Source organism: Caretta caretta, chromosome 11, assembly GCF_965140235.1.
Source record: "Caretta caretta isolate rCarCar2 chromosome 11, rCarCar1.hap1, whole genome shotgun sequence".
In the NCBI taxonomy this organism is placed as follows: domain Eukaryota; kingdom Metazoa; phylum Chordata; order Testudines; family Cheloniidae; genus Caretta; species Caretta caretta.
This window is the reverse complement of record NC_134216.1, coordinates 74,936,970-75,058,865: the sequence shown is the minus strand read 5'-3', so window position 1 is coordinate 75,058,865 and position 121,896 is coordinate 74,936,970. Positions and strand designations below refer to the sequence as shown.

General features: G+C 42.7%; 1 protein-coding gene across 3 annotated transcripts; it reads left to right on the top strand.

The window, feature by feature from the left end:
* Positions 1-1,328: 1,328 nt before the first annotated feature.
* Positions 1,329-93,965, top strand: TRAF3IP1 (TRAF3 interacting protein 1). Of its 3 annotated transcripts, XM_048869781.2 has the most exons (16): positions 1,329-1,509; positions 4,820-4,888; positions 5,623-5,784; positions 11,283-11,426; positions 11,550-12,032; positions 18,070-18,147; positions 24,567-24,642; positions 31,530-31,631; positions 39,041-39,061; positions 47,592-47,682; positions 57,813-57,896; positions 62,832-62,952; positions 63,128-63,164; positions 68,583-68,656; positions 85,386-85,609; positions 91,504-93,965. In XM_048869781.2, exons 1-16 carry the CDS (start codon positions 1,387-1,389, stop codon positions 91,667-91,669), a joined length of 2,055 nt encoding a protein of 684 aa, XP_048725738.1. In that variant the 5' UTR covers positions 1,329-1,386; the 3' UTR covers positions 91,670-93,965. The 3 variants fall into 3 exon arrangements, with proteins under 3 accessions (XP_048725738.1, XP_048725739.1, XP_048725740.1); XM_048869782.2 differs by lacking the exon at positions 39,041-39,061; XM_048869783.2 differs by lacking the exon at positions 57,813-57,896.
* Positions 93,966-121,896: the final 27,931 nt, after the last annotated feature.

Genomic DNA, 121,896 nt, shown 5'->3' with positions numbered 1-121,896 from the left:
GCTTGGCACCCTCTCTTGCCTGGACTGAAGCAGATTCTGAGAGTCCTATTCAGTCACATTCTCACTCAGACTTTCCATTACCCCGCAGCACTTGAATTTGAGTTTGTCTGAGGGAATACAATAGTTTCGGAAAGAAAAGTTGAGAGGGGTAAGTGAACCTGTAATAATTCCCAATTTATTGCTGCTCAAGGGTGATCTTTAACAGAGCAGCTGAGCTGGGAGGTTGGGCTGATAAAGGTGTATGCAGCCATAATGACCCACAAGAAACCCAATTTTTCATAGGCATATCAACATTTTAATTCCAAACATTAGTGGCAGTCAAGTATCAGGGGGTAGCCGTGTTAGTCTGTATCCACAAAAACAACAAGGAGTCCGGTGGCACCTAAAAGACTAACAGATTTATCTGAACATAAGCCTTCGTGGGTAAAAAACCCCACTTCAGATGCATGCACCTGCCCCGTTCCCTTATTGGTGTCCCCCTGCCCCTATCGTCCCGGTGGTGCCGCCTGCCCCGTTCCCTTATCGGTGCCCCTCTGCCCCTGTCGCCCCGGTGGTGCCCCCTGCCCTGTTCCCTTATCGGTGTCCCCCTGCCCCTATGGTCCCAGTGGTGCCCCCTGCCCCTTTCCCTTATCGGTGCCCCTCTGCCCCTGTCGCCCCGGTGGTACCCCCTGCCCTGTTCCCTTATCGGTGTCCCCCTGCCCCTATGGTCCCAGTGGTGCCCCCTGCCCCTTTCCCTTATCGGTGCCCCTCTGCCCCTGTCGCCCCGGTGGTGCCCCCTGCCCTGTTCCCTTATCGGTGTCCCCCTGCCCCTATGGTCCCAGTGGTGCCCCCCTGCCCCTTTCCCTTAACGCTGCCCCCCTGCCCCTGTCATCCCAGGGGTGCCCCCCTGCCCCTATGGTCCTGGTGGTGCCCCCTGCCCCTTTCCCTTCACGCTGCCCCCCTGCCCCTGTCATCCCAGGGGTGCCCCCTGCCCTGTTCCCTTATCGGTGCCCCCCTGCCCGTCGCCCCGGTGGTGCCCCCTACCCCTTTCCCTTATCGGTGCCCCCCTGCCCCTATGGTCCCCGTGGTGCCCCCTGCCCCATTCCCTTATCGGTGCCCCCCTGCCCCTATGGTCCCGGTGGTGCCCCCTGCCCCCGTTGACCGCATTGGTGCTCGGATCGGGCCCGGGCCCGGCCCCGGCCCCGGCACGGAGGGGCGGGGCTGCTCCAAGAGCGGGGGGAGCCGCTGGGGGCGGGGCCCAGTAGGGCTGTTCCGGCCTGTTGCTAGGGCCGCGATGTGGGTCGTAACAGCGAGCTCGGCCGCTGCGCCTGCGCAGTCGTGGGCGGCGCGGTGCATGCCGGGAGGGGTCGGAGCCCGAGCCGGCCCGGCCGGTGCTGAGGGGCCGCCATGAACGGGGCCGTGGTGCGGCGCACGCAGGAGTTGCTGGGGCGGGTGATCCGCAAACCGCCCCTCACCGACCGGCTGCTCAGCAAGCCCCCCTTCCGCTACCTGCACGACGTGATCGGCGAGGTGAGGCGGGGCGGCCCCGCGCTCCGCGTCACCCGGTTGCTAGGCGCCGCGGGGCGGAGGCCCCCGTGGGCCTGGCTGGGGGCAGCGCCCGAGGGAGCCCCCCACCCCGTCTCCCCTACCCGCCGCCTCAGCCCCTGCGCAGCGCCGCGGGAGCCCCGGCGGGCCGGGGGCCGGCGCTGCCCCCTCCCCGGCACGGTTCTCCAAGCTGCTGCCTCGAGAGTCTGGCTCCCGGCTGCTGAGGCCAAGGAAGGGGGCGTGTGGCTGGAGCCCAGCCCCTGGGGGCAGCGTCGGCCTGGGGAGAGCCCTGCAACTGAGGGGCTAGATCAGGGGCTGCGCCGTGCAGGGGGCCTGGGTTTAGTTCCCATACTTCCACCGGCCTGCAGAGTGGCCATGGGCCAGTCCCCCGGGCCTGGGCTTGACACCTAAACCGTAGGGCAACCTAGCGGCAGGGCTCAGGGCTGTGACCCATTTCACACCCTGGGCAACCTAGTTAGGGCGACCTAACCCCTCCTGTGGACCCAGCATTGTCGCTATCTACCTGCTGCCCTGGGGAGGGATTTGTTACAGCAAGGAGAAACCCCCTCCGTCCCTGCAGTGCCATGCTTTTGCCTCCCTTTTCTAATGTGTGGAGGCAAGAGTTTTTGCCCATCTTCATCAAACTTATTAACAGCCGCAGATGAAAGATAGTGCCAAAGTCTAAAGTAGTTTTGGTCTTTAGCATTCCAGTTGGCCTTTAATACTGCAGGAGATGCTTGTTTGCAGCAAACCTTGTAAGAGCAACCGCTGCTTATGAGTAAGGCTGCGAGTTTGTCATGGAAGTCATGGATTCTGTGGCTTCTGCAGCAGCCGGTCCGGCTGGCCTGGGGGCTGCCTGAGGGGCTTGGGCAGCCCCTGAGCCAGCCACACCGGCTGCTGCTGGGGCAGTGTCAGGCCCCCTCCCTTCCCAGCAGCAGCAAAAGTTTGGGTGCGGGGGGTTGGGGAGGGTGTGAGGGCTCTGGGTGGCGCTTACCTTGGGAGACTTCCCAGAAGCAGAGACATGTTCCTCCCTCAGCTCCTAGCTCCGCGCGCTGCCTCTGCCCGCAGGCACGGCCCCAGCAGCTCCAGTTGTCCACATTTCCTAGCCCATGGGAGCTGCAGCACTTGGGGCATGGGCAGCATGCGGAACTAGGAGCTGAGGGAGGGACATGTCACCTCTTCTGGGGAGCTGCGAGGAGCTGGTTAGGGAGCCTGCCAGCCCCACCAACCTCCCACCCCCAGCATCAGCAGGGGTCCTGGGCCATGTGCTGCCCCCCCCCCCACCCCTGTGCCTCCACAGCGCCCCCAGGCTGCCCTTCTGAGCATCCACAACTCCCACTGGAGTAACGTAGCAAAAGGCACAGATATGTTGCTACTTTAAAAAAGGGAAGAAGGAGGATCCTGGGAACTACAGGCCAGTCAGCCTCACCTCAGTCCCTGGAAAAATCATGGAGCAGGTCCTCAAGGAATCAATTCCGAAGCACTTAGAGGAGAGGAAAGTGATCAGGAAAAGTCAGCATGGATTCACCAAGGGCAAGTCATGCCTGACTAATCTAATTGCCTTCTATGACAAGATAACTGGCTCTTTGGATGAGGAGAAAGCAGTGGACATGTTATTCCTTGACTTTAGTAAAGCTTTTGACACTGTCTCCCACAGTATTCTTGTCAGCAAGTTAAAGAAGTATGGGCTGGATGAATGGACTATAAGGTGGATAGAAAGCTGGCTAGATTGTCGGGCTCAACGGGTAGTGATCAATGGCTCCATGTCTAGTTGGCAGCCGGTATCAAGCGGAGTGCCCCAAGGATCGGTCCTGGGGCCAGTTTTGTTCAATATCTTCATAAATGATCTGGAGGATGGTGTGGATTGCACCCTCAGCAAGTTTGCAGATGACACTAAACTGGGAGAAGAGGTAGATACGCTGGAGGGTAGGGATAGGATACAGAGGGATTTAGACAAATTGGAGGATTGGGCCAAAAGAAATCTGATGAGGTTCAACAAGGACAAGTGCAGAGTCCTGCAGTTAGCATGGAAGAATCCCAGGCACTGCTACAGATTAGGGACCGAATGGCTAGGCAGCAGTTCTTCAGAAAATGACCTAGGGGTTTCAGTGGACGAGAAGCTGGATATGAGTCAACAGTGTGCCCTTGTTGCCAAGAAGGCCAATGGCATTTTGGGATGTATAAGTAGGGGCATAGCGAGCAGATCGAGGGACGTGATCGTTCCCCTCTATTAGACACTGGTGAGGCCTCATCTGGAGTACTGTGTCCAGTTTTGGGCCCCACACTTCAAGAAGGATGTGGATAAATTGGAGAGAGTCCAGCGAAGGGCAACAAAAATGATTAGGGGTCTGGAACACATGAGTTATGAGGAGAGGTTGAGGGAGCTGGGATTGTTTAGCCTGCAGAAGAGAAGAATGAGGGGGGATTTGATAGCTGCTTTCAACTACCTGAAAGGGGGTTCCAAAGAGGATGGCTCTAGACTGTTCTCAATGGTAGCAGATGACAGAACGAGGAGTAATGGTCTCAAGTTGCAGTGGGGGAGGTTTAGATTGGATATTAGGAAAAACTTTTTCACTAAGAGGGTGGTGAAACACTGGAATGCGTTACCTAGGGAGGTGGTAGAATCTCCTTCCTTAGAGGTTTTTAAGGTCAGGCTTGACAAAGCCCTGGCTGGGATGATTTAACTGGGAATTGGTCCTGCTTCGAGCAGGGGGTTGGACTAGATGACCTTCAGGGGTCCCTTCCAACCCTGATATTCTATGATTCTATGATTCTAATGAATGTCTACTATATTCTCTTCTGACAGATTTAATAAAAGGAGGTAAGCACTCTTATATTGAAAGATGTTCACAGAGTTTATGCTTTTTTACCTTTCTTGAAAGAAAAATGGATTACTCACTAGAAAATTTGAAATTCTCTGAACTCATAGTCTGTGCATGTCCACAAAGAAATCAACCACCGACAAGTTAGGCAGTAACAGAAACAGAATAAATCAAGATTGTAGTTAAAGCATAGAGCCTTGTGGGTCCATGAATCTTAATTTCCTATTAAAAAAAAGAGTGAATGCACAAATCTTCCATACTGCAGAGATGTAATAATTGACAAGATTTTGAATGGCTTATTGAAACACATTACATAAGTGATTATTGCAATAGAGAAGATCTTTAAAACTGCCCCCAAAATAATTCAGCATGAAATAGTATCTCTCTAAATGATTGCAGGAAGCTCAAAAAAGTTTTTTTCAGAAGCTTTCCAGTATTTTTTAGTAATTTATTGCATTTCCTTTGCTTTGAAGGTAATCAGAGTGACAGGTTTTATGAATGGGCTTTACACAGATTTTGAGATGAAATCTGATAATGTTAAGGTGGGTATGAAATTTCCTTATTTCATGTTGGAATTCTTTATAACTTGCCATCAGGTACTGTCACTTATTCATGTGTCACTGAATTCTATTTACTATGGCAAACCTACACTCTTCTAAAGCTAATATTGTCAAGGACTAGTCTCAGATGCTGCCTTTTTTAAAGTGTTGTGGTGATGTTTGCATTGTGGTAGTGCATAGGTAGTGCCCAGTCACTGATCAGAACTCCACTGTGCCAGGCACTGTACAGATACAAAACAAAATTGTTGGAAAGATACTTACCTCTACAGTTTTTTTAAAATTAATCTGTTTAATATGTAGCTCAAGAAAATAGAACTCAATGTCTGCACATCTTATAATGTACATGAGATGAACAATGATTTGCAGTGTTGCTGTAGCTGTTGGTCGCAATTTAAGAAAGGCAAAAGGGGTGCAGTAGTATCGTCTATTGAACCAACTTCTGTTGGTGGAAGGCACAAGCTTTTGAACTTCCTCAGGTCAGGAGAAGGTAACTAGAGTGTCCAGGTTAAACTGCCCTCTTCATTTCTCTTACAATTGGAACTTCATATTTTAATTTTGGATTACAATAACTATCCCTTATCAAAATGCTTATTTCTAAAATGCAAATGATTTGTAATAATAATGGATAATTTCATATAGGAAAGTTTGTTTAAATATGCTACAAATCAGAGGTTAAATAGACTTTTAATAAAGTATAACGTTAATTTTTTTCCCAGGATAAAGATGCCAAAATCAGCTTCCTCCAGAAGGCTATTGATGTTGTCATAATGGTAACAGGGGAGCCATTGTCAGTGAAGCCAGCACGTATTGTAGCTGGGCATGAACCTGAAAGAACCAATGAGTTTCTCCAAGCAATTGGAAAATGCTGTCTCAATAAGGTATGATCATACTGTCAGTGATTCACATGAATGGTTCCCAACCTTTTCAGTCCTGTGGGTGTCTCTTGTTAAACATAACCAATATGTGATTCATAGACTTCAAGACCAGAAGAGACCATCATGGTGACTCGTGAGCCACATGTGGCTCTTTTACAGTTAAAGTGAGGCTCCTGGAGCCCTCCACAACCCTCCATTCTTCGTCTACCAGACTGTGAGGGGGGGAGCTCAGGGCTTCTGCCCTGTGGTGGGGCTAGGACTTCTGCCAGAGACGACTGGTGCCTGCTGAGAGTGGGGGCACACCTTGTAAAGGTTTTCCCCCCACAACAGCTTGAGTCATACCCCCTAGGCACACCCTCTCTCTTCCCCTCCTTGGAGTGGCTCTCCCTGCAGCTCTCAGCTGCTGACTGCTGCCTCTACCCAAATCACAGCTCCCAGCTTGCCGGCTCCAGCAGCTACCGTATAGGGAGGGGGCCCGGCGGCACCATGTGACCAAGCGGGGCCAGCAACCCCTGGCAAAAATTGTGGGGGGAGGATGTGACCCCATGTGTCTCCCTCCCACATTGCCTCTGGCTTCTGCCCAGTGGGTCGGTCTCAGGGCTTCAGCCCCGCGGGAAGCACCTGCCAGGGCTTCAGCCCCATGGGGTACACGTGCCATGGCTCAGGGCTTCAGCAGGAGTGGGACAAGTGCCTTCCATGGGGCTGAACCTCCAAGACCCCTCTCTCTGCAGGGCTGAACCCCTGAGCTTGGGCAGGTGCCTCCTGCAGGGCTGAAGCCCTGAGACCCCCTTCCTTGCAGGGCTGAAGCCCCAGCAGGTGCATCCCATGGGGCTGAAGCCCTGAGCCCCAGCAGGCACTCCCCAGCTCTCGAACTTCTGAAGATTGTTGTATGTGGGTTGGAAGTTCAATAAGTTTGGCCCACCCTGATCTAGTCTGACCTCCTGCACAGCACAGGCCATGGAACCTCACCTACCCACTTCTGTAAAAGACCTTTAACTTCTGGCTGAGTTACTGACATCCTCAAATCATGGTTTAAAGACTTAAAAATACAGAGAATCCACCAGTTCAAACCAGCCAGTGACCTATTCTGCAGAGGAAGGCCAAAAAAACCCGGGTCTCTGCCAATCAGCCCTGGGAAAAAATTTATTTCCAACCCCAAATATGGCAATCAGTTAGTGACACTGAGCATGTTGGCGAGACCCACCAACCAGACTCCTGGAAAGAATTATCTGTAGTAACTCAGAGCCCTTCCTATCTAGTGTTCCATCTATGGCTGTAGGATATAAATGCTAATAGCAGTCGTGGACGGGCCAGATGCCATTGTACGCAATCTCATCATACCATCTCCTCCATAAACTTACCAAGCTCGGTCTTGAAACAAATTGTTTTTTTGCCCCCCACTATTTCCCTTGGAACGCTGTTCCAAAACTTCACTCCTGTGATGATTAGAAACCTTCGTATAATTTCAAGCCTAAACTTGGTGGCCAGTTTATATCCATTTGTTCTTATCTCAGCATTGTCCCTTAACTTAAATAACTCCTCTCCCTCCCTGGTACTTAACTCTCTGATGTATTTATAGAGAGCAATCATATCTCCCCTCAGCCTTCATTTGGTTAGGGTAAACCAGTTCAAGGTCCTTAAATCTCCTCTCATAAGGTAGGTTTTCCATTCCTTGGATCATCCTAGTAGCCCTTCTCTGCACCTGGTCCAGTTTGAATTCATCATTCTTAAACATGGGAGACCAGAATTGCACACTGTATTCCAAAAGAGGTCTCACCAATGCCTTGTAATGCCAATGACACTTCTCTATCTCTACTGGAAATACCCCGCCAAGTGCATCCTAGGATTGCATTAGCCTTTTTCACAGCTGCATCACATTGGCGGCTCATAGTTATCCTGTGATTGACTAATATACCTCCGTCTTTCTCCTCTTCTGTTGTTTCCAACTGATAAATCCCAGCTTATAGCAAAAATTCTGGTTATTAGTCCCTAAGTGCATGACCTTTCACTTTGCACAATTAAATTTCATCCCATTTCTATTACTCCAGTTTTCAAGGTCCTCCAGAACTTCTTGTCTGATATTCCAGTCCTCCTTTTTATTGGCAATACCTCCCAACTTTGTGTCATCTGCAAATTTTATTAGCACACTCCTACTTGTTGTGCCAAGGTCATTAATAAACATGTTAAATAAGATTGGTCCCAAGACTGATCCCTGAGGAACTCTACTAGTAACTTCCCTCCAGTCTGATAGTTCATCTTTCAGGATGACTGGTTATGGTCTCCTATTAACCAGTTTGATTCCTGTATTAATCCCCATCTTCTCTAATTTAACTAATTTCTCATGTGGAACTGTATCAATACCTTACTGAAATTCAGGTAGATTAGATCTACTGCATTTCCTTTGTCTAGAGAGTCAGTTATCTTCCCAAAGAAAGAGATCAGGTTGGTCTGGCATGTTCAACCCTTTGTAAAACCATGTTGTATTTTATCCCAATTACTACTTACCTGTATGCCCTTAACTGCTTTCTCTTTCAAAATTTGTTCTAAGATCTTGCCTACAATTTAGGTCAAACTGATAGTTTGTAGTTTCCTGGATTGCCTTTTCTCCTTTCTTAAATATCGGTACTATATGAGCAATTCTTCAGTCATAGCGTACGACCCCTGAGTTTACGGATTCATTAAAAATCCTTGCTATTGGTCTTGCAATTTCATGTGCCAGGTCCTTTAAAAATCTTGGATGGAAATTATCCAGGCCCCCTGGATTTGATCCCGTCAAGCTGTTTGAATTTAACTTCTATCTCTGATACTGTGATTTCTACTTGCACATCTTCATTTCCGTTACTGATCCTGCCACTATCCCCAGGCTCCTCATTGGTCTTATCAAAAACTGAGGCAACATATTCATTTATGTGTTAGGCCATTCCTAGATTGGCTGTAATCTCCACCCCATCCTCAGTGTTAAGCAGTCACAAACTTCTTCTTTCCTTGTTTTCTTTTTCTTTACATAGCTAAAGAACCGTTTACTATTGATTTTAATTTCCCTTGCAAATTCCAGCTCTGCTTGGCTTCTGGCAATTCTTACTTGTTCCCCTACGCTTTCTGACTTCCAAGAGGTATCTTTCCTTGCGGATCCATCCCTTCTATTCCGCATAGGCAGGCTATCTGCTTTCTCTTAATAACCGGTTTGAGGTGTTTTTCCATCTAGTTTGGTCTGCAATCCTTCCTATGATTCCCCCCTCTCCCTCCCCCTTTGCTCAGGAGGTGGGCTCCAGATAATTCCTGCAACTTTGAGTTAAAGTGATTCCAAGCCTCTTTTCTATTCAGATCCTTGGGTTAGTCAGTGTAGTCCTCTTCTGTAACTAAGTTCCTTAATTTTTTTTTTTAATTTGCCCTTTTGAAATCAAGGATCCCAGTTGTTTCATCCTTCCGTTTAGTTTAAACTGATTCATGGATATGACAAACTATATGGAAACTCATCCACTATTTGTATTTACTCAATATATGAATTGTATTGTTGTGTTAACTGCAGCATAACATAACTAAAAGTACAGATGGCCTGATCCTTAACTGATGTAAAGCAGTGTAACTCCATGGAAATCAGTGGAGCTTTTTACATAAATTGAGGATCTGGCCCATGAACTTTGGCTGTATCATCACCATATTAGGTGAACATGGAATACTCTTCGGTTTAATTACAACAGAATCCACAAGCATTGTCTCAGTAGGAATTTCCAGATTTTCAGTGCACTTGAATATTCCTGAATGAGTTGATGAGCATATCTTTAGGCACTTACTTTTCAAAATCTTTCAACCTTTTCAAATCACAAATGGAGGTGCTTACTGTAGAGAAGCCACTCTTTCCTCCGAGTGTACAAAAAAGCAGCAATGGAGACATTAGATCTCTTGTCTTAGTACCCTTGGAAACTCATGGGTTTTAAAACAGCTGTTGCCTTTAATATAGCTTGTTGTATTCTTGTTTTTTGCTTATAGTCACTGTGGAGCTTTTCAAATAAGACTAATCTTCTCAAGCTCTTTATCCACTGATGCCCTCCTTGATTATAGCCTCAGTCTGATCATTGATCTGAACAAGAACAGATGGACAGGCTCTAGTCTCCTGCAGAGTCCTTCCCTTTCATAAAAGAAAATACTATATTAATGGTCCAAAACACTTGGGGTAATGATAGTGAAGTTTTTAAGGACATTATTATAAAATACTGGATTGTACATGAGGATCATTCAAATTGATTTTTTGGTAATCCAGTAGTTTTTGAAGTTCATATTGCATGCGCGCCGTTCCCATAGCTTTTCAGTAAATCAATTGTGTTAGATTCTTTCTTGTTTGAAATTAGGGAGGGAGAATCTAGGAAACAGGCTTTGGATTGCTTAGATAATGTTCTTGACCCCGAATTTCCTTGGGAATTTTTGACAAGATCCAGTATCCTGAAAGTAGTCTCAGTTGCCTGGGTATGGGGTTGAGATAATTATCCTATTTATTTTTATGATTGTGAAAATATCAGACTTGGTCTGTTGTGTGCAAAGGATCCTCTGGTCTCAGGACTGTTTAAGACTTTTCATGCCAATCTGATGCTCTTTACTGTTTCCGTAAATGAGGCAAATGTCACTAATGATGTTCAGATGCTAGTGACTGAATGTGAAAACCCACAAAAAGTCATCCTTCTCCAATTGTATACCAAGAGAGGATCAGAGTAGCTCAGGTGCCTGACTTCTCTCTACTGAGTTATCATGAGGGGCAAAATCAGTTCCAGTGCTTTTAACTATCCAGTTCTCTTTCAGGAAGAGGAAGCTTGAGTAGCAAAATTCCTAAGGGTATGGTAACCTCAGTATATATACTCAGATCTTGGTATAATAGAATTCATGGTCACTGTTGTGCAGAAACTGAGATCTGACTTTAGCTGCCACCCAATTGGACTGGTAAAAATTATTTGCTTAGTAGTTTTTCAAAGCTGGATCAAATTGAACTGGACACTTGAGGGCTTCTTTTAACATGGTCGCTAAATTCTGTTGGAAGTGCTCCTCAGCATCGGGTTCCTAGCATTTTGTAAAAAATGCATCTTTAAAATGAAACAGTTTGTTGGTTAAAATGGAGCCACATCAGAGTATATCTAAATGCGGCATTGTAGGGTTTGGAATATTTAGTGTAGCAGTCGTAATATGGTAGACACTTTCAAAATAATCCATGTTGCTATTACAGAGAAAATGTAAAAGACGAAGTACTGAGAATCATTAGCATTGGAAACATGTAATAGTAATAGAAAAAAATCACAACATATATGGATAGCTTTGGTGGATAGAGTCAAATTAAAAAAGAGGCACAAGAAAGCAGTTGACTTAAATCGGTGAATTGTCTTTGAATGAGAGGAGTAGCATAAAACATACGTGATTTCATAAAAATCATCCTGGGAACTACAGAATTAGAAATGCAGATTGCATTTAATAAAGTAACACAAGCTAATTTTCATTGGATTTAATCTTCTCTGCAGTTGTCCAGTGATGATGCTGTGAAGAGGGTGCTTGCTGGGGAGAAAGCGGATATCAAAGGAAAGCCTCCATCTACTTCTAAATCTCAAGATAAAGAAAATAGAGAATCCAGGGCAGAAGAACAAAAAAGCCATAAGGATAAAGAGGTGGGCTTTGCTGTGTTTCTGGGGGGAAATGGGCTACAACTAGAAATATTTTGGGGTGAAAAATACTGTGTCATGGAACTGGCTTGTGCTGTAGTTTAATATTACCTTCTACTCTATTTTTAGGGCAGAGGAGACAATGAAATAAAAGATAGAAGTACAAGCCGAGACAGAAAACCTAGAGAAGAGGTGAAAGAAGAAGAGAAGAAGCAAAGAGAAAAGGAAAGAGACAAGCATAAAGATAATGAGGACAGGCACAAAGACCTTGAAGGGGGCAATTTTAGAGAAGGTGAAAAACATGAAAGAGAGAAAAGCAAGAACAGAACATCCAAACGAGGAAGAGAAACAGAAAAAAGCAGAGAAAAAGACACAGGAGATCTGGAACGAGAAAAAGATCTGGAACGTGATAAAGGACGGGAGAAGGAAAGAAAAAATGAAGGAGGAAAAGAAAAGGAAAAATTGAAAGAAAGGGACAAAGAGAAGGGCAGGGACATAGACCGTGAGAAAGACAGAGATAGGGGAAAAGACAGAGAGAGGGACAGACGAAGGGATCGAGGCAAAGTCGGGGAACGCTCGAAAGAACAAGGAACGGTTAAAGCAGAAAAAAAGGTAAAACAAACACTTTGTGGGGAAAAAAGGTCCCTTACTAATGTGCTCTGAGCCCTGTGGTATTAATGTTGTTGAGTCTGTGTCTTAATATCATGTTTGCACATATCTTCATCTGGCATTTTTGGTTGTCTGTGGTTAATTTAATGATTCTTAAGTGCCTTTGTTTTCACTAAGCAAAAACCTACTTGCTTCATTAAAAGTAATGGAGACTCTTTCCTACCATCAAAATCCCTTTCCCTTCTTTTTTTGTAGCACTTAACATGGTCTGCGATTGTATGAACACATATACACGCTATACCTTCAGCTGAATACTGCTTTGCAGAGGCAGCTCCAGGGGCTGTAGTGTCCTCCATGATCCTGTTTGTTGATGCTGTGTCCTTTGTACTAGCCTTTTCACAGCTTTTGTAAATGGCATCCAGCAAAGAGAATCTTGGAGCATATCAAAACCTTGAAGGTAGTGGAACCCCTTGCATCTCATTTGAAGCATTGTGTGCTCTAGCTAAGAGGATCTTGAGCATCTGAGTCCTGCAAGTGACCACATAACCAGCATCCTCCCTACAAATGGCAGCTGTTGAAAATATTCTTGTGGTATAGTGGAGTCCTTGTAGACAGTAGCAGCAGAGTCTCAGTAAAGAAACAGTCCTGCAACAGTTCAGATATGCAGAAGGTGAGGACTACTTTCCCTTTTATGTAAAACGATTGCTGAGGGGGAAGGGCTCTCATTATTAAACCGCAAAACACAAACCAATAGCTGCTGCCTCTGATTTATAACCTAATTTTTCTCTGGGAAGCTATTGCCCATTCTGGATTGTCTACTTCTAGTCTTCAGTCAAGAAATCTTTCAGCTCCTACTACTGTATCAGGGACAAGAATGTACTCCAGGTTGCTGCAATGCAGGTGACTGTCTTTACAGGCCTGACTCTCTTGAGCTGAGGAACTCTTCTCACCAATAAATCAGTCTATGTAATTGCAAGTGGTAGATATCCTGATGTCTTCTGTGAAAAAACAAAATTTGTGAAGAGGGTGGAGTAATGGTGTAATAATTTTAAATCTCCAGTTACATACCAACACCCTCTTTGAGTGCCATTATTGGAAATGTTCCCTCTGAAGTTTTTAAGTTTCTCCAGGAGGAATAACACATAGCAGTAATTCTCAAACTTTTTACTGATGTGACCCATCAGCTGAATTTTGTCTTTTGCCACCCACCATTGCATATATGCACCTCCCATCCCAGCACTGCAACCCTGATCCCAGCCAGGTATGGAGGGATGCCCTGGAGGAGGTGGGGGATAGATAATGAGCCTACCCTGCACTCAGCCTGCAGAGGTGGCTCCTATCTCATGGGGCTGGCTCCATCATCCAGTGGTTACACCACGTGTCAGGTTGCAGTGCTTGGAGAGGGGAGAAGTGTACATTTGCCCACACCCTGTGACCCATCTACAGCCTTCCCATGACCCACTTATGGGTAGAGACCCCTTGTTTGAGAAACACTGACATATGGGCCTGTTAGCACTTAAATCACCTAGTGGTAAGATCAACTGAATACTACTAGGTGCTAGAAAGCCTTGTGGAAATCCCACCTCCCTCCGTGATACCTTAATTTGAGCCATTAGGTTCTGTATTGTACTTCCTGATAATCAAATTGGCATTGCTTTTCTGAATGGCAGTAGGGCTGTTAGTGTAGAAGTTTGGCCTCTTTGGCCTGCCTTTCTTGTGACTGGCTGTCTTTAGACTTGTTCGCTTGGTTCCAGCTTTGTTCTTGCTGGGAGGGCTGAAAGGAAGTCCACCAGCATCAAGCCATCCCCTTCCTGCGGGGATATTATGTCCATCAGGACGTAAGGAACCAAAGGACATGAAAAGAATAAATTATTTAATTGCCTATATACCAATGAATATAAATACAGGAATTGTGGAAAATTTATATGGGGTGCCACGGGATACGAGGAGAAATCTATGGTCAGGAGAGTTAAGGACAATAAGGAGTTTTTTAAAGTATATTAGGAACAAAAAGAATCCTAACAATAGTATCAATCCATTACTAGATTCCAATCAACATGGGTTTATGGAAAACAGATCCTGTCAAGCTAACTTGATAGATCTTTTTGATCAGATTACAAGTTTGGTTGATGAAAAGTAATAGTGTTGATGTAATAGACTTCTGTAAGTCATCTGACTTGTAACGTATGACATTTTGGTTTAAAACCTAGAACGACATGAAGTCAATATGGTACACATTATATTGCTTAAAAGCTGACTGATAGGTCTCAAAATGGGGAATCATCATCCAATATATGCGTTTTTAATGGTGTCCCAGGGGAATTGGTTCTCAGTGCTATGATATTTTATATCTGTATTAAATCATCATTGATAAGGTTTGCAGATGACACAAAAATTGAGGAGTGGTAAATAATCGTGAGGACAGGTCACTGATACAGATTGATCTGGATCGCTTGGTAACCTGGGTGCAAACAAACAGTATGGCATTTTAATATGGCTAAATGTGAATGTATACATCTAGGAACAAAGAATGCAGGCCATGCTAACAAGATGAGGGACTCTATTCTGGGAAGCAGTGACTCTGAAAAAGATTTCTGGATGGTGGTTGATGATGAGCTTCCAGTCTGATGCTGTGGACAAAAGAGCTAGTGCAATCCTTGGATGCATAAACAGAGGAATCTCGATTAGAGGTAGAAAGGTTATTTTACTGCTATATTGGCAGTGGTGCAGCTGCTACTGGAATACTGTGTCCAGTTCTGATGTCCACAGTTCAAGAAGGGTGTTGATAAATGTAAGAAGGTTCAGAGAAGGGCCACAAAAACGATTAAAAGTAGGGCTGTCGATTAATCGCAGCTAACTCACGCAATTTAACTCAAATTAATAGTGATTAAAAAAATTAATTGCTATTAATCGCAGTTTTAATCACACTGTTAAGCAATAGAATACCAATTGAAATTTATTAAATATTTTGGATGTTTTTCTATGTTTGGATGTATTTTCATATATATTGTATTCTGTGTTGTAATTGAAATCAGTGTATATTATTTTTGATTCTAAATATTTGCACTGTAAAAATTATAAATAAGAAATAGTATTTTTCAATTCACCTCATACAAGTAATGTAGTGTGCAGTCTTTGTTGTGAAAGTGCAACTTACAAATGTAGAAATTTTTTTGTTACATAACTGCACTCATAAACAAAACAATGTAAAACTTCAGAGCCTACAAGTCTACTCAGTCCAAACTGGGCATTATGATGAAAAGCTTGTTTTCAGGATCAATAAAAATCAATGATTTAAAAAAAAAAACTAAATTTAAATTAAATACAGGTTTATATTCTTAAAACTATGGCTGTCTATTAATCACAGTTAACTCACACGATTAACTCAAAAAAATTGCGATTAATCGCACTGTTAAACAATAGATTACCAATTGAAATCTATTAAATATTTTTGGATGTTTTTCTACATTTTCAAGTATATTGATTTCTATTACAACACTGAATACAAAGTGTACAGTACTCACTTTATGTTAGTTTTTATTACAAATGCACTGTAAAAATGATAAAACAAAATAAATAGCATTTTTTCAGTTCACCTCATACAAGTACTGTAGTGCATTCTCTGTTGTGAAAGTGTATCTTACAAATGTAGATTTTGTTTGTTACATGCCTGTGCTCAAAAACAAAACAATGTAAAACTTTAGACCCTCCATGTCCACTTAGTCCTACTTCTTGTTCAGCCAATCGCTAAGACAAACAAGTTTGTTCACATTTACAGGAGGTAATGCTGCCCTCTTCTTATTTACAATGTCACCAGAAAGTGAAAACAGGCATTTGCATGGCACTTTTGTAGCTGGCGTTGCAAGGTATTTACGTGCCTGATATGCTAAACATTCGTATGCCTCTTCATGCTTCAGCCACCATTCCAGAGGACATGCTTCCATGCTGGTGATATTCGTTAAAAAAATGTGTTAATTAAATTTGTGATACAATTCTCCCCCAAGGAGTTCAATGTCCCCTGCTCTGTTTTACTCGCATTCTGCCATATATTTCATGTTATAGCAGTCTCAGATGATGACTCAGCATGTGTTGTTCTGCAGTGAAAGTGTTCTAAAAATGATTTCACAAAATGCAAAGAAGCTACCAATGTGAGATTTCTAAAGATAGTTAGAGCACTTGACCCAAGGTTTAGGAATCTGAAGTGCCTTCCAAAATCTGAGAGGCATGAGGTGTGGAGCATGCTCTCAGAAGTCTTAAAAGAGCAATACTCTGATGCAGAAACTACAGAACCCAAACCTCCAAAAAAGAAAGCTGCTTTGGATTGTTATTGAGCAGAACCCGTCATCAGCATGGGTGCATGTCCCCTGGAATGGTGGTTGAAGAAGGAAGGGACATATGAATCTTTAGCGCATCTGACACACAAATATTTTGCAACACCAGCTACAACAGTGCCATGAGAATACAATGTCACCTGAAAGTGAGAACTGGCAAACAAGAAGGGTGCAGCATTTTCTCCTGCAAATGTAAACAAACGTGTTTGTCTGAGCGATTGACTGAACAAGAAGTAGGACTGAGTGGACTTGCAGGCTCTAAAATTTTACACTGTTTTATTTTTGAATGCAGTTTTTGGTACATAATTCTACATTTGTAAGTTCAACTTTCATGATAAAGAGATTGCACTACAGTACTTGCATAGGTGAATTAAAGAAATACTATTTCTTTTGTTTTTTACAGTGCAAATACTTGTAATAAAAATAAAGTGAACTGTATAAATTGCTGTACACTTTGTATTCTGTGTTGTAATTGAAATCAATATATTTGAAAACGTAGAAAACATCCACAAATGTTTAAATAAATGGTATTCCGTTATTGTTTAACGGTGTGATTAATCGCAATTAATTTTTTTAATCACTTGACAGCCCTAATTAAAAGATTAGAAAATGTGCCTCATAGTGATAAACTCATGGAGTTCAATCTATTTAGCACTTAACAAAGAGAAGGTTAAGAGGTGACTTGATTAGTCTATAAGTACCTACATGGGAACAAATATTTAATAATGGGCTCTTCAATCTAGCAGAAAAAGGTATAATATGATCCAGTGAATGGAAGTTGAAGCTAGACAAATTCAGATTGGAAATAAGGTGCACATATTCAACAGTGAGGGTAACTAACCACTGGAACAATTTACCAAGGGTCGTGGTGGATTCTTCCTCAATGGCAAATTTTAAATCAAGATTAGTTTTTTTCCTAAAAAAATCTGCTCTAGGAATTAATTTGGGGAACTCCTCTAGCCTGTCTTCTATAAGAGCTCAGGTGATCACAGTGGTCCTATTTGGCCTTGGAATATCTGAATCTGTAATGCATCACACACTTGTTAGTTCTCTCTCAGACAAGGGACATATTCCCAGTCATTAATCCCTGTATGTAGTCTTCTCTTGTCTAGAACTCGTAACTGTCTGAAGATCCATCTCCTCATTGTCTTTCACTTCATCACTCAAGCTGTGGCTTTCTGGATGCAGGGTCCTGCTAACTTTCTCTAAATCTTTCCTAGCTTCTGTTTCTCTTCTGCTGCTTGCCATTTGCCAATAGTGACTCCAGATTAGGGGACATCTGGAGTGTGGGGACAGGTTAATTTTTGTGTGAGAAGATAATTTACAGGTACATGTCCCCCCAATCTGGAGGATTCTTTTCCCTCTGGGATTACTCAGAAAAGGTGACATTTTAAAAGTTTTAGTTGTTTATCAGTGGATGCATACTTGGAGGTGTGGTGCCATCTGGGTTTTTATACAGGCACTGCACTACACCAAAACCTCTATCAGAGAACTCCCTTTGTCCTAAGGGTGACCCTTACACCAGTAATTGCTTGGGGATATCCGTTAAAAGAAGACAGATAAGAAGAAACTTGCCTCATTATTACACTCAGCATTACTGTACATTGATTTTATCATCAAGTTTTTTCCTTTAGGTGGCTTAATGTAGGTCATTCGTTTATATTAAGTATCTCAGTGGTTGTGTATATATAGCAGCTGTCTCTCTTCAGTCCACAGGAGCTGAGGATACTTTAACTAAGAAAACAGAGAGATCTTCTAAAGACACCAAGACTGAGCCAGATAAAGAGGTAAGTATTGCAAAGCGATACAAAAGCTCTATCAAGCTGGCTATTTAAAGTGTCACATTGTAGAATATATTAACTCATATTGAGCTCTGGGAGTCTGCAGTGGAACTGGAACAATTTTCATAGTGTGGGGGCTAAGAGCCATTGAACGAAAGTGTAAACTCTGTATATAATGGAAACCACTTTAAGCCAGGGGGCCCTAGTGCCAGCACCTATGGGAGTCTTGCTGTGATTGCTGTGAGGATTGCTGTGATTTTTTAAAAAAAAATTTGGTTTAGGTTAATATAAAGTTGCAGGGTGCTAAAGCAAGTATATTAAGGCAGTGTTTTTCAAACCATGGGTCGCCACCCGGTACTGGGTCACGGCATGTAAGGCACTGGGTCACCTTGCTCTGGTCAGCAGCGCTGACCGGGTCGTTAGAAGTCCCATCGGCGGTGCTACCCAGCTAAGGCAGGCTAGGGCCTACAAAGGAACTGCAAAGAAGTTTAACTGTCCATGAAGAGACTGTCTGGTTGTGGTCACTGCATGATATCTCTATAACTCTTTCTATGGACAGTTTCATCCTGAATGATCATACATCAGTGACTCACAATGTGTATGACATTAGTGACTGTTTTTGTAACAACAACAGTCCTTCAGGGCAGATTGAATTTTCCTCCAGGGCAGATTGGAAGAGGCCCTGGAGGTTTTTCGCCTTCCTCTATAGCATGGGGCACGGGTCACTTGCTGGAGGATTCTCTGCTCCTTGAAGTCTTTAAACCACAATTTGAGAACTTCAGTAGCTCAGACATAGGTGAGAGGTTTTCGCAGGAGTGGGTGGGTGAGATTCTGTGGCCTGCGTTGTGCAGGAGGTCAGACTAGATGATCATAATGGTCCCTTCTGACCTTTAAACTATTCCGATGCTGCACTGCGCCCCAGTCTATGCCACCACACCCCTGGCTCATCGTCCCAATCTCTTTGCCCAGCCAGTCCCCGTTTTCTCTCCCTACGCTCCAGATCTGTTTCCACTCCTGGCTCCCAGTCATTATCTCTCTCCCCTCCCACCGTTAGTCCGAGTTTTACCAGCTGCCTTGTACCAACCTACTCCTTTCCCTTTATGTGGTCTGGCTCCTGTCCCTTTTGCATTCAAGTCAGGCACCTTCCTGTTCCTTTCTGATTAGGCAGCAGCAGAGGGGATATTGAAAGTGCAGGAGAGACAGGCTCCCTGCTCTCAGTTCTGATGCCTGCAGTTTTCAAACTGAATGGTTTGAATACTACATTTAAGAAAGCTTTGTTCATTTTAGAAGTCTATCTTAACACATTTTATGTATAGTAAAGCTGTCACTTAGGCCTCAATTTGTTAACCATGCTTGTTTCAGATTAGAGTTCTAGACTAGATTTTGTGTGTGCTTCTCTCTTTTCAGAATTTTAATATTCCTCTTGCTATTTATCCCCAGATGTCTGAGTACTGGGCAAATTCCTTCAAATTCTTGCGTATTCTTTATTAGTGAAAATCTGTTCTGTCGCCAGCAAGTGGTGATGTCCTGGAATCCATAATACATTTTCTGAAATGAAAGTAAATATAGTATGAGCAGAAACAAACAGGAAGCATTTGGATAATATCTGGCAGGCAATCTTCAGTGTCTGTTGGAAGATGGATGCCTGCTGGTTATTGCTTATCACCTTGCTTGTGATCAAAGAAAGTAAAATTGTGTTTTGTATGTTCGTGGTCCAGATTAAGTGAGTAGTTTTGTTCTCAAGTGGGCATTTCCATAGCATGACTGACTTTTTAGATCATAAAGACAACTTGGAGACTTGTGACAAAAGTGGGGGACTCAGGCCTTAGGCAGACCTTCTGAAGCATATGGTGCTGTTTATGGGGAAAGTGGCTACAGAAGATGGATAGGTATGTCAGTTAACTGTAAGGCAAAACACATTGAAAAGGTCTGTCCTGTTTTACAGATGACTGTTGAAACTTTTGGCAGTAGCATTTTCAAATATCCTCTCATTTTTGGCCACATCTATAGCGTCTGTTGTTTATTGCTGCACAAGCTATGTTGCTCTGGAACTGATCATTTGGATCATCCTTTAAGTCACATCTAATGATGTTCTTTCAGAGGAGAATTTCTACTTGGAGATGGTCTGGAATACATATTAAAACAGTTTTACTGAATCAAAGAAAGCATAGCTGCTCTGAAAGAGACAAAGGCAGTAGTTCCACAGAGCTTTGTTTGGGAGTTTTCCATAAATATTAAAGTTCCAAATGACTCTCTTTTGATGGTGTCACTTATTCATGCTCCATTCATATAATGGAAGTTGTACGTTAAAATATACAATTTACCAGCCAAAATTCTCTGTCCTAGGACATTCCTTTGTGGCTGCAAGGGTAGCTAGCATTAGCCAAAGTTGGTGGGACATCTCTTTACAGGCTACAGACCTCAGGTAGTAAGTCAAACCATCAAAATCACACAAGTTGTAAGGACCTTGACAAATATCGATCTTTGTCTGTTGCTGTTATGCATCTCAAATGGTCAGTAAATTGTGGCTGTTGTTAAACAAAACTTTGATTCAGAATAATGACAACTGTTTTAGAAGCAAATAATGGGAATATAAAAGGTTGGAGAGAGATTCAGGGAACTCTCCAAGGGAGATGATAGCTCTCAGTGCATTGGAAATGAGCTGTATTTCAAGTGTTTACTGTTCACTTAACACAACAGTACATTCATTCAGAGAATGTGCTAAATGCTTTATATTGATATGCAGACATGAGCAAAGCCTGGGTCTATATTTAAAAAACAAGAATAGCAATGTTGTTCTAATTAGAGTAACAGTACCCTTTGGAAGATTCTGGGGTAATGGGTGAATTAGAATTACGCCTGAGAACAGGAATGCTGAAGGGTTGTTTTTTTTTTTAATGTAGTGCCCAGTCTGTTGGACTTGATGATTGATAGAGGGAGAAGGGTATAACAAACTGCTAATACCTTACAGTACATGTATGAGTTGTATACCCTTTCTGTTGAGTGGGAGATACATTTTACCACAATGGCCAGTGAGAAATATGAGAAGTCCAGTAAGTAGACATTGGTCCAATTTATATCCCCATGAGACCCTGAATACTATGGTGCAAACACTAACTTCTCTTTCTCCCAGGTTATAAAGGTATATTCTCAGTATGTTACTTTTGTCCTTGAGTTCCCAGTTAACTACTTAGCCTTCAGACCACCTAGGAGTATAAAATCACTGAGCCAATGATTGGATCGTGAACACATCTTGTGTCCAGCAGTGTTCTAACCTCTGCCATGCCATTACTTTTGGCATGAGTCTTTTGTACGTCATGGTGACTTGAGGGCAGTGGAGCTCAGCGGAAGGGCTTTGGACATTGACAAAGGATTTTCATAATGTCTCTGCATTAAGTGTCTCGTTAATGTAGTGGTTGAACAGCATTGCCCACATGGATCAGAAGAGGGATTTAAAAGCAAAAGTGGCAATCTCTCTGGAGCATATTCTCCTCTTGATCTGCTAGATTTCCAACGATCAGCATTACTTTTGTGCCTCTTACCACATAAATACAGCTATCGAAGGGGTGTAGCTGCTGATACGGAAGGCCTGAGAACTAGATTTAGATGTTGCACAGACTTTTTTAACCTTCCCAAACAAATACAAGTAAGACCTCACAAAATTTGCAAGTATTTGTACTTACTACTTGGGTTAAGTCTTAAATTAATTTTTCCAGACTAGTTTCAAATTGACTATAAAGTAAAAACTGTTGTAATGACTCCATTATTGACTGCTAAGGTCTCAGAGCCTCTGAATTTGTAAGAGAACAGAATTAACATACCTTTTTTTTTTTAATCTCCCTTTGGAAAAAGTCAGATTGTAAACATGTGGCCTTTCTGTTTTTGTACATTACCACAGAGATAAAAATTAGCTATTATTTTGCATCTGTTGCCATGGTGCATGTGTTGTACAAAAATGTAAAACCATGCTTTCAGTCCCTACCTGACGCAAATAAATCACTAAACCAGCTCTGTTAGAAGCCTCTCCACCTATTCTCAGCTTCTTCCCCACTTGTGCTAATAATTGCATCACCAAAAGTCAGAAGAATGCTTGACCAGACCAGATGTGCCCCAAAGGCTTTCAACCCAGATTTTGCTGGAATGCTAGGTTTTATTTTGCCTCTTGCATAATGTTATGAATGTAAAAAGATGGTAGTAATTAAAATAAACCACTTCATTATTACCTTCACTTTTGTTTGTAGTAGTTTTATTTTGCAGTAAAACTCAATACTTCCTAGAGTGAAACCAAAACATTTCCTATCTTGCTATAGGTAAAATAACTGCAAAAATCTAATTGAATAAATGTTTATCAAAACCAGTTGCTTTATTCAATATCACCGGTTGTTCATTTTGTATAGTGACTTTTCTGACTGTAATATCTGTATGTTCTTGTTTTATTTCAAGCCTTCTGAAATTCTGAAGGCAGAGGTATGCGCCTTACTATTTTTGAGTGGCTCAAACTAGTTGTTAAATCTGACTTGCCCGTAGATTGCTTGCTTGTCCATAGGATGCCTGTAGTGACTAATGGCTCCTGGAAAGAGGTGAAGCAATCACATAATTGCAACCACCATTTAAAAATAATTATTTTTCACTTCTGTGTTAGGACAAAATCAGTAAGTTCTCTCTACTGTCTGCATTCTTAACTCCCACTGTGCTCATGAACATTACTAGCACATAATGGGGAAAATATACGCTCTAAATGCAAATTTACAGACCCTCCTCTAGCATGTAATCTTCGCCTTCTTAATATTAATAGTGTCTCAAATTATTATCAAAGGGGTGCACTGTCTCCATGCTTTCTTAGAAATTGATTCTAGCATTGTTGTGAATAGGAATATAAGCATACTTTTCCTTTCTTTCTCCTATATTTCATTTTACTTCATATATGTCTTTTATGGTTAGTGTTTTCCTTAATGTATGGGTAGGGGTTCTATAGCCATGTATTTAAGTTATCACAGATGTAAGAAATATTATTGTGTGCTGTTTAGCTTAGAGCAATGTTCAGATTTGAAGGCGTATTGAAGCATTTTTTTAATAACCATATAGAAATGATCAAGATATGAGTCTGATTCATATTATGAGAATATGCATTATCAGTAGGGTTGGCAGTTATTCTTGGATGTAAAACACATGGGTTGTTAATTCATAGAAGCATTCAAAAGTCAGATGAGGGGGAAATCCTGAGAGGTGCCAAACATATTTCAGGATTTGGACCAAGATGCTGAGATATATAAAGGGATAGTGAATATAGCAGTGGTTCTCAAACTTTTGTACTGGTGACCCCTTTCACATAGCAAGCCTCTGAGTGCAAACCTCCCCCCCCCATAAATTAAAAAACACTTTTTAATATATTTAACACCATTATAAATGCTGGAGGCAAAGCAGTGTTTGGGGTGGAGGCTGACAGCTCGCGACCCCCCATGTATTAACCTCATGACCCACTGAGGGGTCCCGACCCCCAGTTTGAGAACCCTTGGAATATGGGAAAAATAAAACTGCTTTCTATAAAGAACTAGTATGCTCTCACCTCATACTGTTCAATTTTGGTCACTACATCTTAAAAATGATGTAGACAAAATAGGAAAGTTCTGTAAAAGGGCAGTGAAACTGATTAGAGGTATGGTGGATGACATTAATAATGAATGGTTCAGTGAAAGCTACTGGGTGTTCTGTTCCCTCTGTGCCATGCTATAAGAACAAGGGAGCAATGGTTAAATGATGAGCTAATCTCCATCATTGGGTTCATCATTCAACCTGCAAGTGAGCAGAAGTCTTCTCAGCAAATTCAAAGACACCTTTTTTTGAGCAGGGGGATATGACAAAATAGTACTTGTCTGAAGACCTGTTTTTTTCCACTCTACCCCACATTTGGCTTTGGAGTGAAGTTTTTGTATGGTATGATCTCCCCTCCCCTGCCTGAATCTTCTGCTAGAGTAGAAGGAAACTACCTTATACCCCAGGTACAGAGACCTTCTTTGGGGCAGTTGAGCCCCATCTAATGTATCTGCTGCAGCAGTGGGAGTGGCAGACCCCTAGGGCACCCACTCCTACAGTGGCTCACTTCCCCCAGGTTGCCTTAACGGCGGTGACAATCAGCGCCCCTATCACTTCAAGACCAGCAGTGACACTGGAACAGTCTTTCTGCAGACTGGGGAGACATTTCTGCATTGGGTACGCTTAGCTCAGAGGTTCTCTCTTGAAACTGTGAAGGCTAAAAACTTCATTTGCTTTAAAACAAAAAAGGTAAGAAACTGCATTAATCTACGAAAGTTTCCTGCTTGCTAGACCTTATTTTATTAATATATGTATGTGGATCTGTCTATGTGAATGAAATCTAACTTACATTAATGTGGGGCTTTTTTTGGTTTTGTTTTTTTGTTTTTAAGAGTGAAAGTCCTGCAAGAATACCGAGGCAGTCTTCAACAAAGGGACCCAGGCAACGAGTCAAACCTGGAGCGGAAGGTAACTGTAAAGCATTTTTCTTTGTCTATTAAATATGCTTGAGAGATAAACAGGAATATCATAAATGTATAAAGTATCTTTGTTTACTATTTTACGCACAAAACATGTATTTATAAATCCAAATGGCAATTTTTTGCATAGATTGAGTGAGTAGATATATCTACCCAATTTAGCATGCAAAACAAAAATGATGACAACCAAAAAAACCCAAAACAAAACCCCCTAGAAAAGCTGTGCATGCAAAATTTAAGGCACAAACTTAGGGGCTGATGTTGAAAATTTGGTACGGTTTATTAGATCATGACCTATGATCTCTAGAAAGTCTGGAAACTTTTTATTTTTTTCTATCACAAAGGATGCTTCTTGATGCTCCATAAGCTATCAGGACTAGACAAATATTTCCTTTAAAACTCTGTATAAGTGTATGTGTGTGGGTGTGCACATGCTATGGCATTACTGAAAAATGGACAGCTTGTATGTATAGCTAAGTATCTAGAATTTCCCTTTCAATATGAAATCCTTGAGGGCAAAAGATTTTGAAAGACTTAAACTTGAAATACTTATTATAGGATGCCCTTCACCTTGGTATCTGGGTGCCTTTGCAAAGATCTCAATAATGAGACAAAACACGATGCTGCCCTGCAACTTTTAAACTGATCACTTGACTAGGAACCCAGCATTTCATAATTTTATCAGTTGGTAAGACCTAGGCATAGAAGTGTATCTTCAAACTCTTTCTGAGAGCAGCCAGGGTCATATTTGCATTTATTTTGGGAGAGAGCAAATTCCAGAAGTGTGGGCCTGCAGTTAAGAATGTTCTTTCTCCAATACCTACAAGTCTTCGCTTCCAGAACATGGAGTTCCAGATTTGTGCATGAAAATCGGATAGGTGCTTTTTTGGCAATGACAAGGTGGTTCATAGAATGAATTGAGCATAATCCATAGTAACCAATAACTTAATTTCACCTTGCAGTAATTTGATAGACAGCCCAGAATGTAGAAGACAGGTTTGATATGCTTTTATGAGTTCACCAGATTCAGAAGATGGTTGGATGAATTCTGGACTAGATAGGATTTTTGGGGTAGCGTTTGCTTACAATTTCAGTCCTGAGAGGTGCAGAAGTAACACAACCCATATCTGACAGGATGGGGATCAATGTAATCTGCAAGTCTAGCAATATTGAGGAGTCAAGTAGGATCGCTAGACTGCAGACCATGTTGATTAGGGAAGATGCCCCCAATTATTGGAACAGATACCTTTTGATAGGTTCTCTAAGTGCTTTCCTCAAACTCTCTGCATAAGATCAGGCTTGTCCAGATTGCGTTTCAGCTATCTTTTTTCATCCTGCCTTGTGGCTTGTCTAGGTAGTTGCAGAAGGATAGGGCGCTAGGTGTTGTCAATATGCTGCTGACTTTGTAGCCCCTATTTTTTCCCACAATGGTTTCACCTAGAAGTTGAGGAATAAAAAGTGGGATGGTACTGAACGTTGTGGGATACCACTTCTGTGAACCTCTGATTAGGAGAAGCTAGTCACTTATTTACTCTCTGGAAACAATCAGAAAGGAACGAGCAGGTCAATCTGAGGCAATTCTGTGCCTGGTAGCTGTCCATTTCCCTGAGAAGATGGGAAGGAGTGAGGGGAGTGTAGCAGCAACGGGATGTGGTTTGGAATTGTGACAGGATTATGGAGGATGCTGTTGCACAATTGACTGCACCTTGGGCTTTCCTTGGTTTTAATATCTCTCATGCATTATGCTCAGAAGCAAGGTGCAGTCTGGAGTTTCCCAGTTTTAGTGGAATTCAATGGATACCATCATATTTGTGACATTTGTGTATTATTTTGTCATTTGATTAAATACAAATACTAGCAAATGGCCAGTATTCAGAAACACATCTAATCTGAATCAAAGAATTTTCACATTGCTAGCGTGGATAGGCCGTGCTGTTGTGGCATATGCAGGAAGAAGCTAGATCTCTGTGTCACAGACGCTTGATCTATACTAAACCAGTTTAAATCGAAGTTTAGAAAGTCATGTGTTTCTCGTTTCTGTTCCTTTTCTCATTTTTGCCGGTTCTTGTACCCAAAGTGGCTGTTGTCATGGATGTCAAATGTCTTCTCTGTCAGAACTTTTGTGCTCTGAAACCACAGTATTCAATGATCAGTTTAATGCTGTGATCTTAGAAAAACCTAAGAAATACTTTTACTTTGTAAATAAATCACATTGTTTAAGGCACTTCCCTTACTGCAGAAGTGGGCACCAGCATTAGGAAAGAGTATTAGTACACCATCAGAGTCTTAGCATACATGCTTGAATGGTTGTGTTCACATTGTCATCTTCTGGGTGTTACATGGAAAGTCACAGTGCTGTGAAGGAAAGGAAGCTGTAGCAAACAACTGTATGCTTATTGAGACATTTGATATTCCACCTTTCTCTCATTTCAAACATGATTTTCAAGTGAAATGTAGTACCATAGTGAGTGAAAATTAACTGTGTATACCAAGGTGAATCATATGGAAAAAAGAAAACTAGGTTCCTATCAATATTAGAAAATTACTTCTGTGCCATCTCCAAACACCAAAAAAGCCCCATGGATAAATCAAGCAGAAAATTTTCCAAGAGACTCTCCTGGGTTTCCTGCTTTAGTGTAATGTTGGGATCAAGTGTACTAATCAAACTTTTGCTATGATTTGGGTTCATAATTAACTCGTTAACAAGAAAAAAAATGAGTACATGTGAAAAGTGCCTGCTTTGACAGCATGCAAACTGAAGGCATCTGTAGGACAGATACAGATGGAGCAAGCAGCAACGTAAGCCTTTCACTTGCCACCCTGCCAGCATACCATGACTGTATGTGAAAAGATCAGTAAGTAAAGATGTAGTTGTCTCCAAGTTTCAGTCCTTGGCCTCTGTCCTAAGACTGTCCAAGTTATCAGTTGTGGCAATGGTTCTGTGATGGCCACACTTGCCCATTAGGAAGTGGACTGAGACCACCAATCTATTCGTATGAATAGGCAATTTAAGTTATTGTATGGGGATCTGTTTGAATTCCTACAGACCATAGCAGACTTGAGCCTGATACCAACTCTTCACCTCTGTTGCCACATTCTCCTTCTAAGAATTTCTCTTTATCTCCTTAGACCGTGTTTAAGTGAAGATTTTAGTCTTTAGTTAATTCTAGCTATGCCTAGGAACAGCTGTCCTGTACTTTGCAAAAATGTAACCTATCTTGTTTATCTTTTAAGGTTCTTCATTCCAGCTGATTAGGTCACCACCTGTAGTTAGTAAGTGCATTAGATATGGTATTTGTACACCAATTGAGTCTATAACATTTCTTTTAAAATATCCTAAATGCTTATCTCATAACTTTCACGTCAGGAAGAAAGGAATCTAAAAACAGTGCAGCTAGTGTGTCAACTGAAAAAAAGCTTAGCCCTTCATATATGAAAGCCAGGAAGGACACTATAGTGAAACAGCTAGGTAAGAACCAACCTGTCCATTAACCATGTCTCATGTTTTGGTACTTTAGTTGGCGTTTCCATATTCTATGATTCCCCCCCCCCCCTTACTTCATTCATTTTAACTGTTTAATGTGGATCATACTTTTCTCATTTTTGAACACTTTAAAGATTTAACACTATTCACATTGATTGCAGCAGCAATCATTCTGATTTTTACATTAATTTAGACACTTGCATTGATTTTTAAAAGGTGAATTTTCACTTTCTTCCTCTACCTGGTTTTTAAAAAGGTAAGAAATACTGCTGAGAAAGACTCACAGTTTAGGCAAGTGAGATGTTTAGTTCCCCACATCCCTTAGTCTTGGCCTGGAACATTCCTGCTATTCCAGCTTTTGTGCAGATTGCTAATCATGGTGTACCATTCAAACCACTTTGTCTATGTACAGGACTCAAATCCCCTGTGTTCAGAAACTGATCCCAAGCTAGTTTGGTTCCGAGGTGTGTCAGGTAAAAAGCTAACATGTTACATCAGATCATGGGTACAATATTGAAAAGTACTTAGGCACCTGGTAGGATTTCCAAAAGTGCCAATGTGCCTTAGACCCATTTATTTCCTGTGTTAATGCCTGTTGCAAATTATTTTGTGGCTGTTGGAAGTTTGTCAGGGGACTCAGAGCTTTGAATGTTTTTTAATGTTAAATCTAAAAGAAATAATGCCAGGAAGAAAAGATGCTTGCACTACAAATAGACCTGCAAATGCAGTCGTGTTAATAAAACTGAAATGGAAACTACAGGAACCTTTCCAGCTTAATGAATACTCACTAGTCATAGCCAATGATGCCATATTTTGCCCATCCTTATTATTAAGAATAATTTTTCAATATTGCCATTTTAAATTTTTTTAATTATCCTGTGTAGTTAAACGTTAAATCTACTGTCATTCAAGTTGGTGATGAGCTATTTTCACTGTTGTAGCATGTCTTGTAGTAAAACTAATTGTATAGCAATGCAAATATTAAGTTAATCCATAAATTATATGTTGCAGTTGTCAGTGATGTTTAAATAACTCCTTCCATTAAATCAGTTGTGATTTTTGGTCTATAATTGTCTTTAACAGAGCATGTGAACAGCCTTCCTTTTAAAAGAATGAATATTTTTGTTTCATAACATTGTTTCACTAAAGCATTTCGTCCTCATGTAAAGAAAATACTAATTTTTGTGCAAGTGTTAGGAGTAGATCACTTACAAGATTTAAAGCCTCTTTGCCTGTGTATCCATGTCAAAAGTAAAATGTTTATAAAGTAATATAAAAATGCATCCTTTATATTGGGAGAGGAGGAAAGCTTGTGAATTTTACATTAAAAACATTTGTGAAATGTCAGTGGATCCACAGCCATATCTGCATGATCGTCAAGAGTGTCATCTTGCCTACCCAGAAGGCAGCAAAAGCACTCCACCTTTGTGGTTTGTAAATCTGAAGAATAAACATATGGTAGGATGCTCTTGACAACCGAGATGCATGCTGGGTAGCTTGTGAACACATTACATAATGCAGCAACTGATTTTGAAATGTTTGGGATTATGTCCCTGATGTGTATAATATATATCTCATTGTAAACTATTTTATGTCAGGAAGAAAGGAAGTTAGTAAAACTGCCACTAGTGTCTTGGTTGAGAAAGCAGCTAGTATATTAAAAGAGAAAGCTGAGTCAGTCACTACAATGCAAGAGCCAGGTAAGAGAAAACAGTGCTTGGTATGTCATAGCTGAATAGGGTTTAATAACGTTCTATTAAACACTCCTGCAATAGCAGTGTCTTCCTTGTCCACCTTTCTAGCTAGTTGATGTAATATAGGAATTACTATACCAGATTAGCTCAGTGGTCCATATAGTCCAGTATTCTGTTTCTGACAGTTGTTACTAGCAGATGCTTCAAAGGAATTCTCTAGTGGACAATTATGAACTAACCTGTCAACGAGATATATTTATTCCTAAAACCATTAGTGGTTGGCTTACACTCTGATGTATGAGGGTTCATATCCCTTGTGCATGTCAATATTCTTTTCTAATGTACCTGGATGTTTTCACCATCCATACAAATGTCTATTCCTTTTTTGATTCCTACTAAGCTCTTGGCCTCATGGATAGCTTATGTCAGAGTTATATAGATTGATTGTGTGTGGTGGTCCAAATTTGTAACAGTTTTAAATTGGTTGCCTTTCCTTTTCTGTGAATGTCCCTGTCTTCTTTTCTGATGAGCAAAGCTAAATAAGAGCACCTGATTTACCTTCTCTCTACTATTCATTACATTGTGTACCTCTATCGTGTCCCCTCTTGTTTCTCCTCTAAACAGTCCTAGTCTTTTCAATCTCTCCTTACACTAGTCTTGCCATGTTTTTAATCTTTTTCATTGCCTATCTCTGGACCCATTCTACTTCTGCTGTAGTTTTTGGGGGCAAGGGTGACAACTGACCACATTATTCCAGCGAAGGCAAACCATTGATTTATATAATGGTATTATAATACTTCTAGTATTATTTTCTGTCCTGTTTTTTATATGTCCTAACAGTTGGTTTGCTTTTTTGACCATGGATGCTCAGTGCGCAGAGGTTTCATTGAGCTGGCCACAGTGATGCCCTACCTCCTTTTTCAGAGTGGTTGCAATTAATATAGCACCCAGCAATCTGCATGAGTAGTTCATATTATTCTTTCTGATATGAATTACCTTGCATTTGTTAAGTGTCCTCTCATTATACATACACCTGGGAAAGTAGTTTAAGGTAGTGGGCATATGAAATCTCTTCCATCATTTTAGCATGGACTGTACCAAAATAACTGTACTTCTACGTAGCATTAAAAAGTTGGACAATAACCATGGATTTAGGCATTTTGTTATGTGATTAATTTCAAATTGTATGGTGTGCATATTGCATATTTTGGAAGTAGTTACTTGATAACACTTCACAATTTTATTACTGAATACCATGTAATGGAAAGTTATTGGAACTGAATCAGTCAGTTATTTGCCATATAATCCAGAAAGCATACTTCAGTAACTGCTTAGGTTTTACTAGGTAAATACAGTTTCATTTAAGGACTTACCCTTCTAGTAAATGATACTATATATTTGTAAACTGCTCCTGAATAGAATAAACTTTCTTGCGTTTGTAACTTACATAGTTCAGTCTTTTGCTTCTTGGGATGAAAAACTTGCTGTGGTGATTTTTTTTTTTTTGTTTGTACTTCACTAATTATGTAAAAAGCCATTGTAAATTTGTAACTTTCCTTATTTGCACTCAAGATAATTCATTAAACCAGAGTAATCTTTAAACAGGTAGTTAAGTGGATTAAATATTTAGCACAGCAATTTATTCTAAACTTTTATTATATGACTAATTTCTTCCTCTTGTAAATTCTTTTATGCTAGGAATAGTGGAAACGAATAGTCCTGCAGATAGTGTTTCAGATGAAAAAGCAGCTAGCATATTGCATGCAAAAGCTGACCCCAGACCTGCAATAAAACACCAAGGTAAGAAGAATAAAACCTTGTTCACTCCTCAGAATTCCTTATTTGGGTCCATGCTCTTAAGTACATCTAAGAAGTTAAGTTGTGTTCTTTTCTACCTAATTCAGATGCTCCCCTATAATTTAATCTCACCCTGTAACAATTCGTGAACTTCATAGTTCAGAAATCATACCTTTCCTAGTAAGGTCTTTACTCCCTACTGAAGCAGAATGCCTTTCAAGTCAAAACTTGAAGATAGGTGGTGGTACTCTGAGTGGTAGAGATGAGCCACTCCACATCTATTCTCTAGTTGTATTCATGAATAATGCGATAATAGATTTGAAACCCTAGTTAGACATCCTAAAGCTTTATTTTCTGGTCTATTTTTATTCTCTGTGTCCTTCCTATGGTGACCAAGCAACTATTGTTTTTCTCCCCACAAACTGAACTTTGTTGCTGGCATGCTGTGGGGGGGATACAAACAATGCTGAATGGGAGAGGGAAGTGTGGTAACAGACTACATTGTTGTTGCACTTGCACTCCAATGCAGGCAGAACTGTCAAAAGAAGCAATCAGCATGCTCCCTTACGTCCGAGGAGAGACAGGCCAGCTGCACCCCGTCTTGATGACTTTCCATCCCAGAATTGAGTGATTGCAGGATGTCCCCATTTGTTCAAGTGGATGGGTTTCCCCCTGCATATCTACAGACTGTCGCAGCCTGCTAACCCTGTACAAGATTTTAGAGCAAATTCCATCTCCTCATCCTTATTTCACTATTTTAAAACCTCAGTTCCTGAGGATTACAATATAAGAATACCTAATTGAAAGGGTAAGTAGATACTGTAACCAAATTAAAATTTAGAAACAAATCAAGAATGCAGGCTAAAAGCCTGTAGATATTCAGGGGGAAACCATACCTCATCGTCCCTAGAGATGTCAACAAGCTTTACTGGCCATGTATGATTTCCTTAATTGATCAGCCTTGGCTAAATTGGAGGAGCAGGTGCCCGAGGCCTCATGTGAGGAGTTCTAGGCATTTGTTTCAGAGGACTGTTTAGTTGCCACAACATCTCTGAAATCCGCCATTGATGTTGCAGTTACTGGGGTCAGGGCCATAGCCTTAGCAGTAACCATGAGGAGGGCTTCTTGGCTGCAAAACTCTGAGATCGCTCTAGATGTCCAGCAAGCCATAAAGGACTAGCCCTTTGACAGCTGAGTCTTGTTTTCAGAGAGGTCGGGTGACACTTTGCGCTTCTTCAAGGATTCCAGGGCTACTTTGTGGTCCTTGGGAGTGTCCATGCCGTCGGCACAAAGATGCCCTGTGGGGTGGTGCAGCAGTAGCAATATTTCCCGCAGCATTCCATTCCCAAGTGAAGGAGGCGGGTGGTGGTAGTCGGGGACTCTCTCCTCAGGGGGACTGAGTCATCTATCTGCCGCCCTGACTGGGAAAACAGAGAAGTCTGCTGCTTGCCAGGGGCTAAGATTTGCGATGTGACGGAGAGACTGCCGAGACTCATCAAACCCTCGGATCGCTACCCCTTCCTGCTTCTCCACGTGGGCACCAATGATACTGCCAAGAATGACCTTGAGCGGATCACTGCGGACTGCGTGGCTCTGGGAAGAAGGATAAAGGAGTTTGAGGCGCAAGTGGTGTTCTCGTCCATCCTCCCCGTGGAAGGAAAAGGCCGGGGTAGGGACCATCGAATTGTGGAAGTCAACGAATGGCTGCGCAGATGGTGTCGGAGAGAAGGCTTTGGATTTTTTGACCATGGGATGGTGTTCCAAGAAGGAGGAGTGCTGAGCAGAGACAGGCTCCACCTAACGAAGAGAGGAAAGAGCATCTTTGCGAGCAGGCTGGCTAACCTAGTGAGGAGGACTTTAAACTAGGTTCACCGGGGGAAGGAGACCAAAGTCCTGAGGTAAGTGGGCAAGCAGGATACTGGGAGGAAGCACAGGCAGGAACGTTTGTGAGGGGAAGGCTCCTACCTCATACTTAGAATGAGGGGCGGTCAGCAGGTTATCTCAAGTGCCTATATACAAATGCACAAAGCCTTGGAAACAAGCAGGGAGAACTGGAAGTCCTGGTGAAGGCAAGGAATTATGATGTGATTGGAATAACAGAGACTTGGTGGGATAACTCACATGACTGGAGTACTGTCGTGGATGGTTATAAACTGTTCAGGAAGGACAGGCAGGGCAGAAAAGGTGGGGGAGTTGCACTGTATGTAAGGGAGCAGTATGACTGCTCAGAGCTCAAGTATGAAACTGCAGAAAAACCTGAGTGTCTCTGGATTAAGTTTAGAAGTGTGAGCAACAAGAGTGATGTAGTGGTGGGAGTCTGCTATAGACCACCGGGCCAGAGGGATGAGGTGGATGAGACTTTCTTCCGGCAACTCGCAGAAGCTACTAGATCGCACGCCCTGGTTCTCATTGGCGACTTCAATCATCCTGATATCTGCTGGGAGAGCACTACAGCGGTGCACGGACAATCCAGGACGTTTTTGGAAAATGTAGGGGACAATTTCCTGGTGCAAGTGCTGGAGGAGCCAACTAGGGGGAGAGCTTTTCTTGACCTGCTGCTCACAAACCAGGAAGAATTAGTAGGGGAAACAAAAGTGGATGGGAATCTGGGAGGCAGTGACCATGAGTTGGTCAAGTTCAGGATCCTGACACAGGGAAGAAAGGTAAGCAGCAGAATACGGACTCTGGACTTCAGGAAAGCAGACTTCGACTCCCTCAGGGAACTGATGGGTAGGATCCCCTGGGGGAATAACATGAGGGGGAAAGGAGTCCAGGAGAGCTGTCTGTATTTCAAAGAATCCCTATTGAGGTTACAGGGACAAATCATTCCGATGTGTCGAAAGAATAGTAAATATGGCAGGCGACCAGCTTGGCTTAACGGTGAAATCCTTGTGGATCTTAAACATAAAAAAGAAGCTTACAAGAAGTGGAAGATTGGACAAGTGACCAGGGAAGAGTATAAAAGTGCTGCTCAGGCATGTAGGAATGAAATCAGGAGGGCCAAATCGCACCTGGAGCTGCAGCTAGCAAGAGATGTTAAGAGTAACAAGAAGGGTTTCTTCAGGTATGTTGGCAACAAGAAGAAAGCCAAGGAAAGTGTGGGCCCCTTACTGAATGAGGGAGGCAACCCAGTGACAGAGGATGTGGAAAAAGCTAATGTACTCAATGCTTTTTTTGCATCTGTCTTCACGAACAAGGTCAGCTCCCAGACTGCTTCACTGGGCAACAAAGCATGGGGAGTAGGTGGCCAGCCCTCTATGGAGAAAGAAGTGGTTAGGGACTATTTAGAAAAGCTGGACGTGCACAAGTCCATGGGGCCGGATGCGTTGCATCCGAGAGTGCTAAAGGAATTGGCGGCTGTGATTGCAGAGCCATTGGCCATTATATTTGAAAACTCATGGCCGTCGGGGGAAGTCCCGGACGACTGGAAAAAGGCTAATGTAGTGCCAATCTTTAAAAAAGGGAAGAAGGAGGATCCTGGGAACTACAGGCCAGTCAGCCTCACCTCAGTTCCTGGAAAAATCATGGAGCAGGTCCTCAAGGAATCAATCCTGAAGCACTTACATGAGAGGAAAGTGATCAGGAACAGTCAACATGGATTCAGCAAGGGAAGGTCATGCCTGACTAATCTAATCGCCTTCTATGATGAGATTACTGGTTCTGTGGATGAAGGGAAAGCAGTGGATGTATTGTTTCTTGACTTTAGCAAAGCTTTTGACACGGTCTCCCACAGTATTCTTGTCAGCAAGTTAAAGAAGTATGGGCTGAATGAATGCACTATAAGGTGGGTAGAAAGTTGGCTAGATTGTCGGTCTCAACGGGTAGTGATCAATGGCTCCATATCTAGATGGCAGCCGGTATCAAGTGGAGTGCCTCAAGGGTCGGTCCTGGGGCCAGTTTTGTTCAATATCTTCATAAATGATCTGGAGGATGGTGTGGATTGCACCCTCAGCAAATTTGCGGATGATACTAAACTAGGAGGAGTGGTAGATAAGGTGGCAGGGATAGGATACAGAGGGACCTAGACAAATTGGAGGAGTGCGCGAAAAGAAATCTGATGAGGTTCAATAAGGATAAGTGCAGGGTCCTGCACTTAGGACGCAAGAATCCAATGCACCGCTACAGACTAGGGACCGAATGGCTAGGCAGCAGTTCTGCGGAAAAGAACCTGGGGGTGACAGTGGATGAGAAGCTGGATATGAGTCAACAGTGTGCCCTTGTTGCCAAGAAGGCCAATGGCATTTTGGGATGTGTAAGTAGGGGCATAGCAAGCAGATCGAGGGACATGATCGTTCCCCTCTATTTGACATTGGTGAGGCCTCATCTGGAGTACTGTGTCCAGTTTTGGGCTCCACACTACAAGAAGGATGTGGAAAAATTGGAGAGAGTCCGGCGAAGGGCAACAAAACTGATTAGGGGTCTGGAACACATGACTTATGAGGAGAGGCTGAGGGAACTGGGATTGTTTAGTCTACAGAAGAGAAGAATGAGGAGGGATTTGATAGCTGCTTTCAACTACCTGAGAGGTGGTTCCAAAGAGGATGGTTCTAGACTATTCTCAGTGGTGGAAGAGGACAGGAAAAGGAGTAATGGTCTCAAGTTGCAGTGGGGGAGGTTTAGGTTGGATATTAGGAAAAACTTTTTCACTAGGTGGGTGGTGAAACACTGGAATGCGTTACCTAGGGAGGTGGTAGAATCTCCTTCCTTAGAAGTTTTTAAGGTCAGGCTTGACAAAGCCCTGGCTGGGATGATTTAATTGGGGATTGGTCCTGCTTTGAGCAGGGGGGTGGACTAGATGACCTCCTGAGGTCCCTTCCAACCCTGATATTCTATGATTCTATGATTTGCTCAGCCTTTCCCCCGAAACAATGGGGCTGGCCTAGAAAGAGTGGGATAGACCCCACAAGAGAGAGAAGTCTATGGGTGGGATAAAACCTAGTCTTGACCTTCACGGCCTCAACTAATTCATCAAGTACATGAGACTCCACATGGTCACTCTGTCGGCTGTCCTCCCTGCGCTAGTCTCAGAATGACTAGTTCGTTGGTCTGGACTTTCAGAATGGGTACTTTCATGTGGGCATTCTGTAGAGCCACAGGAAGTTTCTGTGTTTCGTAGTCGGAAAATGCTACTTTCAATATACGGTTCTCCTGTTCAGCCTTTCTTTTACCCCCGTAAGTCTTCACGAAATGTCTGGTGGTGGTCATGGAATATATCAGGAGGAAGGGAATCCACATGTTCTTGTATCTCAACAACTGGTGGTTGAAGGGTGGCTCCAGAGATGATGATCTCACCCACGTCAATATCATGTTGCATTTTGTTGACCATCTGGGACTCATTTTAAAAACCGCAGAGTCAATCTTGGCTTCTACTCAAAAAGTCGAGTTTATTATGACCATGTTAGACTCCACGAGGTTGAGAGCATTCCTGCCGACCGACCTCTTCCAGGCAATTCAGCATCTGCCTCAGTCTGCAATCCCAGCCATCCACAACAGTTTGTGTGTGTCTGAGCTTGTTGCGCCACATGTCTGCCTGCACACAGGTGGCCCAGTTCGCCAGGTTGCACCTTCTGCCCCTTTCAGATATGGCTCAGGAGAGTTTACTGCCCTGTGTTGCATCCTCTGGACAGGTTGGTTCACCTTCCGCTGCCAGTCCTAGATTCCCTTCATTGGTGGGAGTCCCCATACAATCTGTGCCAGGGGTCCCCCTTGCTCGGCCCTCTGACCAAGTCAGTGGTTACTGACACGTCCCTTCTGGGTTGGGATGTGCATCAGGACTCATTGAGGGTGTAGGGCCTGCGGTCAGAATAGGAAGCCTTCATCCATATCAATGTGCTGGAACTTCGGGCTTACCACAAGGCATGTTGTGCCTTGCAGAACTGTATCAGACATTCAGTGGTTCACATACTCAGACCATACCACCACGATGTACTGTGTGAATAAGCAAGGGGGGAGCATTCCAGTTTACTCTATCTGGAGGCGATCAATCTGTGGCAGTTTTGCATCAAGGGAAGACATCACTAGAGCAGCAGTCCAGTTGTCGGGGGTGAAAAATCGTCTTGAGGACCATCTCAGTAGAGTTTTTCCCCTGAGCCATGAGTGGTCCCTGGAGGAGAGTGTTCTCCAGATCATCTTTGCAACACGTGGCACCCCTGTGATCGACCTGTTTGCAATGAGGGGAAATAGAAAGTGTCGCCTATTCTGCTCCAAGGGTGGCCTCAGTCTGCGTTCCCTCTCTGATGCCTTCCACTGCAGCTGGCAGTTGGCTCTTTATGCTCCCCCCATTCTGGTCATCCAACACATCATCCTCAAACTCGAGGTGGATCAGGCCAAGCTCATACTCATTGCTCCAGCATGGCTGAGACAGTGCTGATTCTCATACCTCCTTGCTCTGCCAGTTGATATCAATTCCCATATCAATTCCTCTCTTTCCCAATCTGCTTGCTCAGGACCATGGGATCCATCATGTGATCAGCTCCCTGCATCTTAGTCGTGTTGCTACATGGCTGAATGAAGAGAAGGAGCAGCATTCTGCGGCTGTTCAAGAAGTCCTACTCAATCATAGGAAGTTCTCCACTAGGATTGCCTACTTAGCCAATATCTAATAGGAAATCTTACTTGAGCTCTATTGAGAGAAATTTCTATTGTTCTAAAGGGAGTTTAGGTTAAATGATCCCTTTGCTGGCAATGGTTAGTTTCTTAAATTTTGCTAATTGGCGATAGGTTGGCTTAGATGTATGGTCACATGGGATATTCAATACCTTTTCAGTTTACTTTAGGAATTCTTTAGGAGTTATCATTCAGAGATCATTAATCTATTGCACCCAGATAATCACAGTGGAATTCAAGGCAGATGTCTGTCTCACTGCATTGGGCCCCCTTCACATTTCCATACCAGTGTCTTTGCAGGCATTCACATTTGCAGCAACAGATTATAAGAATTGAACATAGCTTTCCTTATAATATATGTAGTGCTTTAAAGGGTTTATAGGGTGCTTGTGATGACTGCTTCTAAATATTCTCATCTCTGAGTTTTTCTTTACACCTTTCATTTGTTAGCGTAATTGTGGATTATGCTACATTTATGTCGAAGTGAGGCAGCTCCCTATGGTCTGGTCAGGTGAAAGCTTCAGGAGTTTCTTGTCTTTCATTAAAATTGTTTCAGCCCATGATTAAGACACTAATCTGTGTTCTGCATAATAACTACAGCATCATAGAACAGACTGTGATTCTATACCTGGAGTACTCCACTAAATTATTTGCTCTCCGTGGTAATGATTCAATCCCTTTGTGGGTTGTACTTTTCTGTAGTTCTGTTTTAGTGCTAGAAGTCTAACTTGATCATTATTTTCTCTAGCAAGATATAGAATTTCTTATCTGAAGATTGATAAATGTGTTTTGGTTTTTTTTTTCAGGGGAATCTGCCAGTGATGCAGGTATAGTAAGGATTACACTGAAATATAAATAGCACTCACAAAATACCTATCCACAGTTAAAATTAAATTCGTCATTGTAGTATTAAATAATTTTTATAGTTTTAATGGTGTATTTTTTACACTTACAGCAGTATACATTAAAGAACGTTTAATTCATAAACAAAAATGAAATATAAAATGATCTGTTTTCACACTTAATTTTTTATTCAAGTAGTTCTAAGTCAAAAATAATAAGTTACTCTAGGAGTTGGTCTGTATTTAGGGCTAAGTGGTGTTTCTGTATGTTTATTTTTTTAAATTATAACTGCTTTATATATTTTGAGAATAAGCAGACACTGCATGGAACTTGCCTTGCAAATACTGTAGGTAGTTATTTCACCATCTACTTCAGTGGCATTTCCATCTTCCACTTTCCTAATGTAAGTACTAGTTTAGAAAGACATTGGTCTCTCTCCTTTCCTCCAGTGCCCCCCCCACCCCCATTTATGTGTTTACGGCTTCAATTTATGTTAAAGCTGATCTGCAAAATTTACTTCCCAAATAGCATGGGATGGATAATTCTGTTAGTAACTGCCTTTTAGAAAAATAAAATATACCAACTCTTTAAAGTCATTAGTATTTTGCTGTGATGTTCCACAGTCTGTTATGCTGTGATGTTGCAGTTACCATTTCCCCCTCTTGCACTTAGGAGCCCAGAAGAGTTCACTAAAGTGAAGTTTTATATGTAGTATGGTTTTCATCTCCAGGTTAAATAATATTTTAAAGACTCTGTAACTGCTCCATATAATAGCCATGCCATTTTCCTGGCTACTTTTAGGCCAACTCTGTACTTCAGCAGAGTTTATTGGTAGCTGTTATATCAAAGAGGGATGCATTTTGAGATATCTGGTTTCCCTCTGTTGCTAACTTGAGTACAGCTGATTTTCGTTTTAAAGGCTAAATTCAGTTAGCAGCCTGCACTCCTCGCTTAATTTTAAAGTCTTGCAGGGAACCTTTTAATGGGAGTTGGGTGTGCATGGAGGCCAGGAAAAACCATGCACACACTTCCCCCCAAAGTTAGAAGAAAATCATGATGCCAAGTGATGGCTTTACAGTGTGAATAGTAAAACTGTGCCATTAATAAACCAAATAGAACACATTAAAAAGAAAAGGAGTACTTGTGGCACATTGGCATCCTGACAGTAGGATTGTCTGGCTCGGTAGACTCCTTCCTCAGGCCCTACGCTACCACACTCCCAGCTATCTTCGAGACACCACTGACTTCCTGAGGAAACTACAATCCATCGGTGATCTTCCTGAAAACACCATCCTGGTCACTATGGATGTAGAAGCCCTCTACACCAACATTCCACACAAAGATGGACTACACGCCGTCGGGAACAGTATCTCCGATAATGTCACTGCTAACCTGGTGGCTGAACATTGTGACTTTGTCCTCACCCATAGCTATTTCACATTTGGGGACAATGTATACCTTCAAATCAGCGGCACTGCTATGGGTACCCGCATGGCCCCACAGTATGCCAACATTTTTATGGCTGACTCAGAACAACGCTTCCTCAGTTCTCGTCCCCTAATGCCCCTACTCTACTTGCGCTACACTGATGACATCTTCATCATCTGGACCCATGGAAAAGAAGCCCTTGAGGAATTCCACCATGATTTCAACAGTTTCCATCCCACCATCAACCTCAGCCTGGTCCAGTCCACACAAGAGATCCACTTCCTGGACACTATGGTGCTAATAAGCGATGGTCACATAAACACCACCCTATACCAGAAACCTACTGACCGCTATACTTACCTACATGCTTCCAGCTTTCATCCAGACCACACCACACCATCCATTGTCTACAGCCAAGCTCTACGATACAACCGCATTTGCTCCAACCCCTCAGACAGAGAAACACCTACAAGATCTCTATCAAGCATTCTTACAACTACAATACCCACCTGCTGAAGTGAAGAAACAGATGGACAGAGCCAGAAGAGTACCCAGAAGTCACCTATTACAGGACAGGCCCAACAAAGAAAATAACAGAACGCCACTAGCCATCACCTTCAGCCCCCAACTAAAACATCTCCAACACATCATCAAGGATCTACAACCTATCCTGAAAGACGACCCATCACTCTCACAGAACTTGGGAGACAGGCCAGTTCTTGCTCACAGATGGCCCCCCAACCTGAAGCAAATACTCACCAGCAACCACACACACCACACAACAGAACCACTAACCCAGGAACCTATCCTTGCAACAAAGCCCGTTGCCAACTGTGTTCACATATCTATTCAGGGGACACCATCATAGGGCCTAATCACATCAGCCACACTATCAGAGGCTCGTTCACCTGCACATCTACCAATGTGATATGTGCCAGCAATGCCCCTCTGCTATGCACATTGGTCAAACTGGACAGTCTCTACGTAAAAGAATAAATGGACACAAATCAGATGTCAAGAATTATAACATTCAAAAACCAGTCGGAGAACATTTCAATCTCTTTGGTCACTCGATTACAGACCTAAAAGTCGCAATATTACAACAAAAAAACTTCAAAAACAGACTCCAACGAGAGACTGCTGAATTGGAATTAATTTGCAAACTGGATACAATTAACTTAGGCTTGAATAGAGACTGGGAGTGGATGGGTCATTACACAAAGTAAAACTATTTCCCCATGTTTATTCCCCCCCTCCACCCCCCACTGTTCCTCACACATTCTTGTCAACTGCTGGAAATGGCCCACCTTGATTATCACTACAAAAGGTTTCCTGCCCCCTCCTCTCCCCCCCGCCCCGCTCTCCTGCTGGTAAGCACTTAAGTATAGTAACCCATTGTTTCTTGTTCTCTATGTATATAAATCTCCCCACTGTATTTTCTACTGAATGCATCCGATGAAGTGAGCTGTAGCTCACGAAAGCTCATGCTCAAATAAATTGGTTAGTCTCTAAGGTACCACAAGTAGTCCTTTTCTTTTTGCAAATACAGACTAACACGGCTGCTACTCTGAAACCTATCATTAAAAAGAAAAAGGCCTGACCTTCACACTAATCATAACAAAGCACTCTGAGTTAAGGCTGCCTAAGTCTTCTCTAAAGCTCCATCACTGTAGTCTCTAAGTAACTTAGTATTGTGCATATGTGCAGTCTCTCAGTCAGTGGATCTTAATGCATACTGTCATGTGCTTTACTAAGAAATTACTTCCTACTTTTATAAGCAATCTGTGGTATTCTTCATTTGTGTGGGACAGAGAAATATTATGCCTATTTTATATATGAGGAAACTGAGAAACAGGAAGGCTTACATGATTTGCGAGGGCCACACAAAGCCCGTCAGAGTCAACAATGAGAATCAGAAAACCTGTTCTTAGCCTAGATATTAAGTCACTGAACTATTTGTCCTCTCTTGCTTAAGGGTGATATGGCTTGTTAACTCCTAATTTCCTTATTCATTAGTTTGTACTATCAACTTTAATGTTAAAGTAGCATTTTTGTACATTAAATGTGTTCATGCCTGTTCTTTTACTCTAACGAAGTAAATCAGTAGACTACGTATTCAAAATGCCTGGGTGCTGCATTAAGTTAATTTTAACTTTAAAAAATCCTTACTATCTATTTGCCAATGAAAAAAGAAAGGGGATGTCTTACTGGTAATAAATGAATTGTTCAGGGCACAGGGTAAAAATAAAAAAGTTAAGTGAACAAATGATATCCCAGTCAGCAAAGTACTTAAACATGTGGGTAGCCCCATTGAGGGCAGTGGTGGCACACATGCTCAAAGTTAGGCATATGCATAAATACCTTGATGACTCAGAGCCTGGTTTACTGGGACGGAGCCATTCTTCGGAGGTATCAGAACTAAAGTTTATGGGGGCAGAAGACAAACTTCTTATAGAGAGTTAGTCTTCTCTTAGAGCACTATCTGAACAAATCAATACTAAATAGGAAAAGTCATTAAATATCTGTTTATACAAATTTTAAGATTGGTTGTAAGGGTATCGAATGCTTTCTGCCTCTAATATTGTTTTTTCTAATTTTTATGTTTACTTATAAAAAGTATCCACAGAAATACGGTTGCAAAGCCTGAGGAACTGTTTATATCCTACTAACCTGCACAGTTATTTGTCAGAGAGAACAGAAAAAGAACTAGATAAATTCATGGAGGAAAGGTCCATCAATGGCTATTAGCCAGGATGGGCAGGGATGGAGTCCCTAGCCTCTGTTTGACAGTAGCTGGGAGTGGATTACTTGATGATTACCTGTTCTGCTCATTCCCTCTGGGGGATCTGGCATTGGTCACAGTCAGAAGACAGGATACTGGTCTAGATGGACCTTTGGTCTGATCCAGTAGGGCCATTCTTATGTCTATTTAAACTCAGCTTGAAAAAGACAGATTCAGAAGACAATCTTCATAGATTTAGCATGAGGAAATGTTGAGATTCCCTTTGACCAGACTAGTTTTGTATTCCATTCAAGGGTCGGGGTGGGGGATTAGTTGTATTTTATTAGAGTAATCTTTATAATACGTGGCATCAACTGTACTGAGATCATAATCAGGTAACTATAACTAAACAAGAATTGGAAACACTAACTAATTGGAAATGCTAACAGCATTTTGAGATGTATAAGTAGGGGCATTGCCAGCAGATTGAGGGACGTGATCTTTCCCCTCTATTTGACATTGGTGAGGCCTCATCTGGAGTACTGTGTCCAGTTTTGGGCCCCACACTACAAGAAGGATGTGGAAAAATTGGAAAGCATCCAGTGGAGGGCAACAAAAATGATTAGGGGACTGGAACACATGACTTATGAGAAGAGGCTGAGGGAACTGGGATTGTTTAGTCTGCGGAAGAAAAGAATGAGGGGGGATTTGATAGCTGCTTTCAACTACCTGAAAGGGGGTTCCAAAGAGTGGCTCTAGACTGTTCTCAGTGGTAGCAGAGGACAGAACAAGGAGTAATGGTCTCAAGGTGCAGTGGGGGCGGTTTAGGTTGGATATTAGGAAAAACTTTTTCACTAGGAGGGTGGTGAAACACTGGAATGTGTTACCTAGGGAGGTGGTGGAATCTTCTTCCTTAGAGGTTTATAAGGTCAGGCTTGACAAAGGCCTGGCTGGGATGATTTAGTTGGGGATTGGTCCTGCTTTGAGCAGGGGGTTGGACTAAGTGACCTCCTGAGGTCCCTTCCAACCCTGATATTCTATGATTCTATGAACACTGTTAGAGGGGAAACAGCAAATGTAAATATTTAATGGAATGAAATAGAAGCTTGTAATTGCAATAGATTTTAAATGTCCTAATGTATGGAACATGATCTTTTTTATGAACTTCATCTCCTCTCTCATATGTACCTTGCATAATGAACAAATATGAAGTTAAGAGGAAAAATTTGCTATGTTACTTTCGAAGAACTGGAGGAGAGAGTGAAATCCTTGTTCTTCATGTGGTTGCAACTGTGTGAGCATGCCCAGCACATCAAAGCTGGAGAATTTTGCCTGGCAGTACCTGTAGGGACAGAGCTTGCACCCTTTTCCCTCATAGCCCCTCCCGTGGCTATATAAGGGCAGCACTGCCCTCACCCGCCTCAGTTCCTTCTCGGACGCTTGCTGTAGGCAGTGAGTCTTCGGTGAAATTTTTTTTTTAAACCCCGCACTTACCTTCACAGTTTTTTCTGTTTCTTTGGAAAATAGTTATAGTTGGTTAGTAGTACCTGTTAGTCATAATAGTTAGTAGTGGTAGTAGTAATTAATTAGGTAGTTTCTCCTGGTGGAATGCCCTTACCAGGGTTTAAAGTTTGCCCTTTGTGTAGGGTAGCTACCCCAATAACGTCCCCCACACTTGACGTTTATGATGTCTGGGGGAAGAGCATATTAGAGAAAGGTGCTCCATCTGTAAGCTTTTTAAAAAAGAGGACGCAGGTGGCTTGAGACTTAAGATTAAAGCAGCATCTTCTCAAGCTGGCCCTGAGCTCTGCCTCTGCACTGGGGACCACTCTGGAGCATCAGGCCCGTCAGAGGTACTGAGAGGCCTGAACTAGTACAGGCTGGATCTTCTCAGCTGAGCGCAGTTTCCTCATCAGAAGGAAGAGGGATCTCTCTTCATCAGGTCCCCCATGCAGATGTGTATTGCCAACCAGCATGTGCTATTGTATAAAAATGACTTTGTGAACTGGGACCCCATGTCCAAATTTGTGGATAAGTTACCAGAATCCTTCAGGGAGGAGTTCAAGGCTTTTGTTGCAGAAGGCCGTTTAGTGACCAAGACATCATTACAGTCAGCTCTGGATATATAGTGGATGCTTCATCCAGGCTAATGGCTTTAGTCTTTACAATGAGAAGGATCTTATATGGTTGCAAAACCCTGTCATAGCTTGTGAAATCTAGCAGAGCATAGAGGACTTGCTGTTTTTGGTCACCTCATCATTACTGAGAGAAATGACGAGACATTGCATTCCTTTAAAGACCTCCAACCCCCCCGTGCTCCTTGAGGATTTATGTGCAGGCCCCAAGGAGACATAGCTTTGGTAGCCATCGACAACAGCAGCAATATCCCCCTCAGCGATATTTCCATCAGTCCTCTACTCTATGAGGTAGCAGGATTTCTCCAGAAAGGGGCACAAATTGCAGAGAAGACTTTCTGGGTCTAATTCTAGCCAAACGGCCCATCTTCTTGTCTCGTGGACTTGACAGCCTATTTGACTTGAGTCTCAAGAGCAGGACTCCAGCTTGGAACATCACTTTCCTGTCCTTTCTATTCCAGGACAGGTTGTCCCGCTTCTGTAGTACTTGGGTGGCTATAATTACAGACAGGTAGGTCCTTAGCACTATGTGATCGGATTATGCTATTCAGTTCATATCCAGTCTCTTTCCTATCATTGTTTACTCAGCAGGTGCAAACCCTGTGTGCTATGGGGGTCATAGAGGAGCTTCCTCCTTATGTTCATGGAAAAGGATTCTACTCCCAGTACTTCCTGATCCCTAAGTCCAAGGAAGGAGAGAGACCTATCCTTGATCTCTGTGATTACCCTGACTACTGTTCTTTCTGTACTGAATCATAATGTCTGGTTTGCTGATGTCTTTCTCCAGTATGCTTATTTTCAAATGAGGAATCTTCCCAGGCCACACAAAGATTCTGAGATTTCTTGTTACTGGCCAACACTGCCGGTACACAGTTCTCCCCTTTGGTCTATCTTCAGTCCTGTGGGTCTTTACCAGATTGGGTGACTGTGATGGTGGCGGCAGCCTTTCTCAGAAGGAGAGGGGTTCATGTCTCTCTGTACTTGGACAATTGGCTGGTGAAAGGCACATCCAAGAAGCAGGTCATCATTCATGTCCAGTTCACTTGGACCTTTTCGGTTAGCTGGGTCTGATCCTGAACAAAGGAAAATAAATTCTAATCCCAACTCAAAAAATTGAATTAATTGGGGCCCTATTAGACTTTACAAAGTCTAGGGTCTTTCTCTGGTAAGAACAATTCCAGACAATTTGGCACCTTTGTCTGGCTCTCCAATTGCATCCTTCAACCATGGTCTGTGTATGCCTGAGATTACTGGGCCATATGGCCTCGTGTATTTCCAAGGCACAGCAGGAGAGGCTCTTTGCCCTCATCAGTTGTGTCTGAGGTTGGTCCGTCACCCAAGTTGCTAGTCATTGGACACCCTTTTCTGAGTATCCTTAGAGCTACTGGACTCACTACAATCATGGATAGAGCACAGCAGTGTGTTTCAAAGGGGTCCCTTTTGCCTTTCTTCCACGAACCAGAACTTTAATCACGAATGCTTCCACAATAGCCCAACAGACTGCTAATGAAAATACCTGCTCAGAGGTGCATCTGCACCTGAAGTGGAGCACCCCATTGGGGGACACAACTTGAAGAATTACAGTTACAGGGTGAGTAACCTTTCCTTCTTTTCATCCCCTCTGCATCAGAGTTTCCAGCCTCAGTTTTGGTGTAAAGGAACAGAGGGAGGGTTGGGGTGGTGCTGCCCTTATATAGCCATGGTAGAACCTACGAGGGAAAGGGCACTAGCTCCGCCCTTGCATGTATTACTAGGCAAAGTTCTTCGCCTTGGTGTCTGGGCGTGCGCACACCTGAGTAGAATACATGTCTGCACCCACATCTCAAAGAACAACAATTATGCTACAGGTAAGTAGCCATCTTTTTCCAAATGGAAAAGGTCACAGTACTGTGAACGAATGTGAAGAGTTAGAGTATAGACAGTGTTGGAACTGATGAAGATGCTTCTTCACGCCCCAGACTCGAACCATACTGGAGTATAGTATTATTTCTCAATATCCATTTGAACTGTAAGTTCAATATTTAAATAGTTTTAAATATTTCAGGCTTAAAAGGTTTTGGTTACAAATAAATTTTAAAAAATAAACTCAGTGTTTCTTTTGTAGTGGATTTAGTTAACTGGCACACTGATGAGCTTTGATAAAATGTAAAATAATGCAGTACAAAATCTTAGATTTACATTTCAAACTTGTAATTATGACTAAGCTGTGGTGGTGTTTCCTTTTAATAGAAGGAGAAGCTGGAAACCGTGCCTCTGAGAAGCCAATGGTGTCCGAGAATGGCGAAGTATCTAATGATCTTCCACCTCACGTCAACCAAAGGTCCGTTCCTATCTCTCTGTTCCTTTCTAACCTAACTGTAACAGGTCTGAAGAAGGCAATTGACTTGAGAGCAGATAAGGACACTTCTGGCAAGAAATTGCTGCTAATGATAGTCTGCATTAAGAAGATGTATCAGATGATTCAACCCAGTACTCCTAGATATGGTTGACTTCATTGTCTTAATGAACAGTTATTTCCAGTTTGTAATTTTTGTTGAATTCAATGTTACTGTGTTAGTTTATAGCATGCTTTGATGTAAATGGTACTATTTTCAATTACAGTGCACAGATTGAGAATGAAATAATGAGATGTACATTACATTAATGCATTTCCCAAGTTCGATACTACTGAGGTACAGAACTCTCCTTTTCAATTGCCTTATTTTTTTCAGTCTTTTCAAATCCAAATTTACATTTCCTCTATATGTCCAGGCAAGACAGCAAAGGTGGTTCTTTGAATGATTGCACATGTGTGTTCCGCTCTTGGTGGGTGCACCCTCTAGGCATAGTTGTCGGAAATTTTTTCCTCAGTGCTACCCATTGGGGCAGCTTGAGTGCCCTCTGCTACCACATGCCACTGCATGCAGATAGGGCCAAGCTGCCCTTGAAACCTCTCTCGCCTCAGTTTCTTCTTACTTTGCATGATGATGGTTCGAATCTGTTGGTCTTGCGTTAGCAAGTGCTCTCAGCATGTTTTTTCTTGTATATAGTTACATGTTTGTACAGTTATTAAGGATAGTTGGTGTTTGTTGAGTTAGTTTAGTGTCTGTTAGTTCTTTCTCGGTTCCCCAAGGTTGGGGATCTGTTATAAGTACTGAGGAATGCTTCAGTCACTGGGCTTCAAGCCTTGCCTGGCATGACTGAAGCCTTTGCCTGTGGGTGACCCTCACTTTAGTTGTTTGAAATGCTTGAGTAAGTTTCATATAAGGATTGGTACCAGATTTGCAAGGACTTCAAGTCTAGAACCAAGAAAGATCTAGAGACCAGACTGAAGTTTCTTTTGGTAGAGACTGTTCTGAGACTATCTTCAGAGCCGTCTCGATTGGAGATGGTACTGAGCATTTCAGCATCTGAAGAAGTGAGGCTCTGATACTGACTGAGTCCTGGCACTGCTCTCCCTTGCCTGTGCCCAGGAAGAAGCAGAAGGCTTCCAAGGACGCTGCTGGGAGATGCAGATCCCCAGTCGCTAAGTCAGCCAAGAAAGGGGACAGTGTAGAGTAGAGTGCAATCAAAACTGAAGCACTCCTCCACTCATCATCAGGTATATCAGCACCGTTGACTCTGGTGCTGGGGCAGGGACTGTCAAGTCTGGGGCCTGAAGAAGCATCTTCATCAGTTCCAACACTGTCTACGCCTATTGCACATCAGTCAAAGACTATCCCAGTACATCTACTCCAGAGATGTTTTAAGCTGCAATGGACTTGTTGAGCTTATCAGGGCAGCGGTGCAGATCGCTTATATGGTATCGATTGACCACTTGGTGCCAGCTCCTCAGTGCAGTTCCCAGCACTGAGTCAATCTCCTGTGTCTTAGAACAGAAGAACGGCCATACTAGGTCAGACCAAAGGTCCATCAAGCCCAGTATCCTGTCCTCTGACAGTGGCCAATGGCAAGTGCTCCAAAGGGAATGAAGAGACAGGTTATCATCAAGTGATCCATGTCCTGTCACCGAATCCCAGCATCTGGCAAACAGAGGCTAGGGATACCATTCCTGCCCATACTGACTAATAGCTATTGGTGGACCTATCTAGCTCCCTTTTGAACCCCGTTATAGTATTGGCCTTCACAACACCCTAGGGCAAGGAATTCCAGAGGTTTGACAGTGCATTGCATGAAAAAATACTTTCTTGTGTTTGTTTTAAACCTGCTGCTTATTAATTTCATTTGGTGACCCATAGTTCTTGAGTTATGAGAAGGAGTAAATAACACTTCCTTATTTACTTTCTCTATACCACTCATGATTTTATAGATCTCTATCATATCCCCCCTTAATCGCCTCTTTCCCAAGCTGAAAAGTCCCAGTTTTATTAATCTCTCCTCATACAGAAGCCATTCTATACCCCTAATCATTTTTGTTGCTCTTTTCTGAACCTTTCCCAATTCCAATATCTTTTTTTTGAGATGTGGTGACCACATCTGCACGCTGTATTCAAGGTGTGGGCATACCATGGATTAATATAGAGGCAATATGATATTTTCTGTCTTATTATCTATCCCTTTCTTGATAAAAAGAAAAGGAGTACTTGTGGCACCTTAGAGACTAACCAATTTATTTGAGCATAAGCTTTCGTGAGCTACAGCTCACTTCATCGGATGCATTCTTGATGATTCCCAACGTTCTGTTCGCTTTTTTGACTGCCGCTGCATGTTGAGTGGATGATTTCAGAGAACTATCCACAATGACTCCAAGATCTTTCTTGAGTGGTAACAGCTAATTTAGACCCCATCGTTGTATATGTATAGTTAGGATTATGTTTTCCAGTGTGCATTACTTTGCATTTATCAACATTAAATTTCATCTGCCATTTTGTCGCCCAGTCACCCAGTTTTGTGAGATCCTTTTGTTGCTCTTCACAGTCTGCCTGGGACTTAACTATCTTGAGTAGTTTTGTATCATCTGCAAATTTTGTCACCTCACTGTTTACCCCTTTTTCCAGATCATTTATGAATATGTTAAATAGGACTGAGTCCAGTACAGATCCCTGGGGGACACCACTATTTACCTCTCTCCATTCTGAAAACTGACCATTTATTCCTACCCTTCGTTTCCTATCTTTTAACCAGTTACCAATTCATGAGAGAACCTTCCCTCTTATCCCATGACTGCTAATTTTGCTTAAGAGCCTTTGGTGAGGGACCTTGTTAAAGGCTTTCCGAAAATCTAAATACACTATATCCACTGGATCTCCTTTGTCCGCATGCTTGTTGACCCCCTCAAAGAATTCTGGTAGATTGGTGAGGGATGATTTCTCTTTACAAAAGCCATGTTAACTATTTCCCTACAAATTTTGTTCATCTATGTGTCTTGACAATTTTGTTCTTTATGATGGTTTCAACCAATTTGCCCGGTACTGAAGTGAAGTCTTGGAGCTCTTATCCTTCACTCTTCCCTGGACTCTTGGCACCAGTCCCTGGCAGTGACTGGATTCGCCCCTCCATGGTCAGGAGAAGGTGACTCTTCTGCTGACTCGGACCTTTGCTCATATGTTTCCCAGCTGCAGTGTGTGTCTTGCTGTTCCCCCCTCCTAAACCTTACCACCCAGGGTACACTTGCTAGATCCTGTGAGTGGTGCTGACATGGACATGTGACCTGCAAGACTTTGGGGTCCAATGCCCTTTCAGTTGCCCTTCTGGAACCCATGGGGGCTCCCCCTGTTTCCAGATCACCCTCCCAAAGTTCAGTTTCCTCAGCTAAACATGATGAGTCAGCTCGTCAAGCCCATTATTGGGTCCAATACAGAGCAGGAAGAAGGTGTTCATGAACGTTTGGCAGGACAATGAACAGGGACGCACAGCCCCAGCTTGTGCTGGGTTCATCTTTCTCCTCACCAGGTGAGGCAGTTTCCTTAGGGTTGCCTTTGCCCCCTTCTGATGACTAGAGGGTCCACCAGCAGCTCTTAAAAAGGGTGGCCTTGGACATTCAGGTAGAGGAGGTCAGGGAATCTTTTCCCTGTCTCATTGATATTCTGGCCTCTGCCGCTCCATCTCGGTGGCACTGCCAATTTAATGAGGAAATTTTAGAACCTATCAAGTCTCTCTCTGGCAAACTTCCTCCTCACTCCTTCCCACATCTAAATGAGTGGAGCATAAATATTATGAACCCTCCGAGGTTTTGCGCACTTTTATTCCCATCCCCCTCTGGGGTCACTAGTCTCAGCTGATGATGAGAGGGAGCTCCGGGGCAACTGACATCTACCCCTAAATCAAGGAGTGCTAAAAAGCTTGAGTTGTTCGGTAGAAGAAATTATTCTATGGCAGGGTTACAGCTTAGACTCACTAACCAGGAGGCTTTATTAGGGCGATATGACTCTAATATCTGGGACGCCATTCTAAAATTTAAGGACAAGTTGTAAGGCCTCATGGATCTAGAACCTGGGCCTGTAGAGCTACCAGGCAGCTGACATCTCCAGGCTGGCACCCAGCGGCAGCTGCAATCAACTTGCACTCTGCTTCCCGTGACCCACCGTGGACACAGACCATGGGAAGTTCCGCCTCAAAGGTTTAACAGATGGCAGCCCCATATCTCCCGATTGGCTCTCTGCCCGATATAAATCCCAGAGGAGTTCCAGGAAGTGTCCAGGCAACAGCGTGGATCTTCTGAAGCTGCCATGACCATTCCTGCTCCTTGGTCTTGAATTCCTCATTTAACCTTGGCTTGATATGGACTTTGCCTCCTGATTCAGACTCTGACCCTTGTTATCAACCCTGGCCTGGCCCTTACTCCAAACTCCTCTGCAACTCCTAGCCTCAGGTTTGCCCCTGCTCTGACCCTAGGCCCTGACTTCCCTTGTTGGGATCCTGAAACAAGTTGGCTGAGGATTCTAAGCAGGAGTTTCTTTCACTGATAGATGAAGGGAAGTGAATGTCAAGAACATCACTTCAGGCTGGTTTGGACATGGCTGATTCAGCTGCTAGGACCATTGCCTCTGCCATCACCATACGCAGGTGCTCATGTCTACAGTCTTTGGAGTTGCCCCAGAAGGTTGAGCAGACTCTGTAGGACCTGCTATTTGAAGGTCATCCCTCTTTTCATCTCAGACTGATGATAAACTTCACAGCTTAAAGGACTCTAAGATGACTCTGAAGTCTAGGAAGCACTTTTGTCCTCAGCTGTCCCACAGCTACCCCACTTCTGCACCTTGTCAAGCTATATGGAGGAAAATGAATAGGAGTTATAGACGCAAACTGGCTCTTGCTGCTGCTTCAGAATTTCCTGGTCCATCTAAGCATCCTGGGGTTGCTAAGCAACCATTTTGGTGGTGGAATCGAGGATGCCAAACCAGTCTCTGAAACAGCAAGGTTTGTTTTGTTAGTTGCTAAGTAGACCTTGATGGGACTATCTTGGCCTTCCACCTTCAGGTGGATAACTGCTGTCTTTTCTAATAGAATGTCAAGAAGATGTTTGAAAGACTTGGAAAGATGTATCCTCAGGAACAAGATCCTGTTCCCTAATGGGATCTAAACTTGAAATTGTCCTTTTGAGCCTTTAGCTACCTGCTCTTTACTGCATATTTCATAGAATCGTAGAATATCAGGGTTGGAAGGGACCTCAGGAGGTCATCTAGTCCAACCCCCTTCTCAAAGCAGGACCAATCCCCGATTAAATCATCCCAGCCAGGGCTTTGTGAAGCCTGACCTTAAAAACTTCTAAGGAAGGAGATTCTACCACCTCCCTAGGTAACGCATTCCAGTGTTTCACCACCCTCCTAGTGAAAAAGTTTTTCCTAATATCCAACCTAAACCTCCCCCACTGCAACTTGAGACCATTAGTCCTTGTTCGGTCATCTGCTAGCACTCAGAACAGTCTAGATCCATCCTCTTTGGTACCCCCTTTCAGGTAGTTGAAAGCAGCTATCAAATCCCCCCTCATTCTTCTCTTCTGCAGACTAAACAATCCCAGTTCCCTCAGCCTCTCCTCATAAGTCATGTGTTCCAGACCCCTAATCATTTTTGTTGCCCTTCGCCGGACTCTCTCCAATTTATCCACATCCTTCTTGTAGTGCAGGGTCCAAAACTGGACACAGTACTCCAGATGAGGCCTCACCAATGTCAAATAGAGGGGAACGATCACGTCCCTCGATCTGCTGGCTATGCCGCTATTTATACATCCCAAAACGCCATTGGTCTTCTTGGCAACAAGGGCACACTGCTGACTCATATCCAGCTTCTCGTCCACTGTCACCCCTAGGTTCTTTTCCGCAGAACTGCTGCCTAGCCATTCGGTCCCTAGTCTGTAGCTGTGCATTGGGTTCTTCAGTCCTAAGTGCAGAACCCTGCACTTATCCTTATTGAACCTCATCAGATTTCTTTTGGCCCAATCCTCCAATTTGTCTAGGTCCCTCTGTATCCTCTCCCTGCCCCTCAGCGTATCTACCACTCCTCCTAGTTTAGTATCATCCGCAAATTTGCTGAGGGTGCAATCCACACCATCCTCCAGATCATTTATGAAGATATTGAACAAAACTGGCCCGAGGACCGACCCCTGGGGCACTCCACTTGACACTGGCTGCCAACTAGACATGGAGCCATTGATCACTACCCGTTGAGCCCGACAATCTAGCCAACTTTCTACCCACCTTATAGTGCATTCATCCAGCCCATACTTCTTTAACTTGCTGACAAGAATACTGTGGGAGTCCGTGTCAAAAGCTTTGCTAAAGTCAAGAAACAATACATCCACTGCTTTCCCTTCATCCACAGAACCAGTAATCTCATCATAGAAGGCGATTAGATTAGTCAGGCATGACCTTCCCTTGGTGAATCCATGCTGACTGTTCCTGATCACTTTCCTCTCATGTAAGTGCTTCAGGATTGATTCTTTGAGGACCTGCTCCATGTTTTTTCCGGGGACTGAGGTGAGGCTGACTGGCCTGTAGTTCCCAGGATCCTCCTTCTTCCCTTTTTTAAAGATTGGCACTACATTAGCCTTTTTCCAGTCATCTGGGACTTCCCCCATTCGCCACGAGTTTTCAAAGATAATGGCTAATGGCTCTGCAATCACAGCCGCCAATTCCTTTAGCACTCTCGGATGCAACTCGTCCAGCCCCATGAACTTGTGTACGTCCAGCTTTTCTAAATAGTCCCTAACCACCTCTTTCTCCACAGAGGGCTGGCCATCTACTCCCCATGTTGTGATGCCCAGCGCAGCAGTCTGGGAGCTGACCTTGTTAGTGAAGACAGGCAAAAAAAGCATTGAGTACATTAGCTTTTTCCACATCTTCTGTCACTGGGTTCCCTCCCTCATTCAGTAAGGGGCCCACACTTTCCTTGGCTTTCTTCTTGTTGCCAATATACCTGAAGAAACCCTTCTTGTTACTCTTGACATCTCTTGCTAGCTGCAGCTCCAGGTGCGATTTGACCCTCATTGATTTCAATGAAGGTAACATTTTTTGGTGGCCGTGACTTCTGCTAGGTAGGAGATCAGGTGAGCTGCAGGCCCTGCCTGTCTGGCCCGCCTTATACTGTTTTCTTTAAAGACAAAATGTACCTTCATTTTCACCCAAAGTTTCTCTCAACCGCATTATCTAGCTTCCGTATCAACCAAGCGATTTACCTACCTTCATCTTTTTCCCCGAGACCACACCTGAATAAAGATGAAGAGCATTAGCATTCTCCCTTGACAGTTCTAAACAATTCTGTCTGTATTCCCAGCTCTTTGTGGTGATCTCAGAGAGAATGAAGGGGCTCCCAGTTTCTTCTTATAGAATAATGTCTTGGATAGCCTTGTTATCCCCCAAGCAGAGCGGCAGCAATTTGACAAGATTGCAAGAGGCTTCTGCGACTTTCCTGGCTGTCCTAGACATTTGTAGGCAGCATCTTGGTCTTCGTTGCACATGTGTATTTCCCATTATGCCATCACTCAGCAATCAAGAGACGAAGCTTGTCCTTCAGTTGTTCAGATGGGCTTTGATGCCACCAAAACTGGAATGCACTTGTGCAGTCACTGGAAGAAGGAAAAACGGTTACTTACCTGTTCCATAACTATTGTTCTTCAAGATGTGTTGCATATGTCCATTCCATGACCCATCCTTCTACTCCTCTCCATCGGAATTTTTCTGGCAAGAAGGAACTGAGAAGGATCAGGGCAGGTCTGCCCTTTATACCTACATGCAGTGGCACGCAGCAGCAGAGGGCCCTTGAGCTGTCCTTATGTACCACTGAGGGGAAAATTTCTGACAGCTGTGCTTGGGGCACATACACACCAGGAATGGAATGGACATGCGGAACACATCCTGAAGAAAAACTTATTGTGAAATAAGTTAGTGACTCTTTCCTTATAGTTGGAGCCAAAACCAAACTTTCTCTTTTACATTAAGATTTCTATTGTTGATGCTGAATTTGATGCAGCTGCTGCAGTTCAAAGTCAAGCTAAACATATGCCCAAATAAATCTTAGTCTTTAAGGTGCCACCGGACTCCTTGTTGTTTAAGCTAAACATAGTGCAGCAGATCATAGCTATGTTATTAACAGGGTGCGCAAGGTGTTCAGCTGGTGCAAAAGGTTTGGATTCCTTGAGATGCAAAAGGTTACTGTGCAAAGGATCACTGTATATTGATTTATGGAATGCATTCTCTACGTTGCTTCATAGTATGATCACAATACTTATTACTGTTGTGATATCGGGAGATGAGTTGTTTTATAGGCACAACCCTTAATGTTTGTAAAGTTCAGTTTGTGTTTTCCTTTAATCGCTGTGAAGCGATTAAAAAAAACTAATTGCAGTTAATCACACTGTTAAAACAATAATAATACCATTTATTTAAATATTTTTGATGTTTTCTACATTTTCAAATATATTGATTTCAATTACAACACAGAATACAAAGTGTACAGTGCTCAGTTTATATTTATTTTTGATTACAAGTATTTGCACTGAAAAAAACAAAAGAAATAGTATTTTACAATTCACCTAATACAAGTACTATAGTGCAATCTCTTTATCATGAAAGTTGAACTTAAAATGTAGAATTATGTACAAAAAAACCTGGATTCAAAAACAAAACAATGTAAAATTTTACAGCCTGCATGTCCACTCAGTCCTAATTCTTGTTCAGCCAGTTGCTCAGACAAACAAGTCTGGTTACATTTGCAGGAGATAATGCTGCCCGCTTATTGTTTACAATGTAACCTGAAAGTGAGAACAGACATTCTCATGGCATGTTGTAGCTGGCATCTCAAGATATTTACCTGCTAGAGGTGCTAAAGATTCATATGTCACTTCATACTTCAACCACCATTGTGTCCATGCTGATGACGGGTTCTGCTCAATAACAATCCAAAGCAGTGCGGACCAATGCATGTTCATTTTCATCGTCTGAGTCAGGTGCCACCAGCAGAAGGTTGATTTTCTTTTTTGGTAGTTCAGGTTCTGTAGTTTCTGCATCGGAGTTTTGCTCTTTTAAGACTTCTCAAAGCATGTTCCACACCTCGTCCCTCTCAGATTTTGAAAGGCACTTCAGATTCTTAAACCTTGGGTCGAGTGCTGTAGCTATCTTTAGAAATCTCACATTGGTACCTTCTTTGTGTTTTGTCAAATCTGCAGTGAAAGTGTTCTTAAAACAAATAACATGGTGGGTCATCAGCCGAGACTGCTGTAACATGAAATATATGGCAGAATGCCAGTAAAACAGAGCAGGAGGCATACAATTCTCTCCCAAGGAGTTCAGTCACAAATTTAATTCACACATTTTTTTTAACGAGCGTCATCAGCATCGAAGCATGTCTTCTGGAATTGTGGCCGAAGCATGAAGGGGCATACAAATGTTTAGTGTATCTGGCATGTAAATCCCTTGCAATGCCAGCTACAAAAGTGCCATGCAAATGCCTGTTTTCACATTTTGGTGACATTGTAAATAAGAAGAATGCAGCATTATCTCCTGTAAATGTAAACAAACTTGTTTGTCTTAGCGATTGGCTGAAGAAGAAGTAGGACTGAGTGGACTTGTAGACTCTGAAGTTTTACATTGTTTTGTTTTTGAGTGCAGTTATGTAACAAAAAAAAAATCTACATTTGTAAGTTGTACTTTCACGAAACAGACTGTACTACAGTACTTGTATGAGGTGAACTGAAAAAATACTGTTTCTTTTGTTTATTATTTTTAAAATGCAAATATTTGTAATGAAAAATAATATACACTTCGATTTCAATTGCAACACAATACAATATATATGAAAATGTAGAAAAACATCCATAATATTTAATACATTTCAATCGGTATTCTATTGTTTAACAGTGCGATTGAAACTGCGATTAATCATGATTAATTTTTTTAATCACGATTACGTTTTTTTGCGTTAATCGTGTGAGTTAACCGTGATTAATCGACAGCCCTACTATAAACTAGTAACTTTCATGGACATGTATTAGTACGTTTTGTAGCTATAAATGGAAAAATCTTTTGTTTATTGTAGAAGACCACCACGTCCCAATAGTGCCAGGCCAGCTCCCCCCCGGATAAAACGACAAGAAAGTACAGAGGTTTTACTTCCAGAGAGGTAAGGGAAGGGCTATGTGTGGGTACGTGATGCAGAATAAACATTCCTAGTTATCCCAATGCATCATTCTGTAGTGTGCCATGTGACACTCACCCATAACAATGATACTAAAATATACATGCTGCACATGGCCTCAGCTTAGAAAATTTAAAGATTTCGTATGCTGGTCTTACTGTTTCTGCAGAACCAGTATGTTGTCAGAACAAAGTGAAACTGACCTGTGGTGTCAGAAGCTTTGAAAAGCAGATAAAATCGTCGGCTGTTGCAAACTCTGGAACAGTAAATCTGATAATGCTAATCTAAAATAGGCCTAGAAAAGACCTGTCAAAAATGCAGTGAATAGACCATGGCCCCAGAATGCTGAAGGTGCGTTTTGAAACTAGTTCTAATTACCAAAATGATAAGCATCTGATAACTGCTAACTTCCTCTAATCCAGAAAAGCAAGTTGATAGTTAAAAGAAAAAAAAATTATTTCTGTGGCCAAATAAGACAGTTACTTACCAGTATTGTAACTGTTCTTTGAGACGTGAGTGCAGACATGTATTCCACTCAGGTCTATGTGCGCCTAGCACTACCTGTAGAAGTGGCACTCATGCCTTTTCCTTCATAGTCCCTCCCATGGCTATATGGCAGTGCCGCCCCGTCCTCCCTTCCCTTTCTTTGCACTGAAACCCCAGGTTGGAGACTCTAGTGCTGAGGGATCAGATGGTGGACTGTGGAATATATGTCTGCACTCACATCTTGAAGAACAACAGTTACGATACCGGTAAGTAACAGTCTTTTCTTCAAGTGGTTGCAGACATGTATTCCATTCAGGTGACTCTCAAGCAGTTTGAGCAGGAGGTGTGGATCAGAGTCTATTTAAACAGTGACTGCAGAACTGTCTTTCCAAAGTTTTCATCCGATCTCGATGCCGTAGTGATAGCATGATGATTAGCAAAAGTATGTACAGAAGACCATGTCACTGGCCTGAAGATATCCAGTATTGAGATATTGCTAAGGAATCCAATTGATGTCACTTGATCTCTCATTGAATGAGCCCATAATGACTGAGGGGATGTCATCTGAGCAACATCATGAGTTTAGGTAATACAAGCAGTTATCCCCTTGGAAATGGTCTGAGTGGAGACCAGTTGTTTTTTCATCTGCTCACATAGGGTACGAATAGTCGAGATGATGTATAAAACTGCTTAGTCCTTTCTAAATAGAATGTTAGGCACCTCCTGACATTTAAGGGATATAGATGTTGCTCATCTGCACTTGAATGTGGTTTGGAAAAAAAATATAGGTAAGTAACCTGAGTAAAGTGAAATGGAGATACCACTTCAGACAAAAATTTTAGATGTGGTCTTAAAGCCACTTTGTTCTTGAAGAATTGAGTGTACAAGGATCTGCCACTAAGGCTTGTATCTTGCTCAGTCATCTTGCTCACTCATCTTGTGAGAAGAGAGCCAATAAACATGTTGCTATCTGCTCGAGCTGCAGGCGATTTAGCACCGTCAGCCCCCTATTAAGGTCCAACAATTGCACCATTTCCTTCACTGGTAGAAAAAGGAGAACAATACCCTTAAAAAAAAACAACACAAAAACTCACTATCATGGGGTTTGAGAATACTGACCGTTCCTTGTATGGGAGGATGGAAAACTGAGATCACAGCCAAATGAGCAGGAGCACTTGTCTCTGTGGTGGTAATGGTACCAATCCCAGAACTGACCATGATTCCCATTGTCTCGATGACCTTCAAGATTGAAAGCGATAGGAGGAAGCAGAGGGAGATGCCTCCAAATTCCACTTTGAGGACCCTTCCAGGTAATCTGATGGTGGCAGGGGAGCTGCTCCTGATGGAGCCACTAAATGCCCTGCATCATCTGTGTTCCAACCTGATGATGTCATTGGTGCAGGAGGAACAGTCAACGGCTTCTTGACCGCTGGTACCAGCCTCACACTCATATTTGGCCCTGGAGCAGCCATTGAAGCTGGTCTCAGGCCTGCCAGATGCAGACTACGTTGTAATCAGTGTCTGCACCAAAGATTCCGTCTCCATTAACGATATCCTCAGCGCCAATGAGGAAAACAGCTGCACCCCTGGACCGCAGGGTGGAGGACATTGCTGTAAATAACTATAAGTCTGCCCCTGGTCCAGATGGAAGTGGGGACACCACAGATAACACTGCTGCAGTCAATTGTTCCTGAATAAGCAGCAAGTTAGGACAGGCAGGCACAGCAAATCTGCTGTCTGGTATGCAATTGGTGTGGAAACAGACAATGCTCCTTAGTACTGGATTCCTCAGACGTCCCCAAGGCAATACCAGAGTTCACAGTATGGAGTACCCCTGGTCCTGCAATGGAACTGTTGAGAGGTTGACAGCCGAGCTCTATCCCACATACCCGCAGACTCATGGTGCTAATTGGTACTTTCCCTGTACAGAGAAGATGAATCTCCTTTATACTCTGGAATTCCCCCGGTCCATTTTCTGGGTTCTTTTTCTTGGGGGACCTGCTGAAGGAGAGCATTCCCTTTTCTTTCTGGGCAAGGAATCTGAGCTCAGTCAAGAAGTCAGGTCCTTTTTTTAGGAGCCGGACACACCTGGATTGTTCCTGTTACTGAGGCAAGTCTCATGGCCTGCTCAAGAAGTTGCTGCTTTAATCTGAAGTCTCTAGCCACCTGAGTCCTTCTTAAAGGAGTTACAGGTGAAGCACCTTTCCTTCATGTGCCCTTCTCTGAGACACAAAAGCATCGGTGTTACAAAAGGACAATATTTAAACTCTGGGAGAGCATCCCACCGGGAAAAACTACCTACCTAATTACTGTAGTTAGTAGTAGTACCTTTTAGTTTGTAGTAAAACCTGCCAAGAGTGACCACTCATGGGAGTTCGGAAAAGTGGTCGCTTGTAAGAGGTGGCCTCTCTTCAGAGGTTTGCACACCGGAGAGCGGCAGCTGCTGGAGGTAAGGAAGATTGGTTTCTTCTACAGGTTTGTTTTTATAGATAGGAGTAAGAAAATGTGGTCACTGGTTGCAGATGCCAGGTTATCGCTCTTCACAGTTAAATTATAGGGGGAAAAACATTCGGTGGTCTCTCTTCAGAGGTGGTTGCTAAAGCAGGTTTTACTATATATGCAAAAAAGATCACAGAAGACAGTGAAGGCAAGTGTGAGGTAAGGTCACATTAAGTGCTAGCTGCTGGCGGTAGGAAGGAACTAAGGGGGGTGTCACTGCCCTTACATAGTCATGGGAGGGGCAGTGACAAAAAGGGCCTAAGTGCTGCCCCTGCAGTGACTGCGAGGCAAAATTCTCTAACTTCTGTGATCTGTGAATGCATACACCTGAAAGGAATGTCTTTAACAACTCGAAGAAGAACCTGAATTCCTGGCCAGTACTTTTGTCTTCATAGATTCATGTATTCCAAGGCTCTGAGTAAGTTTCCCAAACCTGAGGAAGAGCTCTCTGTAAATTGGAAAGCTCGTCTCTCTCACCAAGAGAAGTTGGTTCAATAAAAGATACTACTTCACCCACCTTGTCTCTCTGATATCCTGGGACCAACGTGGCTACTACAACACTGTATAAAACAGGCCATAGAACTTCCCAAACCAGTCTTAGAACATATCTTTTAGAAAAACATCCAATCCTGATTTAAAAATGGTCAGCGATGGAGAATTCACCACAACTCTTGGTCAGTTGTTCCAGTGGTTAATTACTCTCACCATTAAGAATTTTCACCTTAATACTGCCAGTCTATATTTATCTAGCTTCAGCTTCCAGCTATTGGATCTTTCTCTGCTAGATTGAAGAGCCTGGTATTAAATATTTGTTCCCTGTGGAGATACTTATAGACTGCAAAGTAAAGTTGGGCTACAATTGGGAAAATGGCATAAATTTAGATTAGGAAGTGATTCTCCTATACAGTGGAACCTCAGAATTACAAACACCAGAGTTACAAACAGACCAGTCAACCACACACCTCATCTGGAACCAGAAGTATGCAATCAGGCAGCAGCAGAGACAAAAAAAAAAAAAAGAGCAAATACAGTACAGTACTGTGCTAAACATAAACTACTAAAAAAATAAAGGGAAAGTTTAAAAAAAAATTGACTAGCCAAGGAAACTGTTTCTGTGCTTGCTTCATTTAAATTAAGGTGGTTAAAATCAGTGTTTTTTCTTCTGCATAGCAAAGTTTCAAAACTATTAAGTCAATGCTCAGTTGTAAACTTTTGAAAGAACAACCCTAACGTTTTGTTCAGAGTCACAAACATTTCAGAGGTTCTACTGTATTAGAGAGAACAAGGAGTCCGGTGGCATCTTAAAGACCAACGTATTTATTTGGGCATAAGCTTTCGTGGGTAAAAAACCCACTTCTTCAGATGCATGGAGTGCAAATTACAGATGCAGGCATTATACACTGACACATGAAGAGAAGGGAGTTACCTCACAAGTGGAGAACCAGTGTTGACAGGGCGAATTCGATCAGGGTGGATGTAGTCCACTCCCAATAATTGATGAGGACGTGTCAATTCCAGGATGGGCAAAGCTGCTTTTGTAATGAGCCAGCCACTCCCAGTCCCTATTCAAGCCCAAATTAATGATGATAAATTTGCAAATGAATTTTAGTTCTGGTCCTCTACTTGTGAGGTAACTCCCTTCTCTTCATGTGTCAGTATATAATGCCTGCATCTGTAATTTTCACTCCATGCATCTGAAGAAGGTTTTTTACCCATGAAAGCTTATGCCCAAATAAATCTGTTAGTCTTTAAGGTGCCACCGGACTCCTTGTTGTTTTTGTGGATACAGACTAACACAGTTACGCCCTGATACTTGTATTAGAGAAAGAGAGGCTCTACTGTATTAGAGAGAGAGAGGTGTGTGCTCTCTTCAGGTATGGACAACTTTTGGTCAAAATTTCTGTATGGTTTAAATTTCCATGGTCTGTCTTTCAGGAATGGCAGCGGTAAAGCCGTCTCAAACGTGATCATAGACAAACAGAATTCTGATGATGAGGATGATCAGTTTGTGGTGGAGGCAGCACCACAGCTACCTGAAATGCCAGAAATGGAAACGGTCAGTTAATATAACAAAACCCAGCCTTTTTGTTCAAATGTGTGTTCAGTTCCCTTTAATGCTGTCCAATTTTTTTTTTTATTTGAGCAGTTTCTTATCTGAGATGCGTGCATGCTTTAGATCACAGCAGTGTAAGCTTCCTAATAACTAAAAGCTTTTTCTTTTTCTTATGTAGGAGCCAATAGTGGAGCTGGATGGTGATGAGAAGCATGGTAAGTTTCTCTGGCTCTTCTCCGTTCATCTGTGGTTCATACTCTGCACAGGATGTAAAAGAATCTTAAATAGATAATGGGAATAACCTTTCTTAATCATGTTTTGATCTTGCATCTTGAGGGTACATACTTCTAATTTATGCAATAACTTTAAAAAAGAAAAATATAGAAACAAGCTATTTAGCAAAAGCAATCTGTTCTTATTGTAACAGGGTAGCAGGATCTACAATCCAGGTAGGGATACAGATTTGTTAATTCATCCTGTTAACGAGAGTTTAGAACCCTGCTGAGTAAATTCTGCTAACTTATTATGGTAGGTACCGCTGGTAAAGTCCACAGAGAACCAGCATATTATCAGATCAAAGTGAAACTAAACTGTGGTATCAGTATGTTTGCGCTGCGAAGTTTTAAAGAAGATCAAACCACTGAACTGGCAGAAGTCACTGACTAAGCACCGTGAACCAAAGTTTGTTGACGTGCTCAACCAGCTTTTTAGAGCAATAGCTTCAGGTGCAGAAAGAATATTTTCTTCGTTTCAGTTTATTCAGCTGGTTCAATTCAATGACTAGTTCATTCATCGTTGAGAAACTGCTTATGAGTTGAAAAAGCAGGGAAGTTTATTTTCCTTCCCTAATCTATGAATAAAAACTACGGATTAGAGGATAAGATCTACTAGTTCTAAAATCTTGAAGGACATGGTGACCAGAAACAATTAGTTCTCTTCATTAATTACGGATAATACTTCCCTTTGTTTATTAAATTAGTTTTAAATGCAAAACGTTTTTGATAGACATTTTTCTTACATATCAGCACATTTAAAGTAGTGTTATTTAGTAAATAAAATGCGATTTTTGTACATTTTTAATTGAATTTCTATTTCCATCCAAATAGAGATAGACACACATTGTATTCTTTGTAAGTAATCATTGTAATCGCATTGTAAGTAAAAAAAAAAAAAAAAAATCATCTAGCAAATAAGAAACGCATCATTCACATTCACCATTTTCTAACTTAATAAAATATAAAACTTAAGAATCTAAATACATATAAGTTAAACTATATAATTGCTTAAATAAATCTGTATAATATAGTATATCCTCCTGGTTAGCAAAATAAGCACCAAAGTTAGGATAATGGCTATATTTAGTTGCAGATCAACATGTTTTAATGGTTACCAACCAATGAGAATCAACCTTTCTCTTTAGGAAGATAACTAAAAAGTACAAATGCAAAACAGTATTAAAATTGAAGATTTAAATCATGGTTTCCGATTTAAAATTGGTGATTTAAATCAATCCACCAGGCACCTAGGCTTAATTAGTTTTGTTTTGTGGTGGTGACTGAATTACCAGTAAAGCAAATCCCAAGAAGGAGCTAAGTTTGGTATTATTATACAGCCGATGTAGACTTTCTTTTGAGTGTGGTCGGAACTGTCAGGTCACACTTATATAATAAGCAGCACATATTATCAGGAACTAAACTTGTTGTCCTTTTAAATCAGGGGTTGGCAACCTTTCAGAAGTGGTGTGCCGAGTCTTCATTTATTCACTCTAATTTAAGGTTTTGCGTGCCAGTAATAAGAATCCATGCTGAGCTGCTCCCCCTCTTGGCCCTGTCTTCACCACTCACTGCCCCAGGCTGGGGCCAGAGGGGCACAGCGTGGGGCAGCTGCAGAGCCCCCCGGGCCAGTGGCTGGGACCCGGGGCTGGCAGCGGGCTGAGCAGGGATGGCGGCTGGAACCCCAGTCCGGCAGCGGAGCCCTCTGGACCAGTGGCTGGAAACTGGGCCTGGCAGCGGGCTGAGAGGGCTGGCAGACGGAACCCCAGGCCAGCAGCAGAGCCCCCGGGACCAGTGGCCCTGACCCGGGGCCAGCAGCGGGCTGAGCAGGGCCGGCAGACAGAACCCTGGATGGCAGAGGGCCGGCGGATGGTACCCCAGGCTGGCAGCAGAGCCCCCGGGACCATTGGCCAGGACCTGGGCAGTGTGAGTGCCACTGAAAATCAGGTCGCGTGCCGCCTTTGGAATGTGTGCCATAGGTTGCCTACCCCTGTTTTAAATTATAATAACACTGAATAGATACTTAACTTCTGAGAAGTGTCTCCTGAAAAACAATCATCTAGATATGAGTTCTAATCTGAGCTCTACCACTACCCATTTTGTGGCCTTGAGGGAGTCACTTAACTTCTCTCTGTCTCTGCCTATCAGGGACTGTGGTTTTGTGATTGTGGTAAGCCGCCAAGGGGTCAATTCCCATTTTATACTGAGACAGTGTATCTACACTGGAGTTTTGCATCAGTGTAGCTGCCCCAGTACAAATATCTCTATATAGACAGACCTTGGGATTGGATTGAGGATTGTCTAGTTTACAAGAGCTCCAGGTCAGCAAAGCGCTTAAGCTTTTGAAAATTTTACCTCACATGCTGAAGTGCCTAAGGGCTTGTCCATACGTAAAACACTACAGCAGCATAGCTGCACTGCTGTAATTCTTCAGTGTAGAGACTACTTACTCTGACAGGAGGAACTGCACGGCAGAGGTAATCCACCTCCGTGAGAGATGGTAGCTAGGTCGACATACCAATGTCTACATGGGGACTTAGGCCTGGTCTACACTACAGAGTTAGGTCAATGTAAAGCAGCTTATGTTGACCTGTTTATGTCAGTGTAGACACTACAGCCTTGTTCCCGCTAATGTAAGTGCCCTACTACACCTACATAATAATTCCACCTCCACAAGAGGCGTAGGGCTTATGTCGATGTAGTTAGGATGATGCAGCATCAATGCGAACACTATGAGTTACTTACATTGGCTCCATGCTGGAGCCGTGAAACTGACAAGAAAGCTGCTCGCAGCTTGAGCGATCACCCAGGGGTGGGTCGGGGGCTCCAACTAGAGCCTGGCTGCCCCCCAGGCTCTTGTCCTCCAGTTCAGCTGCTGCTCTGGCTCTCTGTTGGGAGCCCCGCAACACCGAGGCTCCCAGCTCACCACTCCCTCCACACTGGGCTCTTGGCTCCCCACTGGGAACCTGGCAGCCACCCAGGTTCTAGGTGTGGAGCTCCAAGTGGGGAGCAGGGAGCCAAGAACCTGGAGGGGGTGGGAGTGAGAGCAGACAGGCTCCCAGCAGGGAGCTATGTAGAGCTGAGATTCTGAGCTCTCAGCCCCCCCTTAAGTCTCTGGAAGTGTTCCTGGTGAGGAGGCACATCACCAACAGAAGGAGGGCAGTGTGGACTTGAACCACCGCAGTAACTGCTGCAGTAGCTATAAGACAACCAAAAATAGTTTGTAGTGTAGATATGCCCTTAGGTCAGCTTAACTAAACTGCTCGGGGGTGTGGATTTTTCACACCCCTGAGTGACATAATTATACCAACCTAATTTTCTGCAGTAGACCAGGCCTGACTCCTGCTGGTACTTAAGCTTCTAAGTCACTTAAATGCTTTTGAAAATGTTATCCATACTTAAATTTATGCAGATGCTTCAGTCTCATTGATTTCACATTCTTAAGTGCTTAGCTGAATCAGGGCTAAGGTGTTGTGAAGACTAGCTCATGTTTGCATAACGCTTTGAAAACATAAAATACTATCTAGGTATCAAGTACTATTGTTGTTTCTCACAGCCATAAGAATGTTATGTTAAAGTATGAAAAAAGATGAGAAAAATCATGTGGAAACTGATTCTGAGCTAGCCCAGAAATCTGCAGGGAGTTAGTTTCAGACTTCATACTCAGTAGCCCAGCATGGTCTGTGTGACCACTTCAGTTAACAGGAAAGATGAGTTGTCGCTACATAGTGTCATTTAAATGAGAATTTCTGAAGGACACTGTACCTGAATGAAAGTATAGAAAACCTGTACCTCCAATATTTAGCATTGTTGTGCTAAAATGAAATAAAATGCTTTGAAGGAAAAAAAACAAAAACCTTTCAACTGTTTGATTGCTGAACCTTAACAGACTACATCTCTAGATATATTATAACTATATTTTAAAACAGAATAAATTAAATGTCTCTTACCTAACAATACCTGAGTGCTGTTTCCTCTTCTACAATACACACCTAAGACTGCATAGGAAATGCAGGTAATACCTTGTGTTGCTTTAGGTACTAATGACGACATTAAAAGTTGCAGAAAAAATAGAATCCTGCAAATTCTGATCTTCATAGCTATGAAAAGCCTGTTGGGCAGTGCACCATGGCAGTGTAATCTGTAACTCTGTCAGTGTGAATAGTAGACTTGGTATCTCTGAAATGTAATCAAGTATCCAATTCAGATGGTTGTCTCTTTAGGCTGAGTTCAGGAGACATGCTTTGTCTCGAAATAATTTAAATGTTCTTGTGGCATGTTACTTTAGCCAGCAGTGTGTGTACCTCTGTATGACCCACTGATTTAGAGTAAACTTTGAAAAAGTGTACAAATAAATCTACACAAGCAACTTGGTTCTAAACATCATTAGGCTTATTCTTTATCCCAAATCTCATTTATTTAGTTTCTCAAAACCTAGAATCCATTGTAATTGTATTGGACCTGGTTTATTTGAGAGAGGTGTTTTCCTAAAAGTCCACATGTAAATTTTGCACTTTGTAAAGGAAGGGCATAGAGATTAGATGATCTCTGTATGTAGTTTGTACAGCATTTGGCTAATTTTTCTGAATGAAAAATGCTGTATAAATGTAAGAGATTGTTATGATAACATATAAGTCAAGAGTGTGGTTCTATACCTTTAGTGAACTATACTTTCACATAATTTTGTGTTAATTTTTTCAAATGTATTTAAATCAAAATTAAAACCACATTTACTCTTTGATATTTTTGCAAAACAAAGGTTTACTTTAACCTACTTTGGGTGGTTCAGGTTGCCTTTAAGTCAGCAGTTCAAAGGCTAGAATAGTAGTCTTGTAAATATACTGTTATAACATGAGGTAGTCTGATTGACAAAAGTAGTTGTTTGGGGATGTTGTCCTTTGGGCTGTTCCCATTTATCCTTCTCCTATCCATTACCCTCCAGCCAAGCAGATTTAGATGTGGCTCCCGTAAAGCCTTTATCCTTGCTTTGACCACCAGTTTAGATGCTGCCTCTTTGGCAGTTCAACCGAGAAGAGCAAAAGACAGACCTTGGTATGTGCCTCAGGAAGATGAACGAAGCCTAGTAGGCCTCTATTATGATTCTGTGACCTGACTTGATTTCTTTCCTCTCCCCATCTCCTCTCTGGTTGTGCTGTGTAATGTACTTGCCACTACACCATCTTGACATCATATAGAGATGGGATAGATAGACTAATTTACTGGAATACAGTTACAGCTGGTCTAAAATCACTTTTCATTTAACAGAATTAAGTGATCAGGTTTTAGATTAGTTTTCAGATTATTTACAACAGTGTTTTAGTATCAGTAACCAGCACTAAGAGAAACATTGATCTTCAACAGGTGGTCTTGTAAAAAGAATCTTGGAAACAAAGAGAGATTATGAGACATCGCAACAGTCAAAGTCTACAGAGAAGGTAATTTGATAACGGGCTCCAAAGACTTGTCATTCATAAATGTTTCAGTAGTGACCTCTCTTTCGTCCGTGCATTGTTTTTTTCTTCCCAGTTTTATTTTCCTTACTTATCTAGTTATTATCCTTGATTTCTTAAATTTATCTTTGTGCTTCTCAAATTATGTCAAGCTTTCCATATCAGTCTGCCTTTCTCCTTTTTTTCATTCTGTTTTTGTATTTGGTACCGTACTCCTTTTTCATGTCCTTTATTTTCATTAGCTAGAAAATGAAAAAAAGACAGGACAGAGAATGAGGAAAATAAGTGAGTCTCAGAAGATAGTGACATCTCTCATTTTGCTACTTATCAAATGTCACTGAACACTCGTATTCTGGTCAGAGCTCTATAATTGAAGTCGCTTGACTTTATCAAGAAAGCATCTTTGCAGCAACAGAAGCCAATGAGTTTTATTAATTTCAAGCTGCTGTAGTTGTAACACTGCTTCAGTTGGGAACTATATGAGGCATGATTTGTGTGTTTGAATAGCTGTAATGTTTTGATTCCAGTCTTAGTTGTCCTTTGGGCATTTGTAGAGCAGCATCCTGTTGTCCAACAACAGTTTTCATGGGCTGCTAACCAAAATAGGATCTTAAGATACTGTTAACCTTATAAAGTATAATCAGATGTTGGTTCTCTGATACTGCTTCATGTCTCCAAAGCTATCTTGATTCCAGTCAGTACTGAAGTGTAATTAATGTAGTATGTGTCTTTAGTCTTTATACTGAAAATCCTTTACTGTTTGTGCCTTGTCAAGATCTTGTTGCAAATGCCTATTAGAGTGCACAATAACTTTTGATTGATTTTCCTGATCAACCAGCCATTGAGAAGGCTAGTAAATTATTGGGCCAACTTGATGAGCTGGAGAAAGACCTTGGGAGTCACTAAAATATATGTTGGCGAGTGCCAATATAAGAACCTAGACAGGTAGACTTTCATGTGCTTACAAGAAGGCACTTGTAACTCCCAATTATCATCAAATCTCACCTGGAAAGTCCACAAACCTATTTTTACTTCAGTTTATCCTTAATCTTTATTCATAACTGTTGTCATTGGGCAAGAACTTCAGTAGTGACCTGGGATTTTATGTGCCTCAGATATTGGGTGCCCAACTTGAAAAAAGGTGCTGAGCACCCATCTTCTGAAAATCTTGCCCCTATTAAGGTGTCTCAGGTTGGGCATCCAAAATCACTAGTCAGTTTTGAGGACCTTGGCCATTGGGTTTCTTTTGTCATATCAGAGTTAATAATTTCACACTTAGTGGCAGACTATATGGCTATAGTTTTAATATTAGTCCCAAAGATACCTTGAGTCATGAAGGTTATTTGATGACTTTGTGGTTGATTCATTGTTGTGGACAAGTATCTTGGGAAGCTTTTGAATACTATAGTCCCATTCTAGTCATATATCTCTTTTTTTAATTTGATGCAACAAGGCTGGCTGCTGGCATCTTGGTGGATCAGGAACAGAATTCATTAGAGAGTATAAATATCTATAGATGACTGAAAAACAGACACACCTGAAGAACTTACCTTATGAAGAGCTATTATGGCTCAATAGTGGCCTCTAGTTTCTGTGCCAAAAGTGGTAGTGTTAACCTGAACCCTTCGAAGTATAATCTTCAGTTTGTCCATAGTTAAGACCCGAGATTGGTATATCTAGTCTTAAAAAATAAACACAGTTTGCCTTGCTGTCTGGAGGCAGTAGATTATGTTGTCAGAAAGGCCTGGATCCACAAATAGACATAGGGGTTGCGATGCCTAACTTGTAGGCGCCTAAAAATCACTGAAATCCACAAAGCCTGAATTAGGCCACGTTCTCCCTATACAATGAATGGGGAGAGGCAAGCAATTTAGGCACCTAAATCCCTTTATGGATCTAGGGCAGAGGAATCAGGATTTACTTTCCTTCCTCCCCGTGTTGGGACTGTCAAGGAGGAATGCAGTTCCTCAGAGGGAAGGAGCATCTTTCTGAGTGATGGGGGAGGCTGTGTCCAGCCAGCCTTCCTTGGCCGGGGGAGAGTCCCACAATGCGGCAGAGGAAAAGTGATGTCAAACAATACAATGAATACCTCCTCAAACAAGAAAACCCATTAGATTTTTCCAAATGGCAACCCATTATCAGAAGACTTTGCTGCGTCAAACTCCTCTTTATTCTACTTTAAAATACATTGCATTACAAATCATAGACCATAGAAGTGTAGGACTGGAAGGAACCTCAAGAGGTCTTCTAGTCCAGTCCCCTGCACTCAAGGCAGGACTAAGTATTATCTAGACTGAAACAGTCAAAAGGCAGACCGCAGACCAAATCTAGACCAAAAGACGTGTTTGAACAGACTGCAAAATCTTTTTATTTACTGATGATCATTATTGTTGTTTTTAAAATTATTTTTACCCTCTCCTTTTCTCACAGTGCAATCTCCAATACGTTGTACTGTGAATTAATGATTGACTGGTCCACCTTAATTCTTTATTTGCTTAATTTGAGCTATCATCATTTCCTCCAATAAAAAACTGTGTGTTCCTTTTTAAAAAATGATTTCATGCTCATAGGCGCATTTACTCTGTTGAAAGCGGTAGTCCTGCCTCCGGTGGTTTCGACATTTAATGGCTTTACTTTTTTTTGGTGCCATGTTTAAACATAAAGTTGATACCAAAAACTGTTCATTTCAGGAAGAGTGGACTAATACTTACTGTTTTATTTTGCACAGCATCAGAACAGAGGCTTGACCACTATGCTTAATTTATACAGCGGTTTGATTTTATTTTTCATGTAATGCATTACAAATATTAGCAATGGGGTATATTACTAATGCACAGCTTGTATGAGTTTGTTGAATAGGGGCACTTGCGGTGTGAAAAATGTTTCTCTAGAGTCTGGACCTTGACTACACCTTGACCGAGAAATTTGGACCTTGACAAAAAATAATTGACTACCCCGATCTAGCCCAATACTAAATGTACAGATTTCAGAGTAACAGCCGTGTTAGTCTGTATTCGCAAAAAGAAAAGGAGTACTTGTGGCACCTTAGAAACTAACCAATTTATTTGAGCATAAGCTTTCGTGAGCTACAGCTCACTTCATCGGATGCATACTGTGGAAAATACAGAAGATGTTTTTATACACACAGACCATGAAAAAATGGGTGTTTATCACTACAAAGGGTTTTCTCTCTCCCCACCCCACTCTCCTGCTGGTAATACCTTATCTAAAGTGATCACTCTCCTTACAATGTGTATGATAATCAAGGTGGGCCATTTCCAGCACAAATCCAGGTTTTCTCTCTCCCCCACCCTCCAACCCACTCTCCTGTTGGTAATAGCTTTAGATAAGCTATAACCAGCAGGAGAGTGGGGTGGGGAGAGATAAAACCCTTTGTAGTGATAAACACCCATTTTTTCATGATCTGTGTGTATAAAAACATCTTCTGTATTTTCCACAGTATGCATCCGATGAAGTGAGCTGTAGCTCACGAAAGCTTATGCTCAAATAAATTGGTTAGTCTCTAAGGTGCCACAAGTGCTCCTTTTCTTTAAATGTACAGAAATACTAGCCCCCTCTGGTTCTTACAGCAAAGTCTATTGTTTACAACAAATTTTAGTGAAAGTTCATAGAATCATAGAATATCAGGGTTGGATGGGACCTCAGGAGGTCATCTAGTCCAACCCCCTGCTCAAAGCAGGACCAATCCCCAATTAAATCATCCCAGCCAGGGCTTTGTCAAGCCTGACCTTAAAAGCTTCTAAGGAAGGAGATTCTACCATTTCCCTAGGTAACGCATTCCAGTGTTTCACCACCCTCCTAGTGAAAAAGTTTTTCCTAATATCCAACCTAAACCTCCGCCACTGCAACTTGAGACCATTACTCCTTGTTCGGTCATCTGCTAGCACTCAGAACAGTCTAGATCCATCCTCTTTGGTACCCCCTTTCAGGTAGTTGAAAGCAGCTATCAAATCCCCCCTCATTTTTTTCTTCTGCAGACTAAACAATCCCAGTTCCCTCAGCCTCTCCTCATAAGTCATGTGTTCCAGACCCCTAATCATTTTTGTTTCCCTTCGCCGGACTCTTTCCAATTTATCCACATCCTTCTTGTAGTGTGGGGCCCAAAACTGGACACGTTACTCCAGATGAGGCCTCGCCAATGTCGAATAGAGGGGAACGATCACGTCCCTCGATCTGCTGGCTATGCCCCTACTTATACATCCCAAAATGCCGTTGGCCTTCTTGGCAGCAAGGGCACACTGCTGACTCATATCCAGCTTCTCGTCCACTGTCACCCCTAGGTCCTTTTCCGCAGAACTGCTGCCTAGCCATTCGGTCCCTAGTCTATAGCTATGCATTGGGTTCTTCCGTCCTAAGTGCAGGACCCTGCACTTATCCTTATTGAACCTCATCAGATTTCTTTTGGCCCAATCCTCCAATTTGTCTAGGTCTTTCTGTATCCTCTCCCTGCCCTCCAGCGTATCTACCACTCCTCCCAGTTTAGTATCATCCGCAGATTTGCTGAGAGTGCAATCCACACTATCCTCCAGATCATTTATGAAGATATTGAATAAAACCGGCCCGAGGACCAACCCCTGGGGCACTCCACTTGACACTGGCTGCCAACTAGACATGGAGCCATTGATCACTAGCCGTTGAGCCTGACAATCTAGCCAACTTTCTAGCCACCTTATAGTGCATTCATCCAGCCCATACTTCCTTAACTTGCTGACAAGAATACTGTGGGAGACCGTGTAAAAAGCTTTGCTAAAGTCAAGAAACAGTACATCCACTGCTTTCCCTTCATCCACAGAACCAGTAAGCTCATCATAGAAGGCGATTAGATTAGTCAGGCATGACCTTCCCTTGGGGAATCCATGCTGACTGTTCCTGATCACTTTCCTCTCATATACAAAGTATATAGGTCATCTTGAACTAATAAGGCTGTTGATTTAATATCCATTGGCAGGAATGAGCTCTGTCTGTATACAAATGCTTAGAGAATGGAAGGGATGAGTGAGTGACATTCTGCTCTGCAGTACTGCATAATTAGTTACCAGCAGTGTACACTGAACTTGTATTGGATTTTCTTCTGTGCACGTTACCATTCCTAGATCTGTAACTAGATGGTGCTGTTCAATCATCAAATCTGATAAACTGGATTTGGGGGAAATTATCAGGTCATTTAGTTCATTCCTCTGCCAGGGCGGGATTGTTCTGTAGAGTATTTTGTCCTGTCAAGGTAAGCAGTGGGACTTCATCCATTTCCTGTGAGAAGCTGTACAACACCTAATAGATTTCACTGTCAGGAGACTTTTTTTTTGGTAATCAGCCCAAATCTCCTTTTGAATAATTTCATTCCATTTCTCCTAATTAAATCTCCTTAAACCATAGTGAACAAATCTGCTCCCTTCTGGCCATTCACATTTTTCAAATGCACATGGCAGTTGTATCCCTCCTCTGTGATCATTTAGTCACACTGTATATCTTTGTATCATATGACCTCTAAGTAGCTGCCTGCTATTGTACTGGGTCTTTATCGCTACTGCTTTTCAGATTACATCAGAGACATCTTTATGATCCAGAGAGAAGCTGTTATTTTTCCAACAATAGAGAAGAACTGTTTGAGGGGGAAATTAAAGGAGCTTGGTAGCTGTGATAATTGGAGGGTGTTGGATTTCAGGAAAGCATTTGCCTTAATTTGAGGAATTAAGAAACTGAATGTGTGGTGCAAAAAGAAATAGTATTAAAAATATCTTCACTCAGGCACTGTCAGGGGAATTGCAAAGTCCATATGTTGAGAGTGATACAGCTGGATATCTGACACACTGTGGTAGCGTTGGAGCTAATGGAGGAGGTCTCATCTCTCTCAAGCTATAGCTGAACTGCCTCGTTAACTTGGTGACTGCAAAATCTTAGTTGCAGTTGGCAGTAAGAAGGTGGGTTTTTTTCCCCCTAAAAGTAAGAGTACGTATCTTCCCTGATGTTGCTAAACTAATCCTGCTGGCAGAAGAATGTTTCTTCTTTCCATCTTCAATTCTTTAGACTTTAAAGCCTAAAGCTGTTACTTAGCAAAGATCAGAAAAATTGTCTGTCTGTATTCTGAGTACTGTTTATGTGCATTAATTTATTATTAGATACTGTTTGATTTTAAAAATCCAATCTATAAAGTGGGTAAAGATGGTAAATTAATGCTTAGAATTCAGCAGTGTTATGTTTTGACTAGAGGATATTACACACCGTAACTTTTAACTGCTGATTGCAATGTAGCATTTATTTATTCATAGCTTCATCTGAAATACTTTCCGTGCCCACCCTCACAAACATACCTATGCTTTCTTGAAACACTGGTGTTAGAAAAAGAAGGTTAAATCTACAAATGCAAAAGCTATGTAGTGAAAGTACTTAAAATAATATACAAATTTTTCAGGTCAAACAAAGAGGTCACCTTGGAAATACACAAGGTTTTTGCTGTCTTGATTAGCTGCATTCAGCCTAACAAATTCTTGAAAAGACTTCCTAAATATATTTGGTTAGAACCTGACCCCTATATTAAACAGTCAGAGAAAGAAACAGATGTTATGTTTTGTATTCCACTTCATTTATTTGATGCATGGCAAAAGTAGACAGGTTATGAAATAGAGTTTTTGCTATGTGGGATCACTTAATAAAAGCTCCCACCTTTGTACTACCAAAAAAGTTCACTGGCTCTGAAAAAGAAGCAATTCTGCAAGGTTTTTGCTTGAAACAAATTTAGTAAATAGTTCCATAACCTGGATAAAGTTTCCTTTTATCACAAATGGTTTAAAAACAAAAAATCTTATCACTTTAAGACCAAACCAATCATGCTGATTGTTGATATTATTTTTGGTAAAGTTCCTCAGAACAGCATAGACTCTGCACTAGTCTATCAGCCATATGATATGAGGGATCCCCCATAAATGCAATTAGTCATTTATGTATGCAGTGGTGTAGTCTTGTCAGTCCCAGGATATTAGAGACACAGGTGAGGTAATATTTTTTTATAGCTGAAGAAGCATTCTGTGTAGCTCAAAAGTTTCTTTCTCACCAGCAGAAGTTGGTTCAATAAAAGATGTTACCTCAGAAGTAGTAATTTATGACAGTTAAATTAGCTGTGTTTGTTTAAACTATCCTCAGATCAAGTGTTGTGACAGTCTGTTCTTTGGGAGCCCAAGCTTCTCTGTATCCTACTAGTTTGTGTCACAAGGAAATGCTTACAGTGGGATTTAACTATGAGAATGCAGCTACCCTAGGGGCATACCGAAGGCCAGTTGTATTATCAGTGCTTTGTCGTGATGTAGTGATTATTTAAAGCTGCAATAAAATACAGTGAGAAACTTTTGATACTAGCATAATGAATATGTTTCTGCAAGTAAACAACCATACTATTTCAGGGCTCCTGCAGTAGAGCCTGGATATGGCTGATGAACCTTTCATTTAACGTCACTGAGGGAAAATTAGCACAGGCTAATGGAATGCTCAAATCCATCTTGTCTTTTATCCTAGTCCCAGGTTCAGATCACTGTGACTGAGGCCTATACCCTGAGGTCACCAAAAGATGGTTGCAATGTAATGAACAGGATTTTGTGAATATTTATTATTTGAGTTCCTGTAGTGCCTGGAGTCCCCAATTAGAAATCGGGGCCTGTTATGCAAGACACTGTATGTGTACACCACACACCCAAAAAAAGAGATGATCCCTGCACTGAAGAGCTTACAATGTAAATATAAGATGAGACAACAGGTGGATACAGCAAACAGACTGGCGGGGGGGCAGAATGTATGCACAAAGTCACAGTGAGACAGTTATGCTTATTGTAATTACCAGGGGTCACAACACATTCGCTGCCTAATTAAGTGTTTTGTAGGTGTCATGGCAGAAGCAAGTTTCAAGGAGGAATTTGAAAGAGGACAGCAATGTGTCTTTGTGGAGTTATGTGAGGAGCCCTTCCCATGCATGACCTGAAAGAAAGCATGAAGTTGTCTAAAGGAAAAATTAGGGTATGTCTACACTGAAATGTAAGCCCAGGATTTGAACTCAGGCTCAAGTCTACCCCCTTCCATCTGCACACAAATTGTACTTTCTCGTGGCTCAGTCCCAGGACCCCATGGGGGTGCAGGGTCCAAGCCTGAATCAAGCTGGAACACAGGGTTCAAGCCCTATTGCTTTGCAGTGTTGACGCAGCCCCACCAGACTTGGGCTCTGGGAGTCCACCAAAAGTATCCCACAGGCTGACTTTCTTTGCTCACTGGAGAGTCAAGTTTAGTGGACAGTCAAGATTTCCTACACTGTATACCAACAAAGAGCTAAAGCACCCACATGTGGGAGGGCGCTAGTAATTCTGGCATACGGGTGGTTGGACTTGGCCCTACATAATGTAGTGTAGACACTGGAGCCCTAGGTTGGGATCCTGGGTTCAACAATTCCTAATCTGGGGTTACAAATGAGTGTAGACTCTCAAACCCTAGGTTAACAATCCTGGTCTGCTAACTCATGGTTGACCCTGGGCTTACATTGCAACGTAGACATATCCTTAGACTAATGGCTGATGAAGGCTGGTACCATTGACAGAGAGATGGGGATTCAACAGCTTAATAGTCTGAGAGATGAGGGAGAGCTAAGCCATGAAGGGCCTTAAATATGAAGACAAGTTATTTGTGTTTGTTGCGATGGGTGAGGCATGGAAATTGCCAGTGAAGGGATGCAAGAGTGGGGTCACGCAGTAAATGACAAGGCAGGAAGATGATTTTTTTTATTTTTGGTATCATTTTGAATGGATATAAATGCAGAGGCGGCGGGGCGAAGCATCTGCGAAGGCAAAGAAAGGAGAGATTGTAGTAGGCAAGGTTGAACTTTAAAGAAGTAAAGAAAGGAAACGAGCTTTAGCAGAATGGACAGAAAGCAACTGCTGGATCTTAAAGATGTCATTCAGAAAGAACCAATGTCTGTATAGAACTACTGCCCTCTATAAATCAGTGCTGAGTTAATATTTTCCACTTAACTTCCTGTATGTATAAAAATTAATCATTAGATTTGTTTTTGGATGGGTTTGGGTTTCAAAACCTCCTAGGACTTTGCTTAAACAAACCCTTGCTAAGTATTTAGTTTTGATGCTTCTCCAGAACGTTCATTGATGTTGAGTAAGATGACCACCAGAAGCTGACCTGGGCTAGGTGGCTCTTCCTGTGTTTGTTTCAGCATTTCTATTCCTCCATATAAATATGAACTTTAAATTGTGTGTTCTAAATAAAAAATAATATCCCTACTCTTCATGAAATCTGTTTTTTTTTTCTTTGTGGATTCCAGTTCAGAAGCTGGGAACACTCACTCACTTTCAGAATTTGCAGGGCAAATAACATTGTGTCCTTGTTTCTTGGCCTCCTACTTTGAACTTCATACCTGGTGTAAGCAGAAAAAGCATCCTGTTAATTGAGAAATGATTTGTTTTACTGTTTTCCAATGGTTTCTGTGAAAAGGTTTCTCTTGGACATCCCTAGTAGATAGTTTCTGCATTTTAAATAGACTATGCTATTTATGATCACACAATATTTTGTATAATAAAAAATCCAAACTGTGGTTTTGGAGTCAAATGGATTTAAAAAAAAAAAAAAAAAAACTTGTCCAAAATGAGTGTTCTGCCCTTTCCTGTGCTATAGAAAAAAGGGGGAAACGGTGTAGCTCAATAAAAGTGTGACTGTTTTGTTCTACTTTGATAGCAGGATGTACTACTTCGGTAAAAGGGGATGTAGAAACTGTTAACCGTTTATAGTGTGCATGTTTTGTAATTTAATCCATATTTCACTTCGTTCATTTTCAAACAACAAGCACTGTACGTGGTAATAAACATAAAATAAAAAACTATTATCAAATAATTCATTAAAATATTGACTCTAGAAATACCCTTTCCAAATGGTGAATAATTACATCACCTCTTTCCTAACTTTTTTAGGATGTCAAGCACTTCAAATTTACCGAAAAAATTGAACATTAGAACTGGGTGTTCTATGATAAACCATCTGCAGAGCTATGCACACCATAACCTTGTGTTAGTCGCTTAAGAAAGGCGGAATGAAATGAAAGTAAATCCTGTGGGTTGGTGGTTTATTTTGGGTTCCCATCCCTCCCCTCTCCCACCCGCACCCCCTGCATCAATGGTAGATTTTCCCTCATTGATTACAAAAAGAGAATGTTCCTACTTTTTAATTTGGCAAATCCCTGCGTGCCGTTCCACGTTGCAGTCTGTTCTGAACAAGGTAAGGGGAAAGGTAGATCTTTTCCCCAGGCATCCAAAATAAACATTTATCTTGGTGTCCTAAAAAAACATGAAGAAAAGGAGGCACACTGGGCCTATTGAGTGAAATAGTCCTTTTATATGGGGACAGTTTATTGATTCTTGGATTTTATTGAGAGTGGGTTGTTTGAAGTATATGACCAACTTAAATGATTCTGGCATTTTTCTTAAAATGGAATATATCCTGTTATATATTTGTGCAAAATGAGCAAAGGTGACATGTAGGATTTTACCACCCACATTGCTTGTTGTAATGCACCATCTGCCACAATTCTTAGGGATTTAAAGAGAAATTATCCAAGCAAATTTTAACCCATAAACGTAGCCGTGAGATCAGGAACTCTTCATTTTTATTAACTGCCTTTCTCACTGGGCATTCTTGCAAAGTTTTACTCATTTACTCTGTAGAAATAGTAGCTCTGCTATACATTTATCTGCGTCCCTGCACCTCTGATCAGAGATTTTAGATAGCAGTGTCCATTTGGCCCGCACATGCACTCTCCCTCCCTTGTGCTCTTCTTTTTGAAGGTAACTAGCCCTGCACGGGTGACCCACCCTCAGTTCTTTCTCTGCTGCCCCTGGCCTGAGACAGAGCGAATAGCAATCTGCTTTTCTCTTTACCTCAGAGTTTGAGTTCACTTTCTTAGCTCCTACTAGAGTTTCCATTTGTTTTTTCTTAGCTTTATAGAGTTTTCTTTAGTTTTTTTCCCCATGTTTAAAAAAAAAAAATCCTTCTCCCTGTTCCCACCCCCCTAGTTTTTCCCCCCACTGTCTGGGGATCACCACAGTAAGGAGCATACCTGGATCCCCCAGTTTTAAACAGTGCCTCTCCTGCAGGAATGCAATACTACTTACGGACGGACACTCTTGCTGCGTCCTGTGCCTCGGAGAGACTCCTATTCCTCAGAAGTGTACCTTGTGCCAACAATTGAATGCTAGATCCCCAAAGAACCAGGAGTTAAAGTAGAAACTAGTCCTGATGGAAGGTGCTCTGAAACAGTCACCTGACCCCAGTCCCAAATCCCCTCCACGGCAAAGATAGTCCCCAGAGCCTTCAACTTCTAAGGAGGGAGAGCTGAGCAGGAAATCTTCAGGCTCTTCTCGCTCTCTCCAAAAAGAGGGCTGCAAGCCCTCAGACTGAGCTCCTGACTGGCTAGAGGAGATCCCCAGCACAATGGGTCACTTAGGCACTGACGGCCCCAAAACACGGTACCCGTAGGACACATGGGTCCTCCGGTGCAGACACCACCTATAAGCCTAAGGACTTGAAGGGTGCAGGCTCTGAAGCAGCAGCACTGCCTGCTAAAGGCAAGAGCAAAGACCATACCGTCTCTGTGAAGGCGGTACCAACGCGGAAACCTACGGTACCAGCTACTTCAGGTATTTTGTGATCTGGTAAGCACTGACACTCCCAAAATACCAAAGCTTCTTAGAGGGAGTGTTCCACAGAGAGCTGTGATGCTTCACCTCCTTGGCAATCTCTTGGGGAGATAACCAAATTAATGCTGATTATGTCAGTAATAATTCCCAAGTAATAATAACAAGTCTCAACCCTCTTGGTATGGCCACTCGTGGGTACCACCACTCGTGCCCTTTCCCCAGCCCCAGTGGCTGTACGGGGACCTGTGAGCAGCCTACAGACATCATACTTCTCCGGCATCTAGCGTCTCTTACCGAGAATCCATAAGATGGTCTACTTCAGCCTCTGTATCCAGAGCCCCAGAACAGCAAGAGGAAACTTTTGAAGAGCAAGAGGCCAGCCTAGAAGAGGAGGTTACACCACACAGGAATATCTCCTCCTCCGCCTCCCCAGACGGGGCAGTGATGCCCCTATCACCATCCATGGCAAATGAATTTAAACTGCTTCAGGGTCTCACAAAAAGGATGGGAGACACTACAAATTCCCGCCGAAGAGGTGAAAGATACTCAGCACAAGTTACTAGATTTATATACTGCACATCTCCTCCTCCTCAAGAATCGTCCTCCCAGTCAATGAGATGCTTCTAGATCCTGCTAAGATCATTTGACAGACGCCAGCCTCCAGTACACCAACGTGTAAAAGGGCCGGTTAAAAAGTACTCTGTGCCCTCCAAGGATGCAGAATCCCTGTCTGTCTGTCTTCCTTCACCTACTTCTATAGTTGTGGATGCTGTGGATTCCCAGGGCTGACAATATCATACTAAATCCATTATGAGAGAGACTGGAATAGACTTGATTTATTTGGTAGGAAGGCATACTCCTCAGCAACCTTGCAATTCAGGATTGCCAACTACCAAGCCTTAATGGTGAAGTATGACCACATGAACTATGCTAAACGTAATGCCTTTATTGCCCACTTACCGGAAGCATAATGAGAACTGTTTCAAGCAATCCTACACGAGGGTCAGTTAGTAGTGAGAATGGCACTTCAGACCACGCTAGATGCCGCGGGTACAGCAGCGCGCTTGGTATCGATGGCGGTGGTGATGCGACGGACCTCATGGTTATATTTCTCAGGGCTGCTAAAGGAGGTAGAGACAGTGGTTGAGGGACCTCCTTTTCGAGGGCATACAAGACTGATGCATCACTCTATACTCTAAAGGACTCCAGAGCCACACTGTGCTTGCTAGGGATTTACACACCAGGACAGAAAAGAAAATTCAGTTCTTAGCCATCCCACGGATCCTGACCACCACAGTACCACAGCGTTACTATGAGCCACAGCAAAAGAGGCCTAGGATTCGAAGGCATAAACCATCAGCCGCTGAATCCTCAGCATCTTAGCCCTCAACCTCAAAACACCAGTTTTGATGCCTTGGTCAATTGGGGCGTTACTTTGGGCGAAATTATGCCCTCCACTGTGAAGGAATTAAAAAATAAAATGTGGGCGAGCATAAGGTGCTGAGATACTGTGGTGATAGGTTCAGTACAAGACTCAAAGTAGAATGGAAAAATTTAATAGAAAAATCTGAGTGTGTGTCCATGAAGTTTGCCATGATACCTCCAGTGGATATGGCGTGGTGGATGGCAACGTGAAAAAGGTTGTGGCCCTCCAGGTCAAAGTGTGTCTTGAGATCCAGGGGGAAGTTTTATGGATCTCAGGAGAGAGATGATGTGTCATGATAAATGTATGGAGAGTGGTATAGATTGCAGAACAAATGGGAATTATTACTGACATAATCAGCATTAATTTGGTTATCTCCCCAAGAGATTGCCAAGGAGGTGAAGCATCACAGCTCTCTGTGGAACACTCCCTCTAAGAAGCTTTGGTATTTTGGGAGTGTCAGTGCTTACCAGATCACAAAGGACAAAACTGGTCAAGAAAGACTTGCTTTGAAGTTTGTATTACAAACGAGAGCAAAATACCTGAATACTGTCCTCTTTAATCGATACAGTGGTACAGTATAATGAAACACCTGCTTTGAAGAAAGAAGTAATGGGCAAGTAACAGAAGAATTAAATTGAGTATTTCTTTTAACCGTCAAACCATAAGCCCACAACACTCAAGAACTGACTTTCGAAGCCAAGGTCACAAAGTTCACCAGTGTTCATTGCCTCACCTGATTCCTAATTAAACAAATCTGAAGTTCTAAAGTCCCTGAAAACTCTGAAGTCCCACAGTTTTCATACAGTGTGTGTGGTAAAATACAAGCATCAGAAGTAAGTAAATCTGCCTTAAAATCTTAGAAGTATTTTTCTAAAATATATATCTGAGTTCATCAGTAAGCCAAAGGCTGTTGAAATGTGGTTGGCAGAATTCCCTGCTGCCTGTAGATTGCAGCTGAGCAAACAATCCACAGCTTGTGTAGGAAGAAAGTCCAATCAGGTAGGGGGGCAATAGGGGACAGTATAGTAGATTGTGGCCCAGTGAGGCACACCCTGGCTGCCACCTCTGGATTTATATAGCCTGTAGGAACTGCTTTTAGTAACCGATCAATCCTGGAGCTAGGATGTTAAATAAAGACCTTCTAGTTTTCCTGCATCCATTAAATAGCTGAAAGGAATTTACATCAACTTCAACATGCACAAACTTTGCACTAAAGGAAAACTCAGTTTTGGAAACCAAACTCTCTGGCTGCTGGCTTTTTTTTTAATAGAAAGAAAAATGAATCCAGAAAGGAGGGACTTCGGGGGTGAGGTGGAGATGGAAATTCTGTTGCAGCAAATGGTGCATTTGAAGGAAAGCTCACTGGAATAGGTTTGTTACAGAATGTTAATGATGTGTCAGCTAAGGTCAGATTGGCCATTGTGATTTAGTCACTTTTTGGCAAATACTAGTCTGTCACTCCAAGTTAAATGCTGTGGGCTCGGAGTTTCCAAGATGCCTAAGGGACTTTGGCAACCAACTTCCATTGAAAGTCAGATCTGAGTGCCTAAGTCCCTTGGGATGCTTTGAAAATCCCATCCACTGTCCTTTTAATTTTTTTTAAAATCTTGTCTTCCCCAGTTACTGTACTTGGACCACCAAGAGGGAAAATTTTAAAGACACAAATGGCAGTGAGTTGCCCAGCTCTATCAAAAATCAGTCTTATTTGGACACCTAAACTTCCATCTGTGCCTGTGACACTCTTATCCGAAAATCAGCATGTTGTGTTAGTGACACACTGGGCACACTGACTTACCAGTGCCAGTCTAGCTGAGCCACACTGACTAACCATGTTGTTGTACCCGATGGAGTCTCATGATGGTGTTCAGTAGACATGATACTCAGCGGTCATGCTTCCCACCAACACAGTTAATGATCAGATCTCATGTTCTAGAGATCTTCCTGGAGCACTGTACCCCCTCTTGTAAACCTCTTTAGAATAGTAAAATGCTTTCTTACAGTAAATGTTCAGCCTTCTCCTGCTATGGTTTTATAGTTCACTTCTTTGATAGTTTTTCATAATGCTTTGGAAAGTGTCTTCTCCAATTTTTTTGGCTGGCAACTATCAGTATTTTTAAGAGTTAAAAATTTGATTATAATAAGATGAGCTACAACTAGTGGCAGAAAGACAATATTACAAGCAGGTGCTGTTCTAATTTCCTCTCGTGTTCTGCACCTCAGACTTACTACAGCCTATTAGTTGTTCAAGTCCTGTGTCCGTCTTGAGCAGGATGTTTATCATAACACACACTGCAATGATTTGGAATTATCCTTTTCAGGAGGGCAGCCTCCACTTTGTAGGAGTAAGTTGCACCTGCATTCCTGGAGTTAAGGTATAGCATAATGTATAATTGTAGCTGCTGTAATGAGGACAGAGTGAGCAATCAGGTGGAGGAGGGCTGTTAGTTGGACCAGGATGAGCTGAAGAATTCTTCTGATGCCACATATGTTTCCACCAGAACAGTCATTTAGTGATTCCATGGAGGGGAACCTGCCTTTCCTCAGTTCTTACAGAACCTGTCCAAGTCAGCTGATTTTCTGTTGAAGCCGGACCAGGAACCTACAAGGATACAGTTGATAGGTTCCTGAGCCACCAACTCTTGTCCAGTAAAGGATGCCATGGCCATGCACCTATTTTGGACCCACTGGTTAAGGAGATGTGGCAGACTTCTCACACAGCTTCTTTGTCTTAAGCAGTCAAGTATATCCTTCCCAAGAATGCCACTTACACTGTCTAACACCCTACCCATGAGAAGCTGGTGTTGAGAGGGTAATAGCTAAAGAGAAGACTAGCCACATGGATCCTGAAGATACCATCTTGTAGGAATCTCACTCGCCTCCTGTCAGAATTTGACACTAGCCTTTTTATAGATTTTTCTCTCAAACACTTTTGATATTCCACTGATCCTTTTGAATGGGCTTTTCTTTCTGGGCAAATGGCCACCCATGCAGTTGAAGGAACAGATTGGAATGTTTGGGCAACAATTACACTCTGCAGTGGTGTGCCTGGTTTGTACTCGCCCTGTTACCAGTGCCCTCAAGGGTTACAAAACAAATCTTTATGAATTAGGGGAGCTCTGCCAGGAGTGAGAATCCTGGGGAGGTGGTGTCTTCAGTAGTTCAGTTTGGGCAGTAGCGATGTTGCCTCTTTACAAATAGATTGAAGATTCAGATTAAACGAGGCCTCCCTTTATCCTTTGATTTTCATCTTTGTGTGATGTCACGTAAGCTATGCATTGCCAAAAGTGAATTTGCACTTGTAATTTAACTTGCCCTTTTTTTCTTGAATGATCTGGAAATCATTCTGTTTTAATGTGGCTAATACTGTTACTACATGGTTCTGTGACCAGCACTTTTCAATGAAGTGGTGATACTGCTGACCTCTTCTAGAATACTGCTTTGGCTTTATAGCTTCATTGCAGTCGATCTCAAACATCCCCTTTACAATGCACAACTTCCTGTTTTTAAAATTCTTTAGTTCACCTCTTAAAAATGTTCAGGGCCTTTCTTGACTTCATGTTTTTTCCTGTTTTTTTTTTTTAATCAATTAAATTAGGAGAAGCCGCTTTTGTCAGAAGCAGCGAGGAGAAAGGAGAAGGACCTAGTATCAAAAGAAATAGAGAAGTTTCGTGGATCTATTCAGACGCTGTGTCGGAGTGCACTTCCTCTTGGGAAAATCATGGACTACATTCAGGAGGACATGGACTCCATGAAGAACGAACTGCAAATGTGGCAGCATGAGAACAAACAGCATGCAGAGGCTCTCCAGAAGGAGCAGAGGTAAGAAGACCTAAAGAAGTGTCCTCAGGGCAAGGCTGGTTTGCCACCTGGGACAGGCTGAATTACAAATGGCTGTGTCTACAATTTTAATTACCTTTTGTTTTAAAAAAAATAGTAAAAGTTTCACGTATTCTGTCAAGGTTCTGGTTTAACGCAGATTTTAAAGTCTTTTCAGCTCTTCTGTTATGTGAATAAATGATGTTAAATGAGTTACATGGCAGATAGTGGTACCTCTGAAATACTGACCATTTTCCAAACCCTTTCCAAGAGCCTACATGAATATCCATTTAATGCAAACAAATGTTACGTGGTGTAAATTAGATGTTATTTTGGGTTAAGAAGTCTATAAAGCAGTTATTTTAATGAGTGCTTCGTAGTAGTGTCCACAATAGTTAAGTCTGCAGAACAGTTTCAAGTATAAAACCCTAACACACTAATCCTCACTCATCTGCTTGAGCTTGAAACCTCTACGCTACATTAAAACTGGATTTTCTTTTGCACTTAATAAATACTTACAGTGGGGGGAAAAGGTTTAAATGGAGTGAAACTTTTAAATGCAGCAGAATAATTGAATAGAAAAAACAACCTTAACAGTGTAGTTTAAAAAAAATGTTGGAAAAGCAGGAGAGTAAAGTTATGCTTACAATTAGCTAAAGCAAATTATGAAAATGCAGGATTAAGGAAGCTGAAATGGTCTGCCTTCAGTGAGTCACTACGAAGTGTATTCCTATGTTAGAATAATAGAAATGTGGAGCTAGAAGGGACCTCTGGAGGTCAGGTAGTGCACTGATCAGGACCAAGTAAACCTAGACCATCCCTGACAGGTGTTTGTCCAACCTGTTCTTAAAAATCTCCAGTGATGGGGATTCCACCTCCTTTGGAAGCCTATTCCAGAGCTTAACTCCCCTTTTAGATAGAAAGTTTTTCTCGAATATCTAATCTAAATCTCCCTTGCCACAGATGAAGCCCATTGCTGCTTGTCCTTGATATGGTTTAAGTCAAGTAACAGATATGTATCTTCCTGGTATCGCCATAAACCTGGATAGCTGGGGACATTTTAAACCCTTGTGCTTGCACTGTTTTATCTACAGCTGCTGCCTTCAGGACATGTATGTTAGGCTACATGGCACTATATATGTAGCCTAAGTGGAAGGCTTGATTTTTAGGACGTTCTGGAGTGCAAGAAGCCCCATCACACTATGTAGTAGAGGGTTAAAACTATACATTTCTAACATCTGGCATAGGCGTTTAATGGTTGAGATGGGAATAAGTTAGGGCTTTGGTTTGTATGTGAAGTATAATGATGTTAGTATCTTGCATTTACATAGCACCTACTATCCAAGAGTCTCAGCACACTTTTCAACATCACACAACACTCCCGTAAAGAGTAGGGAAATGGTATTAACTATATTTTATGGATCGAGAAACTGAGGCCCAGAGGTTAAGTGACTCTCTCCAATTTACAGACAATGGTAGACAGCTAGCAATGGAACTTGGGGCTCAGGACTCCCCAAGTCTGTGCTTAGCTAGTGGAAGAATATTGCTCATGCCATGCCTCTCATCTACCTTCATTGTGCTCTCACAGGACAGCTGCACACTGTACACGCCTCGCTGGTCTCTTATATGCCTCTTAACTTTCCAGACAAATTATATTCTGGACAAGATTATGCCTTTTACATTTTGGGTGGATTGATTTTGTTTCAGTGGATTTGTGTCCAAACTGGGCATTATGATGAAAAGCTTGTTTTCAATAAAAATCAATGATTTTAAAAAAAGTAAATTTTAAATTTAAATTAAATACAGGTTTATATTGCTAAAACTAGGGCTGTCTATTAATCACAGTTAACGCATGCGATTAACTCAAAAAAATTAACTGCGATTAAAAAAATTTAATCGCTATTAATCACACTGTTAATAGATTACCAATTGAAATTTATTAAATATTTTTGGATTTTTTCTACATTTTCAAATATAATGATTTCTATTACAACACAGAATACAAAGTTTACATACTCATATTAGTTTTTATTACAAATACTTGCACTGTAAAAATAAAATAAATAGTATTATTCAATTCACCTCATACAAGTACTGTAGTGCAATCTCTATTGTGAAAGTGTAACTTACAAATGTAGATTTTTTTTAAACATAACTGCCCTCAAAAACAAAACAATGTAGAACTTTAGAGCCTGCAAGTCCACTCAGTCCTACTTCTTGTTCAGCCAGTCGCTAGGAGAAACAAGTTTGTTTACATTTACGGACGATAACTGCTGCCTGCTGCTTATTTACAACGTCACCTGAAAGTGAGAACAAACTTTCACATTGCACTTTTCTAGCCGGCATTGCAAGGTATTTACATGCCAGATATTCATGTGCCCCTTCATGCTTCAGTCACCATTCCGGAGGACATGCTTCCATGCTGACGATGATTGTTAAAAAACTAGTGAGTTAATTAAATTTGTGACTGAATTCCTTGGGGGAGAGTTGTATGCCTCCTGCTCTGTTTTACCTGCATTCTGCCATATATGTTATAGCAGCCTCGGATGATGACCCACCACATGTTGTTTGATTTATGAACACTGTCGCTACAGATTTGACAAAACGCAAAGAAGGCACCAATGTGAGCTTTCTAAAAATAGCTATGGCACTTGACCCAAGGTTTAAGAATCTGAAGTGCCGTCCAAAATCGGAGAGGGATGAGGTGTGGAGCTTGCTTTCAGATGTCTTAAAAGAGCAACATTTCGATGTGGAAACTACAGAACCCGAACCACTAAAAAAGAAAATCAACCTTCTGCTGGTGGCATCCGACTCAGATGATGAAAATGAACATGGGTCAGTCCACACTGCTTTGGATTGTTATCGAGCAGAACCCGTCATCAGTATGGACGCATGTCCTCTGGAATGGTGGTTGAAGGATGAAGGGACGTATGAATCTTTAGTGCATCAGGCATATAAATATCTTGCGACGCTGGTTACAACGGTGCCATGCGAACGCCTGTTCTCACTTTCAGGTGATGTTGTAAACAAGAAGTGGACAGCATTATCTGCTGCAAATGTAACCAAACTTATTTGTCTGAGCGATTGGCTGAAGTAGGACTGAGTGGACTTGTAGGTTGTAAAGTTTTACATTGTTTTATTTTTGAATGCAGTTTTTTTTGTACATAATTCTACATTTGTAAGCGGGGCTTTGGAGCTGTGCTCCGGCTCCTCTCCAGCTCCAGGCAAAAACCTGCTGCTCCGGAGCTGCTCCGTGCTCCAGCTCCAGGCTCCGCTCCAAAGCCCTGTTTGTAAGTTCAACTTTCATGATAGAGATTGCACTGCAGTACTTATATTAGGTGAATTGAAATATACTATTTATTTTGTTTTTTACAGTGCAAATATTTATAATCAAAAATAAAGTGAGCACTGTACTCTTTGTATTCTGTGTTGTAATTGAAATCAATATATTTGAAAATGTAGAAAACATCCAAAAATATTTAAATAAATGGTATTCTATTATTTAACAGCACGCTTAATCGCGTGATTTTTTTAAATTGCTTGACAGCCCTACTTAAAACATAAACCTGTTCAAAATTAAATTAGAAAATGTCTACTTATGTTAAGGCCTAAACTTCATTGTCATCTATTAAAATCATTTAAATTAAATTTTAAAAAAATACTAAATAGTGCATGTTTTAAAGAAAGTTCCACCAGTTTTAGTGATTTGAGTTACTGGCTAAGCATCTGGAACCAGAGTATGTATAAATGCTAAACCAGCTTTTGACAGTGGTAGCCTCTTCTGCAGGTGAAGCGAGAAAATTTTCTTATTTTCCCTTTATTCAGCTAGCTTCATTCAATGACTGGTTCATATGGTGACTAGAAACAATCAGTTCACTTCGCTAACTACAGATAATACTTTCTTTGTTTAAAACCCATTGGTTTTAAATACAAAACATGATGTGATAAACTTTTTGATAAACTTTTTTCTTATGTATTCAGCACATTTAAAATAGCTTTATTCATATATATATAATGCTGTTTTTGTGCATTTTAAATTGAATTTGAATTTCCATCCTAATACAGCTTGACAGAAATCACAAGTAAAACATTACTCTTCTAGTAAATAAGAAATGCATCATTACCCATTTCCTAGTGTAATAAAACTGTAGAAATTAGGAATTTGAATAAATGTAAATTAAGCTGTAAAATTGCTTAAATATAATATAGTATGCATATACTGGAGGATTCCTGGTTAACAAAAAGAAGCACCAAATTTAGTGTATAGGTTATATTTAGTTGTAAATCATCATGTTTTAATGGTTATAAGCTAATGAGAATGCTTTTTTCTTTAGGAAAATAAATAAAAAGCACAAATGCAAAACACAATTAAAACTGAAGATTTTAATCAAAGTTTTCTGCTTGCTGATTTAAATCATAATTAAAATTTGTGACTTAAATTGCTTATGTTTAAATCAATCCACCCTGCTGGCTTCTACTTTAACAATGGAGAGACTAACATCTCCTTGTAATAGCCATTCAGTTTTCACATAAAGAAGAAATAAAAAATCAAAAACTCTGCAACAATACATTCTTTGCCAGATTCATTGTGAAATCCTAATAAGATCATCATCAACTTTATGGCAATTCACATCTTTCAGGAAAAAATTACTCCGTATCCGACATGAAGAAGACAATGTTTCCCATATGTAGTATAACTTGGATGCACAGTGTTGTTTTCTTTACTTCTGTGGAAGATAATTGATGGGTCCCATTGGGGAAATCCAAGTTCAATTTTCATTGATAATTTTTTGTGATTTGTGGAAGGGAAGGAGAATTAAAAGGTTATGAAATATGGACTTCTAAATGACGACTCTAGGGAGTGCGTGTGTAATTCTGAACTGCTACAGGGCACTTCAGTCCAGCACTGCCCTAACTGTAGGACCTTAAGTCAAGCATTTAGGAAGGGTGCATATTTGTTTTAAAATAAAACATCTCAATTCATATAAACAAACAAAACCCACCCTTACTCATGAGTTAGTTTATTAATAGAGAAGTCCCTTTGCAATGTGCAATCGCTGCCTGGGTTTGCAACTAATAGTTTACAATTCTTTGAGCCTCATGGCAGCATATTCCTATTTATGGTATGTGTGATCTGGTGCCACTGAACTTCAGAAGCCTTCTCGGAAATGGGTCTGGAGCTGTGCAAGTGACCTCTTGTAGCACTGAACATTCAGGGCTGAGGTTACAAAGAGGCCATGTGGTCCCCAACTGCCTGAGTTCTTTCCTTTCCACGGTTAGCTGCCAGTGGAAAGACTCTCAGTCCTTGCCAGGAGAACTTTCCTTTCCTGTCACTGAACTGTGTCTTAGCCTCTGGCATAGCTTCAACCTCCCCACCTCCTTGTCTGTGCAAGCCGGCTTCTCCCCCTGAGAAGTTTGTTGTGTGTGGGGTGATCATTATGCATTATTTGTATTGTGTAGTGCCTAGGAACCCCAGCTGAGGATAGGAGCCCCCTTGCACTAGGCACCACAATCCCAACCCCAGAGAGTTCTCTGTCTACATGTCAAACAGGATGCAAGAGGTGATGAAATAGACAAACAGGGTAGGGTGGGCTGGGAGGATGAAATAACCATAAAGTAAACAAAGTTTAGCAGGAGAGCAGTTTTAGCTGTGAAACCACCATTAGCCCATGAATTGTGTGGTAAAACATCAGGGTAGCTCTTGGACAATCTACTTCCCTGCCTGTGTTCATTTCCCCTTCAGCTGTCTCACTAATTCTGTCTGTTTCAGGTAGGGTGGGTTTGATTTAACAATTCTTTGCAAATTCCAAGTGTTTCATGTACTGTCTCAGAGGCATAAATGATGCAAAACGATGTAGTAATCCCCTAAAATGTAGTGTGCTTCTTGTGTCTTTCAGCATCACAGACAGCGCTGTGGAGCCCTTAAAAGCAGAGCTGGCTGAGTTGGAACAGTTGATTAAAGACCAGCAAGACAAGATTTGTGCTGTAAAGGCTAATATTTTAAAGAAGGAAGAAAAAATCCAGAAGATGGTTCTTAACATTAACTTATCTATGAGAAGGTGAAAAGAAGGATGAACTTATATTCTTACCAAATAAAGACAGAAAAGGGAAAAGAATGAAGAGAAACTGTGTACAAATAAAGCGCCCAAGAACAATGACCTAAATATTTCATATTAGTTTATACACGTTACATTCAATTTACTTGTGAGATTGGTATTATCCACGTCAAATTACATGAATTCAGATATCTTCTAGAGCTTTTAAAGTATCTCTTTTAAGTGTCTTTAGACATAGGCTGCTATGATACAGTTATGTGCTATTTATAACCCACTTGCCCTCCCTGACCCCTTTTTATAACTATCTGCTGTTCAAACTTGCCCCTTTTTTCCTACTGTGTACCCATTTTGGTTACTTTTGGGCAATAGTGGGCTACCCTGATGTCATGAAAAATGGTATTAAGTACCGTTTTTGCAGAAAGTTCTGAAATCCCTACAGATCAGAATGGTCTGCAATACCTTCCATGATTTACAAGTCCTGAAAAAAAACCACGTTGTTTATCATATGGTTCCTTATATCGTCACAAGGGTGATGTCATATTTCCATAGCTCTCAAGGAATTTTATTAGGGGGCCTATAAAATTTAGTACAAGCATCACCATGGAAGGGATCTAAAGTATTTTATATGTACAGGTGTTAATTCCATTTTTATTGCATACATTCATTTGGAAAGGTTTCACTGAAGTACCAATTTCCTCCCAAATGCATGTTCATGTATGATTTTTGTACATGAATAATTCCAATGATTTTAGTTAACTGCTGCTGTGTTTTCCTGCTGACCTCTCCAGCGTACTGTGTGTAAGGGTCCAGCCTTGCATGTTCATGAATTTGAAAAGCATATTCAAATGTGGCACAAATTAGTGCCCTGCAACCTGATCAGGACCCAACTACAAATGTCAGGTCCGGGTTGGGTGGGAAAACAACTAGACTGTTCCAGGGTCAGGTCTGCTCTCCGCCACTCCTGCTCATGGGTGCAGTGTTGGCTACGTACCCCCTCTTGCTGGCCGCCACTACCTTGATGCGGTCCAGAATGAGTGAGCCTGCTGAGGAGTGGCAGGACCTCTTGCTCCACAGGTGCACGCAGCAGCAGGGTCAGCAGATGGCACGAGCAGGGCATGCCGCCGCTGTTGCACTAACCCCAAGCAGGAAGAGCCGTGCCGACCCCAGTGGCAGGAGGCGGCAGTGGCTACTCAGGTGCGGGGGCAAGAGCTGGAGTGGGGTCAGGTTGGAAAACAAATCAACCCTCGTGGGCTTGGGTTCTGCTTAAAAATTAGGCCTGATCAGACCTCTGTTAAAAGTACGTTGAGCTCAACTTAATGTGAAACGCAGAGAATTCTAGCTTCCTGCAAAGTGTAGGCCATTCTTTCAAGGTTTTATAATGTACAAGTACCTCTTCGGTTCCATTTTTGTATTGAGTGTAAACTAGAAAACATTGGTCTGTATGTTAGCAAACATGCACTGTGTGGCGGCTTGACCTTTTCAGACATGTTTCTCAAAAGCTACAAAATGTGACATTTTAGATGCTCTTTATAGGAGAGAGATGAATGGATGAATCTCCATTTTCAACCTTGGTATGTCACTGTTGATAGGAATTTTAAAGAAGCATTGGGGACTTAAAACTGGTTCAGTGCAGTATTTCAGTTAGCTCTGGACTAGGCTGTAATTGAACTGATCAGTCTAAATTGTAGAACAAGGTTTATACTGTGAGAGCATGCACTTGCTGGCTTTAAATGATTGATTCTTTACTCATTTTTTCTAGATAGGTTCATCACTAATGAGAGTTTTGGGATGACATCTTAGTACAGTTCAGTTTTCTGAGCGGAATATTTGTTCTTTAAGGAATATTACAAATATAATTTCAAATGTGTTTGTGGAATAAGCAAAATAATCCCTTTGAGTAGGATGCCATGTTGCTTTCCTTGGAAAGGCTCTATGAAAAAACTACCAAGACCTCTGATACACTGGAGTTAAGGTCTTTCTTTGTAATCGGTCAAAAATGTTAAGCTAAAAGATTAGGTACAAGTCTTTGTTTATGCTAGAACTAAGCCACCTGTGTTGATTGGCACTTGGAAGTTAGTCTTAATTATACACTCTCAACATGAGAAGTTCTGTTGATCTTCAAGGTCCTATGTAAGCCTTCCATAAATCTGTAAATACGACTAGGACTGTTTATGTAGAAAAACTTAACAAATATACTGTGTGTGAGCAAAAATTTGTACAAAGTAGAATATCAAATTGTATCATAAAATTATTTTTCTTTTATATAAAAATCATTAAAAATGATCACCTATTTTTTTTATGAAGTGGAGTGTTCGGATTGTGAAGTTCACATTTAAAATAGTAGTTGAATTACCTTTTTGGAAATATAAGTGACTGGGTTTTTTTAAATCCACTTGTTTGGAAAAAGTGTGTTGTAAATTCTTATTTGTGTGTTAACACTGCCTCCACGCTGAGCCCTTGAGAGGACTTTTCAGTAAACATCCACACAGCAGAGGTGTGACCGCAGCACGTATAAACACACCCAAGCTACCTTTCATCTGTGCACTCCGAGTAACAGCAGCAGGGAAGCCGCAGCAGCGTGGGCTGTGTGGCCCTGTGGATGTATTGGAGCAGCTAGCCCATGTTGTCACCTCTGCTTCATTGCTATTGTTGTCTAAGCTAGTTAGATCAAAGTTAGCATAGGTATGTCTATAAATGCTAAAGTCAATAATGAGGTCTGAGAGCATTATATACGATAAATATGGACATTTTATTAAAATATAAATATTTTAAGTAGCTGATGGATCTGGTGACAGTTGTTCCATGCAGGCATCTGAGTTTGGGACTGAAGCTTCTGGAGTTGGGACCACTACAGAGGCCACTTTCTTAGCCCCAGGGGAAATAGAAATAGAATGATTCAGATAGAACAAAAGATAGAACAAAAGTGTCCTGCCTTTAGGCCTCTATCCAAGCCTCCATTACCATAATAACAGGCTGCAGTGATGTGGGGCTTTTGTGGGAGTGGAAAGGAAATGGGGCGATTCTGAAGGTATAAAAAGAGTATTAGAAGCTCTGTTCTTTACAACACATGACCCAATGCTCTCTGTGTTTGAATTATTGCTAACACACAAGTTGATGCAATAATGCCTGATTCACCATTTGGATAAAGTCCAGTAAGGAAGGAATACTACTGAGGGTAAAACTGGGGTTCCATATGACTATCATACGCCTATATCGTCCTGTGTGCTAATATTTATGCAAGGGAAGATAGGCTACTATTTCTTTTGTCTTGGGTGTAAGAGTTCTGTCATGACATGCAGATCCCACCGATGGGTCAGAGTCCCTGGAAAGAATTCCCCAAGCTCAGAGTCGGTGGCGCTACCTGAGGGCATTGCACCACCTTTGCCAAGGTGCCTAGTGAGTTTATGTTCTGCTGTCAGCGAGTAGGTTCTTTTCAGACCACTGTGGAGCACCTCAGTACAATTCATTCGCCTCCCACTCTCTCTATTCTCTACTTTAGAGCAGTTAGGCTCCCGGTGGAGCTCTGCTAGCAGAGAGTTGTTCCCGGCTGTCCTGTTCCCCTCCAAAACTGCTCAGGCCCGGCTGACTGTCACTGCCCTCAGGCTCTCAAGCCTTGTCTCCACCTCCTGAATCACCATCTCTTGGGTCAGTCAACAAGCCTGAGGTGCTAGAACCAATTCTGCCTTCAAGTGTGAAATCCATGGCTCTGGAGTACCAGGGGTCTGCACAGAGCCAGTCCTGTTAGCAATGCCTCTGGCAGGTGTTACGTTAGTAGACATGACACAGCCTTTGATGGAGCCTGCTGAGGCAGCTTCAGCCCTTCCACCCTGTGTATTGATACAGCATTGTGCAATGTCTGTTGGGGGCAAGGAGAGAAACCAGAATTTGGATGACTCTTCTAAGACTGAGCATGCAGCCCTGAGGAAGACAATGAAAACATTAACTCCCTACAGGAGGATCTTGGTCCATATCCTAATTATGGAGCATCTGACCTTTCTCTGCTTCCTGTACAGGAAAACCCTCAAGGGGTGTGGTTAATCGGTACATGGAACCAGCCCTTTCTATAGACAGTGCCTCTTCCCCTACATTTTCTCTTTGGCTGGGTGTGAGCACTATCCTATGGTGCTGGAAGCCTCTAGCAGGGTTCACCAGAAATATTGTACCAGCCCCACAAGAGTCTGGTGGTGGACGCTATGATTAGTTAAGCTGAAAATAGCAGAATGACAGGCTGGGGCTGCCATACTGTGGATTCAATCTATATGTGTTTGTATGGCTTTCATCACGGTAGAGTCCAATTCCCGATGCTACAGTGCCCAGGACAGAAAGGACCCTCAGGCTTGTAGCGGTTGGTCCTACGTTGTCAACTCTGCCATTAAGTATCAGTTTGAGCTTTGTTTCAATGGTGGGGCGAATCCTCTGTGTTGCAAACTGTGAGCTGCAAAGGCGGCAGACTTGGCCAGAGGTGTGTTAGGGCATCATCTGACATCCACTAGGCAAGCAGGGCCAAACCTTCCCCTGATGTAAATAGACAGTGTTCCATTGGCTTCACTGATGTAAATAGTGTCACTCCATTGGAGCAATGCCAGTTTACACCAACTGAGGATCTGCCACTAATTCAATCCTTTAATGCTTTCCAAGGGAACCATGGGTGAATGACAGGATTCAGAGTAACAGCCGTGTTAGTCTGTATTCGCAAAAAGAAAAGGAGTACTTGTGGCACCTTAGAGACTAACCAATTTATTTGAGCATAAGCTTTCGTGAGCTACAGCTCACTTCATCAGATGCATTCAGTGGAAAGTGTAGATCTTTTATACACACAAAGCTTGAAAAAATACCTCCCCCCACCCCACTCTCCTGCTGGCAATAGCTTATCTAAAGTGATCACTCTCCTTACAATGTGTGTGATAATCAAGGTGGGCCATTTCCAGCACAAATCCAGGGTTTAACAAGAATGTCTGGGGCGGGGTGGGGGGTGGTGGTTAGGAAAAAACAAGGGGAAATAGGTTACCTTGCGTAATGACTTAGCCACTACTCTATTCAAGCCTAAGTTAATTGTATCCAATTTGCAAATGAATTCCAATTCAACAGTTTCTCGCTGGAGTCTGGATTTGAAGTTTTTTTGCTGAAGAATTGCAACTTTCATGTCTGTAATCGCATGACCAGAGAGATTGAAGTGTTCTCCGACTGGTTTATGAATGTTATAATTCTTGACATCTGATTTGTGTCCATTTATTCTTTTACGTAGAGACTGTCCAGTTTGACCAATGTACATGGCAGAGGGGCATTGCTGGCACATGATGGCATATATCACACTGGTGGATGTGCAGGTGAACGAGCCTCTGATAGTGTGGCTGATGTTATTAGGCCCTGTGATGGTGTCCCCTGAATAGATATGTGGACACAGTTGGCAACGGAACGCCACTAGCCGTCACCTTCAGCCCCCAACTAAAAACCCTCCAACCCATTATTAAGGATCTACAACCTATCCTGAAGGATGACCCAACACTCTCACAAATCCTGGGAGACAGGCCAGTCCTTACCTACAGACAGCCCCCCAACCTGAAGCAAATACTCACCAGCAACCACATACCACACAACAGAGCCACTAACCCAGGAACCTATCCTTGCAACAAAGCCCGTTGCCAACTGTGCCCACATATCTATTCAGGGGACACCATCATAGGGCCTAATCACATCAGCCACACTATCAGAGGCTCATTCACCTGCACATCTACCAATGTGATATATGCCATCATGTGCCAGCAATGCCCCTCTGCCATGTACATTGGTCAAACTGGACAGTCTCTACGTAAAAGAATAAATGCACACAAATCAGATGTTAAGAATTATAACATTCATAAACCAGTCGGAGAACACTTCAATCTCTCTGGTCACATGATTACAGACATGAAAGTTGCAATTCTTCAACAAAAAAACTTCAAATCCAGACTCCAGCGAGAAACTGTTGAATTGGAATTCATTTGCAAATTGGATACAATTAACTTAGCCACTCCCAGTCTCTATTTCAAGCCTAAGTCATTATGCAAGGTAACCTATTTCCCCTTGTTTTTTCCTACCCCTCCTCCCCCCCAGACGTTCTTGTTAAACCCTGGATTTGTGCTGGAAATGGCCCACCTTGATTATCATACACATTGTAAGGAGAGTGATCACTTTAGATAAGCTATTGCCAGCAGGAGAGTGGGGTGGGGGGAGGTATTTTTTCATGCTTTGTGTGTATGAAAGATCTTCTGCAGTTTCCACAGTATGCTTCCGCTGAAGTGAGCTGTAGCTCACGAAAGCTTATGCTCAAATAAATTGGTTAGTCTCTAAGGTGCCACAATTCCTCCTTTTCTTCATGGGTGAATGGCTTGCGCATCTTCCATTGAAATAGGCATGGAGCTTGCAGGTCCTGCCAGAGGCACTGAGCGTCGAGTGATTTTTCACAGCCATATTTATTGCAAATAAATAAATATGCTTGTTAGGCCAGCTTTTAAATTCAGTCCTTTAAACCAGTGCAGTTGTGTTGCAGAGTGATGGTTCTGTCCTTAGAAGGTGTCCGTGTACATAAAGGGGAATAACGTTTTGCAGTTCCTAAGCTATCCTACTTCCTGACAATGCCTCTGCAGGGCCTCCACTGCCACATGCCGCCTGCTCTGCCCCATGGCAACAGGCCCATTTCAAAGCAGTTGGGCCTTCAAATAGGAAGGATGGTCCAGTGGTTTAAGTATTAGTCTTGAATTTGGGAGTCCCAGGTTCAATTCCTGGTTTTGCCACAGCCTTCCAAGTTGATTCAGGGAAAGTCCCTTAAGGTCTGTCTGCACTACAATAAAAAACCCACCGAGTCATCCTGGGTCAGCTGACTTGGGCTCACAGGGCTCAAGCTGCAGGGCTAAAAATAGCAGCATAGATATTCGGGGTCAGGTTGGAATCTGGGCTTGGTGACCCACCTCCCTTGGGAGGGTCTTAGAGCCTGGGCTTTAGCCTGAATGTCTACACTGCAATTTTAGAACCCTGAGCCCGAGTTATCTGACCCAGGCCAGATCCAGCTGTAATGCAGGTCTTTTATTTAGTGTCTCTGTGCCTCAGTTTCCAATCTCTGCAATAGGGATAATAGCCATGCCTTCCCTTGTAATGGCGGCCACATGAGTACCAAGAGAGATGGAAATGTGGACATGTTCATTTGTTCTACCCGTCCAGAACAACGTGTGTGAATTACCTTGCTGTCCCTCACTTACTCTGTTGATCTGAGCAGTCTTAGAAACCAGACGTCTTCCCCCATAATGGGGCTTGTGCTAGGGTATCTTATGGCTCTGGAATTCTGTGTCCTGATTAACATGTAGGTTGATGAAGTTGCGTCAGTCTTTGGGCATCAGCAAGGGGCCTGCTTCTCAGAATTCTCCCACCCTTCGAGGGCTTTACCGTTCAGATCTTTTCTTTGCCAGTGTTTTCCCCAGACCTCCTGATCTTCCACATTAGCCTTTTAACGTCCAAGATTATTCCAGTGAGCTTATCTGGGCAGCAGGAGGGAGCCAGTCTCTAGTCTGTGTTTGTACAGCACCTAGCTCAACGAGGTCGTGGTCCTTGGCTGGGAGCCTGAGCACTACCGCAATACAAATTCATAACCATACTAATGTGATTTCCCAATATTTCCGTTCCTTGGTCATGGCATCAAATGTACTTCTAATCAAAAAGATCAGAGTTAGATATCAAGCATAGTAAATCCTAGCACCAGTATTCATTTGGTTCCTTTCCAGGGAGGGAACAAAATAGTGGTTTGGAGCCAAGGTTTTATGAATTTAAAACCATAGTCTGGACACCGCCTTTCAAACAAACAAAGCCGAAATGCATGAAAGGGAAAGATCACCCCTGTGCAAATGGAGGGGTGTATTTTTGATATGTCACGCAACACTTAGTCCATGTAGCTAGCAGCTTGGATTTTAACAGGTGGGTGGTTCTTTAACAAGGGAAATTCACCAGCTTGGTGGTTTGAGGTTTGAAAACCTTGAATTGGCAGGCCCTTTTGGAACTAACAGAGCCCAACGGTTCTGGGAAGCGTTTGTTTGCTTTTCATAAAGTGCATCAAATTCTTGTAACTTGTGCAACTGGGGAGGGTGTGCTGCCAACCCAGCCTTTAGGAGTTCTGAATATTTCTAGAACTGAAATGTACAGCTGTTAGAAGGGCAGTGGACCAACCGCTGTTACAATGATACTTTGTACTTGGCTCGCACCTTGCAGTTGGGGACCTCAATATGTGTGTCAAACATTTCAGCGTTACCACGCCTGGGGTGTGAAGTATGCTGAGTACTATTCCCCATCTGCCAGAGGAGGAAGCTGAGGCATGAAGGTTAAGTGACTCGCTCAGTGTCCTACAACAAATCAAGAGTAACAGCCAGATGAAGAACCCAGATTTAGGAGCCCAAATCCCATTGAAAAATACCAGCGGCTGGCTCCTCTCTCTTGTAGTTTAACCACAGGATCACACTTCTTTCTTCCATCCATAGGAGACTACCTGACAATGGGTTTCTTGTTCTGCTAAACAACAAAATCGACAACACCACTGCTTTGGGTGATCTTGGGGGCAGGCCCCACCTTTAAAACCCACTCCCAGAATTCTTGGCCTACCCTGCTTCGCAGCTGTCTGATGGGCAGAGCTGATTTTAATTTGGCCCTAATCTGGCATTTGTGTAGAACAAAGGGTGTGGAGGCAGCTAGGGATGATGGAATCAGTGCTTTAGTTGAGCGCTGCTGCTAAAACGAGCTGCTCTGAACCCGTTCCTTTAGATGGTGCCTTGGAGATGAATGGTGGAGTTCATCTCTCTGAGCCATCATCTCAGGCTGTTTGCGGACTCAGGAAATCAACCCTGCATCTATTTCCATGGGACTACCCTTCTTTATTCTAGAGCACAACACTGCAAGCCATAGCATATCACTTACTGCAGAACTATGGGATACATGGGGCTCTGCAGATGGCATATCCTTTGCATAGACAGATGATACCTTTGCTTTCAGGTGCTGGACTTGGTAACTGTCATCAAGGCCTTTCAGTCAGTGATATTGGATTGGCAATTTGAAGACCATGTGGAAACTTCAGCTTGTGCTGAATATTTACTGAGTAAGGAGGACTAAGCGGAGAGGAGCACATTACACCTGTGCTTCGTGCTCTACTCTGGCTTTCTATTGGATTTGAGGTGCAATTTGAGGACCTAGAGACTGCCGCCTTCTTCTTCAGGGCTACCTCCTGGCAGCAAATCTCCTTGTAATGCAGCACTTTGAATGGCGGGGGATGCCAGAAATTATTTCAAACCGCAGTATAATTGTAGAACTTTGGAGCAATATTTTACCTACTGTAGACAGAAGATGTCAAAAAGATGAAGCTTGTGATTTTTAAAGGGCCTGTGGGAGCTAGGTGCCCACACCCCAATAGGTAAATTTTCAAAAGTTCCTAAATGCTATAGACTCCTAAAGCCAATTGAAAATAAATGGTATTTTGCCTCCTAAAGCACTTAGGCACCTAAACACTTTACCCAATGACTTTCAAAGGGTGTTAGGCACCTTACTGCTATTATCACCCCCTAAATCCCCTAGGTTCCATTGATGGTAATCGGCCTAATTCTCCATTTTCTGCAAACCCTCCTAAAGCCTGATCCACAGCCCTTGAATTCAGTGGGAGTCTTTCTATGAATGTCTATGGTCTTTGGATCAGGCCCTTCAAGACTCCTACCTAATTAAAGGAGGGAGGAGGAGCAGGATTGGGAAGTTCTTCCCTATTTTCTCTGGCTGCCAGAGAACAACCAAACATGCATCAATCAAAGTTAGTTGGCTACGTGGCTGCCAGGTGCCAATTTCAGAAATGCTGTCTGCCATATTGTGCCAGAAAATATTAGGAAACGATTTCCTTCTCCAGTGAGCAATGTAATTAAAATAATTAAAATTATAGTTTAATTTAAAGTGATGAAAAAACATCAGTCTGGAATTGAACCTGACAACCACAGAAGAAAAATGCTTTAAAAAGCCCAAACAAGCCAAATTATGACTTGCCAAGCAAAGGCAGTAAGGGTTAGAATTATTTTAGGCTGGTCCATGGTCTACAGACTTGACGTTGTTGCGTGGCTGGGTCTGGGTTAAGATTTGATTTTTGTTGGCACCTCTAGCAGATCATTTGTATGCTCAGGTGCTTGCTTTTATAGTCCAGTTATCCACTCATTTATGAATAAATATGAAATATATAGGACATTGTATGTGTGTGGAAATATAGGCAGTGTAAGGCTATAGCCCCAAGCTGAGGTGGTGCCCTATTTCCCATTCTGTTGTGGTTTATTGGGATTGCAGTACCACCCAGGGACACCAATGAAGGATTAGTGTTAAGCACATGGATACCCAGGAAAAGGAACCCTCCCTATCCCAGCCTGTTTACAGTCAAGGTTGTAACCAATTATTGAGGAGAGTAGGACGATGTGTCAGCAGAGCAAGGCTATCCTGCCTGCACAGTCTCTCTGTAGCAGCTGCCACAGAATCTTTGACAGCTCTGCCACTGAAATTGGCACCAAGTCCTTGCAGAACTGCTAGATTCCAAGGGACTACTGTGACCATCTCATCTGACCTCCTGTACAATGCAGGGCAGAGAACTTCCCCAGACTAATTCCTAGAGCAGAGCTTTTAGAAAAACACCCAATCTTGTTTTTAAAATGGTCAGTGCTGGAGAATCCACCACACTCCTTGGTAAATCATTCCAGGGGTTAGTTACCCTCATGGTTACAAAATTTACTCCTCATTTGCAATCTGGAGTTGTCTAGCTTTAACTTCAAGCCATTGGATCATGTTAAACCTTTCTCTGCTAGACTGAAAAGCCCATTATTAAATACTTGTTCCCCATGTAGATATTTATAGCCTGGAATCAAAACACCTCTTAACCGTGTCTTTGTTAAACTAAATAGATTGAGCTCTTTGAGTCTAACCCATAAGGCATATTTTCTAGTCCTCTAATCATTCCTGGGCTCTTCTCTTAACCCTCTCCAATTTATCAAAGTCCTTCCTGAATTGTGGGCACCAGAGCTGGACACAACATTCCCCAGCAGTGGTCACACCAGTGCCAAATGCAGAGGTACAATGAACTCTCTACTCCCACTCAAGATTCCCCCATTTATGCATCCCAGGTTTGCATTCGCATTTTTGGCTGCAGCACGAAACATGCCAGAGGCCTTGCTTTTAATGTGATTATGCTGTTCATTTGGCTCCAGTTCCTCAAAGGCAGGGGTTCTCAAACTTTATTGCACTGCGACCTCCCTCTGACAACAAAAATTACTAGACCCCAGAAGGGGGGACTGAAGCCTGAGCCTGCCCAAGGACAGGTTCCAGACCATGAACAATATCCTACTCCACATCAGACAACCCCCGGGTACCAGTCAAGACATGTCTGTCTCTCAAGTCCTATGGCATCATACACTTACATCATCCTGTTCACAAGACTCCACCTTTGTTTCCTTCACATGTGGCTAGAGTTGGTACACTCTCCAAACCGCTATCCTATGAATTTCATGGTAACAGTTCCCACCAAGGTAGTGTCCTCCCTGCTGTGGTGGATGAATCCTCGCCAGGTATGCATACGAGTCCGCGTTCTCCTTTCCTCACCAGACAGGACCATTAGTACAGAGGCATACCTATTCGGTTGGGGAGCCCACGTGAACAGCGACATAGCACAAGGTGCCTAGACCTCTTGAGAGTCCAGGGTGCACGTCATCAATAGCCTGGAGTTGCGAGCAGTCCAGAAGGCATGCGTGTCCTTTTTTCCATTCAGCCACGCTCACCATGTCCTCATAATGTCAGACAATGTTTTGACTGTCATCTACATCAACAAGCAGGGAGGAGTGAGATCCGTCCCCTTGTGTGCAGAAGCTGTCAGGCTGTGGAACTGGTGTGTCAGCAATCAAATAATCCTACCTGCAGTCTACCTTCCAGGGAAACAAAATATGCTTGGAGACTCCCTCAGCAGACTTTTTGAGTCGACCACGAGTGGGAGCTCCATGACTCAGTATTGTGCAACATTTCTGCATTATTGGGAACCCCAACCAGGGATCTGTTCGCCTCTCAAACAAACAGGAAACGCAGCACGTACTGCTCCAGAGGAGCCCTAAGCTGCAACCCCCAAGGTAATGCTCTACTTCTTCCTTGGCCAGATCATTAGTCTAGGGAATGCATAGCTCAACTGCTCCTGCCACAAGTCCTTTGCAAAATCTGGCAGGACAGGCTACGGGTTATTCTGGTCACCTCACACTGGCCCAGACAGTTTTGGTTTCTGAGCCTCCCTCACATCATCTCGAGTGCCAATCATCCTCCCAACATTTCCTGCCCTCCTGATCCAGTTGAAAGGCAAGATCAAGCACCCCAATCCATGTCCGCTTCACTTCAGGGCTTGGTTTTTGGGTGGGCATTGTCCTTGGAATGTTCATGCTCCACAGCCGTATGAGACATCATGTCTAGTAATAGGAAGGACTCTGCTAGAAGATATTATCTAGGTAAAAGGAGATGCTTTTCTTCTTGGGGACATAAGGGACATTCTCCCAGAAACTGCAGATATTCCTCTCATCGTACACTGTATCTTTCCTCTGAAGACATCAGGCCTGTCCATCAGCTCCTTTTGAGTCCATTTGGCAGTGATCAGTGCTTATCATCCACTTTCTCAGGTCTGCTTGGATACAGGATGGATTGAAGAGGATTACAAGGGAGAATAGGAATGAAAAGAACTTGCAGCCAGAGGGAGCAGGGGATAGACCGGAGAATCGCATCGTCACCAGGAAAAGGCAGGTCTATGTGATTGGGGACTCCTTACTGAGAAGAATAGACAGGCCTGTAACCAGAGCTGATTCAGAGAATAGAAGGGTGTGCTGTCTTCCAGGTGCTAAGATACGGGATGTGGACCTGAGGTTGAAGGGAGCGGGAAAGAATCCAGTGATTGTCCTTCATGTGGGAACAAATGATACTGGTAGATTCTCACTGGAACGTATCAAGGGAGACTATGCCAGGCTGGGGAAGATGCTTAAGGAAATGGAGGCTCAGGTGATCTTCAGTGGGATTCTGCCTGTTCCTAGAGAAGGGCAACAAAGGTGTGACAAGATTATGACTATCAATAGATGGCTCAGGCAGTGGTGCTATAAGGAGGGCTTTGGGATGTATGGCCACTGGGAGGCATTCATGGACAGAGGACAGTTCTCTTGGGATGGACTTCATCTGAGTAGGGAAGGAAATAGACTTCTAGGATGGAGGCTGGCACAACTGATTAAGAGAGCTTTAAACTAGGAATTTGGGGGAGATGGCTGGGAGATGTCCATGTAATCTCCACGCCGGATTTTAGCATTGAGAGGGAAGAAAACAAAGTAAGAAAGGATACAGCCATGGGTAGGAGAATGGACATAAGGAGGAAGGGCAGTGTGGATACCAGTCTAATAGGTCATACTGGCTGTAGAATGTCCATGCCTAATTGGGTAAAGAAAGTGAGCGAGGCCAAACAGCAAAAATTAAGATGTTTGTACACCAATGCGAGGAGCCTAGGTAACAAAATGGAGGAACTAGAGCTACTGGTGCAGGAAGTGAAACCAGATATTCTAGGGATAACAGAAACATGGTGGAATAGTAGTCATGACTGGACTACGGGTATTGAAGGGTATGTGCTGTTTAGGAAAGACAGAATAAAGGTAAAGGTGGTGGAGTAGCATTGTATATCGAGGATGAGGTAGAATGTAAAGAAATAAGAAGCGATGGAATGGATCAGACAGAGTCCGTCTGAGCAAAAATACTTTGGGGAAGAAAACTACTAGAGCCTCCCCTGGGATAGTGCTTGGGGTGTGCTATAGACCGCCGGGATCTAATTTGGATATGGATAGAGCCCTTTTCAATGTTTTTAATAAAGTAAATACTAATGGAAACTGCGTGATCATGGGAGACTTTAACTTCCCAGATATAGACTGGAGGACAAGTGCTAGTAGTAATAATAGGGCTCAGATTTTCCTAGATGCGATAGCTGATGGATTCCTTCATCAAGTCGTTGCTGAACCGACTAGAGGGGATGCCATTTTAGATTTGGTTTTGGTGAGTAGTGAGGACCTCATAGAAGAAATGGTTGTAGGGGATAATCTTGGTTCAAGTGATCATGAGCCAATTCAGTTCAAACTGAACGGAAGGATAAACAAAAATAGATCTGTGACTAGGGTTTCTGATTTCAAAAGGGCTAACTTAAAAAAATTAATGAAATTAGTTAGCAAAGTGGATTGGACAGAAGAATTTATAGATCTAAAGGCAGAGGAGGCCTGGGATTACTTCAAGTCAAAGCTGCAGAAACTATCGGAAGCCTGCATCCCAAGAAAGGGGAAAAAATACATAAGCAGGCGTTGTAGACCAAGCTGGACGAGCAAGCATCTCAGAGAGGTGATTAAGAAAAAGCAGAAAGCGTACAGGGAGTGGAAGATAGGAGGGATCAGCAAGGAAAGCTACCATATTGATGTCAGAACATGTAGGGATAAAGTGAGAAAGGCTAAACGTCATGTAGAATTGGACCTTGCAAAGGGAATTAAAACCAATAGTAAAAGGTTCTATAGCCATATAAATAAGAAGAAAACAAAGAAAGAAGAAGTGGGACCGCTAAACACTGAGAATGGAGTGGAGGTTAAGGACAATCTAGGCATGGCCCAATATCTAAATAAATACTTTGCCTCAGTCTTTAATAAGGCTAATGAGGATCTTAGGGATAATGGTAGCATGACAAATGGGAATGAAGACATGGAGGTAGATATTACCATATCTGAGGTAGAAGTGAAACTCAAACAACTTAATGGGACTAAATCGGGGGGCCCAGATAATCTTCGTCCAAGAATATTAAAGGAATTAGCACATGAAATTGCAAGCCCATTAGCAAGAATTTTTAATGAATCTGTAAACTCAGGGGTTGTACCGTATGACTGGAGAATTGCTAACATAGTTCCTATTTTTAAGAAAGGAAAAAAAAGTGATCCGGGTAAGTACAGGCCTGTTAGTTTGACATCTGTAGTATGCAAGGTCTTGGAAAAAAATTTGAAGGAGAAAGTAGTTAAGGACATTGAGGTCAATGGTAAATGGGACAAAATACAACATGGTTTTACAAAAGGTGCCAAACCAACCTGATCTCCTTCTTTGAGAAAGTAACAGATTTTTTAGACAAAGAAAACACAGTGGATCTAATTTACCTAGATTTCAGTAAGGCATTTGATATGGTGCCACATGGGGAATTATTAGTTAAATTGGAAAAGATGGGGATGAATATGAAAATTGAAAGGTGGATAAGGAATTGGTTAAAAGGGAGACTACAGCGGGTCATACTGAAAGGTGAACTGTCAGGCTGGAGGGAGGTTACCGGTGGAGTTCCTCAGGGATCAGTTTTGGGACCAATCTTATTTAATCTTATTACTGACCTCGGCACAAAAAGTGTGAGTGTGCTAATAAAGTTTGCAGATGATACAAAGCTGGGAGGTATTGCCAATTTAGAGAGAGACCGGGATATCATACAGGAAGATCCGGATGACCTTGTAAACTGGAGTAATAGTAATAGGATGAAATTTAATAGTGAGAAGTGTAAGGTTATGCATTTAGGGATTAATAACAAGAATTTTAGTTATAAGCTGGGGACACATCAATTAGAAGAAACGGAGGAGGAGAAGGACCTTGGAGTATTGGTTGATGACAGGATGACTATGAGCCACCAATGTGATATGGCCGTGAAAAAAGCTAATGCGGTCTTGGGATGCATCAGGGGAGGTATTTCCAGTGGAGATGAGGTGTTAGTACCGTTATACAAGGCACTGGTGAGACCTCACCTGGAATACTGTGTGCAGTTCTGGTCTCCCATGTTTAAGAAGGATGAATTCAAACTGGAACAGGTACAGAGAAGGACTACTAGGATGATCTGAGGAATAGAAAACCTGTCTTAGGAAAGGAGACTCAAGGAGCTTGGCTTGTTTAGCCAAACCAAAACAAGGTTGAGGGGAGATATGATTGCTCTCTATAAATATATCAGAGGGATAAATACCGGAGAGGGAGAGGAATTATTTAAGCTCAATACCAATGTGGACACAAGAACAAATAGATATAAACTGGCCATCAGGAAGTTTAGACTTAAAATTAGATGAAGGTTTCTAACCATCAGAGGAGTGAAGTTCTGGAATAGCCTTCCAAGGGAAGCAGTGGGGGCAAATGACCTATCTGGCTTCAAGATTAAACTCGATAAATTTGTGGAGGAGATGGTATGATGGGATAACATGATTTTGGCAATTAATTGATCTTTAACTATTCATGGTAATAGGCCCAATGGTCTGTGATGGGATGTCAGATGGGGTGGGATCTGAGTTACTACAGAGAATTCTTTCCTGGGTGTCTGGCTGGTGAGTCTTGCCCACATGCTCAGGGTTCAGCTGATCGCCATATTTGGGGTCGGGAAGGAATTTTCCTCCAGGGCAGATTGGAAGAGGCCCTGGGGGTTTTTCGCCTTCCCCTGTAGCATGGGGCACAGGTCACTTGCTGGAGGATTCTCTGCACCTTGAAGTCTTTAAACCATGATTTGAGGACTTCAGTAGCTCAGACATAGGTGAGAGGTTTATTGCAGGAGTGGGTGTGTGAGATTCTGTGGCCTGCATTGTGCAGGAGGTCAGACTAGATGATCATAATGGTCCCTTCTGACCTTAATATCTGAGTCTGAGTCTCCATGCACCCATTGACCACCAGATTCTGGAAAGGCCTAACCAGACCTTCCTGCCTATTTAGAAACCTGCTCCTCAGTGGGACCTGAACCTTGTCCTCTCAGCACTCACAAGGCCCCGCTTTGAACCTTTAACTTCTTGGTGTGTGTCTCTCCTTTCCATGAAGGTTACATTGCTTATAGTCAACGCCTCAGCCAGAAGGGTTGGCGAGCATGGAGCAATGATGGTGGATCCTCCTTACACTATATTTCATAAGGATATAGTTTAATTGCTTTTACACCCAAATTCACGCTCAAAGTCATTTCAGAATTTCACCTAAACCAATCAATACATTTACCTGTGTTCTTTCCAAAACCGCATGCTTCCTCAGGGAAATTAGATGGTCCTTGGCTTTAGCTACAAAGAACAATGCCAATTAGGAAGTCCCTGAGACTATTCGTCACTATAAAGAACCAGAGTGCATGCCATCTCCACCCAGAGACTCTCCAAATGGATCGCTGGCTGGGTTCTGCTCTTTCAGCTATCAAACTTTCCCCCTCCTCGTGGGGTAAGAGCTCATTCCACAAGAACACCAGCAGTGATTATGGCATCACTTCAGGAGCTGCCCCTCCTTGATATCTGTAAAGTGGCCACTTGGGGTTCCATTCATACATTTGCGAGACATTATACCCTGGTGCAGAAGTCTAGTGATGTCTCCTTTGGGATGGTGCTCCTTTGCTCAGCTCTACCTTCTATATTCTCACACCTCCTCCTACTTAGGTACTGCTTGTCAATCACCCACAGTGGAATACAATAGAGACCATCACTCAAAGAAGAAGAGGAGGTTACTTATCTGCAACTGGAGGTTCTTTGAGATGTGTGGTCACTATCTGTATTCCACTACCCGCCCTCCTTCTCCTTGGCTTCAGATCTTTTCTGATTCACAATAGAGAAGGAACTGGAGAGATTATCGGTCTGCCTGCCCACCCACATCTTTATCCCCTCGGTCGGAGGCACAAGGTGAGCCAGGGCACATGCACGGACCAATGGACGCTACTTTGACATTCTCTGGCTCTGGGCACATTGTGCACATGGGTAACCCACAGTAGACTACAGTTAGGACCACACATCTCAAAGAACCTCTAATTACAGGTAAGTAACCTCCTCTTACCCATTCACGTAACACAAGAACTAGGGTCAAAAAATGTCTGCAGATTTTTTTAATGGAAAATGTGGAAATGGTCATGGGGAGTAAATTCAGGTTTTTTGGTGAAAATGTAAGTTGCAATTTCTTTCACATAAAAACATTGATGAAAATTGTTTATCTCGGCCAAAACTTTTCTTAGGTTAAAAAAGGAAAAATCATTCCCCAGCCAGCCCTAATTATCACAGGGTCTGAGTACGGCCGGTCTACTGCTCCTGTGCAGGGAACTAGGCGGTGTTGGGCACCCCCGTGCTCCCGGTATTGGCTATTCAGAGTAGGGAGTAGCACACGTGGAGGGAGAATAGCTTCCAGAGCTGCTACTGCCCCTTCTGCATGGGTAGGTGGGGAGGAAGTGGGGCAATGTCTTGGTTCCACCCCATATGTGCCAGGGAAGTGACCTGAGGCCTGGATAGGGCTGACACAGAAAGGATCACTGACCGAGGCAGTAGAGCTGGGAGCAATTGAAGAGCTAGAGAGAAATGTGCGAATGCCTAACTAAGATTTACCTCCTCTACGGGGTATGCTGTTGGGTCTGTCCCTTGCCTTCCCTTCCCCCCTGCTCCAAATGAAATGTTCTGCAGTGACCAGTTTCATTGCAGGATCTACTGAAGGCTGAGAACATGAATAATGTACAGCAGGAAATTCATACCATAAAAATAACTTAAAAAATTAGATAAGTGCAAAGAAGTTCATTTTCTTCAGACCCTGGTCATAACTGGGCTCCCCACAGCTGCTTTCTTTTTGTGCTTCATTGTACTTACTTTGCAGGAGACTTAGACCCCATTGCAATCAAGTAAGCTCCCTTCTACTATTGTTTGCTGTCACATGTAACTTTCTTCCCGCTGAGTGACTAAGTACAGTATGTAAATTCCTTGCAGCAGGGAAGAACTGCAAGAATTGATCGTCGACTTCAACCTGCCTGGACATAAACTGAAAGGTCTTCTATGCAATGAATTGGAAAGATGCACTTTAATGCGATCTTTCTTGTTTTAAACCATAGATTTGGCAGCTCAGAAAATGGACAGGAAATCAGGCGGGTAAGCAGTATGAATTCAAGAAGCTTGAGGCTGGATTCTAACTGATGGATGTTTGAGAGGAAGGATTTGGATACACAGCACTCGAAGGCCACCTGTGAGGGGGACAGTATTTGGATAAGACTGCTTAAGCAGGAGGCGTATCAACTTTCTAGGTTCCAAAACTGGCATGGCTCTAAACTAGGTAGGTGGAGGAACACTTTTCATCCAACTCAAATAATCTGAGCTGTAGGGGGTGTAGCTAAAACAGCAAACAAGATGGTGGCTTAATCTAGCTCTCTGCAATAAAGGGGGATTAAATTAAAGTAATTGAAGACGATGAAAAGAACCAAGCCATCCTGAATTGACAGATCTGTGCCATAGTATATGAATTACCACTCATGGAGCCAGTTTTGAAAAGGCCAAAAGAAAAGAAGGCTGAAGAGAGTTGGCAAGGCCCAGTCCCAGACAGCAGCCTTGAGGGTGACAGGGCAAATCCATCAATGGAATCCAGTGCCACTGGCCTGCAGAACATATTAAAAATTACTCTGCAGGCTTGGTGAGGGTCAACTGGACCCTCGTTATCCTGTAAAGAGACAGGACATTTGTCGTGAACCACTCCAGACAGTGTGACAGTCAGTCCATACGTTTGCCTCTCACTTTGCTGATTTGGAGGGGTGGTCCTACAATCCCTGGTCAAGTAGACACCAAGCCCACCTCCAGTTCAACTGCTTGTGAGAGACCTAGGGTGGAATGGAGATGGAAAATATGTAGGAATAAGTATTGTGGAGAAAAATGTCTTTTTAAGACAAATTACTCTCCACTGTGGAATAAAATAATAAAAGTGATGGAATGGAACAACTACAATATTTCTTGGCTAGGTAGGCTAGCTGAGATAAAGATGAATGTCCTCCCACATTTGTTTTTGTTTCAGTGCATCCCTGTTGGTACCCCTGACGTGACATTAACACAAGGCATATGTGCTATTTAAATTCATATGGAAACATAGAGTTCTAAAGTTCTGTTCAAGCCTACCAATTGGATTGGACTAGCTTCCCCTGATTTGGCTTATTATTATTATGCATCACAATTTAAAAAAGTTGATCAGTTGGGTCAACGCTAGACTATCCAAACACTGGGTAGAACCCAAACAAGACTGGAGCCCAAGAGTCATTGTTGGGTTAAAAGAAATGTAGGTCACCAAAAATAAAAATATCACTCATTCATCCAGACCATCTTAGCAGCTTTGGACAAAAGTTTTAAATTCCTGTTGCCAAGGCCCTCTCCCATAGAGACTTTCATTAATAATCAGGAATTAATCTTTAGGAAATATCAAAGTGATACTCATTGTGGGTAAGAGCTAGTATTACTCAATTTGGACAGCTGACTCCTGATCTGGAACCATACCAAAAGACAAGTAAATAATATACAGATCCCATAGGTTCAATATTTACAAGGCCAAAATTTTATTGTGAAATCTGGATACAGGATGGCTCTGTCTAGATCTTTAGTCATAGAGCTCCCCTGACCTGCTTACTCAGTGCTCTAGTAAAGGATCTACATTTTAAACAGAACAACAAATTGATTTCTTTTTTTATTGTTAGTAGCAAGACTTTTTGCATTGCACATCATATGGAACCGGGATGTAGGAAAACATGAAGTGCCCTTGTAATGGAAAAGCGTTCACACCAAGTGCGCACAGAAGAGATGCACCAAAAAGAGGAATAGCTTTTTAGAAATTTGATCATGATTTTTAGCATACTCAGGAGGCTTGCTCCCCACCCAGCAAACCAGAATCTTTCAGGTTCTTTGAATATTAACCTGATCCATAATAAGTAATGTACAAGTAGTATGTTAATATTTTATTGTAACTTTGTCTTAATAAAAGTTAAAAAATATCTGAGCTTTACTATCTAAGGAATTATCCCAGTTTGTGGTATCAGTAGAGATTTTGAAACAAACTGATAGATTAAAGAGTAGTAAGACACCAGGACCAGTTGGTATTCTCCCAAAGGTTCTGAAGGAACTCAAATATGAAATTGTAGAACTACTAACTATGGTATGTAACCTATCCGTTAAATCAGCTCCTGTACCAGATGACTGGAGGAAAGCTAACATAATGCTGACTTTTAACCCAGAGATGATCCTGGCAATTACAGGCCAGTAAGCCTAACTTCAGTTCCAAGCAAATTGGTTGAAACTATAGCAAAGAACAGAATTATCAGACACATAGATGAGCACAATACTTTGGGGAAGAGTCAACACTGCTTTTTGTAAAGAGGAATCATGCCTCACAAATCTATTAGAATTCTCCGAGGGTGTCAACTAGCACGTGTTCAAGGGAGATATTGTATACTTGGGCTTTCAGAGGCCCTTTGACATGGTCCCACATCAAATGCTCTTAAGCAAAGTTAGCAGTTGTGGATAAGGGGGAAGGTTCTCTCATGGATCAGTAACTGATTAAAAGAGGTTTCAGAGTAGCAGCCGTGTTAGTCTGTATTCGCAAAAAGAAAAGGAGTACTTGTGGCACCTTAGAGACTAACAAATTTATCTGAGCATAAGCTTTCGTGAGGAACAGCTCACTTCATCGGATGCATGCAGTGGAAAATACAGTGGGGAGATTTTATTTACATCGAGAACATGAAACAATGAGTGTTACCATACACACTGTAACGAGAGTGATCAGGTAAGGTGAGCTATTCCCAGCAGTTGACAAGAACATGTGAGGAACGGGGGGGGGGGGGGGAGAATAAACATGGGGAAATAGTTTTACTTTGTGTAATGACCCATCCACTCCCAGTCTTTATTCAAGCCTAATGTAATGGTGTCCAGTTTGCAAATTAATTCCAATTCAGCAGTCTCTCGTTGGAGTCTGTTTTTGAAGTTTTTTTGTTGAAGAATTGCAACTTTTAGGTCTGTAATCGAGTGACCAGAGAGATTGAAGTGTTCTCTGACTGGTTTTTGAATGTTATAATTCATGACATCTGATTTGTGTCCATTTATTCTTTTACGTAGAGACTGTCCAGTTTGGCCAATGTACATGGCAGAGGGGCATTGCTGGAACATATCACATTGGTGGATGTGCAGGTGAACAAGCCTCTGACAGTGTGGCTGATGTGATTAGGCCCTATGATGGTGTCCCCTGAATAGATATGTGGACACAGTTGGCAATAGGCTTTGTTGCAAGGATAGGTTCCTGGGTTAGTGGTTCTGTTGTGTGGTATGTGGTTGCTGGTGAGTATTTGCTTCAGGTTGGGGGGCTGTCTGTAGGCAAGGACTGGCCTGTCTCCCAAGATCTGTGAGAGGGATGGGTCATCCTTCAGGATAGGTTGTAGATCCTTGATGATGCATTGGAGAGGTTTTAGTTGGGGGCTGAAGGTGATGGCTAGTGGCGTTCTGTTATTTTCTTTGTTGGGTCTGTCCTGTAGTAGGTAACTTCTGGGTACTCTTCTGGCTCTGTCCATCTGTTTCTTCACTTCAGCAGGTGGGTATTGTAGTTGTAAGAATGCTTGATAGAGATCTTGTAGGTGTTTGTCTCTGAGGGGTTGGAGCAAATGCGGTTGTATCGTAGAGCTTGGCTGTAGACAATGGATTGTGTGGTGTGGTCTGGATGAAAGCTGGAGGCATGTAGTTAGGAATAGCGGTCAGTAGGTTTCTGGTATAGGGTGTTTATGTGACCATCGCTTATTAGCACTGTAGTGTCCAGGAAGTGGATCTCTTGTGTGGACTGTCCAGGCTGAGCTTGATGGTGGGATGGAAATTGTTGAAATCATGGTGGAATTCCTCAGGGGCTTCTTTACCATGGGTCCAGATGATGAAGATGTCATCAATGTAGCGCAAGTAGGGTAGGGGCATTAGGGGACGAGAGCTGAGGAAGCGTTGTTCTAAGTCAGCCATAAAAATGTTGGTATACTGTGGGGCCATGCGGGTACCCATAGCAGTGCCGCTGATTTGAAGGTATACATTGTCCCCAAATGTGAAATAGCTATGGGTGAGGACAAAGTCACAAAGTTCAGCCACCAGGTTTGCCGTGACATTATCGGGGATACTGTTCCTGACAGCTTGTAGTCCATCTTTGTGTGGAATGTTGGAGTAGAGGGCTTCTACATCCATAGTGGCCAGGAGACAGCAAACAAAAAAAAAAAAGAGAAAGCAAAGGGTAGAAATAAAAGGTCAGTTTTCATAATGGAAAACGGTAAATCGCAGGGTCCTCTGATGATCTGTATCATAAAGAGTATTGTTCAACATATTCCTAAATCTGGAAAATTTGCAGACCATACTAAATTACTCAAGTCCAAATTAGTAAAGTCCAAAGCTGACTGAGAAGAGTTACAAGGGAATCTCACAAAACTGGGTGAAAAAATGGCAGATGAAATTCAATGTTGATAAATGCAAAGTCAGGCACACTGGAAAAAAATAATCCCTACAATGCATACAAAATGGTGGTTTATAAATTAGATATTACATTCAAGAACGAGATCTTGGAGTCAGTGTGGCTAATTCTCTGAAAACATCTGCTCAGTGTGCAGCAGCAGTCAGAAAAGCGAACACCTCCATGCACCAGTAGGAAAGGGATAGATATTAAGACAGAAAATACCATAATGCCACTACACAAATCCATGGTATGCCCACACCTTGAATACAGCGTGCAGTTCTGGTTGCTGGATCTCAAAAAGGATACATTAGAACAAATAGAGAAAAGGTCAATAAAAATGGTTAGTGGTATGGAACCACTTCCAGATGAGGAGAGATTAATAAGACTGGGACTGTTCATCTTAGAAAAGAGACAATTAAGGGGGGACATGATAGAAATCTATAAAATCATGAATGCTGTGGAGAAAGTGACTAAGGAAGTGTTGTTTACCCCTTCACATGACACAAGAACCAGGGGTCACCCAATGAAATGAATAGGCAGCAGATTTAAAACAAAAGAAAGTACTTCTTCACACAACGCACACTCACCCTGTGGAATTCATTGATGGGGATGCTGTAAAGGCCAAAACTGTAACAGGGTTGAAAAAAGAATTAGGTAAGTTGATGGAGGATAGGTCCATCAATGACTGTTAGCCAAGATGGTCAGGGATGCAAGCCAAGCTCTGGGTGTCCTTAAACCTCAGACTGCCAGAAGCTGGGACTGGATGAAAGGGATGAATCATTCAAAAAACTGCCCTGCTCTGTTCATTCCCTCTGAAGCGTCTGGCACTGGTCACTATTGGAAGACTGGGTACTGGGCTAGATGGACTATTGGTTTGACACAGTATGGCCGTTATGTTCTTATTTAAGACTAAACTTTGGGAGCAACAGCTATGAGAAGTGATGGGCAGGCTTTGGTAAGGGAAGAGCTCCCTGTGGATGGCAGAAGACCCAGAGGTAAGTATGAACCTTTGGATTGTCGTGATGGACTTTACTGGAGGGTGGTAGGACTAGGAAAGAGTGTCTGTAAGGGGCCCTGAAGAGGGAGAACAGAAACGAAGGGAACTCTGGCCGTGAGGGCCCACTCAGGAAGTGACAGCCCTGTTACAGCTAGAGAATGGAATATTGAAATGTTTAATCATTTTTTAAATGAAAAATTCTGATTTTCTGGTTTGAAATAACTTTTTATTTCAAAATGTAAGCTAATTATAGTAAAATATAATAAAAATGGTCAAAATTGAAACAAACTGTTTCAAAATTATAAAAATGAAACCTTTTGACTGACCTGAATCCATTTTTTTTTCAAATTTTTAGTTTGTGAAAAATTTCAAGATTTTGAATTTTTGTCCTGATTTGGAATGGGAAAATGTTTTGACATCTCGAAAACGTTCATGGGGTCGGAAAATTGTTTCCTACCCAGCTCTGTACAAAACAGTGGGTCCGGCTGATATGCTTCCTTCAGTGTTGAAGCAATTAGCTAAAGAATTTATCAACTTGGCAATTATCTTTGAAGGCTCCCGTAGAGGTACCAAGAGATTGGAGTAAAGCAAATGGGGGGGTGGAGGATTTCTGATTTAAAAAAAATTAAAGATGAAGGAAGAGTGATCCTGGCAAGCTCTGGCCACCATGTCTAACCTCGATTGCTAGAAATTGTTGAAACAAAGAACATCCCTAATGTTCCCCACTCACACTGGTTATACATCAGCATAACGCCATGGGTTTCAATGGTCTAGAGCCTCCTTATTTCATTGCTTGATGTTGCATGTGGGCTACCACAAATCCCACTGGCCTTTTTGGCTAGTGTACTGAATTGCAAATTCATGTTTAACTCATTGTCTACTATCAATCCCAAAGCTTTTTTGGGGGAATTGCACCTTCCCCTGAATAGCTGCATGAGATAAATGACTTTTTCCCTTGTATTTTCCCAAGCTGAACCTCACTGTGTTGTCCTTCTTCCCACAATTGTAGCTTGCTTTGGTTTCCTGCTCAGTCCGTATTAGTGTTTTCCAGCACCTCTGTATTTAAGATCATCTGCACATTTCATTACCGTGCTGCTCACTCTCTCTGCCCAGCTCATTACTAATGTCTTCAGTGGGACTTCATATCTTGTGTGGAAGAGAATAGGGATGTAAGGAGGAAGAGGGATTATTAAAGGGGGCCGAAGAGGTGTAACAAGAAGTAATGGAATGAAATGAACAGGGGGTAAATTACTGAGGCTAAATGTTGGGGAAAAAGGTTCCCATCAACAGCACTACTGGGTTGTAGAATAGTTACTCCATGGAAGTTGTGGCTGTCACATCACTTGGGCCATGTGAAACTAGGCAGGACAAAACAAGGGGCCAGTCCTCCAACTGGTACAGTGGACCAGATAGCTGGTGTAAATCAACATAACTCCTTCGGCATCCATGGACCACATCCCTATGTGTATAATTGAGAGTATCTCCAATGATTTATGCCATCTGAGAATCAGGATGTAGGTATGCTGATTAGGTTAACTCTTCATGCCATGCCTCCTCATAGTGAGAGCAAATCAGTGCAAAGGATGGCGCTTTCATGCACAGAGTTACACAAGAGCTTTGCAGTGGAATGCATGGTACATGGTATCCCAGGGAACCCGAGTTACCCTTACGACTGGTTTTTGTTCAGGTTTGGTGGTTACTGAATTTTAGCTTTCCATTGCTGTTCCACAAAAGTGTCAACCAAGGGCTGTTTTTATGTTTTAATCTTGGATGGAGGGCTGTAAACTCAGACTGTGTTAATGGGATATTGCCTTTAAGAGCCAGAGTATAAGGGAGCGGCCCCGTTGACTCCTGTAGCTACATACTGTTCTATTGTACTGAATTTTACATCTGCTGTTATGAGTGATCAGAAGCTGTGCCGGAATGTGTATTAAATGTGTTATTAAGTTAGTGTCACTTTCTCAGGTATCATGTACTTTATTTGTACGGGACTTGCGGGCGCTCGATACGTTTCTTTGGAGAGCGACCTAAGTGTTAGACCACCCTACAGCATCCAGCTGGTTCCAATGTATATTGCTTAGGTGAGCTTGCACAGGCAACGATGGAGCACAATAAAAAGTACAAGAGAGCTTCCACTGTTGGCTCGACCCTTCGGCCTGTTGCTTTGCTGATGTCTGGGTTGGCTCCATTGACTGCTGGGCTTAATCTGATATGGGAAAGGCAATTTCTCCCCATTGGAAGGAGAGCAGGGGTGGAGCATGGCCTTTGTTCAAGCAAGGAAAAGTTTGGTGCGGGGAAGGGCGGTTTAAGTACGGCCCCAGTTTATGCAGACGGTATTGTTTTCTGGCTGCTCAGGTCACGTCTCCATCACCTGCTATTGTTTTTGTGTGGAAAGGGGTGGAGGAAGGGGGAGCTAATCCACCCAGCTAAAATGCACCATCATCTTTGAAAGGCTGTCTGTCCATTAACTGCAGGTTTCAGTGTGACGGGCAGAAGATATGTTAAGGTGGAGATTTTCACAGAACCTAAGGGAGTTAGGTGCCTATCGAATTTCAATGGGATTTGGCGACCAAACTCCTGTATGCTGCTTTGAAAATCCCAGTCTAAATTACTTCTGGCAGGCTCAGCAGACCCTGTCTTAGGCCCTGCAATGGGGTATAGACCCCATGCTGTGACAGCCAGGAAAGAGGTAATAGACCTACCAATTATCCCTCCAGCTGCAATTGAAGGGCCAATTAGCAACAGCTGGGATAAAAGGCTGTAGCTCAGCCAGAGAGGGGTTGCTGCCAGAGAAGCTGGGAGTGGCCTCAAGGAAGCTCATCAGTAGCGGGCTGGGAAGAAGCTGCATGAGGAGACAGGACTCCAGAGCGGGAGTAGTGGCATCCTGTCTGCGGCCCTGCAAGAGATGCAGACAAGCTGGGGAAGGGTAGGAGCAGCCCAGTCAAGTGGTGACGCATTGGAAGGAGCAGTGCTTATCTGCCTAACCCAAGGTCCTTGGGCTGGAACCCAGAGGAGATGGTGGGCCTGGGTTCCCTTCCCTTCCCCCAGTCCTGAGGCTTGTCTTTCCCATCATGCTAAGAGGCAGAGACTGATGAGTCCCCAGATGAGGTCGGAAGGACTGCCACAAGGCTATTAGACTTTGGGTTTTCTGTTATTCCAGAAGGGGGCTGAACTGGAAGGTGACCTGGCTGAGGATCCTAGGGTTGCCAGGTATCCGGTTTTCAACCGGAACGCCCAGTCAAAAAGGGACCCAGGCGGCTCTGGTCAGCACTGCTGACTGGGCCATTAAAAGTCCAATTGGCCGCACAGCGGGGCTAAGGCAGGCTCCCTGCCTGCCCTGACTCTGCGCAGCTCCCAGAAGAGGCAACACGTCCCTTTGGCCCCTAGATGCAGGGGCTGCCAGGGAGGCTCCGAACGCCGGCTCCACAGCTCCTGTTGGCCGGGAAACATGGCCAATGGGAGCTGTGAGGGCAGTGCCTGTGGGCAAGGGCAGCGCGCGGAGCCTCCTGGGTCGCCCCTGCGCCTAAGAGCCAAAGGACATGTCTCAGTTTCTGGGAGCTGCCTCAGGGAAGCTCTGCCTGGAGCCCACCCCACCCCCCCGCCCAAACCCTGGGCCCCCTTCTGCACCCAAACTTCCGCCCAGAGCCTGCACCCCACACCCCCTCCTGCACCCCAAGCCCACTCCCACACCCCAACTCCCTCTTGGAGCCTGCACCCCCTGACACAACCCTACCCCCTGTCCAAGCCCTGAGCCTCCTCCCATACCCTAACTCTCTCCCAGAATCCGCACCCCTTCCCACACCCCAACTGCCTGCCTCAGCCCTGAGCCCCCTCCCACACACCAAACTTCTCATACCTGGCCCCACCCTAGAGCCCACACCCCCAGCTGGTGCACTCACCCCCTCCCGCACCCCTGCCCCAGCCCAGTGAAAATGAGCAAGTGAGCAAGGATGGGGGAGAGCGAGCAACCGAGGGAGGGGGAATGGAGTGAGCCGGGGTGGGGCCTCAGGGCAGAAGCAGGGCAGGTGGCAGGGCAAGGATGTTTGGTTTTCTGCAATCAGAAAGTTGGCAACCTAATCAGCCCATGGGAGCTGCAGACCTTTATAGCGCCAGATGACAGACACCAGGGGGCATTAGAGCAGAAGAACCCTTGCAATGCTACGTCTTGGCATCTGAGGATGCTCTTGTGATGGCTTCACACAGTCACAGGGCCCCATATTTCTCCCCCCACACTTATAACCTAGGTTCCACACCTCTAGGTATCAAAAGGGCTTGTCCTGACCATCTCCTGCATCTCTCTTCAGGCTCTCAGCTCTCTCCTCACAGACACACCTGTTTGGAAGACTCTGCAAAGTGTTGAACCCCAGGAAATGATAACCATACACAAACTATGCACTAGGGTAGGGGGAAAGCTCAAATAGTCTATTTGTAGACTGAGATGGCATCCTCCACATGGGAAATTGCCAGCAGCCCACCCAGGAAAGGGCGTGTGTGTGGGGTGGGGGTGGAGAGACAGGTGCAGAGTGACATGAAGAGAAAGATCAAGGAGGAACATTAGCCTGAAAAACCTGGTGACCAAAGGCAGCATCTAGTGAAGATGCTGTATCTGCACTACCTTGAATGAGAAGAAACACTTTTGAGTTCTCAGTGCTGCTAGCTGCTACCCATTTGTACTTAAACTCTACTAAAAATTCACCTTGAAGTCCAGACCACACTTGGAGAGCATCAGCCTGGAAGGGGGAATGTATCAGACAGGTGTGAATGATAGAGTGTGAAAGGTGGTAATGGAAACTGTTTAGTAACCTTAAGTACAGCCATTTGCAAATGGTGCTCCATTGGGCATAACAGAATAAAGTGCAACCCCCTGCCCCGCCCCAAAGTCCTTCTTCCTGCTCCCAAAGAACCCCCAACCTCCCCCAGTAGTTTGCACAGTGCTCAGAATGTGCCAGGTGCTTTACACACGTACAAGGGCCAAATTCTGCACTGACTCAAGCCACCCTGTTGATTAGAAAGGGTAGAAGGGGGTTTAAATCATGGCAGAATTTGGCTTACAGTCCCTGTCCAAAGGAACATAAAATCTATATCCCTGCCTTGAGACCCATATGATGTAACTGTTCATGGATTGTAAAGCTTCTGAGCTCAACCATTTGAAGCAAATAAAGTTAGCTCTGCCATGCTGCACATCAGATGTGCCCTTTTAGAGGAAAGCTGGTCTTGTGGCTTAGGCACAGGACTCAAATTCAGGAGATTTGAGTTCAGTGTTCCGGTCTGCCACGGCCTTTGTGCGCGATGTTGGGAAAATCTCTTTCTCTCTCTGCCCCTCATTTCCCCATCTCTAAAATGGGAACAATAGGTCATCCTTTGCCTGTCTTGTCTACTGTTAGCTCTTTGGGGCAGGGGACTCTTTTTCTTACACTGCGTTTTGCACAGCATCCAGTAACAATAAGTCCTTGTTCGGTGCTTTTAAGTGCAGCTGTGATGCAACTAGTGCTAAGGTCTAGGACAGGTTACTAACAAAGAGAAGAATGTGTTACTTTTTACATTAACACCGGGAAAAACTGAAAATGGCTCAGTGAAGCGGAGACAATATTGCCAGAGCAATCTTACCTTTGACAATTTCCTGATCATTCTGAACGCTTGATTTTGCAGCCTCCATGGTGCCCTAGTGTTATTTCTTTGCAGTTCATTTCCTAAGGCGCCCTAAAGAACAGGGAGAAAAAATCTGGAGGTAATTCACTGGCGCATTTTACAAGCTGTGCTGGCTTCTCCAGCAGACCTTGTCAGTCCTTTGAACCAGCAGCTGTGCTCATAGAGCCTGACCCAACACACACCAAAGTCAATGGAAAGACTCCTAGTGACTTCAGTGGGCTTTGGACCAGGCTTAGTAGCTGGGCACCTGGAGCCTGAGCCAAAGGCCATTTAAGTGGAAGGACTTTCTCTGGCTTAGT

Coding starts and splice junctions, on each gene's coding strand:
- TRAF3IP1 (XM_048869781.2), top strand. CDS start 1,387: ATGAACGGGGCCGTGGTGCGGCGCACGCAGGAGTTGCTGGGGCGGGTG. Junction 1,510..4,819: donor TGCACGACGTGATCGGCGAG/GTGAGGCGGGGC, acceptor TTTGCTTTGAAG/GTAATCAGAGTGACAGGTTT. Junction 18,148..24,566: donor AGACTGAGCCAGATAAAGAG/GTAAGTATTGCA, acceptor TTTGTTTTTAAG/AGTGAAAGTCCTGCAAGAAT.